We start from the raw sequence: 122,555 nt of genomic DNA, 5'->3' as shown, positions 1-122,555 counted from the left end.
GCATAGCCGCTCTAAGCCACTTCTTGTCTAAGTCAGCAGACCGTTGCCTACCCTTCTTCAGGGCAGTCAAAGGAAAAGGGTTCGAGTGGACCTAGGACTGCCAGTTCGCGTTCGACGAACTAAAAGCTTACCTCGCTAGTGTGCCAACCTTAGCCCGGCCGGAGGTGGGCGAGGTCTTAGAACTGTACCTCTCGGCGAGCGACGAGGCGGTCAGTTCGGTACTGATAAAAGAAACAGACCGGGTCCAACGACCCATCTATTATGTTAGTAAAATTTTGTAGGGAGTAGAGGCAAGGTACCCGGAGATAGAAAAACTAGCATACGCCCTAGTAATAGCAGCTCGGAAACTCCGCCCATACTTCCAGGCTCACACCGTCATCGTCCTGACTGACAAACCTCTTAGACAAGTTTTACTCAAACCCGAGGTCTCCGGTCGACTGACGAAATGGGCCATCGAACTCAGCGAGTACGACCTCCACTACAAACCGAGAACCACTATCAAGGCCCAAGCTTTGGCAGATTTTATCGTTGAGTGCACTTTCAGCCACGAAGCCCCACAGGTCGGCCCCGAGGTCCCCAGTTCGGGCGAACCCGGAGCTCCTGAGCCCATAGAGTCTGAACCCCGTGAAGTAACAGCCAGTGTGGCATCTCTCCTGGTTAGGCGAAGCGTGAACTGGGATGAGGAGCCCTGGATCTTTCACGTGGACGGTTCCTCGAACCGGCAAGGCAGCGGAGCTAGAATAGTCTTGTGCGGCCCGGGCGGCACAAAATTAGAATACGCACTACGCTTTGAGTTCGCAGCATCCAACAACGAGGCAGAGTACGAAGCACTGATCGCCGGGCTGGACCTAGCGAGAAAGGTAAAGGCAAAACACTTGGTCATCTGCAGCGATTCTCAGCTCGTGGTAAACCAAGTTACCGGCGAATACGAAGCACGCGATCTCTCCATGATCGCATAGTTGGCCAAAGTAAAAGAAGCTTTGCTCAACTTCCGGTCACACATCATCAGGAAAATCCCGAGGTCAGAAAACACTGAGGCCGATGCCCTGTCCCGGTTAGCCAGTACGAGTCACAACAATATGAGAACTATGTACATAGAGGATTTACCTCGGCCTAGTATTCTCGGGGGGACAGAGGAGGTCGCTCCCGTCTTAGAAGCAGAACCGAACTGGATCGATCCACTCGCGAGCTTCCTGATAGACGGAACCCTCCCTGCATAACGCAATGCAGCCAAGAGGGTGCAGCGCCAGGCGGCCAAATACGTCATAATAGACGAACGGTTATACCGACAGTCATACACGCTCCCCTATTTGCGTTGCCTGTGACCTACCGAAGCCGAGTTCGTACTCCACGACACTCATGAAGGCCTGTGCGGCGGACACTTGGGGGGCAGAGCACTCGCCCAAAAGGCACTTCGACAAGGATACTACTGGCTAACGATGAAGGCAGAAGCTGTCGAGCTCGTCGGAAAATGCGACAAGTGTCAGAAACACGCTAGCATCCACCATCAACCCGCCTCCGACCTCAAATACCTCGCCAGCCCGTGGCCCTTTGCACAATGGGGCATCGACCTCCTAAGGCCATTTCCACCAGCACTAGGCGGAAGAAAATTCTTAGTTGTGGCAGTAGATTACTTTACGAAGTGGATAGAAGCTGAACCTCTGGCAACTGTTACGGCTCGAAACATATAGAACTTCTTCTGGAAGAACATAGTATGTCGGTTCGGGTTACCTCGGGTACTAATCTCCGACAACAGCAAACAATTCGAGGATATCAAGTTCCAAGACTGGTGCCAGAACATGGGGATTCGGCAAAATTTCACGTCAGTCGCGCACCCGCAGGCAAACGGTCAGACGAAAGTAATGAACAGAGCCATCTTGCGTGGACTGAAAGCACGTCTGGATCGAGCTAAGGGATTGTGGGCCGAAGAGCTACCAAGTGTCTTATGGGCTCACCAAACTACCGAAAAAGCAGCCACGGGAGAAACCCCCTTCAACCTCACCTACGACACTGAAGCAGTGATCCTGGCGGAAATCGAAATACCAACATTGCGATTAGAAACATACGACGATCGGACGAACGGAGACGAGTTACGCACCAACCTCGACCTACTGGACGAGGTAAGGGACCTCGCGCACATCCAAACAGTGGCATACCAGCAGTAGGTAGCTCGCTACTACAATAGCAGAGTAAAGCAACGAAGCTTCCGAGTCGGCGACCTGGTCTTCCATAAGATAATGGTGCCCGAACCTGGCATCGGCAAGCTTGGACCTAATTGGGAAGGGCCCTATAAAGTAAAAAGAGCGCTCGGGGGCGCATACGAACTCGAAACCTTGGAAGGCAAACGAGTACCTCGAACGTGGAACATCGTGAACTTAAGGCGATACTACCTATAAACCACCTAGCGAAGTGGACGAAATCAGGCCCTATGTGCCACAAGGCAATCCGAGGAACTTCGGCGTAGACAGCACATTATCAGCTCGGCAAAAAATCAGTTTGCGGCATAAAAGACCGCGGAAATTTAAAAACCTGGCAAAGAAACAGCTCGGGGAAGATGAGCAAGGGGAAAAAGACACTCCATTGCAAGGAACAGTACATTGGCAAAAAAAAAAAAAAAATTTACATGCCTGGAGCCACTTCTTCGCCATCGGAAGACACTTCAACAACACCCGAAGGCCCTGCCTCTCCTTCAGAGTCCGGCTTGCCATCGGCAGCATTGGCCATCTCCTGAGTTATACGCGAAGTGGTTATGGCACTTACATCGAGGTAGGGGTACGTATTCCGGATCATCCACCGGTTCAACTTGAACCCCCTCCTGTAAGAGTCCACCATCAGATCGTCAAAACGCGGAGAGGCAATGTAGTCTTCAACTGCCTTCTTCTTAGCGTCTTCAATGCCTTGGGAAAAAATCTGTGTTCTCTCCCTAATGTCCTCCTGAAGATATTCGACTTGATGCTGCAAATCCAACTTCAAGTCCGCCATATGCTTGACAACTACCCCCATGGCCTAGACGTCACGCTGAGACCTCGCCTGTCTGGCCATCGCGATGCGAGCAGCCTCTTCAGCAGCATAAGCAGCTGCCTCAACAGCCCGGGTATTTGCCTCTGTAGCACGGAAGGCTTCTTTAGCAGCATGAGCGGCAGCCTCAGCAGCTCGCGCCTGTTGCGAGCTCCTCTCCACTTGGGCCGCCAAGGCATGAATCGAAGAATTCACCTACCAAAAGAAACAAGTGAGCAAATGACAGCAGAAGCAACAGAATAAAAAAGGAAGACAGAATCTAACTTACCACCATGGCATGTGTTACGGCGCGGCAAGCGACCTGATTCAAGGGAAGATCGGTCCACGTCGCGACCTCCTCGGGGAAAGTAGCGTCCCTACTCTTTTGAAGAGCCTAGTTCGGCGTCAACACGCTCCTAAACTCCCCTTGAGCTCCCGAGCCTGAGGGCCCAGCCCGCGTATGAGCAGACCCGGAGTGAGCAGGAGCACTTGAGTACGCAGGAGCGCCCGTATGAGTGGTTTCAGCGTAAGGCGCCCTGGCAGTCTCATGCACCGGTGGAGTCACTTCGGGCTCCCTGGGCAGATCCTCTGGCATATGGTCTGGGGCTTGGGGCTCCTCATCCAGGGGCAGCTCGGTACGAGTTCGCTTGGCGACCCGCTTCCTCCTCTTCATACCTTGGAACAACGCCCCCCACGAGTTCTCTACGCGTCCATCACACCTACAGAAACGAGTTCGACATCAGAAAAAAATGAAAGAACAAAGCAAGCAAGAAACCGCATAGCTAGAAACCTACCCGAACTCAGGCCGGCTGCAATAAGCTTGGCCTCCGTTAAGTAGCGGTGGCACTTTAAGCCTTGCCGTGCCCATTGCTGGAGACCCTTCACCGTCTCTTTATCAAGAGTTACGCCCAAATCGGGAGCGGCCTCACCCCACCCGGTCTGAAAGGGCCATCCTTGTGCACTTCGCACACCGAAGTAGTCCCGCTTCCAAGCCGGGACCTTATTAGGAAGATCGTGCAGAAGCTTGAAACCCTGGCGAGGAGAAAGGTAATACGTCCGTCTCCCCCTAGGAAGAGAGCCCGTCTGTCTCTTGAGCATCAAGATAGAGAAGAATATCTCTAAGTCTAAGGGAAAGTTCTGCTCGCAAAAAAGGGAACTTGTCCCCACCAGGTTCCGAATAGAGTTCGGATGAAGCTGGCCAATGGTGACACCGAAGTGGTTTATGACTTCGACGAGAAGGGAATGGAAAGGAAGTCGCAACCCTGCAGCGAGCTGCTCTCAAAAAATCATGATCTCGTCTGGACCGTGTTCCCAAGGAAAGCTACCCGAAGGAATAAAATATGTGTACCCCCAGGAAGATTGTAAGACAGAAGTATGGATTGAAGCCCCTCAGGTGTCATGGTCGAAGGACCAAACCTGTCTAGCATCCGACCTCGGCGGGAGGTAGACGCCAAACTGCCCGAAGCGACTCGGCCCACTAGTTCATAGTCCTCAAGCTCCACCTCAGGATCACTGAGGTAGTCTGGGGACACGGCTCGGTTGGTGGAACCTACGTCGGCCCTACTCGAAGAATCGTCTGAGCTATCAAAGCTAGACATTGGGGAAAAGATGAATTCAAGAAAGTACTCACCGGAAAGTTTGAAGAAAAAGCCAAAGAACCGTGAAGACTGTATAACCAGCCTTGACGCGAGCTGGAAAAGACTTGGACGCGAGTTGAAAGGTTGGACGCGAACTCAGTAGACAAACCGCAGAAGTGACAAAACAACCGGGGTCCCCCACTATTTATAGCTACAGTAACCAAGAATCGACCGTGCAGATTGAAGACGATCCGACGACCCACGTTCCTACTGACCGCACGACCCCTAAGGTCGAGACGTGATTGGCGCACGTCTTTCCGAAAAAAGCAAAACGTCAGCGCACGTCTTTTTGAAACTAACGTCGCTTCGACACGCATCTTTCCGAAACTGACGCGCCGCACGTCTCCCTGACAGTCGCCCGCGCACGTACAGCAGTAGCGTGCCTTTTTGAAATGACCCGTTGTCACGTCCTAGCGGTGCGAATTGGTTTGAAATTTAAAACGCGCATTGTCACAACCACCAGTATTCTTACGCACGTTTCTAGCCTTCTCGGAAACCGAAAGAACCCTAGCAAAAGCGTCTCGTGCAGTGAAGGTTCGAAGGACGGGACAAATCCACCTGCTACCTCGCGAAAACTCCCCGCACCATGGCAAGACCCCCGGCGCAAGGAGTGGGGGGCAATTGATGAAGGAAGATTTGGCCCGACCTCTCTATTATGTGACACGTGGCAGAAACAACAGCTCGGAAAAAGGGGCCAAGCCTAGGCGGGAACAAGGGGACACATTTCGCCGAACTGACCCTTGTAACAGCTCGGGATACACTTCGCCGAACTGACCCACCTTGTAACAGCTCGGGACACATGTTGCCGAACTGACCCTTGTAACAGCTCGGGATACACTTCGCCGAACTGACCCACCTTGTGACAGCTCGGGATACACTTCGCCGAACTGACCCACTCTGTAACAGCTTGGGATACACTTCGCTGAACTGACCCACCTTGTAACAGTTCGGGATACACCTCGCCGAACTGACCTGTAGACACCTCCGAGCTCAAGACCGCCTCGCTCAGCACTTCGCATGACTTGGCACCAAAACCAAACAAGTTGTACCACGCCTAACACTAAGGAAGTTCGTGCCCTAGGGCGCCGCGCCTGACTGACTTGGGATTTGACGTTTGGCGGCAACACCCTAAACGGCCACCTGCCACCGCCACTGACACCGCCATCTCCAGTTAGATGACGGTTAGGCAGCGACGGTTCTGTCTCAGCAGAAAGGACGATGACCGAATTGACAAGCACAAGGGTAATCATACTTGACCTGACAAGGGCCCCGGGACGAGTGCACGAGGTGACTATAAGAGCCCTCTGCCCCCCGACAACGGAGGTATGCAAACTTTGCGCTATCTGGTATTACCTTGCTTTTGAAGGATTCTAACTTGAGCTTCGGAGCCTCTACACCGGGTTCCCCCCGGAGCTTTCCCATCTCCTCCATTTCAGGTTCCCTGCTACCCCGTTCGGAAGCAAGGCAGCGGACAGCTAAAACCGGCCAGATCGCGCTCTATCACATAGCAAATTGTACCCACAATTGAAGTCTGCAACTTCCCTCACCACTCCAATTAATCTGTCATTTCTTTCTATTCTTTCCCTCTCTCTCTCTCTCTCTTCCTCTGCCTAAATCTCCTCTACCAATACAACACTGCCATAGGAACTACCGCTAGAACCGCCACTATCACAATATTGTCCCACTTTTGAGGTTAGGTTCTTGCGCCCACCATTTTTATCAATAAAAAAAGACGTTGATGCAGAAACAACATACGTTAAGTTGTTAATGTAAATACTTACATAGTTATTATTTATATCAGCAAATTCAATATTCTCAAGTGTGTCAAGTTCAACTACAACAACATGGCTGGATGAGTTTCCATTGTTGGAATAGTTGAAGAGGTCTAGAGATTGGATTGGTAGGGATCCCGGGAGGCCTCTTGATGGCGCGATCAAGAAAGCCATTCCATTGCCACCTATATATGAGTATTTGCGTTGAAGGATGATGTCGAACAGGAAACTGGTAGAGAAAGAGAAGACTCCACTGTCCGATTGGTTCTTATCCATGCTAAACCACCCATGCTCAAGTCAGTACCTTGAAAGCCATTGTATATGAAACCAGAATTTTTTGAGTCTGCAAACGACCCAACCAAAAGCATAAACATAGACAGCTTTGCATGTTTAACGAACATGATCAATTGTGTTCTTGTTGATTAATTGATGAGTGCCACAATGCCTTTTGAGAACTAATACAAACCATTTTTTATCAAAAATAATTAAGAAAAAGTTTTGTTGTCATCCAAGGGGCATTTGTCTCAATTTTCTCTCCAATATTCTTCATTGAAAGAGCCAATGAATTCTCCTGTTTCAATCTTCAATTGGACGAATTTTCTTTGTAGCCAATAATAACTAAGTTGCAGTAGAAAAAATTGAGTAATTGATTCTTACGGGGAGGCATGAGTTGCAGATCGTCTTCTGCAATTGTGAGATCTAGGTTGTATGTCGATGTTGTATAGAGGTGGTGGGGCAAGAAAAGAAATGAAAAGCAAATTTATTGTTTTAAATAAATTTTGGAGTCCAGACTTCTAACACTGTCAAAATTCAAAAGAAAGAGGGGAGGGTGGCGTGTTGGGCTGTCATTGGATGGGACAGAAATTTTTGTCCCTTGGGAACAGACCCATGGCTGAATTTTTATTTTGGACAAAGACTCTTTAAGTTTTCATTTTGCTAAAACTACCCCTGGCCGTTAAGTGAGATGATAATGTACATTAAATTACCAAAATATTCAACCTAATTTTTTCTTTTTTTTTTTTGTTTATTTTCTCTAGATGATCTAAAAACACTTCCATTTTCTTTGATCGAAACCAACTAAAATAATAAGAATCATTTCATGATATAGAAAAGCAAGTATCTTTACATTCTTTGTTTCATTTCACTTACACGAATGTCTATCCTCATCTTAAAATATAAAATTTATCCACTTCCTCCAATAAATTAAGAAAAATCAAAGAAGACCTTAAACTTATATCTATTAGAAAGAAACCTCTACTATTGCGGGTGTACATTGAATTCAACTAAAAATTTGTAAGAATCTATTAGAGGAATTGAATTGAAAAGAGTTTTTTAGAAAGTTAATTGAATTATAAATTGTTCAAATAAATAACAAAGGGTAATTTAAAATAAAAAAATTAAATAACTGAATTTGAATCAATTTTGAGAACATCTCCCCTATCTGCATGTCACCATTTATGGAAAGATGTTCCTAATGTACAGCTGTAGTGCCGTGTGGGTAACTGAGAGCATGATTCTTGTAGGTAAGAGATCTGAATTGTTAATGAAGTACTTATTTTAAAATAATAAATAAATAAGTAGCCGAATGAGAATCCTTTCTGAAGTTAATAAATGATCAAACACCACTGGAGGGGGTATTTCTTGCAAGGTGAAAGTTCAGGGGGTAATTGTTACTGACCCCAAATTTGTTAGCAATAAACTCTTGCCACGTCATGAATAACCAACCTCTTGTGCTCTTTGTCTTCATGCTTATGTTGTAAATGCACATGCACATTCAAATTATGTTAGAAAAAACAAACATGTGGTTAGTAGACTTGTTCATGGGCCGGGTGGCCCGGCCCGGCCCGATCCAACCTAAAATTAGACTTAAAATGGGTTATGTGCTTATGTTCATTTGAATAAATTTTTTGATTTAAAAATGTAAAACTGTGATTTAAAACGTAAAAGAAAGGGAAAAAACCATCTTGTAGGCCCAATGTTCATTTAAATAGGAAAAAAAACCATATGAATTTTTAATTCTAATTTGAATAGGAAAATTTGTAATTTTTTTATTAGGTCGGGCTTCGGGCTCAGGCTCAGGCTCAGGCCCAAGTTATAGGCCCGTTGGTCAGGCCAAGCTCGGGCTCGAGCCTAGCATATTTCCATTAATGATGAGTAAAAGCTCGGCCCAGGCCCGAGCCTGGCCCGACCCATGAACAAGTCTAGTGGTTAGTGTCATTTGTGTATTAAATTATATATAACACCATTTGGTCCTTCTCATCTCTCTCGATCTCTTACCCACCGAATCTTCGAGTTCACATTTGGCCACCATAGAAAGCACCCAAAAAATGCCTCACATGCACATCTCAGCATGCATTCAAAACATTTTTTGTATTTGCCATTGGGAGATGTTCCCAATGGTCCAATACACATATGGGAAGTGTTGTGAGACACGTTTTTGGGGCACATTCTATGGGGGCAGATGCAACTTCAACTCTTCCCACATCTCCACCCACAAGACACTTCACTACTGCCCACCCGTGAATTGGAAACATTTCCCAGTGAGATATGAAGCATGTTTAGATGGTGGATGCTAGGGGTGCTCACGGTTTAGTTAACCAAACCGTGGGGCATTTTTTGGAATCGAACCAGTACTACCAATTTTTAGAAAATTGGTAATTAGAACCAAACCGAAGTAGTTGGTTAACGGGTTGAATGGTTCAGTTCATCGGTTTTTTAGTTTTTACAATATATATTATAAAAATATATAATAAAAAATTAAAAATATATATAATATATTATATTTTAAATAATAAATAATATAATATATATTATAAATATATATAATACATATTTAATAATTTATAATGAGAAATTGTCTAAAACTCACCATGTCAGTAAGTTTTTATTTTCCATTAGTGCACCGCTAATGCTTTTTAACAGAGGTGTCCTTGTCAGCATAAATAACAATTTTCATGACCAAATTACCTTTGAATGGTGAGTTAGAGGAAAAATGGTCTATTTCAATTTTTTATTTTCTTATTTTTTTGCTTTTTTTAGTGTTTTGTTATAATTTCTGTTTTTTTACATTTTTCTATTTTCTATAGTCTATAAATTTTCCTGTATTTTTTGTTATTTATTTGCAATTTTTGTGTTTTTCTATAATTTTTTTTGTTTTTTTCTACAATTTTTTGTTTTCTGATTTTGTTTTTTATTTTCTATAGTTTCTATAATTTGAAAATAATTTTTTATTTTGTTTGCAGTTTTTATAGTTTTTTTTATATTTTTTGTAATTTCTATGTTTTTATGTATTTTATATTTAAAAATATTTTTTCAACTTTTTCCTTTTTTCATGTCTAAATATTAAAATGGTAATATATTAACACCCGTTAATTTATTTCATAGAAGGTTAAAATGGTAATATATTAACACTTGTTAGTCTGTTTAATGTCAAGTTAGTGACATGGTGAGTTTAAGAGAAATGCTGAAAACTCATGGTGAGTTTTAGACAATTTCTCATTTATAATATATATAATATATATAATATACATAAATATATATAAAATATATAGAAATATATGTATACCAGTTGGTTCGGTTAATCGCCAGTTTCTATATTGGTTAACTGAAACCAAACCGACTGGTTTGATTAACCTATTTTTCAATTCGGTTTCGATCAATTTAGTTTTTTTGTTTTTTTTTTTTTTTGCTTACCCCTAGTGGATGAATGACTTCATTATTTTTCAAGAATGTTTATAAATACCATTGCATTATTGAGTCATGGAATAACAAATTTAAAATTCCTCAATTTAACAATTAACAGAGAATCAATGTTCAAAATAGAGGTATCAAAAGGTTTTTATTTTCTTTTTTTTTCATAGGACTACACAAATCGGGGATCCCCAAACCCATAACCACCACTCCCAACCATGGTCTATGGTGCAGGCAAGATTCAATCCCAAGTCTTTGTTATCAGCCAAGACCATATTAACCAGCTAGTTGGCATCTTGCAAGGTATCCCAAAGAATAATAAAAAGACAAATTTAAGATGAGTTGGGATTTCCTACCTACAAGGATCCTACCCACAAGGCACTACAGTTGTATTATATGAGTCCAGATCTCCTGCTCACGAGAACTCTACCCACGTTAATCGCAATCACACATGGAGAACATCTCATCCTCTACATAGTATTACGCAGGGGGAGATGTTCCAATTCACGGGGGGTAGTGCATTGTGGGTAGGCATGGGCAGAGTTCTTGTGGGTAGGAGATCTGGAGTCATATTATATTGGGAATATCTTGGATATTTACATGTTACCATTCATGCAGATATGTTTTCAATGTACAATTATAGTGTCCTTTGAGTAGGTGTGGTAGGATTCTTCTAAGTAAGAGATCCAGATTCATTTAAGATATGAATTGAAATATGCTTGTGAAACACATAGATACAAATGGAATGATCACGACAAATATAAATACTCTTGTATAAATCCACAATTGTATCAGTAACACCAAATCTAATGCTTAGGCTCAGTTTGGAAGCAGTACAAATGCAAATATGTACAACATAAATACATAGAAAATAATACAAAATATAAGATTTTGCACTTTACATATTTGCATTTGTACTCCTCCCAAACTCAGCCTAAATGACTATGAATGAAGCATAATAAACATAGAAGGAAAACATATTTTAATAGTTTTGTCTTTTTGACAAGTATTAATCACATACACTTAAAAAATGTTGAAAAATGAAATAAGAACTAAAACATGCATATATGCCATAGGGAACCAATGTCAAATTTAGAAAACTTGCACATGTAATTTAGAAAAGAAAAAAAAAACAATTTTAAGGTAAATAAATTTGGATTAAGGCCACGTTTGTTTAAGGTGGAAAATCAAACCAGTGTAAAGTTTACATCCTGATTTGAGTTTGCATGCATTTGTTTGAGGTGTTGGTTTACACTGTAGACAAAATGTAAAACTCCACTGCGCCCAAGTTTTACATCGATATGTAAATAGGAATGGCAACGGGGCGAGGCGGGGATGGGTAGCCTCTCCCCATCCCCATCCCTGCTAACGGGGACAAGGTTATCCCCATCCCTGCAGGGGATTCCCATTCCCCACGATTTTTTATAATGTTAACTATTTTTGTTTTTTTACTTTATTTAAAAAAATAAAAATAAAATAATTAAAATTTACAATCATATTAAAACAAATTCAAACATATTCAACCATCCCACGGGGTGGGGAGTGCTCTCCCCATCCCTGCTAACGGGAATGAAAATTTTCCCATCCCCGTCCATGCGGGAGAAAATCATCCCCATCTCCACCCCATTTGAAACAAATCCCCACGGGAATTAGGGAAATGAAAAAAATTACCAACCCTATATGTAAAACTCCCTTGTCTTCCCGCATCTGTGTAAAACTCTCTTCTTGCACCTCCTATAGCCGTTGCAACATTCAAAACATCACTAATATTCTTTGTTAGCAACGACGCAGGTCCACCATTTTTTCTGATCTGGAGGAATGAATGCATCAATCTCGGAAGGGATGCATCGTTCTCAGATCCGCCCCCATTTTATCCTCCTTTTTCATAGATACGAGGAACGGATGCATCGTTCTTAAATCTATCCCCACATGCATCATCCTCATCATTTTTTTTTTTTATTTCTCACCATTTTTCTACTCTAATTATGGCGTTTTCTCATCTTTTTTCAGATCTCATTTGGGTTGGAAATATGCGCTAATCGTTGTTGGAAATATGCACTAAACCCATTATAACGATTAAATTTACACCGTGTATTCCAAATACCCACAAAATATACATTTAAAATTTACACCCTAACAACCAAACAGTTTAAGCGTAAAAACTAAAATCCACCCGGTTCCACATTACATTGATCACTAAACCGACAACTCCTTTTACATCGGTGTAAATCTAAATTCAAGTTATTTTAACGTAATGAGGTAGTGTGGTTTAGCAGTGAGACTCTTGCGTGTTATGTGATAGACCTAGGTTTAATCATTCACGAATGAATGTATAATTTTTATATATTTACCTTCAACAGGGAACATTGAATGAGGCAAAAGACAATCAAGCATATGATGGCCCTACATTAGCCTTGAGGTGTCTCTTTGACCCGGAAAGAGACTACATCTTACTGCAACATTTAGAAAATTCACTAACAAAATCATTGGATTCATTCACTTGTTTTGAACTAGATACTTAGGGATGACTATATTTTCCATTTTAATGGGGTGGGGATGAGGATCGGCTTTCATGGAGAAATTTTCATCCTTGTTGGTAGGGATGGGGAGATCACTCCTGCCTGGTGGGGATGCCCACTTATGTGTGTGTATGTGTGTGTAAATGTTTTTAAAATATACTTGAGTGTGTCTGGATCTATTGTAATAGGATTATAAATTATAACTATTTTATTTCTAATTTTTAAAATAAAATAAAAATAAAAAATAAAATGAATTTGACATCATGGAAAATCATGAGTGAGAATCCTGGTAAGGATGGGGATGGGATTAATCTTGTTCCTATTGGCGGGAACAGTGATGGGGAGATGGATTTTTCATTTTTCCGAGGATGGAAATGGGGAGTGGCTCCCCATCCCCGCCCCCTCCGGTTGCCATTCCAATAGAGAACAGCTACATAGGAGTGGTGTAAACAAAGTAACCGGGAAAAGGTAGATTAACAAAAGATTTTAGCTTTTAAGTCTTGTTTATTTCCCTCGCTTTTTGAAAGTTGTATATTCAGAATAAAGACTTGGGATTCCCACTAAATTATCTATACAATTGCCTAATGACATAATATGCAATCAAGTGCAAGTTTGGACATTGGAGATGTCTTTTAATTTTAGTTTTTTATTTATTTTTTGAGTTGATTTAAGTTTATCAATACATCGATAGCAACTCTGTTCAAGACAGTGTTATCCTTAACAGAGGGCACCGAAGGTGTTCCTGTCGAAGAAGATGCAGGTAGAGTTGGAACCCCTGCACTGGTGGAAGATGACTAAGGAAAATGATTCATCAGTATACTTGTCCACTTCAATAACAGACTTAACAATTTTGACTTTTGACAGAAGTTTCATTTTTCTTAGGATGTCATATTCCCAACCAACATTGAAATAGCATTCCCTCTTTTTAAGTCTTAACTTTTCAAAGAAAACAAAGAATAAGAAGCAAATAACAAAAAGCAGAACTGTAAATGGAGAACGGAAACCAACAAGCAGTTGACTTCTCCATTGCAATAGTAGTCATTGTTTTCTCTACCTGGACAAGTAGATTCTCTGCACCACTACTGTTGTTTGGCATGCCTCTGGCAGAACGACCTTACCCTCTCCATGGCATCTTTAAGAGAAGACAGCTCCATTGCAAAAGTTATGCGGAGCCAGTTTTTCAGTCCCACCGAAATTCCTGCAAGAAATATCATCCCAAGTCATTGATCAATGATATGTCTAACCACCATTAAGTTATTGCAAATTCCTACATTAAGGCAAAGAAAACTTATGCCCAAGGAAGTACTTTTATGAATCATTCAATCACATTCCATATATGCATGACTGATAATACCAGAGCCCCGATACTACCACAGCCCATTACATGAAAGCGACTGACTAAACATGACCAATAATAACCTGGGTCTATCCTCCGGAGTAAGAACCATTCACTTGCTTGAACACTCAACCATGCATTTCCATGTACACATGATCAATACTATAGTTCCGACACTAGCACACAGCCTATTACGTAAAAGTTACTAATCACGAATGAAACCTGACTCTGACCTCCAGAGTAAGAATCATTCATCTGCCAAGAATGCTGCTTTAACAGACAAACCTTTTACAATGATCTTCATATTAGTCAATGATAATGTCATAAACCTTGGCCATAGTGTTATGGAAACCAAGCCACCTACTGGTGCCTCAGTATTCGTAGACATATATGGGCAAAGTGTCTTCTGATTAGTGCATGTAAGGTTAGTTTAACAAAATAACACTTTTATTCACTGAAAGATTGGCTAAGAAGATCATATGATTGAGAAGAGAAGCAGAAAAATCATCATTTAAAAATGCAAGAACAAAGAAAGAATCATTTGATGCACAATTTGCGTGCTCTTATGTTCTGAGGTCTGAACAAAACTATCAGTTCGCAGTTGCACATTGACCTGGAAATGTTTAAACAAATAAAAAAAGGGAAAATTCCTGAACAGTACCCTGACCTTTGGAGGTTGTGTCAAGTCAGTCCCCGAACTTCAAAACATGTCTATGCAGTACCTTGAACTTTCAAATTGTGTCTAACAGGTCCCTATCGTTAGTTGAGCATTAGTCAACACCGTCACATGACATCAATTACGCATTAAATAATTTCAAAATGGCAAAATTACCCTTTATGATATTTTTCTGACCATTTTACCCATTTTGTCTGAGTGTTAAAAGAAGGAAAGGGGAAGAAGGGTTAGGAAACTGGAAAGGTGATCATCCGGTTACTGTTGATCATTGAATGGGGGAGCTTGAACAAGGGAGCGGGAGCTTCAACAGTTGATCGGTGTCCGGTTTCATAACCCTTTTCCCCTTTCCTTCTTCTAACACTCAGACGGAATGGGTAATAAAGGGTAATTTTGCCATTTTGAAATTATTTAATGCGTATCTGATGTCACATGATGGTGCTGACTAACAGTCAACTAACGGTAGGGAACTATTGGACACAATTTGAAAGTTCAAGGTACTGCAAAGACATGTTTTAAAGTTAGGGGACTGACTTGACACAACCCCCAAAGTTCAGGAATTTTTCCTTAAAAAACAAAAGTGAAATAGGAAAGACATTCTATTTTACTTTACTACAACTATATTAGCTTTTTTTGTGTGTAAAATTTCCCCAACCTCCCATGCCACATCTTTCTGAAGCTGTCAACAGGTCCCCAAAATAAGTTTTACTATTGCTCTACTCACTCACAGATCCAACAATACATGATAATGGAAATTTGTGTCATAAAGCAAATACATAGATGCCAAGAGAAATGCATAAAGCTCACCAGAATGGGAGGATATAAAGAATTCCAAAGTTATGCTTCACCCACAGAGAAGATATGTTTTACATTAGCAGAAAAGTGCAATTGACCTCCTTTCAGCACATGATAACGCTTACAGAAACTAATATGTCTAAAGAGAGGTTGGTGCTAGAGGAATATTTCCAGCACAAAACATGCAATCTTCATATGAACTAATTCTGAAAAGTAGGTAATTTTTTTCCTCACCTGGCAGAACAATCACAGATTCCTCTTTGGCTAGCTTTAAACAGAAGTCTGTATCATCTTTAATGTCTTCTAGAAGTGATATGTTCAGCTTCACCTGCATCACAACACATAAGCTAAAAGATATCCAGAACCTCCTTATTTTCAAGCACAGCCCAAATATTTCTGTCCCCACCATTATAAACATGGAACCCTCTGGTTTAACTGGGCAAGTAATGCAGTCAATCGACTTTATGCTCTCAAAACAAATTTCTGAAGCTTGCATAAACATATCAATGATCTTCTTAAAGAAATCATCTTTAGTATTTCCAAGGATACGAGGAACTGCACCCTGATACATCGAACATAATATCATACAACATAGGAAAAGAGGATAACAAGAAAGCATTTTATCAAGCTCAATTTTAGCTTTTTCACCTTTACAAAGAAACATCACATATACGTTGATAGCAGTTGTCTACAGTCATTTTTGAGTCCTGGTGAGTGAAAAAGTGGTATTGCCAAGGAACACTCTAGATGTAAAACATTAGTTTTTAATGACCATTAACCAATACCATGATATCATAACCACAAGAAGAAAATGGTACCTGAGTCTTAAGTCTTAACTTCTTAGAGGAGCATACAACAGAGAACAATGACCTATCTTTCTCTATTTCTTTTATTCTGAAGATCACAAATCACATAAATCCAAAACTTTACTTTTCAGAAGATTACAAATCTTCAAAATTCTTTTACACAGGAACTGGCAATAAAGAGAAATCAATTAAAATGAATAAAAAATGATTTAGGAGAACAAAACCCGTCGAGAGCAAAGACCTGCTATGGCACAAAGACCAAACTCATGTCTGAACACAAAAGGTCCATCTTGATTCGTGACTTGTTATTTTGGTACTAAATTGTTTCCTTGTTTTCTGATAACCCCAGAAATAAAAGACTAAAAGATGTGTCCTGGACTCGGGATCATTAGACTTTATTTTTATCAATAAAATGTGTTTAACATCTGGATCATTAGACTTCTTCCCAAGTATTCATGATTTTGAAACCTGCAGCTTACTGTGAGAGCACAAACATATGCAAGCTTGTTAACACTAACAAAGAACTGGTTGGAACATCTATTTTAGCAAATCTGGAACTAAAGCCATCATATGATCCCATACTTGGGATAAAATTAAGGGTCACAAGGATTGGTTGGAAACCATTTAATGAATACTTTTGTTTTTAAAGCACTTGAAGTTACGATTTACTTAGGAAATTGGAATAAATGGGTCAGTATTGTTTTTTCCAAAGTTCCTATATTTATGAAGTTGGGAACAATTTCGTATCATGCATCAGTTCAGGACTGTCATAAGATGTTGTAGGGGTAAGATTAGAAGTTGATTAATGAAGGGGAATGATCTACTGTTGGAGAAAACAAGGGAATAAAATTGAGAGACAATTGAACTTCAGTTTCTTTTGTTAAATTTTGTGGATTGTATAGATTTCAAAATCTTGGTTTCCTCTTCCATCAGTGTGATTTCTTGACTTGTACAAATCATCTATATTAATATAGGAACATTAGCATTGGATTATGTGAGTTCAAATGATTTTCAAGCAGCAAGATCTCTTGGATTTGCACCATGTAACTTGATACAAGGCACCTTATTTATCCAAGAAAATTATGTACAAGCCTGTAACTTGATACAAGCCACCTTGTTATAAGATGCATTTTCTTCAAACTGTACAAACCTGAATAAAAGTTACAGGATCAGGGTAGATATTGAGATATCCCTGAAGGCAATCAACAATCTGAGAAGAAGAAAGACGAGACCATAAGATAAGTTAGTATTTGCCCAAGTAGAATGCATAAAGTCATTGATGAAGTCCATGAAAATTGAAAAATTTTATCATCCTTTTTTGTATGTCATTTAATATATGGAATAGAACGCCACTGTAAGCATGTAAATCACTGCAAAAGGGATTAAGAAATACAAAATGTTTTTTAATATTTCAGGTGGGGGAACCTTCAATTCACAACAAGCAATCACTAATTGATAACAATTAATAAAGAAAGCAGACCTCTAAAAATGATCAGTTATCATGTTCTATGATCTGACATGTTATAATGAAAAAGTGTGCTTGTTGGTCAACTCATAAAATCTTTGATCATCAACCCGAGTACATCTTCCACAGAGAGTTGGTTTAAAACAGAATCCTCCCACCTTTCCCACCACTTCTCCACCCCCACAATAAAGGGGAAAACAGAAAAAGAAAAGGGAAGTAAGTCATTCAGATTGAAATCATCCACATCAGGACAAAGGCTTCAAATTCGAAGTTTGTTGAGCTTATCAGTGATGCAATGGATGTGGTATCAGGGCAACAACATTTGACAAGCTAGATCAAAAGTCAGACGGATTAAATGCCCATTGCATTTTAAAAATAGCATAAAATCTGGCAATTGATTCAGCTATAAGCATCAGGAGACAATGCAGTCAATCAAGTGATAAGGCGTGAATGCTATCTGATGAATCAATTTTTGGTGAAGTACCAATTTTTTGTGCTAAGTACCTCATCATTCGGTCTGCTTCCAAGTGGCCGATGACTCAGAGGCTGAAGTGGAGAATTTTGCTGGGTGAGGACCTGGAGGCCGAGCTGCATATTAGGTGACGAGCTGACTAGAGGGCCGAACTACCTATTAGGTGCCGAGTTGACCAAAGTACTGAGCAGCCTATTAGGTGCCAAGCTACATATTAGGTGACGAGCTGACCAGAGGGCCGAGCTAGATTGATTGTTGAGCTTTGTAGTTCTTTAGAGACCTACAAGGAATCAATGTCGAGGACTCGGGGTGGCTAACCCGGCGAGGTCGCTCAAATGATTAAGTCAGTACTCTCATAGTAGACTGCAAGCTAAAATTCATGAAGTATGAGAGCTAGAATATGCTTACTTGCCCCCCCCCCTATGCCATTGGGGTTGGGATAGGCATGCCGAATTAGTCGGCGAGCATGTCTCGCAGGTCGCCACCTAGACCTTAAATAGGCCGGCACGCCCTCGAAGGAGGTCGCTCCTTGCGTCGAGGTCACTTCGGCTAGTGATGAGGTGCTGCAGGTCGGCCCTGGACGAGGTGCTTCTTGTCGACCTGAATTGTGGTCGAGGTCGCCAGTTTGGCACCTATGCCAAGTCGCCAAGTCGGTGCCTGTGCCAGGTCACCATCATCTTGGCTAAGGCAAGTTGTTGCCTAAGTGGTTCCGGGTGTCACCCAGTTGTTCCGAGATATCACGTCTCACAATGTCATTGGAGGGCCAAATCCGCCCTCATCGCTATCCAAAAGAAAGTTTGGTCATAAACACACTGAACCACATGGCTAGGGGAATTGTTATCCTCAGTTTTCTCTCTGTTAGAGGAGGGAACACAAAAGTAGATATTCTTCTCTTGTTTACGTGGCATTTTTGGCATGGCATGGTTTGGCTTCAATACTTTGTGGACAGCTATGTGATCCTTTCAGAATTGTAAAATATATAAATGACATGGTTAAGAATGAGCTTTTTTTATCATTTGACGTAGGAGATCTCCTGGAGGCATCCATAACATGACACACTTAATTTTTTTTTTCTTGATCAATATGACACTTAAATTTTTTTTTTCTTGATCAATATGACACACTTAAATCTATTAGTGTAGAACACTGAAAATTTTCTAAGTTTCCTGAAAATACACTTACTGTATCAAAACCTTGATGGTTTTCTGAAAACATACTTACGGTATAGAAAATTGTATTTAATGATGTTAATGATATCACGGAAATATAGTTCTGTGCCATGAATGAGGAAATCATCGGAAGATAACACTAATGGTAAAGAATAACAGAGACGGTAAGAAAGAACCTTGGTTTTCTTGAGAATCCCGTTGGGATCACTTGTCACAATCCAACCAAGCCTCCACCCAGGAACCATCCACCTCTTTGACAAGGAACCAAGTGTAAGGACGGGAATTGTCGACCCAAAAACTCCCATCGGCACAAATGGGTTGCTTCCAAAAGTAAGATGGCCATAGACTTCATCCGCAATTACCAGAATTCCAAGCCTTCTTGCAGTCTCAGTAATCTATATACAATAGAAAACAAGAACCGTAGCATGACATCCATCCGAATTTCTTTGAATGATGCTAACGAAGAACAAAATTCCCAATAAGATTTCAAGTATAGAGACTGAGGCAAGTAGGAAACATCATATACTACTCACCTTCTCCAAGTGCTGATAATTGAAAACATTTCCACATGGATTTCCCGGGTTAACAATAACCAAGGCAACGGAGTTCTCGTCTGCAAGAGCTTCAACTGCGTCAAGATCAACCTCCCAACCTTTTTCAGGGAGAAGATCAAAATGCCGAACTTCAAGATGGTTAAGAGATGCACAAGCTTCATAATGCGGGAAGCCTGGTCTTGGAAGCAAAACATTTGCGCCGGGGCGAGCAAGAACACTCACAACAACGTCAATAGATTGTTTACAACCAGGAGTGAGGAAAACATCATCCGGCGATAACTTGTATGGAAGATCATTTGAAAGATATTCAGCAATAGCTCTATTAAAAGAGAATTGTGAGCTTTAATAAAAGGACAATTCAAAATATATAAATATAAAATAAAAAACTTAGGGGAAAAATAAAAATATAGTAAACTCTGTTATCCAATAGTGGAATATTAAAATTTATCGAGGAAGGAAACAATATCGTAAATGGTCAATCACTTCTGGATCTGGATAAATTTGCGAACTCAAAGTACGAAGTCTGAAACTGTGAAAGAGTAACGAAGCTGGAAGCCTGGAATTAACCAGAAAACATGAAGATAACCAGGTGAAAAATGCAAAGCAAATGCCTAATAGATGCAAGGTTAGTTTCAACATTAGTTCAATGGGTACCAGGTTAAAGAGGAAAATTCCAAATTTTAATCAAATCTTTCATTGAAGTACCTTCTCGCCGGGAGAATGCCAAGCGGGGGAGCGTAAGAATTAAACTTGGCGGAGCGAAGAGCATCAGCAACGGCATCTTCGGCAATCTGAGAAGTTCGAAAACACGGAAAGACAGAAGGATCCCCTTGACCGAGATGAATAATCGATCTCTGACCTGCAGCAGCATCCATGAGCATCTTCAGAGTTCCTCTGATGGAGAAAGTGGATGCTACGTTGAGCCCCTGGTTCGCTACGAAACCCCATCTCTTGGATTCCCCGTTCTCCATATAGACTTATTTTCTTCAATTCTTTCGTCCCTATAACTTGTACATCTGTTGTTTCTGCCTCCCAGGTAATAGTTGCATGGTTCTTGATGGTTGAAATCAGTACAGAAGTCGCACTCCAGCAGAGTGTAAACCAGAAAGTCCACAAACCACAACATCGGCTGATGCCTGATGGTGAGTGGCGAGTGAAGAGTGATGAGGATGAGCCCAACAAGGTTCAGCCCAACAAGAGCTTGGGCTCAGGCTCATGTAAATTTGGCCCATCTAGTCCAAAGCACCGAGGAAAGTTGTGGAAGAATCCTAGAAATACAGTAGCGAAATTGGCAGCAAGCACACAAGAAAGAAGACCAAACATGTACAGAAGATGCATACGACGCTAAAGCAATGTAAAGTTCCGACTTCCGACAAGTAAATAGTGAATGGGCTTCAACAGAGCATCCCTCACGTGTATCTCCAACTACAGCTCCGCCATGTACACTGAGCAGGCCAAGAATACTGGCTTTGACAAAAAGAATGAAGCATATCCATACCAAGTTCCATTACATCCTGGACCCTTTTCTCTTTCTTTCTTGGTTAAGACGAAGACTCTTGTCAAACAGGTGGCAGTCTTGCAGATGCTTGTATCGAAAAAGAATTGTCTGATACTAGCACAGCAGCTGAGCAGCAGCACAAGCCCAACAAAGATTGCACTGTAGATGTTTTCTTTTAATCGATTATGGAATGTTTTTATAAGCGGACACCGCCAATTCTTCTACTGGAGTTGTGTATAAGCATGCAGTTACAGACTTGCAGTCACGCATCACAGACATAAAAGCGAATACCTGGAGTTGGAAGCACGAGAGTTGAGACCAGGACCCAGGAGAGAGCATTGCTGGTGGAAGTAACGAAAAAACCAATTGGCCCAAATTCCAACTTCACCACACTGTACTTCAAAAAACTGTAGCATTCGACTATTTGGGTTGTTGATGAACTCCCAGTTGTTACCGAACAATGATTTCTATGTTCAAAATCCTCAAATCTAGCATCTTACAAAAACAATGCTACAAAAATCTGTATAAAAATGAAAAAAAAAAAAAAGAGATTGATAAATCTACTATCAAATATGGATAAATCGATGCAGAGACCGAGACAGAGAGATGTAGAGACAGAGACAATAATCTACTGCTGTTCTTTTGGTAGTAATTGAAATGGACATAGATATTGCCGTATAATTCTTATTCTGGGCCAAAAATCAAGTTAACGATAATCTTATTGGGCCCATCTGTTGGATACCATTGTTTTAGCCCAGCCCCTGCAATGGTGGGTCTGAAACATGGGATGGGTGGTGGACCTGGTGGTTAAGTATAAGGCCCAGAGACGTCTACGACAACAAATTACAAAATGCAAATCCGACGTCAAGAGGAGGGCTGGAGGGGGCTCCCAGATGGGGACCACTAACGATTTTTTGGATACGACGAAGTATGGAAAAAGAGTAGTTAAAGACAGGGACATGTGATTGGACAGGAGAGGACACGTCGTTGGTCCAAGGGTCCTTATCAACAGGGATATACGGATGACAACGTGGCATTAAAAATAACCCCACATCATAAAACAGAACAGATGATTTTAATTATCTAATTGGGATTGCAAATCCATCAGTTCAATCTACTCCAACTCCCTGTCAAACAACATCAACTGATGGGGACAACACAACCCCACCTCTGCAATCTGCGTGGACGGCTTGTCCACTCTCCCATCACGAGTCATTATTAACTCAACCCGCACCCACCAGAGCATCGCTGGGCTAACTTCAACTTGGTACCGCCCGCAGGCCGCAGCCCAGCCCAAGACCCATTATCGGTACACCCGGTACACACAATCATCAAATCAGATATTAAAATGGAGCAGGTGAGGATCCGAACTGACGGATACTTGCCCAATAGCCATTTCCAGTACTGTGAAAGAATCAGGGATTCTCACTGAACGGACCCCATCTACAAGGCTATACCGGATCTGGTCGTCCGATGCAAAAGAATCAAGTTGGGCCCCACTCCTTTCATGACCACCATGTGTCGGGTACGAGGTTGAAAGAAATATATGAGTTTATTAGGAAGATCCAGATAGGTACTGTGACATGAATGTTGATGCAGAGTGCGTATGTGGGTTAGCTTAATTGGCCCGTAACAGTATCACCAATCATTGGGCCCCATCTCATCAACTCAACACCCTACGCTTGATAGGGAAATGACGAAAATCACAGTCGTGAAGGTCACTATCGTGTGGTCAACCCATTCTGGACATAAACATGTGATGACCTGAGATGTCAAAGTATGGCACATCAGTGGCACCCAATCACTGTCAACAGAGAACTTAAGTAGTATAGCCCTTGGAAGATCATTGAAGCTATTTAATTATATCAGAATATTTTAATCGCTTACTTTTATTCATTTTTTATTCTTTTATAATCAACTAAATTTTACTAAAAAGATGACGTGCGACCTGGTGCTCCCCGTCTCGGATACTGAATTGTACGTCTGATCATAAGAATGCCCAACCGACGAAATGGGACCGATCCAACCTGACTTGGTCGGGTTTTCATTAGTATCCGTCGGTTTCGGGTTGGAAAAATATATAAATCGATATATTGGGTTAGTTTTGGTTTTCTTGTGTGAAAATCAAAACTAACCTGACCTGAACCGAACTAGTCTTTTACTAGTTCGGTAGTTTCTAGTTTGAATAGTTTCTTACTTAACTATAACAAGTCTTCTACTAGAACTAGAAGGCCCATTAGGCAATTACAATTAGAATAGACAATCTATCATAGTTTCTAACTTTCTATAATATTTTACACCAAATAGGCAACCCATTAGGTAATTACAATTAGAATTCAATTAGGTGTCCTTTTGTACATGAGCAAAACCAAAACCGACCTAACCCGACTCAAACCGACCAGGTCGGTTTGGCCTATTAGTGGGTCGGTTTCGGTTTCCACCTCAGGTAACCCAACCAGGTTGGTTTGGTTGGGAAAACCCCAATAAACCGACCCAACCCGACCCGTGAACACCCCTACTGAATTGAGTAGGTCGTCAAGCTGCAAGAAGAGAGAGATTAGAGTGTTCAAAATGTTTTCTCGATGTGGGTATTTCGATGCTTAATTAAGTCAATAATAAGTGTATTAAGAGCTAAAAAGCAAGAGAGCTAGAGAGCTATAAGAGTTAAATCGTCATGCCTTTGTTTAGAACATTCAGTGTGGGAGTTGACTTTCGGAGGACCCAGGAATGATGGGACGCCCGTGAAGGAGGCCGGCGAGCACGTTTCGCAGGTCACCACCTGGACCTCAATTAGGTTGACAAATCCTTGAAGGAGGTCGCTCCTCACGCCTAGGTTCCTTGGACCAATATTGACAGGTACCATAGGTTGTTGGCAAGTCCTAAACAGAGGTCACTCCTCACACCGAGATCCCTTAGACCAATATTGATGATATACCACAGGTCAACGCTAGATGAGGTGCCCGAGATGTGTATGAGGTGTCCAAACTATATATAAGGCGCCTTGGACTGATTATGAGATGCATCTCCTTGACTTGGCGAGATATACAACTATCCATGTGCCGTCGAAGTGTCAAAATACAAAGACAAATGCCACGTGTCACTAGATCAGCCGAATGGCCAAATCACCCCTCTTGATTGTCAAAAGATTTAAATATAATATTAATAATTCTTAATTGATATTAATCTGAATGGTATTTTGTAGTTGGTATCTTCAATGTTTCAAATCTAAACACTTGTACTTGAAACTAGTATTGGAAATGTTCCCAACAATAAAAAAGGAAAGTTAAATGCTTGGAAAATAACACACAATTGTTCATTGTGGTTTAGCCAATTAGCCACACGTCATGAACATCTCTCATGTATGACGTGTTGTCAATTTGACATTTCCTCCAACACTCCCAAAAGATAATTCAATATAAAGGGTGGTATAGATGTTTGTACTTTGAACTTATCTAAGCCGTCCTCATATTCGAATGATAAAGCCAAGATATTAAACATGCAACACCCATTAGGGCAGTATTTATTTCTATTGCCGTTTTGCGTTTTCCGATAAAAGGTATTGTGTGCTCAGTGCTTTTTTTTTTTTTTCTATTTTGATCTTTGGTTTCTGATAAATCGTTTTTTGCCAGTTACTTGTTGTTCTGACTAATTTCTGGTGTCTGATGATTGAGAGGTCGACTTAGAGTATTTTGGCTGGATAAAGGTTTGAATGCCAAACTGACTGGATTAAATTAGGAAGTTGCTTGGGTGCCGAGTTGGGTAACTCTTCAAAAAGACTTGCAAGGAAACATTGTTAGAGGACCCGGGGTGGCTAACCTGGTGAGGTCACTCCGATGCTTAAGATAGTATTCTTGTAGTAGATTGTGAGTTAAAAATCAGAAAGTATAAGAGCTAGAATGTACTTAATCGTGTCTCCCTTCTGTCATTGGAGTTGGTGCCTTTATATAGGCATTGTTTGGTGTGGGCTTCATGCACCGCATCCGAGATTTCTGGGAGGTCGCCTAACCGGTCCAAGATCCTCGAAAATAACCACCATGCATGCTGATCACCCTCCGGGACGTTCGGTATGTGGGCCAACTTCCAAGAAATGTGAGAGTGTTGGGATATGCATGCTGAATTTGTCAATGAGCACATCTCGCAGGTCACCATCTGGACCTCGGTCAGGTCAGCATGCCCTCGAGGGATGTTGCTCCGAGCTTCAAGGTCACTTCGGCCAGTGATGAGGTGCTACAGGTCGACCTTCGACGAGGTGCTTCTAGCCGACTTGAGTTGTGGTCGAGGTCATTAGGTTGGTGGTAATGGCAGGTCGCCAAGTCGGGGTGAAGAGAAACCGCGATTTGGGACTCCAAGTCCTCGCTTAGGTGGTGTCCATGTGTCATCCAGTTGTTCCATTATGCCATGTGTCACGGTATCATTGGAGGGCCAAATCCGCCATCAACAATTTCATTGTTATGCCACGTTAGAGAAGGTTGTGTTCTCTTTTTAGTGTTTTTTTTTTTTAATTCCTAACCAAACAGCATATGCTGATGCATTTTTTTTTGCCATTTTTCAAAAAAAAAGATATGACTTTGATATGGTACTATTGTTTATAGAAAATGACAATAGAACCAAACACTACCTAAATTGAGAAATGTTGTTCTTGATTTAAACTTAAGAAGTTTCCCTTCCTTTTCTTTCAAACCAAATACATCAATGTGCAAACCCAGATTTTCTTCTCACTTTTCCGGGTCCGGATGTAGTAGGCACGTTAGGTAAGCACAATGAGTGAACTCGTAATAGTTGTGTGACACGTGTCTCAGTTAATGCACTTTTCATTCAAATGTTTTTACTCTGTAAGGCAGAAATGATCTATTATCTTATTATCTTTGTTAAGATAATTAAAAATAAAAATAATAAAAAAGAAAAACCTAAACATGTTAGGATTTGAGACACATTTGTGTTTTACTTTTCTATTTTTTTTTTATTTTTAATTATTTTGATAAAAATAATAAATAATGAATAATTTCTGCCTAACAGAATAAAAAACGTATGAAAGGCCCAATAGGACATATGTCACACATCTATTATGTGTTTACTCATTGTATTTACCTAAAGTGCTACTACATCCGGACCCCACTTTTCTCACCCACTCTATACTCTACCCACTGTGAATTGCAGCCACATATCTCTCCATCTTAATTCATAATAGAGATGTGTTGTTGCAATTCAAGATTGGGTCGGAAAAGCAAGTAGAAAATCCCATTTGCATCAATTCGCATGCATGGCGTTAGAGAGAGGAGAGAAAGTAAAACATCAAATACAATGTTTTATTTGTAAATTTCCTTATTTGACAGTCGTCTCAGTTCTCCCCACTTGCCTTCTTCTCCGTGAGAGGGTATTTATGTCCCTTTACACGTGATATGCCCAGACTTGACACGATCATGTGCCATATCTACGGCAATAGAGCAAGGTTAGCATTAGATTTTTTCTTTTGACCTCCTAAGAGGAAGGTTAGCATCCTTCCAATACATACTAACAATGTTGTTATAATCTAATTCGAAAATAAAACTCCCCCACCCCTCACCCATACAAAATAGAATATCAAAGAGGAAATTAAGAAAAAAAAAGAAGGAAGGAAATTATCTTAAATTATTCATTTGAATATTTGATTATTAATAGAAGGCTGCATTGTATCAAGAGATGTCTTGGATACCCTTATATTACATTTGGTAATTGAGGCCTCCTCACCTTCCTTATGGTTTCAACTTTTAAGTTCCTACTTCACAATTATATTATGGCCACTTCACAGCTATACTTCACAAATATTAGATTTTTTAATTGGATTTAAATTCGGATATTGTCTGATTCGATTCGAATTCGATTAATTTATATTCTTATACACCGATGTCCACCCGTGAATTGACATCAATTACGAATTGGCACCTACCCCAACAGTACTTTGAGCCTATAAACTCTGACTTAGGCTGAACTGTCATTCTCCTAACAAAAAAGATGTTCTTTAACCTGATTTCAAAACATGTTGTCATCTGATTATTCAACATCATATAATTTCTATACTAAAAATTTTGTTGTTCTTTTAAAACTATTCTTTTGTTGGTTCCATAAACGTGTATACCAACTTGTTTTTCACTTTGAAAATAATCTAAAAACATGATTTTGTTTTTTTTGCTGACGTGGCAATTTCAGAAACAAATAAAAATGAAAATATTCATGTTGCAAAATACCCCCTTAAATTAGCTTATGGTTGCTGCAAATAGTTGACTAAATGCAACTATACATAGGTGGAGCATTTTGTTGTTTCTCACCAGTAGCCCAAATGAATAAAAAGGAAAATTAAGGCTCAGTTTGGAAAAAGTGTTCCACACTGAGCCTAAACTAAATTCTATAAGAAACCAGTACAATTTTATTGGATCATAGATATACAGTTAACAGTTTTAAAAGTTTTAATTCTTAGGACCTGTTTGGGAGTAATTATGCATTTTAGAGGAGCCAGCCACTACCACTTTGTTTTAGCGAGCTTGGTCTGATAAGCTACCTAGAATAGCTTCATGTAGCAGTTGTTAAAATGACATTTCAAAAGTTGATTTCAGCTTCCCGATTTTCACCAAACATAACCTATTGGATTTTTGTATTGGACCAACCTTGGAATACTAGAAACCCTTCCTCAAAATTCCTCCCAAACGGGCAGTTAGCAAGAAAGTAAAGCTGACCGACCAACACTTTTTTTTTTTTTTTTTTTTTTAGACAGAGATTGCAAAATCTCCATAGAGAACTCTATATATGGAACTTTTTAGCATCACTCTTCTCTATTAATAGTTCACTACATACAATAATAATAATAATAATAATAATAATAATAATAATAATAATAAAAGTCGGAGATAAAATAGTTTGAACACTTACATGCATGGTGTTAGGAAGTGTGAATGCTTTTTGGGACCAATTTAAAAAAAAAAATGCTTCTGCCATGTAGATAGTGAATAACACTATACTGCTTAGTAAGGTGATTTTCATCACCATTTTTCATGTATGTGCTAAAAGGTAAAGATCACATAGGATACACATTAGTCAACTATTGGAAGAAACGGTTCACGAATGCATGAAATACATGGGGTCCTGCCTGATTTTTTAATAATCGGCTGAACCAAACAATGAGATACATGGGTATTTGTTGAAATGCCTATGTGGATCCGATGTGGCACCTTTTTTTGAAAAATGGCCATGATTCCAAGCACAGCTAGACACTTTTCGGAACTGATTTTCATGAAAAAATACTATGCTTTCAAGACCCGTTTTTTTTTTTTAAAAAAAAAAACTCTTTTACCACCAGACAGTGCACAACGCTATACTGTTTGATAAGATAGTTTTTATCACCGTTTTTGATGTATGTACCGAGAAGTAAGCATCAGTCAACCGTTGGGAGAAACGGTTCAGCAATGCATAAAAAGCGAAGGGTTCCAATTTTCGAGTCATGCCCAATTTTTTAACAATCGGCTGAACCAAACAATCGGATACATGCGCTTTTGTTGAAACGCCTGTGAATCCGACGTGGCACCGTTTGTTTGAAAAACGGCCACGATTCCGATCAATGAGTTATTTATTAAGAAATTTCACGTGGTTATACTGTTGATGACCCCTGAAATGCGAAATAACCGTAGCCCTGTAGCAACTTTCACTACTTTTGGCGGTGAGTGTCCGTCCGGTTCGGAGCCCCAAAAGCTAAAAGAACTGAACAAAGTTGCAAACTGTAAAAAGGTCCAGCATCTGCTCTATCAAAGTTGAAGCTTAACACGACGACGACGACGACGACGACGACGACCGGGATTTACGTCGCTGGCTTGCCTTGCTTTGCTGCATCTGCACCTCTCGAAATCCCAACCCATCAGAAGAGAAGCCCTAAGGCCCCAAACCCAACACAACGTACGTAGTCATAGTCATACTCATTCATTCGGCTAATGGTGGATTTAATTTGGAATCCAGCCAAAGAATCACCGTGCACATGGAGAAGACGAAGTTTCTTTCTCTCTTTCTTTCTTTCCATCTTTTCAGTCGACAGCCATGTACACTAATAGTTGTAAATCGTAATGCGAATGATATGGGGTCCACAACCGGTTACGAAATCCCATACGAGACAAAAAAGCCTAGACCTTGAAACATGAACTCATCCAGTGGCCTCGACACAAGGTTTACCAGTTGGTCTGTAGATCGGGGGGAGCTCTGCTCTGTGTGAGACTGTGTGTAGTAGCGATGAATGATGATGATACCCCATACGAGCACAGTCGGGAAGGGAGACTGTGAAGTCTCGCACTACAAAGCACTGTTGGAGGGCGGCGGGTGACTTAAGATTGTCGTCACGCGCGATCCTCCGTGAAATCTCTCGGGTGCCGAGCTGAGCTCCTTTAATTTCCATTTCCACATTATTAAATATTAAATTAACCCCCAAAATATAAATAAAATCTGTATTAAACTCCCTCTCTCCCCAAAAAATTGCTGTTGCAACATGTAAGTCAACTACCTTCCGGTTCAACCCAAAACGAATCGGGCGGTTCGAATTCTAAACCAAGGACTCAAAAAAAAAAAAAAAAAAAAGGCTTCTGAAGTAGTCTGAACCAAAGCTTCTGACAGGAGTTGGATGGTCAGACCGGCCTGAAAAGTTGCATTTGAAGGCCGAGTTATTTGGGAGAAGATGATGGGGGCGATGTTTTGGTTTTATTTGGGAACTTTAGTTGGGAAGTTTTGTTTGTTTGACATCTTGAAAGGGAAAGTGGATGGGTGCTATTTTTATATCTTACTTGTGCTAAATAATAAAAAGAAAAGAAAAAAAAAAAGGTTATAAATGCAAAAGCAAACAAAAAAGAAAGAGAGATGATGATGAAGAAAGAGAATAGGAGGGGTTGCATGCAGATTGACGAGATGATTTGATGTAAAGCTGCAATGCTGTATCTCAAAATCCGAGCAATGACGCGTCAAAATCACAAGGCATCAATCTCTTTGATGGTGATGGATGGATGGACGGGTAGATAGACGGGGTGTTTGATGGATGGATAGATGCATGCATAAGTGGGAAGAAATCATTTTCTGAGTAGAAAGGAACAGGAGCAAAGTTAAATTATAACTTAACTAATTTGATGGGCCTTGAGGGTGGCAGTTGGACACTTCAACTTGGGTTTTTGCCTTGTCTCACTTTTCTTTTCTTTTATCCATTTTTGGAACCAATTGCGTTATTTATTTATTTCTAAGAAAGCTTTTAGCCTAGTCATGAATCATGATAGGTCTGGTTTTTTTTGCTTTAATTTGATCTGAAAATACAAACAAAACAAATTTGTCAAAATACATGATGAGGGGTCTGTTTGTTTCTGTGAGAATGTACCAATGAAAGATGCATGATGGACCTCTCTCTCTGTTTTTTTTTTCTTTGCTTTTCTTTCGTCCTCTGTCGGTTTAATTTTCAATGAAGTGGAGTTGATGGTTTTAAAGATAATAAACGTCATTAGGATCAAATGGATCAAGAGTAAGCACAGAGATCCGAGGGCATGTATAAAGTATAAAGTGAAGGGGTTGATTATTAGTACTACTACTGCGTCATTCTTTGTGCAATGATTTGTGATTGTATATTTTGGTGATAAGAAAAAGAGCTGAAAGAAACAAAGTTAAGAGGTGGAAAGGGACGATAATCTCTGGGTTGAGGTTAAAGACAGGAAAATGAGAACAAACAAAGGAACAAAATACACTGTGAGAAAGAAAAAAAAGAGAGAGAAAAGAGAAGACCGTGGATTTACCTTGTCTCTGTCGATCCGATTATTTAATCTGGTACTGCGCCTGACACATGAGATATGAAGCAGCTTTATCGATCCACGATCAAATCCTTCTCCTCCTCCTCTCATCAACTCCTCTCTCTTTCCCTCTCTTCCTCTCTCATTCTCTCTCTAAAAACTACTTTCTGTTCCCCCTTTCGTTTTCTTCACTGACAGAGAAATACCTGCACACTTTCTCACGCACGCACGCATACTCAAAGCCAGAACCCACCCCCTCCGTCCATCAACCCCATCTCCCTGTCTCTCTCCCTCTCTCTAGCGAGACGGATATGATAAGGGCTGCAGCTGCAGCAGCGATGGCAGAGAGAGCAGAGGAGTACAGAGCAGAAAACGCAGATTTTCCAGCCAGATCATACCTTATTATTTCGCCTTCCTCCTGCCACTCGATTCATCAAATCCGTGTGAAACCCATATAACACAACTCAAACGCAGAGTCTCGTCTTCACTTGCTCACTTTGCCAAACTAGGAGCAACCCAGTCTCACTCATCTCTTCGTCCCCACGTCCGATTACATCCGATGTTGATAAAATGCGGTGAAGTGTTGAGTTAATTATAGCTTCTTCTGTTAAGCCGTGTGATTTTTGCATCTGGGTTTTGGTTCAAAACTTTGGTACTTTGTTTCTTAGTTCTAGATTTATTAATGGGATTTTAATGGGTATGCCGTAGGGAGAGCTATTTTTCCTTTCTGCACTTGATATCCTTGGAAAGTTGGAACCCCTGTGTCCTTTTTGGCTGATATCCCCTTCCTCCTTATTAACTGCTTCTTTATTCTCCTCCATTACTATGTCTGGAAGATCAAGTCCTCTCTTTTTCCCTCTTCTTCAATATCCTACCTTCAAAAGTTCAACAATTGCTTCCTAAGCTCGGTCGGGTTCTTTCTAGTTTCTACTCTTTTTCTTTCTCTGCACGCAGCAGTCTAATTCCACTTTTGTAGCTTATTCTTTGTTCAGCAAACTAGGGTTAAATGGATAACTACCAGGTCTTCGACAACAGCGAAGCTCATTTGCCTCCTGGCTTCCGATTCCACCCGACTGATGAAGAGCTCATCACGTATTACCTTATCAAGAAGGTTCTGGACAGCAGCTTTACGGGCAGAGCCATTGCTGAAGTTGACCTTAACAAATGCGAGCCATGGGAGCTTCCTGGTATACTACATCATCTTCTGCTACCCATCAAGTTCTACTACTTGTATAAATGAAACTTCACACTGATTCTGAAAAAAAAAATGTTGCAGCGAAAGCTAAGATGGGAGAGAAAGAGTGGTACTTCTTCAGCCTCCGGGACCGAAAGTATCCGACTGGGCTTCGAACTAATAGGGCTACGGAAGCTGGGTACTGGAAGGCCACTGGTAAGGACAGGGAGATTTACAGTTCAAAGACTTGTGCACTTGTGGGCATGAAGAAGACTCTGGTGTTCTATCGAGGACGAGCTCCGAAGGGAGAAAAAAGCAACTGGGTCATGCACGAATATCGCCTCGAAGGCAAACTCGCCTACCATTATCTCTCCAGGAGCTCCAAGGTATGATTCTTTCTCTTATTCATTTATCATCTTTCTTCTTTTCTGTCTGTGTTTGTGGGAATGGATAAAGGAAGTAGCAACTTGGGTTCTGGACTATGATCTTTCTGGTTTACTAATTAACACTGCAGTTTCATTTTGAATGTGGTTCCCCTCCATCTACGTCCTTGTAATCACACGTTATATGTAAATACCTTCCCATGCAGAAAAGCTGTTTTGGGTTTTGACAGTTTAACCACATCCCTTGATCTCACTCATTATCAAACAGTTTCTGTTTGCCTTTTCAGAGATAAAGGATTGTTTCTTTTCTATCGTTTCATGTGGATATTGCGTTTGGTTAGATTTAGTAAATTAATTCAATTATTCATGCGACACCCCATGAACTTATAGGATGAGTGGGTAATCTCGCGGGTGTTCCAGAAGACTGGTGGTGTTGGTGGGAGCAGCGGCAATGGAGGGAAGAAGAACCGTATTTCTTGTGGAGCTAACCTCTATCCCGACGTTGGGTCCCCGTCGTCGACGTCGCTTCCTCCGCTGCTGGATTCATCTCCCTACACCGCCAACACCGGGGCCACTGACCGCGAGAGTTGCTCATACGAGAGCGAAAGCGCAAGGGAGCACGTGTCCTGTTTCTCCACCGTAGCTGCTGCTGCTGCCGCCGCCGCCGCTGCAAACTTCAATCACCAGGCACAGTACCAGTTGGGATCACCTGCATCTATCATGAACGCAGTAGACTATGCCGCTAGATTCGGAAGGAACGGAGGTCTGTCGGCATTTCCGAGCTTGTCGCTGCAGGAGAATCTTCAGTTCCCCTTCTTCTTTTCGTCTGTGCCGCCGATGACAGCGATGTCTGTCACAGAGAACCAAAACAACGATCTGGGTGGGTGCTGTTCGGCGAGAAACTGGCCGGAATCCGAGTATCAGAAGATGGAGACGAGCCGGATGCCGGTGGGGGCCACCGAGCTTGATTGCATGTGGACTTACTGATAAGACAAATCACGGCACTCCAAATCCCTCTCATAATCGAGTTGTCTTGGTCTTGCTACTATGTTATAGGAAGTTTTATTGTTATTAGAGTATTATTAAGTTTAACTTTTTAAGTAGACTTACCTCGAAGTGTGAACTAATGGCGGTTATGTATCGAACAGTATGAATAGAGGAGTCTGGTAGTAGCTAGATACATATATATCTACGTAGTAGTATGGTCTGTATTCTAAATGTCTGAGACTGTTTCAGATGTCAAAGGAATGTCCTTGTTCTTTTCTGCTTCTCTCATTAGCTAGCTGTAATGAGAGCTGCTGGACAAGCCCCATCTTTCTCTAAAAGATATCAACTGATCATAATTATTGGTTATCCTTCCTTTCTCAGAACTCTGATCGTAACAGTGAATCAGTGAGGATCCCAAGCTAAGATTCGCAATATTTCGTATTTTCAAGGGAACGCGTTTTCTTTTAACATTGCTATGTAACGGTTCATGTTCATTATTATACGTGCATGAGAGTGGTCAGGACTCAGGATTCAGGGCTCCTGTTTCAGACTCTCAGGCGACGACCCGACAGCGTAGCGAAGCGCAAGTATAAAGTGGCCTTCTGTACACTTGATCAGACGATCTTGCCCCCAAATTAATCTTTATTTAAGACTGTATCTAGGTTCCTGGAGCCTGGAGTGGAGACAATCCTTCAAGTTCATCAACCTGGTGTGCTCATAACCGATTAATAACCGTAAGGTGTATGATGCTTGTCCGATTAGAAGGGGGTATGGTCGCTTCCTTGAATATGATGAATGGGAAGAACGGAAAGGATGAATGATGCAAATGGGTAGGGTGGTCAGCCATTGGAAACTGTGGAGAAACACAGCTTTGGTAAGAGTGATGGACGATTATGTGGTAGAACAGAAACTTGATGGATAAAGTGAAATCTAGTTCTACAATCAGATTGCATGTGTTAATGGGTTGATAGATAGTTGCAGGCATTTCAGTCGTACGGATTGGGGTAGCGTGTGTCAATGCGGTAATGTACGGTAGAGATGGGGTTTTCATCCAATTGGCACATGGGGCCTCACATGGGGGGTAAAGACAAACCATGAGCAGACGCCCCACCAATCATGGAGTAGCATGTGGAATTTCCACCTGGGTTGTTACTTTTGTCGTCGACTGCCCCTTTTTTAGGTGAATGATCATCCGTAGCGCCACACGAGGGGGAGTGGTGTCTGAGTCTGGAGTAAATGTTAAATGAATCAGAGTGAGGCCTGAGTGACAGAGTGAGAGAGAAGTGAGAACAGAGAACAGAGAACTGTTCTGGGTCTGGGTGTGTGGGTCAGTTTGTTTACACAGAGAAGGGGAGCACGCGTCTTGCACATTATAGTATTCATTTTTGGTTCTAATCTCTGTAGGCTAGGAGTTTGAACTATGTGATGATGAGGATGCTACTGACGGATGATGGGTGTTGATCAATTGTTGAAGCGTAAGGGAACAGGACATTGCTCCACAACATGATGAGGGCTAAGCTCTAATCACTACAGACACCAAAAGCTGGGGGGCGAACAGTTGCTTGTCTGTTTTGTGGGAATCACCCTACATTGGTTGGGGTTCAATGGTGCCATCTGGGTCCTCATCAGCTTCTAACAACAAGACCCTGCAATCAAATCAAACTGTATTGAATGGAAACTGGAATCCCATAGCTTGTGGTTGGAGGGTATGGGGATGACGACATGCTGCTATCTATTATTTTTTGAATTCCTTTACTTGTACCTAAAAGTTGAAAAAAAAGAGCTCTACCTAGCTATTTAATTCATTTCCTTCATGTCAATCCAAAAAGCTCTTAATCCAACTATCTCCATTTCTAAGTTAGGTGATAGTTTAGTACCATTGAACATTCCTCTTCTGAGATTTCTTAGAAATCGCCGATTTCTGGTCTCATTGGTTTCTTAAAAAAATGAGAATTGTTTGTTTGGTAGTCATTATCCGGAGTGTTTTTTTTTTTTTTTAACGGAAACTATCTTCTTTATCCATGTAAGATGCCACATCATCGAAAATGATGATTTTTATAACCATTTTTTAAGTGATTCGCCAAGTTCTCAAAAATTGACCAACCAAACAAGGAACAACGGTGAGCCAACTGGTTGAACTGTCAACCATTTAACCCAGTTCGATCTAGAACAGTTGTTGCTTTTCGACAAGTCATTCTGATTATGGTGAGTTTTAGTCTCAAATTAATGTTTTAGGTAGAGTTTTATTCTAATTTTAATTTTATTTTATTTTTCAGAAATTATATCATATATAAACAATTATAATATTTTAAACGTCTTTTTTTTTTATTTTCTTTATGTATCTTGTTAATTTATTTTAATCTTTTATAATTTTTTAAACTTTTCTAAAAAAAAAAAGGGCCGAACAGGCATGGCGCCAAGATCCGCATGCCTATGTGGCACAGCCCATTACAATGCGGGCGGCCCACAAATGCACCTATGGAAACGCCACATACATCTGTGGCATCAAAATTGTTTTTATGGGCGGAGAGATCAATTCTGGAGCAATCGTAAGTTTTACATTAATTTACTCAGACAAATTAGGTAGTATTAGTAACAGCATTTTGAGGTTTATTCAATGTTTCTCCAACCGAAAAAAAAAGGTGTAATAAAAAGCTAGAAGTACACTCATGTGAAATTGTACTATTACTACTTACTACCTATAATTGACTGCTGGGTCTCAAGGCTCTTAACAGTACTCTACGTGTATGGCCCAGCCTAGCATAGCTCATAATCGGGCCAAAAATTGGGATAGACCGGCAGCAAAAAGTTCGGCCCAATTGGCTCTATCTCCGGCCCAATTTACCGTAAAAAAAAAAAAAATTGGCCAATTAATAGGTATCCGATTGAATTATTTGGGTAGATGGATCTTATAATAAGTTAACCAGTTTTTTTTTTCTTTTCTTTTCTTTTCTTTTGATTATACTTCAACTGTATATGCGTACAAGGAATTCGAATAGTTTGAATGTTCCAGAATAAATTGTCAATTTTCGTATGGATATCATTAATTGCAATTATTTGGCAAATTGGGTCAGCAGCCTCTTTTGTAATATACTAATATGGTTCGGTTCCACAGGCAGCTGTGGATGCCATTCTATATTTTCCGAGTGTGTAGGGTTTTTTTGTTTGTACGAGATTTCACTGCGTTAGTTCATAGTTCATACAGATCCAATGCAATAATAGAGTTCACATCTGCGCCAGACAACAAGGCGCCCCACAATGTCCCACAGTGCATACCGGCCGTGTATTGGGAATATTTTCCGATGATAATACAAGATCTGATGATGTCATTATCAGAAAGATGTTTTCAATACAAGGCAGTGATGTGCTGTGGGACGTTGTGGGGCGCCCTGTGGTGGGGTGCAGATCTGAACTCACAATAATATTGGTGCCAGATGCATTGTTGGGTGAATTGGGATAACTTTGGTTGTGTGGGGCAAGTGTTTTTAGACTGGGCATGTTTGCCCATGTCTTTTTTTTATTATAGAAAAAATTCTTGATCAGTACTGTGTACTTTGGCTCAAGTGACACTTTGGTTTTTGAACTTTAAAATGCAACAACTTAGTAGTTGAATTTTCAAAACATGACAATCTAATACTTGCTATTAATGGACCATCAGTTATGTATATCACATGACTTCATGTGCAATTTAATACTTTTGAAAATGTCAAAATTATCCTTGAAAATAAAACACATTGTTCATCATCTTCTTCCTCAAGATGAAATAGAGCCCAAGCTCTTTGTCACAAACACTTGCAACGACTTTCTTTGCCAAGAACAAAAAATTCCAGGTTTTATACAACTTATTTTTATTTTTTTTAACTTAACATAGTAATATTTTATTCCTATAGGTAAAAGAGAGGAGAATAACTAGAAGCTTTGTCTTGATACTTGAGAGAGAGAGAGAGAGAGAGAGAGAGAGAGAGAGAGATGACAAAATATTCAGTGGAGAATAAAGAAAAAAGTGTTGTCACAGGGATAAATATTTTGGCGGTTGGTTTTGATTTTAGTGGATGGTTAATAAAGAAAATTAGATGACACTTGAAGGGCATTTTTGTCTTTCACGTGTCACTTAGCAATTAATTAACGACATGTACTAGATTGTCGCATTTTGAAAGTTTGGGTACTGGATTATTACATTTTAAAGTTTGGGGACCAAATTGTAACTCAAGCCAAAATAGAGGATAATGATCGAGAATTTTCTCTTTTTGTCAAAATAAAATAGGGGGCAATTATTAATTTACCCACTTTCATGATAATGTGGTATTTGAGTAAGTGTTTGACATTGTTGCATTGCTTCACCATTTTTTGAAAAAATGATGTGTTTGTTGCACCATTTTCTGAGAAAATGGCTTCTTTTTTTTTTTTTTTGACATTGATGCTGTCACTAGACCTGTTCATGGGCCGGGTGGCCCGACGGGCTGGCCCGGCCTGGCTCGACCCCCTAACGGGCTTGAATAGGCTTTTTGGCCCATGGGCTTAACCTCGGGCCAAAAAGCTCGGCCCGCATAAAATTCGAGCCAGGCTCGGACTTTGCCAAAATAGCTTAGCCCAGCCCGACCTATAGTTAAACCTAAGTAAAAACCTATGTGATGTCTATTTGAATAAATCTTTTGATTTGAGAAGGTCTTTGATTCACTTGTAAGCTCATTGTTCATTTAAATAGGGGAAAAAACATCTAAATTAAAATAGAAAATGTCCATTTGAATAAGGAAAATTTTGAAATTCTTTTATTAGGTTGGGCTTCAGGTTCGGACTCGGGCTTCGGGCTTTTTATCAAGGCTGGGCTCAGGCCCAAATTATAGACCCATTGGTCGGGCCGGGCTCAGGCTCGGGCCTAACAGTTTTCTGTTAATAAATAGTCAAAGCCCGGCCTGAACCCGGCCAGGTCCGACTCATGAACAGGTCTAGCTGCCACATAGTATATTTTTTAGGAAAGACATGTTTTATTTGATATCAATGTTCTATAATTGTTTACAACATTTGACCAAATATCTAATGATTTACGAGAGTCCACGTCATGATGCTATTGGCAGCAATGGTTATAAAAATGAGAAAACGCCACATTCAACGTTTTCTCAGACTACACTTTCCCGAATTCTAAGGCGTGTCTCTTTTCTGGAACAACAGTTCCAGACAAAATTGTGTTTGTTGGTACATCGTTTTTTTATGTGGCGCAGATGTAAAATCGTGCAACGGCATCAATGCCAAACACCGTCTAAAGTTTTTCCGGCTGAATTAATTTAAAGAGAGCCCTATTGACAGCCCGAATCATACGAGCATGGACGTCCAACTGCACATTAATAATATCTCCTGTGAATTTAATTTGAAAGATAAACACACTGTATGATTGCTTTGTAACACCGTTCGTTCGCTTCAACGTAAAGCAGCTGGCTGCATAATGGAAAATTAATAAAGCATTACGCAACAAAAGCTTGGGAGCAAAGTTTATGGATGACGACGTCAGTACAACATCCCCCGCACTCTCTACAAAGAGGGGCCACGGGGATGCTGTTTTACCAAGTTATCCAAACCCTTCTCTCTCTCTGCCTCGCAGTGTCGGTCTCTGCTTTTGTTGGGTTCTGTTTGAAGGAAGAAAAAGATGTTGGAGTTGTTTCTATTGGGTTGTACGGGAGTCGTCGTATTCCTTCACGGAGCCAATTTCTTCTTCCACGCTCTCTCTCAACACATGGCTGTTCGATCTCTCAGGTCCTTCTCTCTCTTTTCTTTTTCTTTTCCTTTTTGTGTTTCTCTGCTAATTCTAACCAAATCTGCCATTACTCGCCTAAAGCTTTGATCTTTCTTTTTATCCGGGTAATCATTCAACTAGAGGTTGAGAATCGAACAAAAATTTCACTGAAATGGGGACAGGATTTTGTAAAGATGCGCTCTTGATAATACATATTCTTTACTAAAAACTTCTCTGTTTTTGTGCGGGCAGTGTAAAATTGAGGGACTGGATTAAAATCAAAACTGGGGGCTTTAGAGTTTTGTGAATATCGAATAAAATTACAAGCTTTGATCTTCCCCGAATCCGTGATTCAAGCAAAATTTCAGAAAAAGTCGTTTCTTTTTTGTTTTGGATGCCTCAGCTTTTTGCACTATTTGTGAAACAAAATTGGAACGATGGATTGTTGAATCATCAACAAAAGCACGGGTACTGGTTATAATTCATGTGGGTTTTTGTTTCGTTTTGTTGCAGCTTCTTGGGATTTATTGGATGGTGAAGATGATGGGCTGCGTGGACGCGGACGGAGCGCCTGTGTCCGGGCGCCGGAGATAGCTTGCTTGCACCAACGTTCACGCTTGTAAATATTCTTTTTTTTTTTTGTTGTGTCACAACTACGTGAAAAGGATTATCTATCAGAAAACAATTACGTGAAAAGGAGAGGAGACGGAATTGTACAAGATTGAAATTCTTGTTTCTCCTTGACATTAAGCTTATTTTCTGAGTGAGGATTGAATGTGATTTTGTTTTGTCTCTGAGACAATGGAGAGGTGTCGGTGGTTTAATCAATTCAAAACAACGGTCGGTCACTGATTGTTGTTTCTCTTGCCGAATTGGTGGTGCCTTTTTAATATTTCCGTTGATTAACATGTTTAGCCGGCGGTTTCTAGGGTAGAAAAGATAAGGCGTACAGGATTTGGCTGAAACCTGAAAGTGGCCACGGCAGCATTTTGGACTCTCTTGTTTGGATCCAGAAGAAAGAGGGAAGAAAAGGTTGAGCTGAAAATCATATAATATTAATAAAACCCTAATCGCCAATTCACTTACCAGGAATGGATATGTTAGTTTAATGGGCCATTGTTTTAATAAACTCAATCTGGGGATTCTTCTCAGGTTTGATTATTATTATTAGATGCATCTATAGAGGATAAGATTAGAAGAAGAAATGGTGCTTTTAATTAACAAACAGACATCTGATCATGCCGTTGCATCATCATCTTTAATAAACAACTTTACAGGTAGATAGATACCGAAGGCTTTCAAAACAATCTAAATCAATACAACTCAACGGGATGCTCTCTAGTCTCTACCAAACATGCAGTGAACGATTGGCATCTTTGACAAAGTGAGAATGCTATTATTTTTGGGAGGAATAATTTGAAGGGGAAATTCTGATCGACTCACTTGTAAGTTGTTACAACCCACTGCCTTCTAATCTCTACCTTTCATGGAGAGGAAGAAGACTCATATAATAACTGTAACAAAACCATACACATTGGTGGGCAGCCCATAAAGAGTGATGACGTGAAGAAGAGGCAATTTCTATGGTGCAGTTGGCTACACACAGCCAAGATTGGCAGCAAACAGAAGTCTCCTCCACACCCACCGACCCAATCAATTTTTATTTTCTAGCCCAGTTTTAACCCATGTTTAAAATGTTGAGATTTTAGTTGGAAAGCTGATTTAGGAATCTTGATTAGATGATAATTCTGGATTTGTAGGATTTCAAGAGATTCCTGTTACAAATCAGTAAATATGTATTATATTGACTTGAGATTGGTAACAAGGTCCTGGGAATTAGCAAATCAGCTTGCGTAAAAATTGTACCTTGTCGTGAATCAAGTTCCAGCCCTTGCTTTTTGTAAACAGATTTTAAGACTTGAACAAAATGTTCATCTTTGAGAAAGACCAATGCAAGATTGGACAATCTAGTACTCGATTGCATCATAGATCAACCCTGCTTCAAGAAGAAGATTCCAGAGGCTCCTTGCATCTTTGGGGGGATGAACGAACAGGGTTGCCTTCCTGATACAGTACACAACGTCCCCCCCCCCCCCCCCCACACACAAAAAAAATAAAAATAATAATAGAATCAGGTCCATCCCAGCAGAGTATTAATTGAGAAAAGCAACTCGTTCCAATTGAAAGAGACGGAGGGATCAGACTGATCTAGTCTAGAAATAAAAGAAAGAGAAGCAATCATCCATCAGTAAGTGATTTTGCAACAACCGAGTATCTAGCTGAAAAGTTAACATAAAACCTGGTGGGAGGGGGGCGGGGGGAGCTCGTTTTACAGTGAAAAGAGGCAAAACAATCATTTGGAAAAGGAGAAGAATTTCTCTGTTTTACAGCAGATTTGGAAAAAAATGAAAAAAAAAAAAGATAATAACATATATTGCTTCTCTTTTTCTTTTATTAAGATGACAATTTTATTATTGATAAAAAAAAACACTTTTGAATTTATAGAAAGTAGTTATCGGATTGTAATGTAAAAGGATAAAATAAGGAAACAATATTAATAACAAGGTTATCAGAAACCTCATTTGACAAAGGGATGGCTTCTTCTAGATGAAGGCACTGAGCTCCAGACAAGTATTAAGGTACTGAGGAGTGATAACTTCACAATATCTTTGTACACCCACAGCTTAAAGCCTCCAAAGTAATTTCCGTTTACATTTCATAGATACTGATTCCATTGAGCCTGTAAGATACCACTTCACTGAACGCCTCACCTACCCTTGTTTCAACTCCATACCTGGACACGGTACTTCAAGATTGCAATGGTTCTTCTCAAACACTTGGTTAGGATACATAGAATGGGGATTTCAACAACAAAACCACATGCACATTCTAGTTAAGAGTTATTAATTAGAAGCCTTACTGGTCCTCAATGGCTGTCATGAAGTCTTCACCAAGTTCCCATGTCCACCTTGATTTTTCGTAAGGAGAGAAGTCATGTTGTTCAAGTAAAACTTAAGTAATCATTGCCTCGATTTTCTATTCCTTCTAGATTTAACCGGATGGGTTAATGAACTGTCATCATTTGTCACCTTTATCCCTTGCTCACCAATCCCCTCCTTCAACTGGATGTTCATAGCCTTCACCAGTAATTTGGTCCTTGGCTCTGGTATCATTCCTTTTGATGTCATCTCGTTGAAATAGTCTAAAGCCTCTTCTATCCTTTTGTTGCTATAAAGTCCATGGATCATAATGGTGTAAGATCTCTGATCAGGTCCTAAACCATTTCTCTCCATCTCAATCCAAGTTGATTGTGTTTCCTCCCATTGGTTCCAGTCTATATATAAATTCAATAGCAAATTGTAGGCATCACTTGTCATCTTGCAGCCATTTCTCTCCATCCTCTTCAAAATCTCAGGAACTTCCTCAGGTTTCTTCATGGATTTGAGCAAGTAACCGTAAGTCCTAGCATTTGGCGTGCAGCTTCCTTTCTTCTGTTCCATTTCATCCAAGAGCTCATAAACCTTTTCCATCCTCCGAATCTTGCACAGGTGCTTTATGAGCGAGTTGTAAGTTGCAACATCCGGAAGGCAACCCCGTTCGTTCATCTCCCCAAAGATGTCAAGAGCCTCTGGAATCTTCTTCTTGAAGCACAGCTGATCTATGATGCAGTTGCAGATGGCGACATCTGGATTGCAACCCTTCTCCCACATGGACTGGAACAACTGAACTGCTCTGGTCAGCTTTCCTGCTTTGGTCAGGGAGTTTATAAAGGTCCCATACGTGAAAACATCGGGCTTGCAACCAGAAGAAATAATATCATTCCAGAACCTCTTTGTGTCACGTAAGCTCCCCAAAACGCACCACCCATTAAGAATTATATTCCAGGACTTTATATTGGGAGGGAACTCATTCCGCTTTGAGTGGAATAGGAACTCAGCAGCTTCTACATGTTTGTATCTACAGAGGGACATCAGCAGCGTCTGGAATGCCGTCAAGTCAACTTTCAGGCCAAACTGCTTCCTTTTGTAGAAAATTTCAATCGCTTCGTCAATCTTATGGCCCCCTGCATATCTGTTCACTAGGATCGCATATGTTCTCTCGTTAACAAGACCTCCTCTCTTTGACATTTCATCGAGCACTTGCTCCAACTGTTGAAAGCGCTTCATTCTCCCGAGAATGTCAAGCATCTCATTGTAAGCACCGGACCCCGGAGTGTAACCATCAACTCCTTTGGAGGCCCAATTAAAGAAGCCCAAAGCAGGTTTCCAGTCAGAGCGATGGCGCCGGAGCACGTGTAGAACTAAGTCCTCTGTAAGCGCGGAGCTGCAGCGGTCTAGAGCTCGTTCAAGCTCCCGGACAGAGCTGCCAGCATGTTTCATGAGGAGGTTTTGGAACGTCAGAGCATTCTTTCCCAAAGTGGACTTGTCAAGATCATCAGCATTGGCAACTGGAGGAGGAGGAGCAGAGACAGCACCGTTGACCGTAAATTTCTCGGTGAAAGTTTTACTGTTAGGGTTTATTTCAACGGACAAATCCCGGTGGTTTGCGACGTAATAACAGATCTCGGTACTGGGTTTAAGCTTAGAATGTTGCTGGAGGTAAGGGCATAAGATTTCCCGGCAAAAAATAGCTTTCAACGGTTGTAAACTGCGAATGCGATACATCTCGGCCTTTCTATATGATAGTTAAGCTGCCTTAGCTAATTCAAAATTTCGTTAAGGCGATCTATAACGATGAAAATTACGCTTTTCAGAGCTTCAATTTAACCACGTTGTTAGACTTCAGAGTTGAGGCTAACGGCAGACAACGGCACACTACACAAAAGCGTAGGCGACAAGGCCGAGAAATAATAGGGCCCACCTAATTGGGTTCGGAAATCAAATTGATGGGATAGTAGCCGTGTGATTAGTCATCCTAGAAGTGCATCAAGTGATAGAAACGCCGGAAGTGACTTATTATATGGTTATGGGGGATAGGATTGTTCCTCACACAGGCGCCTCACACGCAGATCATCCTACTATCGAAACATCTCCCAAGTTAGTATTTATGAGAGATGTTCCCAATGCACGGTGGATGTGCTTGTGAGGCGCCAATGTGTGAGGAGCAGATCCCGTAACCCATCGTAGTATCTTTTTGGTCCTCATTCAGAAATAGAATCGGAATCGGATATATAAGTGAGAAGCAACGCCCAATTTGAATAGTAGCTGCTAAAAACGGTATGCACCTAGAGCTTAGATCGGTTGGCTGAATGGTGTTAGAGATGTGTATTGTTTTTGGATGTATTTGATGAAGGAAGATTTGGCCCGATCTCGTAATTACTCAACACGTGGCAAATGCAATAGCTCGGCACAACAGCACGCCCAAGGCGCGAGCTCCGAAAGGAGGAACCAGTGGTCCGAACTCCTTACAAGGAGCCTGAACTCCCCGTAAGGAGCCCGATCTCTCCCTTAAGCCCAGAGCCTTACGAACACAAAGGGCAACAACCCGAACTGGCCTGCCCCATGGTAGTTTGAGACACACCTCTATTCAAACTCAAGACTTCACCTCGCTCACCACTCCAGCACTTCGCCTCCAGGACGACGAACAGAACAACCATACCATGCCTGACACCGAAGGAGTCCGTATCCAGGGGCGATGCACCTGATTGACTTGGGATCTGACGCTTGACAGCCACACTTCAACGGCCACCTGCCACCGCCACCTCCAGTTACAGGGATGGCTCCGACAAAGAGAGTAGTGGTGGTTCTGCCCCAGCAGAGGTGATGACACCCGAACTGGCAGGAGCGCAAAGATAATCATACCCGACATGACAGAAGCTTAGGAGTGAGTTCCCGAAGTGGTTATAAAAGGCCCCCTAGCCCCCAAGAACAAGAGTTGTGAACTTTGCGCCATCTGGTTTTATCTTGCCTTTGAGAGAATACTAACTCGAGCTTCGGAGCAATCTCACCGGGTTCCCCCCCGGATATTCCCCACCTTCTTCTCCGTTTCAAGCCCCTGTTGCTCCAATCAGAGGCAAGGTCGTTGATAGCTAGGACCGGACGGATTACGCACCATCAATTGGCACCGTCTGTGGGAAACACTTCTAAAAGTCTCCCTCTAAAACTCTCATAACCTCTTTTTTTTTTCCAAAAAACCCCAACACTCATGGCTTCTTCCAGCAACGCCGAACGTGGCACGAAGATGAACACCACCGGGGAACAACTTCAAGTGCCTGTGGTGTGCATCAGATAGTTCACCATCCCCCTTCCGGTGGATGGGATCCCCAGCCTGAATGAGCCACGAACAGTGGCGCTCGTAAACATTCCCGCCATGAATGTCCCCTTTCCACTCCCTGTCGAGACAACCTTTACTGAACCAACTATCATCCCCCTGGCGACTAGCCAGAGCCAGTTTGACGACCTGATGCAGTGCATGCGGGCAATGCAAGCCCAAATGCAGCAGTTCCAGCAGCATCAGCTCCAGCAGCACCAAGTACTGCACCACCTCTCTCAATATCACTATCAGCAGCAGTTCCCCCAACTGCCTATGAACCAACCGCAGCTTCCACCTTGGCACCCTGCTCCAAAGCCGGTTAAGGCTTCCCCTCATGGTGGACGCCATCACTGAGGAGAATCCCCCCAACTTCAGAACCCCCCTAACAGCCAGGCTTCATCCCTGGGTCGAAGGGGAAGAAAAATCACCCCCGCCTCACAGCTCGCAGGTGGGTCGGGAACCTCGCCCGCAAAGTCAGCACCTCGGTGCTCCAAGCCCAAGCTCCTGCTCACAGAGAACCGATTCAGCGTCCTAGCAGCGGACTACCAACATTTCGGGCCCATCGAGCTCGGCAACACAGAGGCCAGCAGCGCCAGTACTAGGCCCACTCAGCAATGAAGGCGCTGGCGAAGTCGCCGAACTGCCACCTCATGTCTTGCCCGAGCTCAGAGGTAAAGAAGAGACAAGCTCGGACGAGGTAAAAGCTGCCCCTATTCTCTGAGTTCCTTCCCCCCTCTCATCAGAACTCCTTGAAGTCCCCATGCCCAGAGACTTCAAACTCCCCCCTTTAGACAAGTATGATGGGTCCTTCGACCCCAACGACCATGTCGATGCCTTCCAATCCCAAATGCACCTGGCAAGGGCCAGTGAGTTGTGCATGTGCTTGGCCTTCACCACCACCTTCAGGGGGGTGGCCAGCACCTGGTACAGAAACCTGGCCCCCGGGTCGATAAGAAGTTGGGCCCAGTTCGTGCAGGTCTTCACCGCATACTTCATTACCAGGAAGCGGTGCCCCAGAACCGAGGAAAGCATCTTCGGAGTGGTCAAGAGGGAAGGAGAGTCCATCCGGGGTTACATCAAGCGGGTCAATGACACGTGCTTGCAGATACCACGACTGGACCCCGCGGTACAGCTCGTGGCGGCCAAGAGAGGAGTAACACATAAGGAGTTCAAATGGCACATGGTAGCCAACCAGCCCCCAGTTGTGGACGAATTCTTCAAGCTCGCAGATAAGTTCATGAGAACAAAGGAAGAGATCAACCAAAGGACTGAAGGCGGGATCGAGAAAAGGAAAAGAGAAGGCGAGCCCTCCAACCAAGATAACAGAAGAAAAAACCTGGCCCGGGAGGCAAAGCCAAGCCAGCCGTTCTGAGCTCTCTTAGCAGCTTGGACGAACTACACACCCTTAAACACGAGGTGGACTGAGATCTTGATGACGATCAAAGACGCTCCATACGTAAAATGGCCACCTCGCCTAAAGGGGAACCCAAACGAGAGAAATAAAAATTTGTACTGTAGTTTCCATAGAGATCACGGTCATAGTACCGAACAGTGTAATAATCTCTGGGACGAGATAGAGGGACTCATCCGTTGCGAGTACTTGAGAAATTTTGTGCAACATATAATAATAATAAGACAAGTCGGCAAGGGGAGCATGGAAGAGATGCCCCCGAATCCAGCAGCAAGCCAGCTGAACCATCGCAAAGACAGCCTTCGGAAGAGAGGCCAGTTCGGGGAACCATCCATGTGATAGTGGGAGTTTCGGTGGTGGCAGGTTGTACTTCGGCAGTAGCCTGAGAAGAGCAGAACCCTCCAAAGAGGCCGAGGACGGAAGAACCGATCTTCTTCACGGAAGATGATGCGCGAGGTGTCCACTACCCCCACGATGACGCGCTTGTCATAAAACTAAGGATCAATGACTTCGAAGTCAGGCGCGTACTTGTGAATTCAGATAGTTCGACATACATCCTCTTCAAATCGGCATTTGACCAGTTTCAATTGCAGAGAAATGAGTTGAAGCCCGCGAACACTCCTCTGGTGGGCTTCAGCGGAGATGAAGTCAGGCCCCTTAGGAAAATAACAGTACTTGTGGAAGTCGGCACATGGCCTTGTGCGGTCAGACTCAACCACGATTTCCTGGTGGTTGCGACCCCCTCCCCATACAATGCCATAATAGGGTGGCCAATTATGCATGTCCTACGGGCAGTGGTCTCCATCTACTATTTGGTAATGAAGTTCCCTACAGACTTCGGTGTGGGGGTAGCACCGGGCGACCAACTTGAGTCCCGCAAGTGTTATGTTGTTGCCTTGAAGGGAAAAACCAAGGTGGCCGACGACCTCGAACTGGAACGGCTTACGGAGCAGGGCAAGGAATGAGCTTTGCCCACAGAGGAAACGGTCGCAATCCCAACTTCGGCTATGGACCCAGCTCGAACGCTACAGATCGGTGCTTCTGTCAAGGAGCCTCTACAAATCGAACTGGTGAGTTTCTTACTTCAAAATTTAGACATTTTTGCATGGTCCGCGACCGATATGCCCGGTATTGACCCTAGCCTTATAACTCACAAACTTAATACTGACCATGTAGTCAGACCCATTAGATAGAAGAAACGCAACTTAGCCCCGGAGCGCTGGAAGGCAGTCGACGAGGAGGTCGAAAAGCTCATCGCAATGAACTTCATAAGGGGAGTTCATTATCCGAGCTGGGTAGCCAACCCAGTGCTGGTGAAATATGCAAACGGCAAGTGGCACATGTGCGTCGACTACACCAACTTGAACCGAGCCTGCCTGAAAGACTGCTTCCCCCTCCCCAGAATTGACCGCCTAGTGGATGCAACTTCGGGACATGAGTTGCTAAGTGTCTTGGATGCCTACTCAGGCTACAACCAAATCAGGATGGACCAGTCCGATGAGGAAAAAACCAACTTCATAACCGAGTTCGGCCTGTACTGCTACAAGGTCATGCCCTTCGGACTGAAGAATGCTGGGGCAACCTTCCAAAGACTTGTGAATAAGCTGTTTCGGCCCTTAATCGGCACGAAAATAGAATGTTATGTAGACGACATGGTCGTCAAGACGCAATTTTCACAGGAATTAATACAAGACTTAGATTCTGTCTTCCAAATTCTGTGTCGATTTAGCATGAAACTGAACCCAAACAAATGTGTCTTCGGTGTCACCTCGGGTAAGTTCCTAGCGTATATTGTCAACCAGCGCGGTATTGAGGCCAACCCGGACAAGATAAAATCCATCCTAGATATGAGACCACCCCGAAAAGTAAAAGAGGTTCAGAGGCTAAATGGCTGCATAGCCGCTCTGAGCCGCTTCATGTCCAAATCGGTAGACCGCTGTCTGCCTTTCTTTAAGGCAATCAAAGGCAAATGGTTCGAATAGACCTGAGACTTCCAGCTCGCGTTCGACGAGCTAAAAAACTATCTCGCTAGTGTGCCAATCTTTGTCAGGCCCGAGGAGGCCAAGGCCTTAGAACTATACCTCTCGGCAAGCGACGAGGTGGTCAGTTCGGTACTAATAAAAGAAGTAGATCGGGTCCAGCGGCCCATCTATTATGTTAGTAAAATTTTGTAGGGAGCAGAGACGAGATAACGACAAATAGAAAAGCTAGCATATGCACTAGTAATCGCAGCTTGAAAACTCTGCCCATATTTCCAGGCTCACACTGTCATCATCTTAACTGACAAACCTCTGAGACAAGTCATACTCAAGCCCGAGGTTTCCGATCGGCTGACGAAGTGGGCCATCGAGCTCAGCGAGTACGACCTCCAGTATAAGCCACGAACTACTATTAAGGCCCAAGCCTTAGCAGATTTTATCGCCGAGTGCACGTTCAGCCTCGAAGTCCCTAGGTCGGTTGAGCCCGAGATCCCTGGTTCGGGTGAGCCAAGAGCTCCCAAGCCAATAGAGTCTGAACCCCGTGAAGTAGCAGCTAGTGTGGCATCTCTTCTGGTTAGGCCAAATGCGAACTGGGATGAGGAGCCATGGATCATTCACGTAGATGGCTCCTCGAACTAGTAGGGCAGCGGGGCTGGAATAGTACTGCGCGGCTTGGGTGGCACGAAATTCGAATACACACTACGCTTTGAGTTTGTGGCATCCAACAATGAGGCAGAGTATGAGACATTGATAGCCGGGCTGAACCTAGCGCAAAAGGTAAGAGCAAAACACATAGTTATCTGCAGCGATTCCCAGCTTGTGGTCAACCAGGTCACGGGCGAATACGAAGCACGCAAGCTGACTATGATCGCCTACTTGGCAAAAGTAAAGGAGGCTCTGCTCAACTTCCAGTCACACTTCATCAGGCAAATCCTGAGGTCAGAGAACACTGAGGCCGACGCCCTGTCCCCGTTAGCCAGCACAAGTCACAACACCATGAGAACCGTGTACATAGAGGACTTACCTCGACATAGCATTCTCGGTGGGGCAGAGGAGGTCACACTCGTCCTTGAAGCAGAGCCGAGATGGATCAACCCACTCCCGAGCTTCTTGCTAGATGGAACCCTCCCCGCGGGCCGCAATGCAACCAGGAGGGTGTAGCGCCAGGCAGCCAAATACGTCATAATAGACGAACGACTGTACCGACGGTCCTACATGCTCCCCTACCTGCGTTGCTCGCGACCTGCCAAAGCCGAGCTCGTACTTCACACCCATATAGGTCTGTGTAGTGGACACTTGGGAGGCAGGACCCTCGCCCAAACGACACTTTGACAAGGTTACTATTGGCCAATGATGAAGGCAAAGGCCGTCGAGCTCGTCAGAAAATGTGACAAGTGTCAGAAGCATGCCAATATCCACCATCAGCCTGTCGCCGACCTCAAGTATGTCACTTCCAGTTACCTTGGGTACTGATCTCCGACAATGGCAAACTGTTTGAGGATATCAAGTTTCAGGAATGGTGAATTCGACAGAACTTCACATCGGTCACACACCCGTAGGCAAACGGTTAGACAGAAGTAATGAACAGAGCTATCCTCCGCAGACTAAACGCACGACTAGACCGAGCTAAAGGGTTGTGGGCAGACGGGCTACCAAGTGTTCTATGGGCTCACCGAACCATAGAAAAACCGCCACAGGAGAAACCCCCTCACCTATGGCACTGAAGTGGTAATCCTGGCAGAGATCAAAATACCTACATTGCGACTAGAAGCATACGACGATCAAACAAACGGAAATGAGTTACATACCAACCTCGACCTATTGGACGAGGTAAGAGACCTCGCGTACATCCGGACCGCAGCTTATCAGCAAAAGGTAGCTTGGTACTACAATGCTAGAGTAAAAAAGTGGAACTTCCGCGTCGGTGACCTGGTTCTCCGTAAGATCATGGCACCCAAGCCCGGCGTGGGCAAACTTGGACCGAATTGGGAAGGGCCCTACCAAGTAAAGAGATCACTCGGGGGGGGGGGGGGGGAGGGCATATGAGCTCGAAACTTTAAAGGGCAAACAAGTACCCAAGCATGGAACGTCGTTAACTTGAGACGATACTATCTATAGATCACTATGCGAAGTGGACTAAGTCGCTACCAGAGCCTTAAGGTTAGAATGCCGAGTTAACAAGGACCTTGGCATAGGCAAGCGAAGGCAAAACAGGCCACACGAGTGTAGTAACCCGAACAAAACAGATCGGGCATATGGTCAGTTCGGCAAATACGACCAGTTCGGGAGAGAAAGTGACCAACACTTAACCAAAAGAAAGTCATTTCATTGCAAAATAAGGGAGTGCACATTTCAAAAAAAAAAGGAGATACATATGCAATACGAGCTCAAAGGCCCAGAGGTACTTCTTCACCATCAGAAGGCACTTCAACGATACCCGAAGGTCCTGCCTTGCCCTCGAAATCCGTTCCCAGTCAGCGGTGTCGGCCATCTCCTGAGTAATGCGTGAAGTGGATATGGCGCTAATATTGAGCTCGGGGTACGTATTCCGGATCATCCACTGGCTCAGTTTAAAGCCCCTTCTATACGAGTCCACCATCAGGTCATCAAAGCGCGATGAGGCAGTGTATTCATCGATGGCCTTCTTCTTGGCATCCTCAATGCCTTGAGAAAAGATCTATGTCCTCTCCCTAATATCCTCTTGAAGGTATTCAACCTGATGCTGCAAATCCAGCCTCAGGTCTGCCATGTGCTTCACCACAACTCCCATGGCCTCTACATCTCTCTGAGACCTCACCTGCCTGGCCTGTGCAGTGCGAGCAGCCGCCTCAGCAGCTTGGGAAGCTACCTTGGCAGCACGAAAAGCCCCTTCGGCAGCTCGCGCCTGCCTCAAGCTCCTTTCCACTTGGGCCGCCAAGGCATGGATAGAAGAATTCACCTACCAAAAGGAAAGAACAAATGATTAAAAGAATGACAGCAAAAAAGATAAAAGCAAATAGCCCGACAAGAAATCTGACTTACCACCATGGCATGAGTGGCAGCACGACAAGCTACTTGGTTCAAAGGAAGCTCGGTCCATGCCGCGACCTCCTCAGACCGGTCTCAGTGAGCTTGGCCTCCATCAGGGGCAGCCATCCCCCACCCAGTTTGGAACGGCCACCCCAATGCACTTCGCACCCCGAAGTAGTCCCGTTTCCATGCCAGGACCTTGTTGGGAAGTTCGTGTAAAAGCTTAAAACACAGGCGATGAGACAGGTAATACGCCCGCCTACGCCCGGGAAGGGGACCTGCTTGCTTCTTAAGCATTAAAATGGAGGAGAAGATCTCTAGGTCTAAAGGCAAGACCTACTCACAAAATAGGGAGATTGTCCCCACCAAGTTACGAATAGAGTTCGGGTGAAGCTGGCCGACTGTAACACCAAAGTGGTTCATTACCTCGACAATGAGGGGGTGGAAAGGAAGGCGCAACCCAGCAACGAGCTGCTCTCAGAATATCACGATCTCATCAGGACCGTGTTCCCAAGGGAAACTGCCCGAGGGTATGAAGTAGGTATACTCTATAGGCAAGTTGAACTAGGTAATAAGGGAATGAAGCCCCTCAAGCGTCATGGTCGAAGGCCCAAACTTGTCCAACATCCAACCTCGATGAGAGGAAGACGCCAAACTACCCGAGGCGACTTGGCCTATGGGTCCGAACTCTTCCTCGAGTTCTACCTCAGGATCACTAGGACTGTCGGGGGATGCAACTCGGTTCGTAGAACCTGCATCCCACCCCCTGAAGAACTGTCTGAGCTATCCGAGCTAGACATTGGAAGGAGAATAAGGATTACAGGAAAGTACTCACCCGGAAAAAAGAAAACGGACTACGGAAACGTGAACGCGAGCTAGAACTGGGATGCGAGCTCAAGAAGCAAAACGCAGGATAATGACAGCGACTAGGGTCCCCCACTATTTATACCCATAGTAACCAAGAATCAATGGCTCAGATCAAAGACAATCCAGCGGTCGCGCTGACCGCACATCTCCAGAGACCGAGACGTGACTGGCCGCACATCTCCTGAGACCGAGAGGTGATTGGCCGCACGTCTTTCTGAAACTGAAAGAGCACCAGTGCACGTCTCCTCGCATTAAAGGCGGTAGTGGCGCATTTTTTCAAATTTCAAAAGACGCCCGTTGTCATGTCTCCTAGCGGTGCGCCTTTTGAATTTTGAAATAAACGTGCACCGTCACGTCTGTCAGCATTCATAGAGAGATTGGTGCATTTCCCGTCTTTTTGGTGGTCAAGAAACCCGAAAAAATTCCCGATGAACCACACTTTGTGCTATCAGTCAAAACCAGTTCGAAGTATGAGACAAATCCACCCGCCACCTCGTGAACTCTTCGTGCCAGGGTAAGTCCCTTAGCACGAGGAGTGGGGGGCAATCAATTGATGGTGCACAATTCGGTCGGTCCTAGCTGTCAACGACCTTGCCTCTGACTGGAGCAACAGGGGCCTGAAATGGAGAAAAAGGTGGGGAATCTCCGGGGAGGAACCCAATGAGATTGCTCCAAAGCTCAAGTTAGTATTCTCTTAAAGGCAAGATAAAACCAAATGGCACAAAGTTCACATACCTTGTTTTTAGGGGGTAGGGGGTCTTTTATAACCACTTCGCGCACTCACTCCTAAGCTTCTGTCAGGTCGGATATGATTATCTCTGCGGTCCTGCCAGTTCGGGTGTCATCACCTCTGCTGGGGCAGAACCACCACTGCTCTCTTTGTCGAAGCCGTCTCTGTATCTGGAGATGGTGATGGCATGTGGCGGTGGCAGGTGGCCGTTGAAGTGAAATTGTCAAGCATCAGATCCCAAGCCAGTCAGGTGCGCCTCCCCTGGATACGGACTCCTTCGGTGCCAGACACGGTACGGTTGTTCTGCTCATCGTCCTGGAGGCGAAGTGCTGGAGTGGTGAGCGAGGTGAAGTCTTGAGTTCGGATAGAGGTGTGTCCCGAACTGCCATGGGGCAGGCCAGTTCGGGTTGTTGCCCTTTGTGTTCGTAAGGCTCGGGGCCTAAGGGAGAGATCGGGCTCCTTGTAGGGAGTTCGGACCGCTGGTTCCTCCTTTCGGAGCTTGCGCCTTGGGTGTGCTGTTGTGTCGAGCTATTGCCTTTGCCACATGTTGAGTGATTAAGAGGTCGGGCCAAATCTTCCTTCATCAGTATTCATACACAAAATGATAATCAATGTCTATGTGTTTTGTACGTTCATAATAAACAAGATTGACCACAATGTGAACGACAACTTTACTGTCACAATGAAGCTCCATGAGTCTCCAAATGGTGATCGCAAAGTCAACAAGAATCCTTTAAGCCATGAAAATTTGGAGGTGGCAACTGCCATATAGTGTGATACTCAGCCTCTACAAAAGAATGTGAAACAGTATGTTGCTTCTTGGTTTTCCACAAAAGAGGTGAGTCATGTAAGAAGGTGATGTAGCATGTGGTTGATCTTCGGGTAAGAAGACAACTGCCCAATTGGAGTCGCAGAAACCTTAGGGTTGTAAATCACTCTTGGTTGGTAAACATAACTCTTGGTTGGTAAACATAACCCACCCGAAGTGCAGCATCAAAATGTTCTTCATGGGGATCTTGCATGAATTGACTAAGGGAGTGGACTGCAAAGTTTAACTTGGGCCTAGTAGTAGTGAGGTAGACCAAGCGGCTAACCAAGTGCCTATAACAGGCGAGATCAGAAATAGGTGGGCTGAAAGCATTAGTGAAATGTTTTTGTTGCTCCATAGGGGTGGGACATGGTTTGCATTCAAGCATGCCCGATTCAGTGAGGATATCAAGAATGTATTTGTGTTGATGTAGAAAAATGCCATCATCAGTTCGACATACCTCGATCCCCAAGAAGTACCGTAAGGGCCCAAGATCTTTTGTCTTTAAGCAATCATAGATGTAGTCCTTAAGAAAAGCAATATGGGTAGGATCATCTCCCGTAATGATTAAATCATCAACATACACAAGGATAGCAACATATGAGTTGGGATGTTGAGAAGTGAACAAAGAATAGTCAGCTAAGAATTGTGTGAAACCAATAGTAATAAGAGCTTGTGTGAATTTGACAAACCACTATCAAGAAGTTTGCTTGAGACCATAGAGGTATTTGTTTACCTTGCAAACACGAAAATCATCATTGGCAAGAATACCAGGGGGAGATTTCATGTAAACTTTTTCATGAAGATCCCCATGTAAAAAGGCATTTTTAACATCTATTTGATGTAACTTCCAAAGCTTCACAACAACTATTACAAGTAGGCAACACATGGTAATTAATTTTTTTATAAAAGCAAAAGTGTCATGGTAATCTAGCCATTCAACTTGATTGTAACCTTTTACTATAAGTAGGGCTTCATAATGATATGTGGAACCATCAACCTTCAACTTAAGCTTGTAGACCCATTTCCAACCTATAGCCCTTTTGCTAGGGGGAAGATCCATGAGTGTCCATGTATTGTTACGATCTAGAGCTACAAGTTCATCAACCATGGCAGTTTGTTAATGTGGAGATTGGACAACTTGAGAGTAAGTTGTGGGCTCAGGGGAATGGCGTGGAGTGGTAACAAGTAAAGCATGGTAGTGAACGAGTGGGACGTGAAATAATAGTTTCAAATTGGTGTGAAGTATGACCATGAGACTCATTGAGAGGTTCATTATTGCATGGAACAAAATCACACTAGGAATGACAGTTTCAGTGAGACTAGTAGTTGATACAATTGCAAACGGGAACTCAGTTTCATAAAAGGACACGTCTTGAGAAGTGAATATTTATTTGTTGTCCAAGCTGAACACCTTATACCCTTTCTAAAATTTGCTCAAAAAAAAAAAAGAAAAAAAATATACCCTTTCTAACCATATGGATAACCAATGAACATGCATCATGTAAAGTAGGATACAAATTTGTCATGAGGAACTGGTCGTATTTGTGCATAGTAGAGACACCCAAATACTTAGAGATGGCTATAATTGGGTGGGCAAAGATGAAGTTTTTCATATGGAGACTTGCCACCCAGCATTGGCATAGGCATAGTGTTGATAAGATAAGTTACCGTAAGAAGACACTTACCCAAAAAGGAAACTAGGAGATTTTCTTGAAGATGAAAAACACGTGCAACCTCCAATAAGTGCTGGTGCTTGTGCTCGACAACCGTTGGTGGATAATACCCTTTTGTTGAAAGAAACTTTGTAAGGGCCCATATAAAAATTCAAGGTTCTTGTCAGATCAAACCTGTTGAATTGAGCACTTGTATTGTGTCTCAACCATTACACAAAAAATTATTGAGGAAATGGGAAACCTCATATTTATGTTTCATAAGAAATGCCTATGTACACCTAGTAAAATCATCTACTACAATGAGAAAAAATTGTGAATTGGTAGTTTTGTAACCTCTCCATATATCACAATCAGACATGTTCATGGGCCGGGTGGCCTGACGGGCCGGCCTGGCCCCCGGACGGGCTTGAATAGGTATATGGGCCCGCGAGCTTAACCTCGGGCCAAAAAACCCGGCCCACAATAAATTCGAGCTGGGCTCGGGATTTGCCGAAATAGCCTAGCCCGAGCCCATCTTGGCCCGACCTATAATTAAACCTAAAAACCCTAGTCGATTACCCCTCTTTTTTTCACCTCTTTGCTTCTTTCTCTTCTTTTTCCGATCGAACCCTTCTTCTCCACATCCTCTTTCCCTTCTTTATATTCTTTTTTTAATGTAAGTAACTTCTGATTTATATTGATTATTGAATTTAGAATTTATATTGAATTTATATTCTTTTTTAATGTAAATAAATCCTGATTTATATTGATTATTGAATTCAGAATTTATATTATTTTTTAATGTAAATAAATTATGATTTATATTGATTATTGAATTCAGAATTTATATTCTTTTTTTTAATGTAAATAAATTCTGATTTATATTGATTATTGAATAGGAAAAATTTCTAATTTTTTTATTAGGTTGGGCTTCGGGCTCGGGCTCAGGCCCAAGTTGTAGGCCCGTTGGTCGGGCTGAGCTCGGGCTCAGACCTAACATATTTCCATTAATGAAGAGTAAAAGCCTGGGCTGAGCCCGGCCTGGCCCATGAATAGGTCTAATCACAATGTAACAACTATAATTGAGAAGTACTACTAATATGGCTGATTGGAAAAGGAGCTCATGTCAACTTGGTGCATTGATAGGCATCACAACATACATTAAGTGGTGAGAGAGCAATCATGGGGAGTAAGGATAAGTGAGATTTGGAGGCATGACCAAGGCGCCTATGCCATAATTCACAAGGTGATGTGGAACTGGTGAGATGAGCAAATATGCGAGGAGAAAAACGGATGCAGTAAAGGTCGTCTTGAATTTCACCTATTCCAATCATGGTCCTTAATACATGGTCCTGTATGACATAGTGAGTGGCAAATAAAGACACAATACACTGAGATTGTTGAGTTAGTTTATTGGCTGAGAGAAGATAACAAGTGAAATCATGGACATATAGTACATCACTAATAGAGAAACTAGAAGCCAGTGAGACTATGCCATGGTGTGAGACAAAAGCAATAGCACCATTGGGTAGATGTACCAGTTTTAAATTAAACATTGGGGAGTAGTAAGAAAATATGAATTTATCTGATATAATGTGGTTGGATGCACCACTATGAACCTATTCAACAAGGATGGTTTACCGGAGAGATTAGTTGAAGTCTCTATTGAGTCTTTGTTGAGAAGAGAAATTAGTTGGTTATACTACTACGGTGAGAGTCCAATAACAGGGGAATCTTGATTGGGTTTATCAGATGTTGTCTTATCAGATCCAATTGGAGGATGTGTATTTTTGTCAGAACCAGTAGTTCAATGGGTCCAACTAGGGGGATACCCAATGAACTCATAGCACTTATCTCTTGTGTGGCCTGTATGCTTACAATGATTATAGTAGGTCTATCCTGACCCAATGGATGACCAGGTGGCTTGGAGGCAATGTGGAGAGCTGTGGCATCAAGATTGGATGGACTCCGCAAGGAAACAATCAATTGATGACGTTCCTCGTGTATAATCAATGCATAGACTTGATTCAGTGGTGGCATAGGATCAGATCCAAGAATTTGTGAATAGATCATGTTGAAAGGATCTCGGAGTCCCATGAGAAATTGATGGATCCTTCTCCGTTCTCGATCAGCAAGGAAGAATTTCACCGCACTATAGGTACATTCAGGTAGATTCGTGAGAGTGTCAAGCTCATCCCATAGGATTTTCAGATGAGTAAAATAGGCAGCAATAGAGAGATCTCCTTGTTGAAGTAAGGTGAGATCTTGTTCAAGTTGATAGATATGTGGGATACCGCTTTGACCAAATCGTTCTTCAAGTTGACGCCATATTTTTGCCACAGATGCAATGAAAGTGACACTGTAATGAATCTCTTTTGTCAGTGAATTGAGAATCCAGGAGGCGACCATGGAGTTACATTTACTCCAAATCTCCTCTTCCGATCCAATGAAGACAATGGCGGTTGCATTAAAGAACCGTCAACAAACTTATTCTTTACACGAAGTGCAATCTTCATTGCACGCTTCCAAGTGTGGAAGTTATCACTGGTGAGTGGATTCAACACAAGAATTAGTCATGGATTGTTATATATATATATATATATATATATATATATAACCTTATTCCCGCAAACCAAGCAGGCTCTTAGATTCTTAGCCGTTGATTGAAGTTAGAACAGATCATAGTGATTTAACCAGAGAGTTGAGTTAATTGCGCCTTCTTGAAAGCTTGAATCACACCATAGATGAATTTGCTGAAATCACAATTCTATGGTCCGAAAGTTGAAATCATAGTTTGCCCAAGCTCACCCTGAACCAGTTCTTGAGTCACTGAAATCACAAATAGAACCGAACAATGATTTCAGCGCCAACCGTGGTTGAAACAATATGATTATATTGTATTAATCAATGTGCAGTGTTTCTACATGTATGAAAGACGCAACAGAAACTAAGTCGTTTGCTTGGCAGTTGACATCAACCAATGTTCCAGAGTAATTTCTCTGGCAAATGGCATCCCCTTGAATTTGCCAAATAAATTTCTATACACCTAGCCAGATTTACAACAAATTTTATGAAGCCCTTTAAACCCCCCCTCAGCCCATTCAAAATTACAAAAAAGAAAAAAAAGGTCAGTTAATCTTCATCATCGGAAATTATGGTCAACAATGAATACTTGACTTTCAGTCTGATCTTCCCACCTTCCACACACAGCTTTGCTCCAGTGACCACCCAATATCCAGGCAGGTCCTCCGGGCCTCTTACCATTTCCTTCGTGTCCACAAAGCTCGACAGCTTTGGCATCCTCTTTTGGACAGGAGGTCCCCTCGGGTACAATGCTGAATTTATCTCCACTTTGTTTGGCTTCTCAGCTGGAACCTGCGTTGCACTAAATCTTGTGCTGATCATCGCTGAAATGATGCCTGATTTCCGAGATTGATTGCTGGGGCCATCCCACTCCGACCTACGGATCCTTGCAGATGCTACCATTGAGAAGCCAAGTCTCAAGAATAGAACCTTTCTCATCCCAACTATCCTCACCTCAAACCAGGCCTTGGTTACTATGGAGGGAGATTCATCAATACAGGCCCCATTGTACTGAACTGGTGCTGTGCAGACATGTGAAAAAATGCTCCATTTGACAGGCTCAAAGTAGGCTCGATCAACAGGCTCATCATCAGGCTTATGGCTGTAATCATCAGAAATTTGGAGGATCTCCGGAAGTGTTGCAAGATGTTGGAGATGGATTGCCAGGTACTCACTCCTCCGACCTTCCAAGTATAATCGGATTCCAGTTACTGGCCGATTTCCAGAGTCAACCTGCATGCGGTGGGTTTAGGAAGCTGGATACAACTAGGGTTATGCTTTACTGGATGGTATCTACCCAAAATTTTAGAGAAACCATTACATTTAGATAAGTAACTACATATGCAGTTTCTGTGAGCAGATGCTACACATATGAGATCCTAAGCATGAAAACAAAAGTTTATCAACTGTCAATATCTGATGCAACCCACTATAATAAAATCACAAAAAACGTTTTTTTGTCACATTAAGCAATGCTGTCAAAGAAAGGCATGGTTTAAAATGTCCTTAAGTTTCCTAATATTTCCACGACATATTTCCATTTCCATGAGTAGCAACATAAAATTTTACTGTAATCAACACATTCCCCAATGAACACTACCAACACTATGCGAAGTACAAGAGATAGTATTATAACATAAGTTGGTGACAATATGTAGATATGTGGAGTACCAATGTTATTACCTGACTAACTTACATGATTACTACTTTGAGTCAACTTGATATTCATTTCAAACATTAAGTTAAATATTTGCATTTTTTGTGTAATAGATTATTCGGTTGATCTATTAGAACCATTTGCATTTTCTATCAGTTTAAATTTTGCTATAACTCATTCTATCATGTAGTTTTGAATCTTAAAGTTTATAGGACAACTTTAGAACACATTCTTTTGTCTAGTCTTAATTTCTTAGCTTTGTTTAATGATTTGGAGCAAGATAATAATTTAAAAAGTTTTGCTATGCTTCTTTAATCATTTCATAAAATACTACTCTATACTTTTGCATATTTTACAATGCTTTCATACTATATTTCCAGCATGTTTCCTTTTTTTGGACAACTGACATTTCCACCGACACCGACATTTTAAACCTTGAAGAAAGGTGTTCTCAAATTACATCACAAGTACTCTACTATGTCACTATACAAAGTGAATACTGCACTTCTGACGCATGTGGTAAATATTCTTTACCAAAACAAAAGCCTGACTTCTTACAATCTCTTGCAAGCTTTTAAGCTTCTCGTGTTAGTGGGGTTTCCACTTTAATAAGCCATGCAAAGCATGTGCCTCCCTGCTAGTTACCATATCAAAAATCAACTTCATCAAATGGAACCACATTGAAGTTTCTAGACCAATAAATTGGCACAAAACTTAGTTGGACACATCAGATTCTAATTGGCCTCACAAGATTAGTGAGTAATGTGAACTTAAGCAACATTAATTAGTTAATAAGGTGCTTGCTGTATTATTGAAAACAAGGAAGCATCCATGAAGAGCCTAGTAGTTAATTGTGATTTTTTTCTGCCATGAAAGCCGAATATAAAGATCATTGTTTTACTGACCCATATATACAATTATACACTAATATATCTGTAGGCCATGTCATCAAAACAGAAGACATGAGATATTATGTATGCTTCCCAAAACCAACGAACTTCCAGCATGTAATCTGCCAAAGCATATTTTTCAATATTCTTAATTAATGAATACACCCATCTCATGCATAGGAGAACAAAAGACTTGCCTGGTCTGTGTTGACATAAAGCTTAGGGCCCATGAAGGTGAATTGCAGTGATGGAGATCCATGTTTCCTGCGTTGAGGTCCAAGTGGGAGATCACCATACGCAGGAGCCCATTGCCTAGGTAACTGGAATTCTAGAAAGTGACGAAGTTCTTCTATTGGTGGCTTATCTGCATTAAATATCAATCCCCAGAGCAGAAAACAGCCAGTCCTTGGTCAAAGGAACACCAATGTAGATAATCGAGAAAAATGTAAGATGTTGATACAATACATAAAACAGACAGATAATATTAACCTTCAAATACACATCAAACAATTGACTGATTCTAAATAAGGCCTAATTTCTTAGTAAAAATAGCAAAATAAAAAGATTGGGAAAATCCAAAACTACAATAAAAAAAAATTTCATCATATCACTTTGAAAAGTTAGTTCTTTGACTTTTCTTTTTGTTACTTATTTTCAAAAGATAGGGGCCACTACTTGGTGTAGTGGTAAAGTGGGTTGACAAGCATGAGAAGACAGGTTTGAGTCTGATGGCAGCCTTAGGACTATATCCAGTGTACCCCTCCCAAGACCCAAGATAGCTGGGACCAACATTGGATAATGTAAGACCCCAGATGAGAGGATGTCAGTTAATGTAAAATATGTAAGACCAAATAGCTGAACTCCTGCCAAGGACAGAAAAACTAGTTAGACTTGAGCTGTCATTATACAAAAAAGGCCCCTTCATGCATCTCCCTATGTGGTCTGTCTTCTGGAGAGTTTTTCTCTGTTGGGATCTACTTAATTTGAGAAGGGATGGACACCAAGCATCCTCTTACTCTATTAAGGTAGTGAGTAAATTGCAATGGAACATCCCCAAATTATTTTACTCCATCTAATCACATTGGCCAAGTATCCTATTACTGAGAAAAGACACTTGATTAGTTAACATAGCTACCATTAACAGAGCATGAACCTCAGCCTTGGTTGAGTTGTGTCATGTTGGAGATGTTGCATGGACTCTTCTAAATGAACATGTCCATGTTGTAGTCCCACACAACAGTCCATGGATTCTGGTGGGAACTTCTACATAAATGTTCCTTTTTATCTCCTATCTTATTTGATATGATAAACATCTAACGTACAAGATGAAGGCCATTTTTCTTATAAAACATTACTGGGTAAAAAAGGAAATGTTTTATACCCCACTTGCAGGTATATAATGTTCTATTTCAGAAAAAAAAATGAAATATAACCTTATCACAAGCATCAACGTTTTAAGGAGATTAATTTAAAGGCTCAAGATATTCACTCACAGCGGAGGTAAAGATTCATTGCATGGCATAAGAATCCACTTCCTTGAATTCCACTTAAGAGAGAAACTATAGGCACAAATGTCATTGATATGACATTAGGTGACTGTGATATAGTTGAAAGCCATTGATAATGACTTTGACCCCCATCTATTCCTCCCTTTCGGACAGAAACAATGACTATATCCTGCATGAAGGAAAGGAAAAATACCAGCTTTGCTCAAATTGAACTTCCCAATGGATGCATTTCTACAAGAAAGTCTGGGAAAGAGAAAAATGAAGATGATAATGTTACAAATGGAGAAGCTCACATCCTTCTTTGAGTGAGAAATAATGGGGGATCTGATTGAGTTTGCAATTGCTGCATGACATTCCCAAGGCATAAATTGTGTGTCCTGAAAAAATGTCAGTTTTGAGTGATTAGACTAACAATTTCTCTTAATCATGTTTATGTTTTTTTAACCTTTTTCATTCTTTTTGTCATTGCTAACCTTAGAATCATCGAATGCTCATCAAAGATCAAGTATATTAGAATAGATTAACAGTATTTTAACTTTTACTTTTTTATCTACATTCTTCTTTTAATATATTGCTACTATAGAAACCTCAAAATTTCATAGACATCTATTTTATCTGCAGATATTGACACAGACACATAATTTCAGTATTTCCATTTCAGCTAATCTTTCAATAGTTTATGCAATTTAGAGATAGTTATATTATAATGGTTTTAGATTTTGTCTATATTTTTTTTTCATTTTTATTTTCATTCTATAAAAGAAGATTAATCCGTCTTGTGATTCATCAAATCAATGTGCATCTGATATTGTCTAGAGAAAATAGTATATTTTCTTGTATAAGCAATTTCGCCCTGTTTTCCTTTTAACCACAAGAAGCTATGGAAAGTAAAACATAACTTTACATGAGAATCTTGGAAGATTACCAAATTCTAAGTGTTCCATTTTCCTTTGTTTCCCTATTTTTGTAACTTTTCCCCTCACTTCCTTCTGTTATTATATTAAGAAACCACACCTTTATCCAAGGCTTTTACCCATGGAGGTGCAGAATAGCATTTTTTCTTCTTTCTTTTATTTTTTGTTAAAAACATAAAAAACATTAATAGCAAAAGAAAATCTACAAGATCAGACAACACATAATAACATTTTTATTTGCAATATAGTATGTGTGTGCACTCCAATCAATAATTTACAATTTACAGATATAGTTAGATTTTAATGGTTTTAGATTTTTTCTATATGTATTTTTTATTTTTTATTTTCATTCTATATAAGAAGATTAATCAGACTTATGATTCATCAAATCAATGTGCATCTGATATAGCTTAAAGAAAGTAGTATACTTTCTTGTATAAGCAATTTCACCCTGTTTTCCTTTTAACCACAAGTAGCTAGTGAAAGTAAAACATATCTTTACATTCATGTCTTGGAACATTATCAAATTACAAGTGCTCCATTTTCCTTTTTTCCCCCTTCTTGAAACTTTTTCACTCACTTCCTTCTGCTATTAAATTAAGGAACCACACCTTTACCCAGAAGGCTTTTATCCATGGAGGTGCAGGATAGCAATTTTTTTCCTTCTTTAAAATTTACAAGATCAGACAACACATAATAACATTTTTATTTGCATATAGTATGTATGTACACTCCAATCAAAGTTTAAATGTTAAGATCACATCCTAGTGCAGTTGATATTCTATACATCACTTGACACCAAAATATGGAACTAGAAGTAAAAAGCAGCACAAGTTTGACTTTTTATGTCCTCATCCAAAGGAGGAACACCCAAACATGGTAATATTACCATCAATTGCCCCACTGCAAAGTCCATGACCCACACAATCTCAAACTCTACATATCACCAAGAATATTATGATATAGGAAGCAAACAGTTGACACTCAACTTTTTTGGTGAATTGTTTATTTATGCCTAAATCTGAAGCTAGAAGAGTAACTGTCTCAGCTCCATCACTCTACATGTGGTCCAAGCTTTGAGGGGGCAAAATTTTGCCCATTTGGCTTGATTTTAATGCCATTAGATATATAGTTAAACCATACATAGGATATCCCAATATTATGCAACTGGAATATTAATTAATTGGACTTATGAACAACTAATAATAAATGAGATTCTTAATTATTACGTTAAAGTTTATTTTAGGATTATTTGGACACATATTGGTTTTAGAAGTTCTTTTATTTTGAAAAAATTTATGTCAACTTTGTAATGGGTCAAAAGAATCAATCTTTAGAAGTATTTAGGAGTTTCTTTGGAATTTCAAAGTAAGACAAACTTAAAGTTAGTTTTAATTTTTTCCCAGAGACTAAGAATCTTCAGTTTATTATGGCAATGACCTATTTTTATTGATGAGATTGATACTCAAGAATTTGTAATAGTATTTACTAGGATAATACTCAAGAATTTTTGTTCTTTGTGCTAACTCAATTAAAGGCCTCATATGACACATCTTTGATTCCCTAAGGAAAACCATTATTATTAACACAAAATAATTTGGAATTCCAAGTACCTTCGATTTTCTTGATAGTTCATCAGCATTGAGGATCAAGCCTCCATTGACATCTTCATGAAATCTCTCATCAGCTAACTGCTTTAAAAGCTTCTGCACTTCATTTGGCTGGAGATTTGAGTTCTGTAGCTGCTTAATATGAATTACATCCTTACCTCCCATCTTCACTCCAACAATAATATGAGTACCATATTTTTCAATAAACCTGAAGAATCATGTTACGAAAAGGAAAATTCAGAAGCAGGCACTATGTAGAACAAACATGCATACTTTGAAATTGAAATACAATGATTTAACTGAAATTTATTTGCAATTAAACATGACAAAGTAACTTATTGACAAGTTGTGCTGCACCTAGTCAATAAAATTTCATTTTCCGTTAAAATAAATGGTCTATTCTCCAATCAATTAAAAGCAAGAATTGATAAAAGTAACATATTATCTCAAAATATCTATAGAACCCATTCCATGTTCAAGAGTTCCACCATTCACATTTGTTAGAGTCACAAAAAGAAGGCCACTACCCAATGTTGGTCCCAGCCATCTGGGGTCTTGAGAGGGACAGACTGGATACAGACCTAATCTTTGGCATTTTTGCACAGTGGCTGCCCTTAGACCCAAAAATGCATTCTCATGCTTGTCAACCCAAGATTTTACCATTACACCAACCAATGGTCCTTATTTGCTAGAATCCAACATCTAAAAAATAATAATAATATAAAGAAATAAAAAGAAAAGAAGAAAAACTGCATACGACCATATTTTCCCTTGAGAAGCTCCAATGTGATATTTTGTGGGAAGGGGGTGGTGAGAGAAAGAATCATCTAGTTGGTTGGGATCAGGTTTGCAAACCCAAGGAAATTGGGGGTCTTGGCCTAGGACATATCAAGGAAAGGAACCAAGCTCTTTTAGGGAAGTGGCTATGGAGATTCCCAATTGAGATAGATGCTATGTGGGCTTCTATCATCAGCATTAAGTATGGAAGGCATGCCAATGGTTGGGATAACAAAGTGCAGTTGAATCGAGTAAAAGCTTCTAACCCTAGGATAGGTATTTCTTCAACTTTCGCCTCTTTCATTTCTTTCACCAGATATAAAGTGGGTAATAGGCTGAAAATCAAGTTTTGGACTGATCTTTGGTGGGTGGGGGGCAAATACCTTGGCAAACGCTTTTCCCCACCTGTTCAACCAACCTCCAAAGATGCCACTGTTAATTCCTGTATTCAACCCTCACCCTCTGGTTTTAACTGGAACCTTTAAGAAACTTAGAGATTGATGAGATAGCAAACCTTTTAAGTTCTCTAAGTGAGGTTTACATTTCCTCAACAAACCCAGACCAACGCATTTGGAAACTTCAACCTGATGGCAAATTCTCAACTAAGTCCTTCTTTAGGCCTTGGTTATGGAATCCTCCAACTCTAGTTTTCACCACAAGAGGGTTTGGTGCTCCAATATTCCCCCTGTTTGGGAGGCCTGTCTTCACAAAATCAACACTTACGACTTGGTTTAGAAGAAGAATAAAGGCAATTGTTTATCTCCCCCATGCTTGTCCTTTACATCTGAAAGAAGGTGAATCCACTGATCACCTTTTTCTTCACTGCCCAGAAACAAGGAAACTCTAGTTTTACTTCCTTAATCTGGTAGGGTAAATCTGGGTCTTTCCTAGAAATTTAATTGATTTCATATGGCAATGGAGGCGTAGTGGTCCTGGAAGCAGGGGGAAAATTTATTGGTGCACAATTTCCCAAGCAGTGTTATGGTGTGTTTGGGAAGAAAGAAACAATCGCCTCTTTGAAAAGAAAACCAGATCCTTTGAAGATTTACTCTCCCACATTACTTTCTTGGGCAATCTATGGGCCTCTATATCTACAGAGTTCAATGGCTTATCTTTGAATGATTTGCAAAGAAATTTGGGGAAAATCCTGTTCTCCTCACTAGGACCTTCTAGGTCTAGCAGGTCAATTGCTATTCCTGCAAGGTTGGTATCAAGCTAACTTTAAATTTTGATGGCAGTGCTTTGGGAAACCCTAGAGCTGCTGGGATTGGTGGAGTTTTTAGAGGAAGGGAGGAAAGCATTACATGGGCATTTAGTGGTTGTGAACGTTGGAAAAACCCGTCTATTCACTTCATGGCTGAGTAGATGGAGTCGCCACCCATCAGAATAGATAACTGGGAGTGATGGGCCTCCCGGAATTGCATTTTCCAAAATTAATCGAATGCTAGTGACTCCGCACTTCTCGGCCTAAACAAGGAGAGTCTAGGCAAGTTGAAAGAAAGAGAGAAGGAAGGGGTTAGGCACCCCTCTTTCCGGTCAGTGTAAATGAAGATGGGTGGTGACTGTGAAATCCTCTCTGATTTTTAAAACAATGAAAACTCTTGGAGATTGAGAGCCTGCACTCCCCAACGACTTGAAGATGGATGGTGACTGTGAAATCCTCTCTCTCTCTTCCTCTAGGCCAGACCCCTTTTGGATGTAGGGACCTGAGCAAAAGGGTTAGATAATACCTCCCACCCCTTTTCTATCAGAACCCCCACTTTCGGACTCGGCTATCTAGCCAGAGGAATTATGAGAGCGAAATCGTCACCCCTACCCCTGAAAGCAGAAGAGAACGCAGGTGCCCCGAAACTCACAAGAACACAGCAAAAGAATATAAAAAGAAGAAGAAAGACAAATATGATAAAAGCTTTCTAAAACTAAAGATTAAAATGCCTACAGAAATCAGCCTATGAACCTAATACAATTGCGAGGTAAGAAGTTACCTCTATGTACCTTCCCGTTGATGGGGTGATGTTGCTGCAAAATCTTTCAGAGAGTATTTGGCTATGGAATAAGGTTTTGGAGTGAGAATATTTGGTCGAACCCACTGATGAAATTCACAATAGCAAGGAAGACTATCGATTAGTTTTGTAGGCACATAGTTTTCAAGGCACCAAGGTGAGGCTAGACAACAGGGGGGCGCCTTGTCGCCTAGGCGATGGATTTTTTATGTTAGAAACATAGATCCTAGGGTAGCTCCCTAGGTACCATAACCATATTTCCTTAATAATTATTCATAATTTTCAAAAGAAAGTATAAAGTTCATATTAAAGTATAGAAAATCAACATATTTATGAGAAGAAAAAGAAGGAAAATAAAACTCAAAAAATATAGGGGTTGAACCCTTATTTTTGTTATAGGAAAAGAAGAAAAGAAAAAGTATTGGTAGTAGTAGTAATAGTAGTAGTAGTAGTAGTAGTAGTAGTAGAAGAAGAAGAATATATGGAAGAAGAAAATGTGCTGATTACATAAAATTTTAAGTTCTTCCTTACTTATTGGTTCAGGTTTTGAAGTCTTTGAGGGTTCAATACAGCATTTAGCAATGTTTGTGTTGATTAAACCCTAATAAATAAGAAAATAATAAAAATAAATTAGAATATAAATTAACAAAATGATTATTTTAGTTTAATAATGTCCATTTTATAGCTATGATCTCAAAAAAGAATGAACAATAAAGTATTGTAGAGAACACTAATGTGGACCCCACTAAGGTGGTCCCCACTGTTCGTATGTCAGCAACAAGTTATGATTATGATTAGTTCTTTATGATAAGATTAGGATTAGTCTTTTTTCAGCTTTATCTTATCTTATCTTATCTTGCCATGTAAGCAATTCAGTCATTTTACAAGTATGATACTATGTATATAAATTTAAGAGGGGGGTGGCTGTTTAAACACATCAACCCAACTCTCTTTTATCAAAATCTCTCTCTCTCTCTCTCTCTCTTCTTATTTTTTCCTTCTCCTTTTTAAGTGTTTGTTCAATCTTGAGCAACTACTAGTATTTTATAGTAGAGAGTAAATAAGTTCTTCGCGATTAGGCAAGGCAAGCCTCAAAGGGTGCCTTGTTGCCTAGGCATCGCCTAGGTGTTGCCTTGACAACTATGTGTAGGCATTCTTTGTACATCGATGACTAGGAGTGATGGCTCTTCTTGTCAGTCTCTGCTCAATTCCCCTCTGAAATCGCTTTTTCCCTCTTCTTTTGGCTCGAAAAACCCCTCTACAGACTACCCTTCTCCCTTAGTCTCTCTTTCCTTTTCTTCACTTAGCCCGAAATATCCTCTATCTTCTCTTCATTCTCTTTCTCTTTCTTTCCTCCCTTGGTCTCTCCCTCAAGAACTCTCTCTGCCACTTTCTCTTTGTTCACTCTCCACAGAAACCTTTCCCCTACCTGAGAGAACCCCTCTCTCTCTTCTTCAAATCAAAACTCCCCTCTCTGTACTCTCTCTGGGCCTTTCAAGACCCCTCTCACCGATTCAATACAGGGGGCTCCTCACATATTCCACTTCACTTTGACATCCCACTTTTATTGGGAATAGAGACTCTAATTATAATGAAGGGGAGGTTCTGTCATTCTCAAAGTGGAAGGGGGGTTTTGGTAAGTCATGATTTAAAGGGATTAGAGGGTTTGATAAAAGGTAATTTCATAATTTGGAATGAGAAGGGCAGTTCAATGATTTGGGTTCAAAGGACAATTTTGTAATTTGGGGTTTGAAGGGGTAGTTTGAGGGATAATTAGGTAATTTGAGGAATGAAGGGCATTTTGGTAAATTTAGCTTTGAAGGGTATTTTGGTAAATTTAGCTTTGAAGGGTATTTTGGTAAATTTAGCTTTGAAAGGTATTTTGGTAATTTTGTAAATGGATATTTTAGGGAATTTGGGGGATAAAGGGTGTTGTGAAAATTGGAATGAGGGGGTACTAAGGGTAACTTGGTAGAAGGGTATTTTGGTAATTTGGTCAGGGAGTATCTTGGGAATTTAGAATGGAGGGAATTTTGATAATTTGACAAGAGGAGCATTTTGAGGTTTTAGGGGTATCAGGTGAGATTAACGGTGGATTTTAAGTTTTTAGGGCCTAGGGTCTGGGTTCTTTGGGTCTCGAAGGGATCAGAACAGCTTGGTTGGGCGTTCGGGCATGAGTTGGGGGTTCGGACGGAGGATTGAGCAAAAATCAGGTGCTGACAGTGGCCCAATTGGGGTGGCTGATTCTTCAAAAGCAGAAATCCTGGCTGCATTCACAAGTCTTTGAATTGCTAAAGAAAAGGGCCTTGGAGAAGGAGGGAGAAGGAGACTCTGCAAACACAATAAGATGGTTAGGGGAGGAGGGAGGCCCTTGGAAACTAGCTCATTACTTGGCCAAGGCCAAAGACATTTTGAACATTATGACTGTAAACATAATCTGAATTCTCAGAGAATTAAATAGGACAGCTGATGGTTTAGCTAAATTGGGTACCTTTAGGGAAATTCTGTACAGTGAAAGAAATCTGCCTCTGTAATTTCTTTTTGCTGGTTTAGCTGTAGTATGTACATCTCCTCATGTACCTTTCTTCTTATTAATACAATCAGTTATCTCCTTTTCAAAAAAAAAAAAAAACTCCCTTTATTTTTCCATAACCTATGCAAAGTACATGGAAAAGAACATTCCTTTTGTTTTTAATTTATAAGGTGCAAATAGAAAAAAGTTATGTTGATCAAGTAATATGAAGTACAAGTAATCTGCATAAAACCATACAAACAACTATCCATACTGACCATACAACAAGAGCCTTCTGTCAAAGAAATGTCAATTTGGGCATAGATGTGTACATTTACTTCTGGAGAATTCCTGGATTTATATTCTTATTTCAGCTACATGATGTAAACAATGAATCTATTTCCTTTTAATGTATGAGTACATAAAAAGGACTTGGATGGAAAACAGATAGAGGGAAGCATATAATACAATCTTATTGTTGGGAAATATTACCCAGCAAGAGCAGTAGGATCCCATGAAGAAGGAACTTCTTGTTTCACATGTTCGCAAAGTACCATCTGAGATCTTACTAACTCAATATTGTATAGTGTAATGAACCATCCATCAAAAGCAAGATTCTTTGTTGAAGCTGCATCCTTGTGCCAACAGCCTTGGAAACTAAACATTGCATTGAACAGGCCAGAGGGTATTTTACCAGATAAAGAGAGTTCCTGGTTTAACTGTTCTGACATCTGGAACAAATAAAACAGAAATGAGAATGAGAAGAAGATTCTCTGAGAAACAGTTCCCTATACGTTAGTGAGCACATCATTTCCAACCACATTGTTCACAAATATAAACCTCCATGTCAAATGTAAAAAAGAATTAAAAAAACAGGAATAAGCAAGCACATAAAAAAAGTAGAACAAAGATGAAAATAGAATATAGTTCAAAAAACATTATCATTCCAAAGACAATAAATTCCTTTTGACTAACAAATCCTCGGTATCTGACAAAGCAAGAAAAAAGATAAAATGCTAGTATTATGACAATGAGTTTTAAGCTGAGAGAGTCGTGTAATAGAGAGCATTTGTACCACGAGGAGAAAAACAAGACACTGGAAACAGATAAAAATGGGAAGAGAAAAAAAAAAAAAGGAAGGAGCAAAAGGAATATCAAAAGAAGCTGCTGGTAATGAGGACAGCTATAAGCATATGATGAAGTATATGGTTAGGTTAACTGCCGCATATAGAGAACTGAGGAAGCTAATGGAAAATACAAGTATACCAAGGCATATATCTGGGAGGACAAATTGTATTACCTATGTGAAGAAGGAAGATTTGAACCGACCTCATAACCACTCAACACGTGGCAAAGGCAACAGCTCGGCACAACTGCACGCCCAAGGTGCGAGCTCCGAAGGGAGAAACCAGCAGTCCGAACTCCCTACAGGGAGCCCGAACTCCCTACAAAGAGCCCGAACCCCCTACAAGGAGCTCGGGCTCTCCCTTAGGCCCCAAGCCTTACGAAACAACCCGAACTAGCCCGGCCCATGGCAGTTCGGGTCACACTTCTATCCGAACTCAAGACTTAACCTCGCACACCACTTTAGCACTTCGCCTCCAGGACGCTGAACTAAACCGCACCGTACCTGACACCGAAGGAGTCCGTATCCAGGGGCGGCACGCCTGACTGACTTGGGATCTGACGCTTGACAGCCGCACTTCAACCGCCACCTGCCACCACCATCTCCAATTACAGAGACGGCTCCAACAAAGAGAGCAATGGCGGTATTACCCCAGTAGAGGTGATGACACCCGAACTGGCAAAAGCAAAGAAGTAATCATACCCGACCTGACATAAGCTTAGGAGTGAGTGCACGAAGTGGTTATAAAAGGCTCTCTACCCCCCGAGAACAAGGTATGTGAACTTTGCGCCATCTTGTTTTATCTTGCCTTTGAGGAAATACTAACTTGAGCTTCGGAGCATACTCACCGGGTTCTTCCCCGGAGGTTACTCTCTTTCCCCTTCGTTTCAGGCACCTTCTGCTCCAGCCCGAGGCAAGATCCTTGACAGCTAGGACCCGCCGGATTGCACACCATCACTATGGATTATGGAATGATAGAGAAAATTTGTTTACAAGTTGTAGAAAAATATGAAAATGTAAGGTACAAAAGTCTACAAGTTACTAGAATATATTAGTCTCAGTGATTAAGTATCAAGATTATCTTTGGCATGGTTGCATTGGTTATTAGCATGAAGAGGTAATCTGTTAATTTTAAGGGTAATTTGATTTTGGACTAAATCCAATAAGAAAGCCTAAATTCGAAGCTTGAATGGACTGGAACTGGATTACCCATTTACTCTTCTCTTTTTTGTTTGCCTCACAGCTTGAATTGGCATGTACACAATACCTTCAATTGTTTCTTTTTCAGTATGTTTTCAATACATTACAGGCGTATAAAAGAATTATTAGAACCTCATTCAATATTTGTCTGAAACACTCTAGTTGATGCCTAGTAATTTGTACTGTGAGAATAACATCTGAAAAACTCTCTGTTTTCTTGAATTCCAACCATCTTCCATGTCAATAAGTTGAGATTCTACGAACCCAGAAACATACTGCATATACACTGACCGCGTGCTCTTCGATCATAGACAATTTATTAGCATTATTAATAAAAAATCATGATGTATGCACATCACTGTCAAAGTCACATTTACACGGTTAGTACGGGAACCGCTAGTCTTCTCCCTTCCTTAAAGACTTGCTATAAGAAACTTGGATAGGTGAATCAGGAAGATAGAAGATTCAAATGTTTCACAGCGATATCTGAATCTGATCAAGTCAATATTACAAGGAAAAAATCACCTGATGAAAGGAAAGAACATCGGACCGGAACCGCGTTCGCTCTCCCTTGTCGCATCTGATTGGTTTGGGAACATTGGGCACAACGATGCCACCTGGCAATATAAGGTCGCGTGCTAGAGATTGGTCGAGTTCGATTAGACGCAAACCAGAGGGGCCAGGCTTGCAGCTGGAGAGGCGTAGGTCGCAACACAGATCATAACCATAACCGATGACAGAAACCGCCTTCTCTGCGGCAGATTGTGGGTTCATCCGATTCGCGTCAAATGCCATCGCTTCTCGTTTCTGGTTCTCCAACGCAGCCGCTCTACGGTTTCTTTCGGGTCTCAGGGATAGCGAAGAAGTAGAAGAGAAAGGATAAGAAGAGGAAGAAGGTCACGGAGATGATGATTGGTCCAGAGAAGAGGGATTTGTTCATTCTTTTCATATCGGAAGAACTGAAGTCTGAAGTTGAAAGGAAGTGGGGATGGGATGGATTTCGTGTGGAAGACCAGACCAACAAGATACGACCAAAAAGCAGGCAAGCAGTTGAGGAGCAGCAGCCGGCTTTGGTAGAAGAGTTTAAGATCCAGCCAATCATCTGCTGCCACGTTTCCAATAGGACTTGAGAATTCAAAGTCAAAGTAAGGCGTGAAGCACAGCGAGGTCAATTAGTCAATGGGAATATACGAAAGATTGCAGCCTGTGAAGAAGGCTACAATCCGTCTGATTAGGATCTTTCATTTGGTCAGAATCCTAGATATCCAATGTTCAGCCGTATAGATGACGGATTCCATGCAATCAAGGCAGAAGTCACTAGTTGAGGCTCAAATGCTCCAACTGTAAACAAATTCAGAAAAGTATAGACAGGTCCAATGCAGATTTGTGATTTCAATTGCAGATAGCTATAAATATTTAAAATGGCAATAATCCACATTTTATGCACTAATACTCGCCGGTAGATTAGCATCAATTCCTAATCGGCATCTACCCCAACAGTATTTTAAGCTTACAAATTCTGACCCTGGGTTGAATCATCATTCTCCCAAACAAATTTTGAAGAATCACGAGGCTGCTATCAATGCTAATGCGATGGCTGATTATTATTTGAATCTATTTGGTACTGATTTCCAATGCTCAATTATTTTTCAAAAAAGTACTTTTTGTAGCTCATTGCAGAATTCTAAATTCTGCTGCAGGCTTATAAAAATTTAAAATGTTAAATACCCCTTTTCTTATACATCAACACCCACTTTGAATTGGCATCAATTCTGAGCTGACACCTATCCTAATTGTACTTTAGACATAAGAATTCTAAAGCTGAACTGAACAGATATTATATTTAATGTCATGTTAAATTCTAGATCATCCTAAAAATTCAAAATAAGATAAAAATTAAGAAATCATCAAAAAAGATGATCCCTGAAAAAGGTTAATTTCAAGAATTAATTTTTGATTGATTCCTTGAAAATCACTAAAATCGATCAACCAAACAGAAAGTGCAACGCTGATCCCTATAACACTAACGTGACTCCTAATTTTCAAAAAATCGTCATCGATCCCAAACATCACCTTACCCCTTCTTTCAACATAACTTTAGACATCCTTCACATCCCCTATGGGAAAAATATCAGAGTTCTCCATCAAAATGCAAACTCCCAATGGCGTAACTCTCACATATGGATATGATGTGACTCATCACCCCAGGTGTTTGAAATATGGCGTAAACCAATCAAAGTCCGACGGCCTGAGTAAGTGAGTATGCCTAAGTCTTCACTAACTGTTTCTTATCAAGATTAATTTTCTTCACATCGATTATTGAATGCAGGTAGGCCCATGTTTGTCAATGATCTTTTCTTATCGGGTTGAGACTGGGTCTACCCTGCTCTGGCCCTGTCTGATTATAAAGTATGGGCCTCACCCATCTACTAGGTCCAACTCATTAGATAGAGACCTATGTAGATATGGTAAACAAAAAATTACACCGACTTTGCTACCTTGATCTTCAATCAATAATGAAGTTTTTTCTTACCCGCTTTCTTGTGATTTAAACCCATCTGCTATATTTGTTAGTATATGTTGTAATAATAAAGCAAAATTAACAATACATATTGATTGGCCAAATAGGATTCATGTAACCTACTTATATAACTGGGATAAGGCATGGATGATGATGATTATTGATACCGTGACCATCAATCAATGAAGTTTTTCTTATTCGTGTTTGTTATGAAGTAAAAGGGATGGAAAACAATATGGTTGCTCTAAAAGTGGCAAAATATAGTTGATGTCTCGATGTTAAAATTGTTTTCTGTCCTCTTACATCAAAATGACCTGAGCTGAAAACAAATGCCATCTTTTTCAAGATATCATTTCTTTTTTTCAGGATAGAATTTCCATATTAACTATTATCTATCATCATCATCATCATGTAAGTTTTGATAGTGTTTGGAATCAATGCCATTTCTTGAGAGGTGTCTTTCTCAAAAAGCGGTGTTGCATCATGCTGTTTTCTTAGAAAACGTTTTATTTTATTTTATTTTTTTTCGGGTTTTCTATTTGGTACCATTGCTGTTGCCATCACATAGGCATTTCCCAAAGCCATGTCAGCATATTGTTGCTAGAAACTGTAAAAAAATGGAAAAATATTCAAAAGGATGTTTTCTCATATCACACGTTTCCAGATTTTCAAGTCATGGTCTGAGAAAATGTTTTTTAGAAAAAATAACTAACCAAACATTAGGTTATTTCAAAAAAACAGATTTCAGGTGTGACACTGGTGTGGCACTGTTTTTTGAAGAAACGGCATTAATGCCAAACACCTACTTTGTCTCAATTATATGTGGTGATTAAATGAATCCTATTTTGCCACTCCATATTTCCATTCTATTCAGTGTCATTCAGTTGACTGTTATACATGCTTTCTAAAACTGAGAATATATCAATGACTAAACACAGACATTTAAGAGGTATTTAGTATGCAGCGATCTATTTGATAGCAGCTAAAATGACTGAACTGATTTGCTTCGGCCATTTACCAGTTTGCAACCTCCTGGATAATTTGGTTTCCCTGCCTTTCCCTTCATTTCCCTTATGTTTTCCTTTAAACCTAGAATAGCAATGCCATTCAGTTCAATCCATGACCCTAGGCTTTTGCCTGGTTGATAGGGCAAGGTATTGGTTGTATTTTTTTATTTTATTTTATTTTTTTTTTGTGAGAGGGAAACGCCTATGTAAGGCTTTTGTTTGGTTAATGGGCATCACCATGTTGTAGGTTGGGCTTTGTCTTTTTATTAACAAAATACATTTAGGATCGAGACCTAGCTTGGTTTGACCATCAGACTTAAATCTTGTGTTTGAGCCCAGCCTTACTATAAAGCCCGAAGTCTGACCTATAAATTTGGAAAAAGATCTTTTCTTTTTTTTAATGTTTTTTTACACAATGAAAAACTGATTTATTTGTATTAAATGACCTTAAAACCCAAAAATGTTGAAAGATGTCACTATGGTTGAGAAAAAAAAGAAGAAAAACAAAAAAATATATATTATTATATAAAATACCATTGAATTTAGGCTTGGACTTGGACCAGACATTTTAGAAAAAGCCCAAGCCCAACTAAAAAGTCTGGTTTAATGTTTTGGACCTGAGCCCAACCCCATGGGCCATGGGCCTAAAATAATATTCACGCCTGACAAGAAACGGGCTATACTGGGCCGACCCGTCGGACTACCCAGCCCATATAAACAGGTCTAGTTGTAAGGCTGTTCGGAGTTGGGGTTTTGAAAACAAAAAATTTTCCAAACCCACTTCCGGGGCCCAGCCCAATTTCAAGAACCCCCGCCCCTGAATTAATGGGATGGGATCCAACTTGGAGACATTCTTCACCTAACAACTCGGCCTGGGTAATAAAGATAATCTGTGTCCCGGTTTGGCGTTTGGGAACCCGATTTTTCATAGCACCGCCCAAATGAAATGGGCCAGAACCAGAATAAATGACTCATGGCTGTAAACAGCGAACGTATTCACAGATCACAGCCTCGCGGTCTACGTCTCCCGATGTTGGACTTATTAAATGATTTGGTCCCCACATCTCAATCTCCATCCACGTGTCCTTACATCGTGCCCAATATAAACTCTTCTGAACCTTCTTAATAATATCCCTTTTCCTTTCTCCTTTCTGGACCCTCTCTCTCTCTCTCTGTCCTTTTTGCTTGTTTTCTACTCTTAACCACTGCAGTTTGGCCTCCAGTGGGTGGGTGTGTGGTGCCGCTGCCGCTGCATTTATCAAACCTCAAACGGCCATTTACCGAAAGCCATGGAAAACCAATAAATAAATAAATAAAAAATAAATAAAATATATATGAATACAATAATTGTATGTCCAGACCAAACGGTTCCTAAAGGTACAATTCAAGGACTCCGGATCTACATCTACTGCAAACAAGGCGTGAACAATGGGCTAATAACGGTCCACCTCCACCTCATTTCCGCTGCTCTACGTGGGCCCAGGAGGAGGGAGGGGCTTCCTGCCTTTTCGTCTTTGAAACTGTGGGTCCCGCATAAAAGCTCTCTCATTTTTATCAACGTAGGTCCCACAGGCCACGGCTTTCTGTCCGGTTTCTACTTGGCACCTTCCTCCATTGCAACTCCAATTATTTCCCGCTTACTGTGCTGCTTTTTCTGCGCGAAATCTGGATGCATCAGACAGAGTCATAGGCCTCCCGCCTCCCCTCCTCTGGGCTCCGGGCTCTGCCCTCTGGCCTCTTACATCGTCCATGGACCACACACACCCACCCACACACAGACCCAGAGTCCAGCGTCAGACTATTTTATTCGATAATTAATTATCATAGTAACGTGTAAAGATGCAGACAAAATCCTCCGAATACACAAACGAATCTCATCTCGCGTAAGGACAATATCGTAATTTCAGGGAGGACACTAAAATAATTAAAACACGGCTGTCAGAAAGGACGCCTGTTGATTTAGACAAAGAGAGAGAGAGAGAGTCTTGAGGTTCGTCGTGTTTCCTATTTGCCTCCGTCACGCGGAAGGCACTGTGACGCGTGTCATCATCACAGTGGTTAAATTCACGAACTGTCGGTCCAAGGGAGCGGTTCAATGGGGGGGGGGGGTGTCTGAGGGTGAAGTAGTAAGGCAAGGATCGTAGTGATCCAAGTCACACGGCGGGAAAGAGGATAGATGCCGATAAACTGTTTAGAACCGGCTGTCATTGATTCCGTCCAAATCTCTCCCCCTCTCAGCTCTCTACAACCCCCCGAGCACACCATTAACCACGCCGCCTGGTCTTCCGGTTGACGCGTGTCTAGATAAGTCGGGTGCCACGTAACCCAGACAACAATAATAATATGCCACCACGCTCGGGGCGGGGGCGGCGGCCAAGGACAGTCAAACCTTTCGTTGACTGCGCCGAATATTTTCAATTTTCCTCGCCGATCTCTCCCTCCTCCCCTATAAAACCCCCATCGCTGCCCTCTCTATTATCTATCCTGCCCTACATTGTCTCGTCTCATTTCGTTACGTTTCATCTCTTCTCTTCTCTCTGTTCTTTCTCTGCTGCTGAAACCGGAAATTTTTCTCGAGGTGGCCCCGCCTCGCATTCGTAGATATGGCACCCAGAGATAAAACTAACGGCGTCAAAGGAGGGAACAGTGCTCGTAACGGCAACGGCAAGGAGGTACATTTCAGGGGTGTGAGGAAGAGGCCCTGGGGTCGGTACGCTGCCGAGATCAGAGACCCCGGGAAGAAGAGCCGTGTCTGGTTAGGAACGTTTGATACGGCCGAGGAGGCCGCAAGGGCTTACGACGCCGCTGCTAGAGAATTCCGTGGATCTAAGGCTAAAACTAACTTTCCTTTGCCTTCTGAGAGTAATAATAACCAGAGCCCCAGCCAAAGCAGCACTGTCGAGTCCTCAAGCCGGGAGGGGTTCTCTCCGGCTCCGATCACTACTCCCTCGACGTTGGATCGAGACCTCTTGCACCGCGGCGCCGGCGCTGGTGCTGTCGGAGGTGCTGCTGCTGGCTTCGCGGTCAGATTCCCGTTTCAACACCACGCGCCGTCTGCTGCTGCCGGGGTTTTACCGACCGCGCATCCGCTTTTCTTTTTTGACGCGATTGTTCGGTCGGAGAATATGACCCACCACCGTCTGAGGTTCGACCCCGCGGCTGCTGATTACCAAGCCGCTTTTGCTGGTGGTGGGGTCCAGAGTGACTCCGACTCATCATCCGTCGTTGATTTCCACCATCACGACGAACAGAGCCCACGGAGGAGAGTCCTTGATCTTGATCTCAACCTCCCTCCACCTGAAGTTGCCTGATCTTGCCGGATTTTTGAGATCGTTAGGTCGTAGCCGACGGCGTTAGATCGGGGCCTCCTTTTTTCAAAATTCTCTTTTTTTATTTTCATTATCTTGCAATTTTAACCTTTTTTCAAGAAAAATTTTAAACAATAAAAAAAAAAAAAGAGACGGAGAGATAGCCGAAGAGCGCAGCCTGTTGAGGAAATGTTGAGAGCTGTTCATCGCACTAGATGCCAATATTCAATGTAAATACGTGACTGGAACTTTTTTTTTTTCCTTCTCTCTTGTTTTCGCAACTGAGATCTCAAGAGTTACTCAAATGTCGTTGTCGACCGCTGAAACTGAGCCTACTACCGTGTAACTATGCATCCTCCATTAGAATTTCCTTGATCAAATGACTGATTATTTTTGTTCTTTCTCTGTAAACAAAGTTCTAATGACTGAACACACAAGCATATACTCAGAAACCAGTTAATTTGAGCTTTGACAATTATGGAATGCGAACTGCGGTTGTTTGTCCGGCCGCCGGTTTTATCGACGGAATTGTTATTTTTCCTTGTTTACAATATTGGAAACCTCTGGCTCTGGATATGGTGATGCGTCGACGTGGTACGGGCACCGCACTATCTGTTAAGAGTTGTTTATTTGGTAGAAAAAATAAAAATATTTTTGTAAATAATTTTTTACTACAAAGCGGCAGCAACGGCGAAACCGCATACCCACGCGACTGGATCACGAGCGCGTCTTTTGGGGTGGGGTCCGATAACACTAATTCCGTGTTGACGACGTATAAGGCTTTGAGGTTTGGCACGGTGGCACGAGTACGTCTTCCGCTGCGGCAGCTGCCGCTGTCCCGAGTCTTCAGTGTTTTGATTTTGCGTTCTCTTTTCTCGGGGCTTAAGTTACGTTGGGGGAAACTGGGAGTTGAAGGGGAGACATGGTGGGGTCCACATTGACGCGAGATCTGGAAGTGGAGGCGCGGCGGCCGCTTTTGGTGGACCCCGCTTTTCGTCGTCGGAATCTTTGGAGAAGATCTCGCTTCTGTTTTGTTTTTTCTTCTCTCCCTTCTACTTTTGATGGTGGGTGGTGTCATGTGGTGGACCATTCTTGGTTCATGCATGCATGCATAGCATGGCATGGCATGGGATACCGTATCATGGTATGGCATGGATGCATGCCATGCAGGGATAAAATGGTAATTAGGGAGAGGCGACACGAGTTATCATAGCACGTGGCTTTCGTACGGAGTTCTGATAAAGGGGTGACGTGTTGGGTTGAGGTGGTAGTTGGGTCCACATGGCCACCTCCTTATCTGCCGCGTAGATGGGGTTGGGGAGCGAGCAACGAAAGCAACCGCCAAAAAGGGGGTTAGGGTTTATGGTGGGCGGCTGCTGGCTGCTGCCGCACCGCCTCTAAAAGTGGAATTTGTTGGCCAATGAGGTGACCATCCCTTGAACACAGCTAACTCGGTAGTGTAGCGCCGCGTCTCGGCGCGTGTATTTCCAGGATGGTTTTTCGATTAATCAAGGGATTCTTTCTTTTAATTAATTAAAGCACATCTGACACGTCACACGTGACAAGAAGATTCCCCCACACGCGTCTGCATGTGGTGATGGGGTGGGGGAGGAGCTTGCCGATCTAGCCATCTAAGGCCTATTATCATATTGTAGCTCCTCGCTTTGTTTATTCTACACGTGTAATCCAGATGATGGGCGACTGATTCCAGCCATCCCATACGTGATACGTCGTTGTCACTCATCACTTGTAGAAAAGGAGAATAAAAAAAATACGAAGAATCTGATATGGATGAGATAATGGAATCACAAAACTTTGACTTTGGAAGATTTTGGTCGGACTCGGACGGATCGGATTCACGGGTAAGATGTAAGATGGATGATGATATCGTATTGCGAAGCGTAACTCTGGTACAAGGGACTATGAGCATGTGAAAACAGCCATCTGGATCTGGCCCATAACCCATTGGCTTAGGAGATCCAACCGCGCTCCATGTGCCAACATGCAAAACTTGTCAAATGTCAAATACAGCACAGAACTTGCGTATGAGGCATGGCATTGCCTCCATGATGTGTCAACATCAAGTTCCAAATCAGACGACTGTAACCAATACCAAGCAATGTTTTGTTAGGTTACTTGTCCCAGATGGGTGTGAACTGTGAAGTGAAGCTTATTTGACATGTGGACCACAAAAACTCAAAAACTCTAGATGAATGGATGAGATAACACGTGTACCGGTGTTTAATTGGCCAGGGTCCCAGTTAATTAAAAAACAACTATCTCGACGAAGTGGTTTTTCTGTATTGATTTGGACGAATAACCAAAACTAAACTAAAGCCTTATGAAATATGATATGGTCTCACACATGATTTATATATAACACGTGCTCTAAAAGGCGTGGACATTCACCTATTCAAAAATATGTGGTAAGTAGACCTGTTCATCGGGTAGTCCAATGGCCTGGCGGGGCCTGGCCCACATTCTAGTTGGGCTTGGTCATGTAATTAGGTCCGCGGACCTGATCTTGGGTCTAACACAGTAAGTTTGATTGTGTTTCGAGTCGAGTTAAGGACTTGTCGGCCTGAGCCTGGTCTGGTCCGATTCAGCATTATATATTTTAAAAAATATATAATATGTATTTTTTATATTATATAAAATATATAAATAATATAATATTTATTAAAATATATATTTATAATTTAATATATACATTTTTTATCATTTTCTTTATAATTTCGCTCTCTCTCTCTCTCTCTCTCTCTCTCTCTCTCTCTCTCTTTTATATATATATATATATATATATATATATATATATATATATATATTCAGTCGCCTCAGCACTAGTAACAGTATGGGCTAACTTTTGGGCTCGGGCCCAGGCCCGAGCTTCGGGCTTTTTATAAGAGTCGGACTCAGACTCGAGCTCAGGCCTTAGAAAAATCTGTTAATACAGAGTAAAAGTCTAGTCCGAACCCAGCCCGGCCTGGCCCATGAACATGTCTAGTGGTAAGGACATTTTTAGCTCGTGGAAAAAACTATATATTAGAAAATTTGAGAGATTTCTTTCAAGTTATTGGGCACAATAATTATAAAAATAAATTTTAATAAATCTCTTCTCCAAAAATATGATTAATATATAGATTAAAGAAATAATCAAATAATTGCAACGGCTACAAGTTTCGGGGAGCTTTCTTCTTGGTATATAGGAATAGACTGCATTTTGTGGAAATGGTAAAAGGCTAATAGAAAAAGAGAAAATATATGGTGCATGAAAGATATGATAGCGGAAAGTGGGCCATTCCAATTCAACTTGTAAAAATACTTGATTCGGCTCGGTTAAGATATTATTGGATCAGGTTAAATGGTAAATTCGGCTTCAGGTATCCCATTTGGGTAAGAGGGAAAATAAAAAAAGTCCAGTTCATGAGTTTTTGTTATATGGGATATTTTATGGGCAGAAGCATTAAAGTTGCGTGATACAAAACAAAATTTTACAAAAGTCCTTTCAATCAAAAGTTCTCTAATCCTATTCAAAAACCAGATGTAGGTCCAGGGAATTTCTGATTGTCATTGAACGGCATTCATCACTTGTTTTGCATCTAATACAATATAAACTTTTTAACAGTTCTAAGAAGAAAGGTTTTCCAGTACCTGCATAATGACAAACGTTTCAGCTTGTAAGATAGAAAGGTTTCAGCTTGTTCGGCCACCTATTACTTTCCAGCAGGTTAAGTTTGGTGATAAAACTATACATTCAAAGCTGTATAAGGAGTTTTCTAATTTTCCTGCAATAAGCTCTATATCATGTGCCATTGTGAGAGTGTGTTTATTGAGATTTGATGCAGGATTAATAATAGAATTAATAACAGAAGCTGGTGCTTTGGGGGATGAGGGGCAATTGTAAATTTGGTTTATATGCTGTAAGAGAATTGAACGTTGAATTAGTTTTCCTCTGAAACACTTCTCGTTTCTAGCAAACCAAATAAAGTACAAAGTGATTGTCACCCAGGTTAAGATCTTTTTTGCTAAATGATTGTCCTGAACCTGTTGAAAAAGATTATGAATTCTTGTTACCCAAGAATCTTGAAACCTATTTATGAATTTGATATTCCAAGGATTACCGAAAAGTACTACTTAGGTATAAGAGCAGTTCAGAAAAATGTGTGTAAGTGATTCCTGGTGTTTGAACCTTGAAACAGTATCTAATTTCCAGATGTGTTTAAGACAGAACTTGAGCTCTTGAGAATGATTGGATTGAAGCACAAAGATTTTGATCCAATAATCTCTTTTAGCTGTAAATTTACCTGATGAGTAAGGGAACCAAATCCAGGGGACTATGTTTGAGTCTGTATAAATGGGGATTGCCTGAATGCATTGACTTCTCTAGAGGAAAACATGGAATTAATGAGGGTAGAGTTCCACTGGCCTTGATGGAGAAGGTGGGAAATATTCATGTATCTGATATTTGAGGCCAAGAGGAGAGAGATCCACGAGAAGGACTGGTTAATTTGAATCCAGGGTCGATGGGAGAGAGTAAAATCTGAATAGTATTAACTAGGGCACCACATTCAAAGGCTAACTCCCAGATTTCTTGACCGATGAATTTCCAGTAGATGGAGACTTTTGTAGGGGTGGATAAAGGAAACATGCTTTTATTCCTAAGGTATTTTGACTTCTAGATTTGAGCCCATAATTTATGTTATTCATTAATGTATTTCCAAGCTACTTTCTTTAACAAACTTCGGTTAAATAAGGTCAAGTTTTTAAAACCTAATCCTCCTGCATTTTTGGGAAAGTTAGTTTATGCTGAGCACACCAACGATAAAGATGGGAAGATTGGTTATTGGAACCCCACCAGAAATGACGAAAAGTTTTTTCAATATGATCTATGGACTTCTAAGGTAGTTTGGTAAGTGACATGGCATGGATAGGGGTTGCCTAGAGGACTAATTGGATAAGGACTTGCTTTCTGGCCTGGCTTTTTGCTGAGGCTCTCTGTCTATTTAACTTTGCTCCAATATTTTCTAGAGTGAAAGTTAATAGAGCATGTTTGTTCTTGGACCAAAAAAGAGGAAGTCCAAGATGTCTGGTATTTTCTAATAAATGTTTCATTATAAGTTGTCGTCTGATTAGTCTTTGAAGCCGGGGGTGAATGTTTTTGCTGCAATAAATACCAGATTTCTCATAATTATTAACTATCCAAAGATATTTTGGAAAATGTTTAGGATTTGGTTGAGATTATCAATTTCATTTCTATGGGCTCTGATGAAGAGCATAATGTCATTAGCAAAGAAATAGTGTGAAATCTTCAAACAATGAGGCAAGGGATAGACCTTGAATTTTGTTTTCTTCTTCAACTTTATACAGGAGTCTAGAGAGGCCCTCCATAGCTAAAATGAAAAGTTCGGGAAAAAGAGGATCTCCTTGTCTTAGACCCCTAGAAGGATAGAAGTGACATTCAAAAGTACCATTGATGAGGATGAAATAGGAAAATGAGGAGATACATTCCTTGATCAAGTGACAAAAGTCTTTAGAGAATCCGAGGAGGGACATAATTTTTAACAGATAACTCCATTCTAGCCTATCATAGGTCTTCAACTTATCTAATTTTAGGCCTATGTAACCCAAACCTTTCTTTTTGTGCTTAAAATAGTGAAAAAGTTCTTGAGTGATAATGAAGTTTTCTTCCATTTGACAATTAGGAACAAAAGCCATTTGGTTTGGGGATATGCATTTGTCTAGGATAGGACACAGATTGTTTGTAATGATTTTTTCTATATAACTTTGTACGTGACATTGCAAAGGCTGATTGGTCGGAAATCCTGAACTTTGGTACAATCTATTTTCTTTGGAATTAGGCAAATAAAAATATGGTTCATTCTTCTAAGAAGCCTTTTATTAGTAAAAAATTCATGTGCCATAAGTACTAAGTCTGGACCCATCAAATCCCAAAAGTCCTTATAAACCAAGGCAAGCATGCCATCTGGCCCTGGGGATTTTAGACTACCTATAGAAAAGAGGGCTGATTTGACTTCGTCTTTTGTAGGAGTGACTAACAATAAACCATTTTTAGTTTCTGTGACAATTGGCCTAATTACCTCATCTAAGAATTCTAAATTAGTGGGGTCTTGACTCGAATATAATTCAAAGAAATAATCCACAAAGATTCGAGAAATATCCTTATGATCTGTCTTTCAAGCATTCTAAGGGTCCTTAATTCCTTAAATGTAGTTTCTCTTTCTTCAAAATAGGGTACTTCTATAAAAAAACTTTGTATTTCAGTCTCCCAAATGTAACCAGGTTTGACGGAAAGTTTGTATCCAAAACCTCTCTATTTGCTTATTTACAAGTTTATACTCTCTGTACAGGCAAATGAGATTGGAATAGTCTTCTCGTTCCTCCAATTGATTGAGCTTTAGTTTGGGATCAATAAAGTGGGTTGATTTCCAAGTGATAAGATTCTTTTTTACAGAATCTAATTTTTTTGTTATCCTGTAAGTTGCATATCCTTTGATAGGAATATTCCAGTCATCTTCTATGGCTTGCTTATAGGAATGGATTGTGAGCCACAATTCTAGAAATCATAAAGGTTTAGGATGGTTGGTTCTAGGCGGGATAAATTAAAGATTAAAGGGTGATCATCTGATCCCCATTTAGAGCCTAGAGTAAGGCTAGCATTTGGGTAGACCCCTAACCAGTCAGCAGAAACTAGAACCCTATTTAGAGTTCTCTGAATATGACCACTATGTCGTTTATTGAACCACGAAAGGCCTCCACCTTGAATATTCACTTCTAACAGGTTATGATCCATAACAAAATTATAGTATTGCCTAGAAGAGAGAGAAGAGTGATTAGAAGAAGTAGAAGGTTCCAAAGAATTTAAAGTAGCTACTTCATTGAAGTCACCAATTATAGCAAAAGGTAGGTCAGCTCGCTGGAAATAGTCATTACGGTGTAGCCATAATTGATTTCTTTGATGTTTTATTGGTGATCCATGAATAAAACCTAGTATCCAAGAAAAGTGAGTCTTGAATTTGAAACAACACATACTTGATAGAAGAAGACAAAAAAGTAATCTAAAAGGTTGAAACCCTGCTTTCCAGAGGACTGCTAGTCCTCCTACTCTACCTTCAGGATTGACAATGATGTAGTTAGGATAATGTAAAATATTAGTTAGTCTATTAATTTTATCTTCATGGATCTTTGTCTCACATAAGAAGATAAAGTCGGGATTGATATGGTTGACAAAGCTCCTGATTCCGTGAACTGCCTTGGGGTGCCTAGCCCCTCAGCAGTTCCAGCTAAAGACTATCATTGATAAGGGTGGGGTTGTATTGGGCTAACCACCTCCACCCACAAAGAAAAGAAAAGTAAGGTAGGAAGGAGAGAACTTATTGAATGTTGATCCTCTGAGTTTTAATTTTCCTCAGTATGTCCCACCATATCTATCATAAGTATTCAGTGTGTATGAGTCTCCTTAGAGGGGTGATCCGACCTATCATACGTAGGCAGGTATGGGTGGTGGGTGTCGAATCCAACCAAAAATAAAAGTCTTGCTCGGATTAAATATTTTTGTAGATAGTGATGAGCAAGGTCGTCTCTATAGGGATTGGGTGGATTTATTTCCAAGAGAAAAGAAAATAGAGGGGTTGTTGTAAAAGAAAGGAAAATAAAATAAAATAAAGCAATGATTAAATCGATGGGAGATAGCTTTTGGTTGAAGGGACAAGTTCAGCCTTGATTCTTATGATTAATCATCGATGCAAGGATAAATTCATATGTTTATGAATAAATTGGTTATAGCCATTAACAAGGTCTCAACCAGCCTCTACTCGTATTTCTCAGCAACCAAAATAAGCTCTTTGATTGCTTCTCTTATTAATAGACAGTCCTAAACAAGCTCTTAGGGTTTAATCTACTAATAGCATTAAGAGGGGAGATACCCAATTCTAGTCAGCGATCTCAGAAGCCCAAATTGTTTAAACCAGATTAAACCTACCAATCATATACGAAATTGAAGGTTCAATTGGCTATAGATTATTCTCATTGAATGAGCAAGGGATCCTTCTTGCTTAATCAATAAAAATAATCCTCACAAGAAATCGCAGAAAACATAAAAATACCCATAAACAATGAACTGAAATAAAAATTAATTAGATCTCACAATGTTTATAGAATCAAGCTTCCCTAACCTTCAAGCAGAAAATAAAAGCTTACACACACTTCATGTAGAAATCATAGCTTCTAGATGAGGGGGGCGTATTCTGCTTCTCTTCTCCCTTGCTTGCTGAACTCTTGTCTCCAAGATTTGATGATCCTTGGGTGCTAGTCCGCCCCCTTTTATATAGCCTTAGGAGGGAGCAGTTTTCAGCTCCTCTTAGGAGTTCTCTTTCTCAAAAAATAGAAAGTCCTATTTCCTAATTCAGATTTAATCTTATCCTTATCTCTAAATGGAAACTCGTAACTAAGTTGGACTCTAACTCTTTTCTTTCTTTAAGATTACAATAAAAATCAGATCTGATTAAGACTCTTAGCTGAATTCTATTAGGAATGATGAGTAGGCCCTACTATTGCATGCTGAATTGGGCTGATCTTCTCCAGCGAACTTGGGCTTCTCTACGAATTTAAACTATTCTACCAGACTTTAAACTCAACTTTCCTTCTTCTTTTTCCATAAATATCTTAGGTCGGTTATTGCGAACTGTTAAGTCAACACGACAAAGTCATACATGACTCATCTATTAGCCAATCCCTTCTTTACTACTACAAACCAGGTAGTAAACTAGGGAAAACCTTTTTACCTCCTCTCTCTCTCTCTCTCTCTCTCTCTCTCTCTCTCTCTCTCTCTCTTTTTCTCTCCTTGGTGGAAGTGATTGTATTTTATGCTCCATCTTACTTAGGATTACTTGGTCAATAGGTGCATTTTATGCTCCATCCTACTATTTGAATTGATGGCTAGTAAGTGCATTTTATGCTCAATCCTACTATTGATTTCTTGGTTGGTAGGTGCATCTTATGCTCCGTCCTATCAATTGTAGTAATGGTAAAATATTTACCCCATTTACTTAAACCTAAATTTAGGAGTAGCTTAAAAGGGATGGCTTCAGATGAATGGTGTACTCCCTGATCATATTTCTTTTCTCAGTTCACAAGAATCTTCCCAGAACATTGTTTCAATTGATTCCAAAAGAGTTGAGTTTTTTTTTTTTGAACTGAAATAAAAATCACTTATCAGATCCTATTCTCCCCCCCCCCCAACTTAAAACTTACATTGTCCCCAATGTAAGGTGAAATGCAAAGAAAATGGTGGAAATAACTAAACTATAAATGTAAAAACAAGAAGAAACAAAAAAAAAAGAAAAATAAACTTCCCTATTTTTAATCATCATAAACCGAATCCTCTAACTTTTGTAGTTGCAATTTCCGGTGTTCTCCCCTTTCATCCATCATGGGTGGGTTCAAATCTAGAATAGGGGCCTGCAAAAGAGAGGGTAAAGGTCTCTCATTAGAAATTGGAAACGTAATATAAGGAACGTTACCTGACTGTTGTAACTCCGGAGAATCATTCAATGCTGCAACAGTTCTTGCAATTTAGAATTCAAGGTTGACTCCTATTTCTCATGATGCTTAGTAATGGAAATTCCAAATCCCTTCTTTCCACCAAGTTCAAAAACTTCATGTGCTAGATCCTTACATTTAAGAGGTAATTTCCTTTGGAGGATTGCTTAAACATTTTCCCCTATATGGACTTTCTCATCGCCTTTCAGCTTCTTCTTAGTAGTGCACAACTCCTTGAGGAATTTAGCATAGCGGGGTACTTGTTTGATTGCATCAAGGAGGGGGATATTTACCTCAACTTTGTGGAATGTCTCAAAGATATCCTTGTCTTGCTCCTCTTTCTTGAATTTTGCAAATCGGCTTGGAAAAGGTGGAGAGGTCACTACGGCTTGGGGTTGTTTACCGCTTGGATCTTGAGTTTGGGGTAGTGCTTACTTCTCTATTTCTTCTTCGGCTGTATTCTTAGACACTTCCTTGCTAGGTCTATTCAGCTCCTTTCCGCTTCTCAAGGTGATTGCACTTGCATTTTGCTTAGGGTCGGCCATGGTTTGGGAGGGTAGCTTTCCCGATCCTTAAGATTCCAATCGACTTACAGCAGTTGCTAATTGGCTGACTTGATTCTCCAGGTTTTGGATGTTTGTCCTTGTCTCCTGTTGGAATTGTTGGGTATTAGCTACAAGTGCTTTTACAATTTCATCCAAAGACATACCTGGTCTGGGAGGTGCATGTTGTGGAGCTGGTTGTCTAGGTTGGAAACCGAAGGGCTTGGCTCCATATCTAAGATTAGGGTGATCCCTCCATCCTGGATTATACGTATTCGAATAGGGATCGTATCTCCTTTGTGGCAACCCTCCAACAACATTGGCTTGATCGTTAGGGTTCATCTTGAAGTGTAGGGCACATGTCAGTAGGATGACCCGTAGTTGAACAAATGCCACAAGTCTTTATCTGTTGTACATAGCCTAAAACCAGTTTTTCCACGAGAGAGGTGAGGGTATCTAATTGTTGATCGATGGAAGAAGTGCTTACCTCATTGACTCTCCTCGAAATGGGTTCATGTCTATTGCCGAACTATTGTGCATTGGCCGCCATGTTTGAGATTAATTCTCTTGTTTGAGTAGGAGTTTTATTCACCAACACACCTCCGCTTGTTGCATCAATCATACTTCTATCCATCGGCAATAATCCTTCGTAGAAATATTGGATAAGGAGCTGGTCAGGAATCTGATGTTGCGGATAGCTGGCACAGAGTTGCTTAAATCTCTCCTAGTACTCATAGAGATTTTCTCTGTTGAATTGTCTTATCTCACAGATTTCCTTTCTGATGCTAGCAGCTCGGGAGGCAGGGAAGAACTTTTCAAGAAATTGATTTTTCATCTCGTTCCATGTGGTGATAGAACCAGAGGGTAAGTAGTAAAGCCAATCCTTAGCTTTATCAGCTAATGAGAAGGGAAAGGCACACAGCTTGATCTGCTCCTCGGTAACACTTTGAGGTTTCATGCTCAAGCAGACCACATGGAATTCTTTTAAGTGTTTATGGGGATCTTCACCTAAAAGTCCACAGAAAGTAGAAAGTAAGTGGATAAGACTGGATTTCAATTCAAAAGGTACCGTTAGATATGCATATTTGATGCAAAGTGGTTGTTGATTCAGATCGGTGCAGCTAGCTCTCTAAGAGTTCTTTTGTCGATGTTGGCCATGACTTGTTCTTCAGAGTTGTTAGATGGCTCGACGAGGTTTGTTGCCGACTTCACCCTGGAAGATGGGAGCGATGCCGATTGGTTGCGACGTTGCTTGGCTTCCTTTCTTAAACGATGAACTGTGTTTTTGATCTCGGGATCATACTGGAGTTCACCTACACGAGAAGAGTGAGGAATAAACCAAGCAAAAGGGAATAAATCTACTTAGGACACCAATCCCCGACAACGGAACCAAAATTTGGTGGGCGTCGAATCCAACCAAAAATAAGAGTCCTGCTCGGATTAACTATTTTTGTAGATAGTGATGAGCAAGGTCGTTTCCACAGGGATTGGGTGGATTTATTTCCAATAGAAAAGAAAATAGAGGGGTTGTTATAAAAGCAAGGAAAATAAAATAAAATAAAGCACCGAAGGGACAAGTTCAGCCTTGATTCTTATCATTGACCATCGATGCAAGGATAAATTCATATGTTTATGAATAAATTGGTTATAACCATTAACAAGGTATACAACCAGCCTCCACTCAGATTTCTTGGCAACCAAAACAAGCTCTTTGATTGCTTCTTTTATTAATAGGCAGCTCTAAACAATCTCTTAGGATTTAATCTATTAATAGCATTAAGAGGGGAGAGACCCAATTCTGGTCAGCAATCTCACAAGTTCGGACCGTTTAAACTAGATCATATGTCCTCCTAACATAAATTGAAAACTTGTTCATAATCAATTTATGTTAGTTGCCACCATGATTAAACCTACCAATCATATACAAAATTGGAGGTTCAATCGGCTATAGATTATTCTCATTGAATGAGCAAGGGATCATTATTACTTAATCAATAAAAATAATTCTCATAGGAAATCACAGAAAACATATGAATACCCATAAACAATGAACTGAAATAAAAATCAATTAAATCTCACAATGTTTATAGAATCAAGCTTCCCTAACCTTCAAGCAGAAAATAAAAGCTTATACACACTTCATGTAGAAATCGCAGCTTCCAGATGAGGGGGGGTGTATTCTGCTTCTTTTCTCCCTTGCTTGCTGAACTATTGTCTCCAAGATTTGATGATCCTTGGGTGCTAGTCTGCCCCCCTTTATATAGCCTTAGGAGGGAGCAGTTTTCAGCTCCTCTTAGGAGTTCTCTTTCTCAAAAAATAGAAAGTCATATTTCCTAATTCAGATTTAATCTTATCCTTATCTCTAAATAGAAACTCATAACTAAGTTGGACTCTAACTCTTTTCTTTCTTTAAGATTACAATAAAAATCAGATCTGATTAAGACTCTTAGCTGAATTCTATTAGGAATGATGAGTAGGCCCTACTATTGCATGCTGAATTGGGCTGGTCTTCTCCAGCGAACTAGGGCTTTTCTGCGAATTGGGCTTTGCTGCAATCTAGGGCTCTCTGTGAATTGGGATTTTCTACGAATTTATAGAATTCGGGCCCGATTTTGACCTTGATGAATTCCGAATCTATCAAAACTCAAAACATAAAATTTGTAGATCTTTTCCTTTTCTTTCTAATGCATCTTGAATCATCTCAATCGGAGTTCGGATAGGAGAGTTATTCCCAAATTACCTCGCGGTGCCGAAACTATGTAAAATTACCCGATTAACCTTGTTTTTCTCCTAATGCCTTGTTTCGTGCCCTAAATCGAAATTTAAAAATAATGAGTCCAATTAGGCACTAAATAAGTATAAAAACTGAATATTAAGGGATAAAAATATGATAATTTTCATTCTCATCAATGGGGATTCAGGATCTTAGCACAGGTGAGAGGTTAGATCGACCCTAGGTCGTTTGCCTCATGCACGGGAAGAAGGGCCAGGAGTATTCTTCAAAAAGTTGATTCAATAAATCTTGGGTTGTCTCCACGAGATAATAAGTTGCTACAGACACTGGTAGAGTCAATAGGGAAGAGGTTACTGGAGGTTCCTTCAGCAGAAATGTTTCTTGGTTCTAGAGGGACAGGCAGGGGAATATCCACAAAGTCCGTAAATTGAGGACATTTCCAAGTCCGCCGTAGGGTAAGTTCAGCCCTTGGCCATGGTCCTAGAAGGTTAATAACTCTCTGACTAAAGAATTGATCATAAGGGCAACCTTGAGGGTCAGGGAAAGGTTGAGAGCATCGACGGAATTGGTGTCCTATTTTGCCGTAGATATAGCACACCCAGGGAAGATCCTCATAACTATAAGTGATCCATTTGGTTACAATGACAAAACAACATGGTCGAAGAGGACGATCCACAAATATCGTAACATTAGCTCTAATGTAATTTTGGACGACAGTAACATTGCGAGTGGGGCCTAAGCGTTCAAATAAAGGACGTCCCACATCTATAGTCAAAGATTCAAAGGAAAGGTCAGGGATTTGAACCCACACTTCGATCTCTTAGAGATTCCAAGCATATTGAGGGAGCCTCGGGATCCAAGGTGACATAAGGATCCATTGACCATTTAACGTCCAAGGTCCATTTAGACGAACGCTATCATAATCCTCAGCATAACGGAAGTTTAGCTGAAAGTGACCTCTATGCGAAGGGGCCATTAGGAGAGTACTAGGGTCCAAGTTCCAGAAGTCATAAAGACCTTGAACAACCTATTCAAATTGGTGTGTAAGCTGGGGAAAAAGACGGCAGATAAGAGAGTTGCCAGATATGAGCAATATGTAGAGGGATTAGAGGATGAATATTGGCGACCTTAATGTCATTATTCCCGTTTCCCTGAAGTATATGATGAAAGGCTTCGTTCAGAGCTTCTAAGTTATCCATGACTGGAAGAAACAAGAACAGGTCAAGGGGAAGACAAGAGGACGAAGTGAAGGGAAGGTAGGAGAAAAGACTTTGTCAAGAAAGAAGAAAATAGAAAAAAGAGAGCCTAAGAAATTTAATTGACTTGACAGCCAAACCCTCAAGCTAACTATTGGTTAAGGAAACTAAACCGGAACCCTACTCTTAAACAAATAGAACGAGAAGAGCAAACCAGTGTAAGACTAAGTAAGAAGAAATTACAAAAATACTAAGAATAAAATTAAGCGCAAACTAGATTCAACAAGTGTCTTAAGTGCGACATAAATGCAATCCAGGCAAATAATATTCAGAGTGGTGAAACGTGTTTGTTGATGGTGGACTCTTCCACTGCATGCAAGGACCAACGAGTAGGTTGCCAAACCTTCTTTGATTCTCGGTAGGATTACATATTCATCATATCCAATTTACAACTGAACTCCAATACAGCACGTCCGCTTATAGAATAGTGTCACAGGGGTAGTTCTATAGTAGAATAAACCTATGTGGCGTCCAGGCCAAGGTAGGCTAGGATAAGTCTTTACGTGCTTAGAGGCTAGGAGTTTTTTGATGAGATGGTTCCATCAAGGTTAGTAACACTGGATCATGACCTCAATTTCAATGGCCAGGGCATTCGGTTGGCTCAGACCGATCCATGGGAGGCGTCACTTACGTGTTAAAGGGGGACTGCCATAATGCAAGGCGACCGTGCGTCGAAGAGGTGACTAGGCATCGATGTGAAGGGTCTCCTGTATGCCGATGATGATGGGCATTTGTGTGTCATGTTGATAGGCAACCGCTTGGGTCGAAACACACCCGTGTGCTAGGGGCAACGAGATAGCTCAATCAGCTTGGGCAAGGGGCTGGCGAGGTGAAGGGTCATGCTTGAGCCAGACCCACATGCCAAGCCTCCCTTGAGTGTTGGCAGCGCAGTGCCGGTCTAACACTGTCCCCATGAGCCTGTGTGCGCCCATGAGGAACCCTAATAGCCAATGAAGGTCTAGGAGTGCCAAGATTAGGCACCCAAGGAGGTCAACCACCCCTGAAGATAACATCAATTCTCCCAAAAATCTTACAGGCAAAAATGACGATGGTGTCCCTTAACGTAAGCCTACCAAGTGTAGCAAGGCTAAGCCTGTGTCAGACCGTAATAGGCTCCCCCGCTCAATCCATTGTCGTCCTCGATAATGGCCTTCCTCGTCAATGGGCGTTTGTGTCCCGCACCATCCACTTCCTTGCCAGTTCCAGGGCTCGTCTGGCTAGCCCGGATCTTGCCTATGTTGATGTCCATTTATGGGGACGGAACCATTTCACCATGCTGGTCTGCTTGGACTTCACCCCAAGTGTTGAGGTTACTCAAACCGCGCAATGGCTATGCCGTTGAACTATGAATGAAGGGCCCTCGAAGAAATGTGTGTGGTGCTTCGCGGAGGTCCGCCCCATGTATCATCTTACCTCAAGGCTCAACCGTCTTCTTGGTAGCTTTTCAATGGTGCTACCGAACATGTTGATAGGTCTACTCCTCATGTTGGCGATGTGTCCTAGGTACCCTTTCACCATGCTGGCCTGCAGACTTCACCTCGCCGATTCGGGTTACTCAAACCTAGCCATGGCTTATGCTTTCTTGGCCCTCAAAACTATGCTTCACCTCACCGGTTCAGGCTACATCTTCGCTCCGAGGGGGCCCCAATGTGCTGCTGCCTCAAGGAGATATGACCGCTATGTGTGCGAGTATGGCAAATTTTACCCATGAGTTGTCGAGCATGCACTCGCCTTGTGATGAGCTTCTGCTGCTGCAAGTGATCCACCTGTTTGAACTGAGCATGTCCACTTGATACTTTGCTAGTGTAGGGCCGCCATGCTCCAACGGATAATGTACCCACATTCCTATCAAGGCTCACGCGTCTACCCCCGCATGAGGACAACAACCAAATGCGTCTGCCCCTGCAAAGGAAGCTGTTTTAGGGTCATTGGAATGGGGACACGAACAATGAATGGCCTCTTGCCAGGCCTGATCTGAATTATGCTCGATCCTAAGTGGAAGTGCCTAGGGACTGCACCCCACGATGTGCTGCTTGTCGTGATGACCACTTCAACTAGCTCTGGGCTAATCTGCTTGACACCAACAACGGCTGCAATTGGCTAGCTTGCTCTGATACCAACTGTCACGGGGGTAGTACTACAGCGGAAGAAACCCGTGTGGCGTCCAGGCCAAGGTAGGCCAGGACAAGCCTTTATGCACTTAGAGGCTAGGAGTTGCCCGATGAGATGGCTCCACCAAGGTTAGTGGCACTGGATCATGACCTACAGTCCAATGGCTGGGGCACTCGGGTGGCTTAGACTGGTCCATGGGAGGTGCCACTTACATGCTAAAGGGGGACGACCATAATGCAAGGAGACCGTGCGCCGAAGAGGTGATTGGGCATTGATGTGAAGGGTCTCTTGTATGCCGATGATGATGGGCACCTGTGTGCCATGTTGATAGGCAACCACTTGGGCCGAAACACACTCGTGTACTAGGGGCAACGGGATAGCTCAATCAGCTTGGGCAAGGGGCTGGCAAGGTGAAGGGTCATGCTTGAGCCAGGCCCGCATGCCAAGCCTCCCTTGAGTGTCGACAGCGCAGAGCCGGTCCAACACTGTCCCCATGAGCATGTGTGCGCCCATGAGGAACCCTGGTAGCCATGCTAGCCATTAACCAGGGCCGCCCCGCAAGGGATGAATGTCTAAGAGTGCCAATGTTAGGCACCCAAGGAAGTCGATCACCCCTCCTAAAAGAGTACGCTAAGCTTTGGTGGTCTGCCTGAAGATAACATCAATTCTCCCAAAAATCTTACAGGCAAAAATGACGGTGGTGTCCCTTAATGTAAGACTGTCAAGTGTAGGCAAGGCTAAGCCTGTATCAGACCGTAACGAGTCCACATCACGTCCTCATTTGTGGCAACAAGCAACAATATAAGGAAATGCCAAATTTGGCATTTCTCCAAAGCATGCCTTCTAGATTTCTAAGGTGTGGCTTGAAGCACCGTTTTTATGGAAAAAATGGTTCCAAACAAACAAGCGTTTCTTGGAACCATTTTTTCTGATGTGGCGCTGATGTGTCACCATTTTCTAGAGCAACAACATCGATGCCAAACAAACGCTTAATTTTAGTTCAATTCATCTTGAAGGAGATGCCTTGGCTCTATACCTATTCATGGGTCAGGCCGGGTTATGCATCTACATTTACAGAATATGTTCAGACCCAAGCTTGAGCCCGGCCCAACCATCGGGGCTAGGTTTTAAGCCCAAGCTTGGCCCTTATATAAAGCGCAAAGCCTAAGCAAAGCCTGAGCCCATCTCCTGCCAACAAAAACTCTACCCACAATACATTACCTCCGTGCATTGGGAACATCTCTCCGTGCATAATACTATGTAGGAGGATGAGATATTCCCAATGTGTGGCTGTGATGTCATATGGGTAGACATAGGTAGAGTTCTTATGGGCAGGAGATCCGGACTCGCAATATTAGGCTAATTAAACCTGACCCTCCTTGACCGGCATATTGTTAATACATGTGAAATTATGTACTAGATGCTGAATTTAATAATATTTTGAATTTTATGTAAAAAAGTAATTGACAGTTTATATATATTTTAAATACTTTAATCAAATAATTAGAAAGTTTGATGTTTGTTTATGTTAATTGTTTATTGGTTATATATAAACAGTAAATAATAGGAAATTAAATGTGGGATTCAGACGAGGGGTTGGGTAGAGTGTAATTTTAAAAATCCAAAGCAAAGGGTACGGTTTTGGAGGTCTAGAGAGGTGGTAGGTAGTGACTAAAATTTTACAAAGCCATCCCCAAACCATCCTCCTTGCCATCCCTATTACTTACCACACAAAGCAAAAATGGTTCAAATCTCTCTTGGTTTTGGCTCTATTCCTGATTGATTATCTTGCTTCATTTGTCAAAGTTCACATGATAAACAATCTCTTTCGCGTAAGCGGAGACATTGATTGATGAATGAAACGGACCGCTGGGTCTTAATCAACATAGAAAAAATGTATACAAATTATTTTAGGATAGGGTGAAGGCATTCATCATCATGAAAATAATCTTGGCATGCATACATCAATCGGCAGTTGCATTGGAGTTGTTATTCGTATCATTTGTAGACTCAAATGTCTTGTTGGTGTAGGTATTAGCATATAAAATATGGACAAGCTTTGCATATATGAAAGGAATGACCTTTTACTTGTATATACAAACAGAAAAATCTATGATAACGGAAATACATGGTATTGGAAGAGTTTTGATCAATCTAAATTTAATAAATTCCACTTCATCAATTAATGTGTTTATGATATTGGTTGATTGGCTACAAATTTTTTGGACACCATATCTTTTCAGTATCATAATTGAACCCTTTAAAAAATGTGATATATATTATCTAGAATTTATAGAAACCAAGGAGCCAAAACGATTACAAAATCAACAGAAGCATCAGAGAGCCAATGGAGGAAAAAGAAAAAAAAAAACTTCAAAATCAAATTTGACACATCAATAAACAAAGGGGATTCTTTGGTAACAGTTAAAGTAGTGGATGGACTGAATGACTTGTTGTTTTTTCTTTTAGTAGATAAAGTAATTAAATTATATTTGAATATAACTTTGGTTTCAGTCATTAAAAAGTTAACAACCTCCATATTTATTTCAGTCACTTAAGTTGTTATCAAACTGCCCCTAAGATGGAGAATTTACCATAATATATATATATGCACAGTGCTTCGTTCTCACCTATTATATTACCATAAAATTTTAACAACTTTTAAAATAGAAAAAGCATATCATTACCACCCACAGTGAAAAGGATAGTTTCTTCTTTTTTTTTTTTCAACTAGTAAATGTGCACTTGCATTTGCAGGTGGAAATATTTCCAAGACAAAAGTATTAATAATTCATGGGCAGTTTCTAAACAGTTATAAGTGGGTAGTTTTGGAGGTGAGAATAAAGAAGGTTCATTCATGGACAATTATTGCCGTTGTATGCTTAGACAATGAGTAGAAAACATCCAATGAAAATTCTAGAAAAAAGGGCCATTTGCTCTTTTATAGATAGTATAGATATAAAAGCTTAGCTTTATGTGTGCTGAAAGACTAAAACACGGCTAACAACCTCTCACTTTTAGCTTATATCATCAAAAGCTGCAATGTAATTTCAACATCAAGTGGTTATTGTTGTCGGTCAAAATATACTGAGGGCAATACTGTCAATTTGCTCCTAAGCTGAGGTGTAGTCGAGTAGTCTAAGGCCTGAAGTGGCCAAGGGTTGGTAGGCCTGTCTTGCGAGGAGTGAAGAAAGGAGAACATCAGAGACCTCGGGTTGGTATTTGAGGCAGAGACTCCGACAGTCAAGTTAGTACGAGAGGGGTGGTAGGTGGACAAGGCCTGAGGTGTGAACACTCAAACAATGCCACAAAGGAGACTAAGAGTTCTCAAGTCCAAATTCTTGATTCTAAGTTCCAGTCCTTTAACTTGAGAGGGTTGCCTCCTATTTATACTTGAGGCCTCCTAGAGGTAGGTGGGTTAGGACGGTTCGGATGCGGTCCGTATGCAAAGGGTGCGGTCACCAAATGACTCTACGCCATTGGTTCCAGAATGCACGCCAAGCTCTGCTCTGCATGTGCCCCAATTGGGCCCGCACCGGATACCACCGTCTAACACACGGAAGCCTGCTATTGGGCAAGGCCATGTGCGCCTATATCAGTTAGTGTTCCAACCATTTGAGCCTCATCCCAACTATTTAGTAGGGAGCACATGAATCCTATTTCTCCATTAATTTTCTTTTTTTTTTTTTTCTTTTGTAACAACTCTTAATGCTCTACTCTTCTCTAATTCTAGTGAATGCTCTAGCTTGAGCTAGAAGCCGGAATCATGTAAGAGAAATTGGAGGAAAAGAAGAAAATAAACAAGTGCTAAACCTTGATTATTTTTTGTTATAATTGATTGAACATGTGCTAAACCTTAATCATGTAAGCCGGAATTTGTGCTTGTACCTTTTAGGTTGAATAGTCCCTTGAAAAAACTTCCAGCCATGGCAACTAATATAAAAGTAGCGATAAAATGTGTGATTATTATGTTCACTTTTCTTTTAATTCTTGTTTGTTTTTTCAACTAACAGAAATGGATGACATATTTCAAAAACATTCATCTGGAAATTCTTTTTAGCTCAGTTTGGAAGGAGTACAAATACAAATATAAAGAGTGCAAATATATGCAAAATAATACAAAATACAAAATTTTGTACTTTACATATTTATATTTGTACTTCTTCCAAACTGAGCCATTAGTTATATGATAATTTGTCCTTTTGCGCCTGTCTTGGTTCCTCTTCATGCCCACCTTTCGTTATGACACTGGATGCTATTCTGCTCAAAACTATATTATGGCTGCACAAAAAGGGTTTTCTTGGATCTTAGTGTTATCCTTTGAATTCTATGCATTTTTCTTTCTGGGCTTCTTTGGATGCTAAGTTGCTTGCACTTTAGGCTCAGTTTGGAATGAATATAAATATAAATGTGTAAAGTGCAAAACTTTGTATTTTATATTATTTTGTATGTACATATTTATATTTATATTATTTTGAACAATTTTAGCTTTGGATGCTTAATTCTCAAGTGATCAACTGAATTAAATGCCATCAACATCTAGTTTATACTTTTAATTTTCCATTTCCAACATTAATACTCTAGCATGCACCCAAATAGAGCTTCAAAAGATTATGACTTTGTACTGGGTTTTACTGGCACCAAAATGTGTAAGCCCGCTTACTAGTTCCTATGCTTCATTAACAAAAAAAAAAATTGTAATAGATAAGAGGAAATTTCCCTTACCTATTAAAAAAATTGTAAAATTCCTCTTAGATAATAGATAAGAGAAAATGGAAGCCCATTTTTCTGTTAAAGTTGTAAGATTTTTATTAAAAGATAAGAGTTAAAGAGGAAACCAACGGACCCTTAGATAACTACCATATGGACACACTTAAAAGAAGAAGAAAAAAGTTCATGTCATTGGTATGACACCTTGGAGCAATCCTTTTGCTAAGTGCCATGACTGTATTAATAGACCTTGTAGATTTTTGTGTTGGTAACTAGAATCAAAGATGAGCGGCTCAGTTGTTTCCATCATTACATAAAGGAAGCAATGCGCATAACAAAAGCCAAGAATAAATAAGGGAAGTTTGTATTGGAAAGGTTAAGGTTTCTTTCGGATTTTCTCAAACACATATTTGTCTTTTCATTCAATACATAACTTCTCCTTGTCTGTGTGTAGTGTTGAACAGAGGGATGGAGACATAGAGTTGATTCAGAGTTTTTGCGGCTCAAAATACATGCACAAATTGTGTTAATATCAACTTCAAGAAAAAATATGTAATCTGTTTTTAATGAGGGATAATTTGGTCCTACTGATCATTTTACAACACGTAGCCTTCAAGTAACACTTCAGCGCTGAGTAAGCAAGCTAGCTCGACAAGTAACACTTCTCTGGAACGTTAATACCTCGGCCATTAGACTGGTCTACCGCATCGCATGCCTCAGAGTTATTCGGGCAGTTCATAACATCCGCATAGAGCCCGCAACTGACATATTAATGCGCCTGACTAAGCGGAAACGACTCCGCAAGAAGGTGAGACCCATTGTGAAGGGATTTGACCATCGAAACCTATATAAAGCACTCATTTCTACTTGAGAAGGTATGCGTGATAATACACTCTCAAGCTCTCTCATTCTCTCAAGAATTCTCTCAACCTAGGCACTCTAACATTCTCTCTTGCAGAAAACATCAGCTCAACCACTTCTAACTCATCCCGACACAACTCAGCCCTGACAAGAAACCTTATGAATCAGAGTCCAAGTCACCTGACATGAGGGAGTAACTAAATCGCACAATATCAATTAGCGCTGTTTGTAAGAAATATGAAACAAAAAGCTAAGTACTCTTTTTATATTTTTTCTGAATTAAGAAACCAATGGCTTCATCAAGCAACCAGCCCACCACCAACAACAATCAAATCCCCACTGTGACCATTGGACAGATAGATGTCCCTCTGCACCCAACCATTGTACCAGATAATGTGAATGTGCCTCCTCCCATGATCGAGCTTGTAGTGGCTCCTACGGCAGTCGATGCACGCCAGTTCTATGATATGGTGCAATGCATAAAGGGAATGAGCGACCAACTTAAATTTTGGGAAAGTAAGTTTGCCTTCATGGAGGGGGGAGGGGGGCAACAACAACAACAACACCAGAATCATCGCCATCATAACCAACGGGTGCCTCTCCAACAGGTACCTCAGCAGAACGCCGGTTAGAATCAGATCAGCAACAATCCAACCAGAGTTTGTAGTCAAATCTAGGACTCCAATAGAGCACCTAGGCCTATTAACAACCAACCCTAGGTAGACAATGCGGCCCCTAAATTAATCCTAAATCAATTACCGGTGGAAAGCCGAGCTACGGCTCCCATTGGGACGAAGGCCACCAGCTCATCCGAGGGGTCCAAAAGAGCGCGCAGGAGATGAGCACACCACGCCGCGAGGAAAAGTCAGCTCGCTCTAGTAGGGAGTGTGACGCGGAAAAGGATGCTAATAGGTGATAGGTCCAAAAGAACACGAAGTGAGTCAGGTAAGTGCTTTGTCCGAGCAGCCACTCATAACTCGGGAATCTCCATTGGCACCAGAGATCCTCCAGGCCCCGAGCCCAAAAAACTTCAGAGCACCTGCCCTCGATACCTACAAGGGTGCGATCGATCTGATCGAGCACGTTGATAGCTTTCAAGCCCTAATCTTGCTTCATTGGACTAATGATGCAAGCATGTGCATCGCCTTCCCAACCACCCCTAAAGAAGAAGCTTGGCTCTGCTACTCAAGGCTAGCTCCTGGCTCCATCAAAAATTGGAATTAGTTTGCCTGCCTATTTATTGACCAGTTCACAACAAGTAAGAGACATTCACAATCTGTAACTTGCTTACTCAATGTAATTCAGAGATCTAATGAAATGCTCCGAGAATACATAAAAAGATTCAACATGGAATGCTTGCAAATTCCTAACCTAGACCCAGCCATACAACTCACTGTGGCCAAAAACAATGTGCATCATTCTGACCTACGCTGGGAGATTGAGCTAAACCCTCCGACCACCATGGAGAAATTCCTAGCAGGGGCAGAAAAATTCATCAAGGTAAAAGAAGCCCTAGGGTTGCAGTCCAAGCTGTTCAGGAAAGGAAATGGGCTAAAGAAGAAGCAAGTAGCAGCAAATCCAAGAAAAGGAGTAAGTCTCCAAAGAGAAGAAGATCACCAAAGAGCAGGCGAAGCAGCTCGCCTAGAAGGAAAAGTAAGTCACCTTAGTGGGGTTCGAACCAGTGATCTGGTACCCCACCTTTGCATAATAGGACATTCACCCCCTTGAATGCAAAAAGGGTAGAAATCTTAATGCAAATAAAATCTGCCAATTATGTAAAGTGGCTGCCCAGGATGAAGTGCGACCTAGCCACTAGAAACCTAAATAAGTACTGCCACTTCCATCGAGACGTTGGTCACTATACAGAAAACTGTTGGAACCTGAAAAATGAGATCAAAGACCTCATTCAACAAGGATTTTGAACTAGTTCATCAAGAATGAAGGCCGACCTGTGGAGCAAAACAGGGAAGCACCACAAACAAGTAGGGAGTAGGAAGCAGCTCCTAGGAACTAGCAATGGGAGCGACCTGTCAGGGGGGTCGATTGTAGTCGGGTGCACCACCTCGGCCAAAACAAAAATTCAGTTAGGGAACTAGAGCACAAAGATGATAATCCACCAAAGCGCCCAAGAAAAGAAAAAGTAATCTACTTCACTAAGGACGACATGTGCGGAATATAGTATCCGCACAATGACACCTTAGTGGTAAGGTTACTAATCAACGGTTTCAAGGTAAAAAGAATATTGGTCGACTCTGGTAGCTTGCCCGATATCATATTTTTAGAATCCTTTGAGCGCATGGAGCTCAAAAAAAAGGATCTACAACCTGCCGACATACCCTTGGTAGGCTTTAGTAGAGAAGTAGTTTGGCCCGTTGGTAGGGTGAGGAAACCAGTTGAGGTGGGCTCGCCTCCTAACACAATCTGATTTGATCACAACTTCCTAGTGGTTGCCACCCCCTCCCCATACAATGCCATACTGGGCCGACCCATCCCGCATGCCCTCTGGGCAGTTGTCTCAACATATCAGCTAATTGTAAAGTTCCCTACTAATGGAGGCATCAGAGTTATACGGGGTGACCAATTGGAATCCTGCAAGTGCTATGTAGCTGCTGTGAAGGCAAAAGGCAAGATTATCGTTGACATTGACCTAGAGTCACCTCTGGAAAATACAGATGAGCGAGCTCAATCGACTAAAGAAACCATCATGGTATCGGTCTCAAAAGTCGAGCCAGAAAAAATAGTTCAGATAGGAGCTCGCCTGAAAGAACCAGTACGCTCCAGCTTGGTTAGTTTTTTACTTGATAATTTAGATGTTTTCGCTTGGTTGGTAGCAGAAAAATATGAAACCTCACCCCGGAGGGATGGAGAGTAGTAGATGAAGTAGGGAAGCTACTGACTACAGACTTCATGAGAGAAGTCCAGTACCCGAGCTAGATTGCAAATCCAGTGTTAGTAAAAAAGGCCAACAGCAAATGGTGCATGTGCATTGACTACACTGACCTGAATCGAGCTTTTCCTAAAGACGATTTCCCTCTCCCCCGGATAGACCTTTTGGTAAATGCGACCCCAGTGTTCGAGCTATTGAGTTTCATGGATGCATACACCGGTTACAACTAGATCTCGATGGACCCGACAGACCAAGAAAAAACTGCTTTTGTAACTAAGATAGGCTTGTATGTTACAAAGTCATGCCCTTCGGATTGAAAAACGCTAGAGCAACTTTCCAACGACTTGTAAACACTGTATTTTCATATTTAATTGGTAATAAAATCAAGTGTTATGTTGATGACATGGTTGTTAAATCTCTATTTTTAAATGATTTAATTGCCGACCTAGACCTCATTTTTAAATTTTTGAGAAAGTACAACTTAAAACTTAATCCAAACAAGTGTGCTTTCAGTGTGACGTCGAGTAAATTCCTCGGATACATTATTAGCCGATGTGGCATCGAAGCCAACCCAGAAAAAATCCAGGCGATATTAGATATGCGACCTCCTAGCTCGGTTAAGGAAACCTAAAAGTTAATTGGCCGAATAGCCACCCTAAACCGATTTATGTCTATGTCAGTTGGGAAGTGCTTACACTTTTTTAAGGCAATAAAGAAAAACCAAGACTTTGAGTGGACTGAAGAGTGTCAGCTCGCCTTTGACAAGCTAAAAAAATACCTTAATTCACCTTCCTTATTAACCAGACCTGAGACCGGGGACGAGCTTAAGCTCTACCTCTCTACAAGTGACGAGGTAGTCAGCTCGGTCCAAATAAGAGAAGTAGATACAGTTCAACGACCTTTTACTATATGAGCAAAGTCCTGCACGCCATTGAGACAAGGTACCCGGACATAGAAAAGTTGGCCTTTGCCATGGTGTTAGCATCTCGGAAACTAAGACCCTACTTCCAAGTCCACACTATCATAGTCCTGACCGACTGACCTCTGAGGTAGATCCTTTAAAAGCCCAAGGTCTCGGGGAGACTAACAAAGTGGGCAATTGAGCTAAGTGAATATGACATCCGTTACGAGCTGTGACCAATAATAAAGGCACAAGTCCTAGCCGTTTTCATCATCGAATGCACCTTCAACTCGCCGACCCCTGAAGTCACTGAGCTGGTAACCACATCGGAAACTTCGACCAGTGCGGCCTCTGCCCTAGCTCGGGAGATATCGACTTGGGTCGAGGAGCCCTACATACTTCACGTGGATGGCTCATCCAACCAGAGTGGGAGCGGGGCTAGGTTGATTCTCTATGGACCTAGTGAAGTGAAGCTAGAATACGCGCTCCAATTTTTATTCCGAGCTTCAAATAATAAGGTCGATTATGAGGCACTTATAGTCGATTGGCACTAGCAAAGGAAGTTAGAGCCAAGCATCTTGTGGTTTGCAGCGACTCACAACTTGTAGTAAACCAAGTGAATGGAGAGTATGAGGCTCGAGAACCCGCCATGTCAGCCTACTTGGCCAAGGTAAGGGAACTCCTACCCAGCTTTCACTCTTGGTATCTCCAGCAAATTCTGAGATCAGAAAACACAGAGGCCAACGCTCTCTCCAGGTTGGCTAGCGCAATAGACTTGACAAAAAGAACACTTTATGTAGAAGACCTACCTCACCCCTCCATGGAGAAGGTAGTGGAGGAGGTCACCCAAATAACGACAATAGAGACGAAACAGATAAATCCACTGATCGACTACCTACGCCAAGGCATATTGCCAAAAGAGCGTAATGCAACTCAGAAAGTAGAACGACAGGCAGCTCGCTACGTGATTGTGGGTGAGTAGGTATACAGAAGGTCTTTCACACTACCTTACCTGAGATGTCTACGTCGAACTGAAGCTGATCGGGTATTACATGAAATTCATGAAGGACTTTGTGGAGGATATTTGGAGGGCAGAGCCCTCGCCCAAAAATCTTTGCAACAAGGGTACTATTGGCCCACAAAGAAAGCAGATGTGATTGAGTTGGTATAGAAATGCGACAAGTGCTAGCAACATGCCAACATTTTACACCAACCAGAGGCCGACCTAAAATATCTAACTAGTCCTTGGTCGTTCGCACAATGGGGGATCGACATACTAGGCCCCTTCCCACCAGCAACAGGACAGAAGAAATTCTTAGTAATAGCAGTCAACTACTTCACAAAACAGGTAAAGGCCAAGCCACTAGTTACCATAATAGCTCGGAATGTGTACTTCTTCTAGAGAAACATTGTATGCAGGTTTGGGTTGACAAGGGTATTGATCTCGGACAATGGTAAACAGTTAGAGGACATTAAGTTTCAATACTGGTGCGCAAAATGGGTATAAGGTAAAACTTCACCCCGGTCGCCCATCCTCAAGCAAATGGCCAGGCCAAGGTAACTAATAGGGCAATCCTCTATGGCCTTAAAGCTTAGCTTTCCTGAACTAAAGGTTTGTGGGTGGATGAGCTGCCCAACATGTCATGGGCCTATTGAACAACCATCAAAACGGCGACAAATGAAACCCCCTTTAACCTAACGTATGGAACTGAAGCAGTGATACCAACAGAGGTGGAAGTATCGACCTTGCGATCCGAGGTGTTCAGTGAAGAAAGTAACGAGATGACCTACAGGCCAACCTTGACTTGGTAGAAGAAGTTAGAGACCTAGCCTACACTCGGACTGTAGCATGCCAACAGCGAGTGGCTCGGTACTATAACGCCCGAGTCAAGAAATGCCAATTCAGAGTTGGTGACTTGGTACTCAAGAAAGTTATGGTGCATGAGCCCGGTGTGGAAAAGCTAAGCCCAAACTGGGAAGGCCCTTATAGAGTCTCCAAGATAATAGGTGGAAATGCGTACAAGATCAAAACACTTGAGGAGAATGTGGTACCCTGGGCATGGAACATAGACAACCTACAAAAGTACTATCTTTGAGAAGAAGTGTTCTAAGCTACGTCCAACTTTACCAAGGCATTTGGGTCGACCTACCAATAGCTCGGCCAAAAGAACATAGAAGATTAGTTCCGAGCAACAACTACAAAAAGATGTTGAGGCATTTGGGACGACCTCTCGACAACTCAACAAGAAAGAATTCCATACAAAAGAAAAGCACCAACACCAGATGTAAAAGCCTAAGTTTCATTATAGTCTAAGAAAAGAAACGCCAACAACCGTACATGTAAAAAAAAGTTTAATGTCATTAAGTTTGGAGATAACAGGCACGCAGGCCCAAGGAAACAACTTACCAAAGCACACAGGCCCCTGGAATCATAACAAAAACCACCATACAAGTCAAGCTACTCTCCCTGGCCACCCTCCAGCTTGTTTTTGACACCATCGCCCTCCCCGTCCCCTTCTTCGCCGTCTTCTTGCTTGTCCTCCTTGGGAGACAGAGGCTATTCATCAACTTGTGTAGAAAGCTCGTACGGTACATCCTTCACAAAGAAAGAGCCGAAGTCAAAATAAGGATGCAACATCTTCAGATAGTGGTGACAAAGTTTGAACCCTTCTTCATTGAAGGAAGGGCATCCTCTGCTTTCTTCTTCTCATACTCAGGGGACTCCAAGAAGTGAGCGACGACTGCCTCCTGAGCCCGACGGATGTCCTAGATAAACTTCAACTGCCTTTCCTCCACTTGGCGCACCTGGGAAGCAATAGTGTCTTGAGCCTCAAATAGCCCACATTCAACCTCAGTCAACTTGTGTTGCATTTTCTGGTTCAACTTATAAAAGCACCGGTGATCCTCCTCTGAACTGAGTTGGACATTCTGCATCTCAGCTTGCAGTGCGCTAATGTTCGCCTACACCTCAACTCTCTCCTTTTGGCTCGCATGAACATGGTCCAGTAAAACCTACCCGATGGAGGTCGCCTGCCAAAAGAAGAAAAGCACGATCGAAATAGATGCTCTAGAAATAAAAAAAAAAAAAAGATAGAAACCTTACAAGAAGACGAACCTGAATGATGTGGTGAGCCATCCAAGCTCCGATGTCAATTGGGTCCAAGTTGCGGTAAAAATGAACATCTTCAGGAAGCAACATACCCTTGGCCATCTGAATAGCTACACGAGGATCAGACACATGATCTAGTATAGAGATGTTGACGTTAGGAATGAAGTGAGGGCCGTCTAAGACGTAAGGCTGGCCTCACGCTCCTCCTAGCTGACTTGAGGTTGGAAGGCACCAGGACCTGTTGAGTATTAATTAGTGCTCATCGGCTCACTACCTCCCTCAAGGTCGATGACAGGAGGAGCAGGGTGTGGTGACCTCACCTCCACATTGGGGAGGTCCCCTCTGCATTGAGGAGCGGCGATCCACCCTTCGCTTCTTCCTTGAAGCCTTTTTCTCCTTGGAAGTTGCCAACATTAAAGCCATGCTCACCATATCTGAAGAAGAGGAAAAGTTAGTCAAGCTAAAAAATCAATGAAATATCAAATGCAAATGTAGATGACTCAATGGCCGACCTACCTACACGACTCAGGCCAGTATGTATAAAAATGGCCTCAACTAGAACGCTCTCTACCTTGACTCTTTGGTGGACAAATTCTTGAACCGTAGCACACATTTCTTCATCCTAACACTGATCGAAGCTCTAACAATCGCTATACCAGACGATGCTCGTGTCCCAGCCATCGTGCCCCAACCACCGTCCTTTAAAAGGAAGAAAAACCTACTCTTCCACTCTTTAACTTTATTAGGAAAATCAGTCAACACCTTGTAACCACTTCAGAAATGGAGATAGAAGCAAAAAGGAATAGTGGATCTCTTCATATTACACAAGCTACAGAAGATGTCTAGGTTCAGAGGAAAGTTATGATGGTGGCACAAACTGATCAACCCCACCAAGATCCGAATTGCATTGGGGATAGCTAACCCAAAGAGACACCATGGTACCTCAACACTAAAAGAATGAAAGGGTGTAGAGGGAATCAAAGACCAGCGACTAGCACCTCCTCATAAACGCAAACAACATCCCGGTCATGCTCCTAAGGATACTAATCAACGTGCAGCTAAATACAGTTATATTCATTAGGGATCTAATAAGTATGGCACATAGACTTGTTCATGGGCCGGGTAGCCCGATGGCCCGACCCGGCCCAGCCCGCACCCTAGTTGGGCTTAGTCATGTAATTAGGCCCGCGGGCCTGACCTTGGGCCTAACACAATAAGCCCAACTGTATTTCGGGTCGGGCTCAGGATTTGTCAAAAAAGCCCGACCTGACCCAACATTATATATTTTATATATTATATAAAATATATAAATAATATAATATTTATTAAAATATATATTTATAATTTAATATATACATTTTTATTCTTTTCTTTATAATATCTCTCTCTATTCAGCCGCTAACAATATGGGCTAAATTTTGGGCTCGGGCCTAGGCCCGAGCTTCGGGCTTTTTATGAGGGCCGGGCTGGGGCCCAAGTTGTAGGCTCGATGGTCAGGCCGGACTTGGGCTCGGGCCTTAGAAAATTTTTTTAATCCAGAGTGAAAGCCCGACCCGAGCCCGGCCCATGAACAGGTCTAATGGCACAACTCCACAATTCGCTCCCCAGACAGTTTGGTCGGGCCGAAAACAGCTACTACCTGCTCAACCTCACTTCTCTTCCCTACTAAAGACCTAACACAATACTCCTAAAAGGAGTCCTCGCCCGAGGAACTCGCTTCATCATCCGACCTCTGGTCGATGACCTACAACCTGACGGACTATGAGACATCGGAAGAGGTAAGATACTCATCGGAAAGGGTAAAGGAAACCGGACAATGGCTAATAGAGCCTCGATGAAGTGGACAAGGAACTCAGATAGTGACCTCCTCCAATCAGACACCACCCCAGAAAGCTCCAAAAACGGTGTAAGTGGGGACCCCATACTTATAGTCCACTAGACAAAAGAGCGAATGGTTGAGATACTTCAACAGCAAATAAACAATTGGCAGCGTGCGTGGATAACTTCGAATTCAAATTATGCACGCCTGCCGAGCGCGCCTCTTTTTCGAATTCAAAAAAAATGCGCTCGTTGAGCGTGCCTCTTTTTTAAATTTTCAAATTTCAAATTTTGAATTTGAATGACCGCCGTGGTCCTGCCCGACCTCAAACCGGATGAAGAAAGCAAGCTAGGCAACCTACGGAACTAGTCGGAACAATTACCTAATTGAGAGCTACTTCCTTTGCCAAGTTGACATAGGCTCAAGAGTGGGGGGTAATTTGGTCCTCGTAATCACTTCATGACATGTGACCTTCAATTAAACCTCGCACTAAGTAAGTAAGCTAGCTTTGCAAGTTAGCCTAGAGCACCTCACCTAGGCGGACCTCCACCTCATCTGGACCGAACTAACAGTCCCCTAGTTCATGGCGACTTGTCTTAGAGACTGGTCGAACTGTAGGAATCCACAATTTGCAAAGAGAGCCTGCTAACTTAGACCAATAGCGCATTACCAGCCCGAAAACATTTACGCATATCTCGCAACTGACATATTAATACGTCCGATTAACTGGAAACGGCTCCACAAAAGGTGAGACCCGTTATGAAGGGCCGTGACGATTATATAGCATTCATTTCTACATGAGAAGGTACACAATAATACACTCTCAACCTCTCTCGTTCTCTCAAAAATTCGGCCCTACAAAAAAACCTTTCGAATCAGAGTCCTAATCACCCGACAGAGGGAGCAATGCAGTATCAGTTTCTTTACTCGATGAATATTGATAATGAAGAAACTGTAAATTAATTCCATGTCTTTACCTGATATCCGAATTCCCTGTTTTACTCTTGACTGATAAATCAATGGGCAGCTACCTTGTTTTTCTTTTGGCTTCAAATGGGTACTTACTTTATGTCAACTAATTGGAGGCTAGGCCCTTGTTATTTGGGCTTAAACAGCAAAAGAGCAAAAGAGTAAAGAGGTAAAAGAGAACAGCATTTGGTGAAAAATGCAAAATGTGTCCACCAAGGGAGAGGCTAGAGCGAGGAAAGGTCCCCTACTGATCGAAAAAACATCCTCAACAGGTTCTACAATTTCTATTTATTTTATTTAGAGCTTCTCGTTTGGATTTTCCTTTGGTCCTACAATTTCTATGTAGGCTTTGTAATCTTATCTTTCTGAGTGGTTGCCCTGCCTGGAAAATTGCTATTCCATATCCAGTTTCGGAAACGGGGCCAGAAGAGGGAGATAAGTGCAGTATGTCATGTGATACCGACACCCAATGAAGCAATTGAATTAATTGGGGTCTACAGATAGATGTTGAGTTGGTTTTGTTGTTGTTCCTTGTGCACTTGTTAGGTCAGAGTTGAGAGACATGACTCCCAAAAGCTAGCAATTTGCTTCTCTGGGTTGGTCAGAGTGGAAGATGAAGAGGGAGGGATTGAGCTTGGATCATTTCATTCTCAAGTCTCAACCCTTGACCAGAGAAATAAGATGGAGAGAAGACTTGAACAAGAAAAGGGGTGTGTCTGTGTGAGTTGTGACTGTGTCGGCAGCCCATCCAGGTTGTTTTAGTAATTTAGGCACCCTCTCTGAAAGTTGAAAATTCAAATCTCAATGCAATTGCTTCACATCAATGAATGGATGAGAAACAGCAGCTACAGTAGTAGTCAATCGTCCAGACTCCAGAGGATCCCTACTCGAGAAGATCCCCTCAAAAGTTGTGGCCTTGTGGGTAGTCCCATGTCTTATACGACGCATGTTGCTTCTTGCTTTTATTACGCCCATGAAAGAAAGAAAGAAGGAAGCAAGAAAGCTTCATGAGTCATGAATTGATCTGTCGTGTTCCTCTTCCCCATTTTAGATAGATAGATAGATAGTGCGCATGAACTTTTCATCAGTAGTGTGAGACAGAGCAGTAGCAGTAGGACATTCAGTCATCGATCAAATGCCAGTATGGCCTTACTTGTTCAGTTTACACTGATGCTGGGTGTCTGGTGAGACGTCCCTTTTGTTCACCACTCGGAAAACGGGCTAACTGCCAACACAATTGATGTCTGATCTGCTGTACCACACTGAGACACAGAGTTGCTTAATTGCTTTTTCTGTTCAACTCTATGTATCTTTACAGTGGTCTCTCTCTCTCTCTCTCTCTCTCTCTCTCTCCTCTCTCTCATGGATTTCTCCTCAAATTTAGTTGGGAAGTTGAGTGCTTGCTCCCTTTTTACCCCTCTCCTCCTGTTGCTCATCGTTTCTCTCTCTGATGGTTGGTGGTGCCTCAATTTTCTTGGGGTGAAAATAGTCAAACCAATTGACTTTATGGGGAAGTTTACTCCGAGTGCCAAATCTAACCAAACCCATCACCCATAACTCATCAAAGCTTGAATCCACTTGCCCTGCCCTACTCGACCCACACAACCTGTGTTGACATTTATAAAGGCCTGCTGAGGTAGTTGAGCATATCCATGGGCCCCCCATTATAGAACACACTCTGATAAAACGTGGGCCACTGGCGAGTTATCTAGAAGATCCATTACTTAGTGCAATTAGCCACATCATCACTCAACATTACACAATTGTGACAGGCTTTATTGGTTGATATTGATTAATAGCCCCCCCACCCCTCTCTCTCCCCATCTCTGAAAACTGGTCTGGGGCAACTGGTCGGGTCACAAGACACCACTTAACAAATCATCAGAATGAACTTTGGAATACCAATTACCAAACTGGGCAAAGGTAAAGTAAGGTGGACCTCACGTAGGGAGTTCTGGTTTTAGTGGCAGATGCACTAACAAGAAGTACAGACTTCAGAATTTTTTTTCCCAATCTTCATCTGTCTTGTTTTGTTTGTGAGTGAGTGATTTCACCCATATTAGGCAGGAAATTCTGTTGACTAATTGAACGAAAAGATTAACCAAACCATTCGGCAGAAACAGAAACTAGAACAAAAGTACCAGACTTCGGAAACGTGGTCAGTACATTTGTTATTTGAACGCGACGTGTCACCCTTGTTTACCTTATGTTCACTGTTCTCCATTTAAAGCGACCCACGCACAAAAGGCAAAAGATGCAAAAGTCGGATACGAATACGATCCTCACCAACTCCAGATATGCTCTCCCTCCCTTTGCCACGTGGCAAGTTTCAGTCACCATTAACCCATAACTAATAAAATTCGATTGCGTGCTTTTTCCATCAACATATTTATTTATTTTTTAATTAAAGCAACTAGGGTGCTGCCTTCCCTAAATTTGCTACGGTGGCCCCCACCTAGATCTTCCATCTGATGTTGCGATGCGCAACACTCAACCAACAATTCCTCTCATTATTTTATTACGCGCCCTCGGTGAAGAAAAAAACAAGGGTACTTCCATGCACTCTGTCGTCACCTTACTGACTTAGCTGCCTTCACCGTACACGTGTACCACTAAAATCTGTCCGCTGCATCATAAGCACCAGCACCTGCTACCCTACACGTGTAGACCCTGTGATAGGCCGACAGTCTCTTTTCTGAAACCGTATTGAATTTCAAAGCAAAAAGCCGGATTGACGTTGCTGCTTTCACGTAACGTGCGCCCCAAGTGTACCATCAATCTCACCGCCTCCTGCCTGCACCTTCCCCTCTCTCACTTCCCTCCTACTCTTCCCATGATCGTCCGTCCATCTCAGTTTTCTTTCTGAGACGATGCAACGCACGGCCTGGATTGACGGGACAATTTGAGTCAGGTGTACGGTTTTAACTAGAAGCGTTCGTGTGTATCGCACGTGGTACCGGTGTAATCAAACCCTTGCCCCCTCTACCCACTTACTTTTTTTTTCTTTTTTATTTATGTTTGAATATTTTCTCCCTTTTTCATTTAATACGTAAAGCAGAAAGTGACAAGTATGAATGTATGATAATGAGTGGAGCAGGCGGGGTTTCAGTGTTTTATCATCCACCCATCCATCATCCATCCATCCATCATGATGATGGCATGGCATGGGATATACATGCAATGCATGCGTGGAAGTTGGCATTTGTTTGTTGCTTTGCTCCCTAGATGGACGACCGTCAACGGAACAGTCGGGGAGAAGCCACCGTCACCGACAGAACGACGGAAGGAGTGAAAACGAAGAGCGCCGTGATGCCTCCGTTGCCGACAGCTGTGGGGCCCGTTTGATTGCGACAGCTACGGCGCGTGGAACCACGTGGATGAAATGAAAGGGGGCCAGCGTAAGCAGACGTCAACACTGAGAGAGAGAAAGGGAAGCGCGTGGGAATGGAAGGGGAGGGGGACCACACGCGCGTCAACCCGTCGCTGTTTTTTGTTCTTGTAATGAAAGCCGGCCATACTGTCTGTCTACTACTTGCGCTTTTATTAGTTGAAGCGGGGACTTGTGCGTGCCTTCTCGCCTCCTTCCCTTTTATATACATATTTCTTTTTATTTTTATGATTTTTCTATTATTTTTCCGACGAAATTTTCGTGAGATAAATCGGAGAGAGGACCAAATGCAGAAGTCCAGGTTCCGAGAAAAGAAACAAGTTTTGTTCGAATTAGAAAAACAAATACGTGGGGACTGACGCTAGCCAATGCCAGTCCTCGCTCTTCACGCCCCGGCCGGGAATTTGATTCTTGGTGGTCTCGAGAAATAAAAGATAGTAAACGGGTCTTTCCTTGTCGTTATTAAAATTCGTTTCAAGCGTTATCTAATCTGGAACAAGTCTGTGAAACCCATTAATATACGCTAGAGATAGAAAGAGATACGCCTATTTTCTCTGGATATGCCGTCGGAACTTAACGACCTGAAAGCATAAAACACATCGGACGGTAAGATAATGCCGGCCTATCCAACAGAAGGAATAAGATTGAAAGAACATAGAATAATAAAACCAACTTGTTTTGTTTCATGTAAAGAAGTGCAATATATTTACAATCTGGTTCTCTGGTTATCGATGAGGTAACATATTTGATCATTTCCTACTTCAAAAACCGAAGGGAAAACAGAACAAAGAAAAGTAACAAGAAGCAATGAACGCAAAAAAAGGATCTCTTTTTTCCTCATCTCAAACACAAAGGAGACATGGTCGTAGAGGGCGGAGGCTCGTTTAAGTCAATCGATAGGCCCCGTTTAACAAGCCCAAAAAACGACGGCGAGGTTGAAGCAGGTTCTGGTGGCAGAGCTTCAGTCGCAACATGGACGTCTTTAACCGAAGAAGCACCCTCATCGGAGCTGGCTTCCTTAAGAACGCGCGTCTGCAAAAGCTCACCGAGAACAAAACCGCCGGGAGGACATCCCCAGCGGTCGGAAGGTACGTTGAGGTCAAAGGACAAACCAGTTGACCGTGGGGGAAAGTTGGTCTTGGCTTTAGCCCCCCTGAGAGACCTGGCAGCACCGTCGTAAGCAAGAGCTGCTTCTTCGGGGGTATCAAAAGTACCCAACCAGACCCGGGTTTTCTTCCATGGATCCCTTATCTCGGCAGCGTATCTTCCCCATGGCCTCTTCCTCACCCCCCTATAGTGTCCCTCGCGAGAAGCCATGAGAGAGGAAAGGAAAAGCTGTGGGTCTGTGAAACCTTGGAGACTTAAAAGAGATTGTTCTGCGTAAAAGCAACAGCCCAGCAGCCCTAAAAGAGAAAAGGAGAAAGAAGTGGAAGGGACCCACTATTCTCAGTCTCCCGTAAACGTCGGCTGAGCGGCACGACCTCGTCTCATTTAAATACTAAAGGAGGTCCGAGTGCCTGTGAGTGATGAGAAAGAGAGAGAGAGATGGGGCAGTGGTGCAGCTTCAGAGAGGGATGGTGGAGGGGAGTGGGCAGCCTTAACTCGTTGGAGCGGGGCGGGGGAAGGGGGCCAAGGCCAGCCATAAACAATGAATGACATGGATTGGGCCGCCTCGAGCAGAGAGAGCCGCCGCCTGATTTGACGTGTCGCAGGGGGCTCTCATGTGACTACACCAGAACAGTATGACGTTAGCCCTACTGTAGTACGGAAACTGATGGAGCGGCGCCTGCTCTTTCTCTCTCTTTTCTTTATTAATATTTTTATTAATTATTAAATTTCGGAGCTGCTGCAGTGTGACGACTGACGAAAACGGAGGTGGGTGTCGTGTCGTGTCGTGTAGTTGGTGGAGAATAGCTACTCTGCTTTTTGTACGTTGAAGTGGATGAGGCGTCCCACGTGGACGGAATCGGCGTCGTGTCGAACTTCGGGGGACAGCCGAGTTCGACTCGCTGGAGGCTACTGAGTTCCGCTTGGTCGGCGTTCCCTGGGGCCCACACTGTTCCATGACATCTACAATCTACTCTTCCGCGTTTTGTCGTTAGAGCGTCACGTCGTCTTACGTGGCTAGATCTGTAAATAACGAAGAAGATTAAGAGTAACCATTGAGCTCGCAAGGATCGGCCCGCAAAAATCGCTTCCTCCAACTAATTAGCCACGTGTCTAGTAATAGATTTACCTCGAATTTGGTTTTGTGATTTCTATGATACCGAAAGAGCGATGATATTGGAAGAATCTCATGGTCCGATAAGAACCCCCAAAGCCCACGTCAAATTTTAATGAAATTGATTAATTGGGCTTAGTATATATATATATATATATATTAAAGGAAATCTTTCAGCTTCATCATTTGGACTCGTGGGCTTTTTAAATTTAGATATATGGTATTTTTGAGAAACTTATGTTAAAGCCCAAAATCCATTATTTTCATTTAAATAGGTCTCTTCATTTTCTAGAAACTAAACATGTATCAATTTTTGTTAAATTCCTGCTAAACTTCATAACTCACTATCATACTACAGCTGCTCACTATTCAGACATGACTTTCTTAATTTTTTGGAAAGATAAATATGTGGCAGTTTTTGAGGAATTGTTATTAAAGCCGACAACCCACTACCACCATTTTTAATCCATTCCTAAAAAAATGCAAAAGTTGTTATTCATTAACTCTTTACTATTATAACAAAAGAAAACTATCCATATTCTAATAATTATTAAAATGTTATTTTTTGAAATAAATATTTCTTGAAATTTTAATAATTATTTAAAATATCAATAAATATAAATTTAATAGTATTAATTCCATAGTGTAAATTTAACATTACAAATTCCCCATACTTAGTATAGGGTCATTCACCAGTTTTTATATTAAAGCGTGTATAATTAATTTTATAAAAATTGTCTAAAACTCACAATTAGTTTTCAACATTTCCCTTAAACTCACCGCTACTTTTCAAAATGCCTAAAATTCACCATGTCAATAAATTTTTATTTTTCAAAACTCACATTCTGTTAATGCATTGTTAATACTTCTTAACAGAAGTGTCCATATCAACATAAATAACAAATTTTTTGACCAAATTACCTTTGAATGGCGAGTTAGAGGAAAAATGGTATTTTCAGTTTTTTTTTTTTTGCATTTTTAGTGTTTTGTTATAAATTCTAATGTTTTTTTATAATTTTGGTTTTTTTACATTTTCTATTTTCAATAATCTATAATTTTTCCTGTATTTTTGTTATTTATTTGTAATTTCTGTATTTTTCTATAATTTTTAGTATTTTTTCTATATTTTTTATTTTTCGATTTTGTTTTTCAATTTCTATAATTTAAAAATAATTTTTTATTTTGTTTGCAATGTCTATAATTTTTATAATTCCTATGTTTTTATGTACTTTCTATTTGAAAGCATTTTTGAATTTTTTTCTTTTTTCATGTCTAAATATTAAAATGGTAATATATTATTACCCATTGATTTATTATATATATGTTTTATGAAGGTTAAGATGATGAATTTTAGACAATTGATTAATTAATAAATTTGGATATATCCTTTCGGTACCGTAGGAATTGCTAAATTTTCGGATAGACCCCGTCTAGAGACCAGAGTTTTCAGAATTCAGATTAGACAAAGAGAATTTGGAAAAAGCGATAATGCCTTTTTCTTTCTTTTCTTGTATTTTAATTTTCGGGAGAGAGTGAGGGCTATTGATTATTGAATAGTGGGTTGTGTGCGTCCACACTGATCCTGCTGCGAACGTCTCTACGGGAGTGACGCCAACCTACAAACTCAGCTGCGGGGTCATTGGCAGACAGTTCACAGAGCTATAATGCTAATGGTGGGTCAATAAATGTATTAAATAATAACTGAAATTTTCATTGAACTATATCAAAAATTTTATTTTTATTTTATATTAAAATATATCAAAAAAACGCAATGCTAATTAAACTACTGAAACAAATAAAAAATTTTGGTGAAAATTATGTGCGGCTGTCTTAATTCAATACAAGGAATGAATGAATGATTATGAATTCTTCTTCATTGGCCCACTGCCAGTCTAGGATGGATGGTTGAAAGCAACTGAAAAGGTAAAGGGGGTTTAGATAAGAGAAGACGCAAAATGAAGACGAAAGGGCTGAAAGTTGAAAGAGAAGGGGGATGGGCTGTCATGGTTTCTTTTCTTCTGTATATTCTTGCCACGTAGACTGATGATGTGGCTAATATAATCTCGTTCTCGTTTTGAATTGAAACGTCAGTATTAGTTAAATTAAATAAATAAACCTGTGAGGATGTGCACCTAAAAAAGGAGTTGCTTTTGGCGTGTGGAAGAGTGATTGAAGGAGGCAAAGAGGTTGAGCTGTTTTAGAGCTAGAGCTGCCGCGTGCCGGACTAGGTGAAATGGCCAATCAGAGGATTCAGGAATCGTTCTTGATATCTTTGCTACGTGACATCACATTCACGTACAAAGAAACTTCGTACAGAAGGAAATAACAATAACAAACAACGAAGGATTAAAAGAAAAAAAAAAAAGGGAGATATCAAGCAAGCAAGATGACAGATTTATCTTTAAACAGGTCACTTCATCAGGTCCTTGTCCAGCAACAGCATCTCTCTGAGTTCATTTCAACCATGTAAAGTAGAGTATGGAGCTATGCTGCCATTGATTGGACAGGCAGAATTGGATTGGGTATGTGTTCTGTGCCCATTGGCCATTGCTTCTATCTCTCTCTCTGAAATTTTGAGCCAACAGAGGTTCCACTTCCCACCTGCCATGAAATTCACCAGAAAACAAACAGAAGATTCTCGTGTATATCTCTCACAGTTCCACTACACAAATTATCCACCGCAGAGTGATCCACGCGTTTCCATGGCTAAGATTTGTTGCTGGATTAATTGTCTGACCCATTTTCATGGGGCAAAGCTTTCAGCCTCATAAGAAGATTAATGAAGGCTATGAATCATGTACTTATTATTTACAAAAAATCGATCCGGAGCCGGAACCAGCTTGGGCTTAGTTCGTTTACAACTTTGTTCATTAATCTATTCTTTTGATTTTCAGGATTCCCAGCAGAATGACAGTTTTACGCATAAAAATTAATATTAAAATGGGTAAAATTGTTCTATTATATTTTATAAAATTTCTTCTTAAGGAAATAGATAAGTTTTGCTCAGTGAAGTGGAACTAATTTTATCATAGAGTTCATTATTAAATGCAAAATGAATATTGTAAAATTGATCAACTTTTTCCCCTCTTCCTCATTTATTGATAAACAAAGGGACCATTAATCTCTGGTTTTCAGGTCAACCATTCAATCAGTGTAATTTAAAAAATAAAAATAAAAATGATCAAAAACCATTATTTAATCCAAAAGAGTTGATGATTTCAAAAAACAATGGAAAAAATCAATATATGACCAATAATATATAAATAACAAGCCGGTATAAGATCTCTATTTCCTCTCAATATTAATATGGCTGCAAATGGATAGGATCCCGTGGCATATCTATATATAGGTGTCAGCTTTCTCCATTACCCCAACCCTAACAGAGAACTCAGCCCCCTCAATAAACTTTTACGGAGTAAAGGTAAATGGAATTTTATGAGAGATCTCTCTCTCTCATTATGAAATATTATGTTTCAGGTTCTGCACATCAAATTTTAGTGTCTTCAATTCGGTTTTCGTTCGATTTGGTTATTAATCTTCCAAACCGGTAGCTGAGTCTCTGGTTACTATTAAAAATAAGTAAATCTTGCAGGTACTTTTGCTTCCGTCTCTCTCTGTTTGGGACAAAGAAATAGGAGTGGAATAGGGGCACCACCTTGCAGCGATGGAACAGGTGATGTTTCTTCGTTTACTTATCAGTGTTCTCTCATTTTTTCACTGTGCATCTCTCACTATTTAGTGCTATATGTCATCTCTTCGTATTTCAGGTGCTTTTGGTTCGTCAAATTAATCTCGACTCACTCATGTTGCAAATCAATCCTCTCCTCCAATGTCAATAAAAAAACCCTTCCTAAGGTATGTGTTCCTATCTTAGTGAAAGGGAACCATTCCATTCTTCGCTACTGTGGTCACTTTGTTGAGCGGCCACCATAGCGAAAAACGGGTGAGTTTCTCGGTTCCTCGCTCCATACCCGAAGTCGGATCCAAGTAGAATTATTATGATCTGGGTCTACCTAGCGTTCTCGATCGTTTTTGACCCAGACCCAACCCAAATGGTTTATTCAACCATTGATTAGTTAATTAATGTCAAATAAATGTAATTAGTGAAAATTTTGAATAATTTTTAGTATTATTAACTTACCACAAATTAGTAAAAAACATAAATAATCATCATTACTTACAACAAATTAGCAAATTATTATTAATAAATTAGTTGTAGTTAGTGAAAATCATTAATAAATTTCAAAATTTATTAGTGAAACTAATAGTACTTGGTGAAATATCCACTATTTTAGTTTTAGTAACTACTTATTATAGACCCAGTTCAGTTGAATACCGACATACATCCGCCGTCCATTGTTCCCAAGTAAGTCGATTTCATATTCAATGGTTTCTTAGGCTGTTTTTGGGTTTCTCGTATCCATTTCAGCACCACTACACCATTCACATATGTGATATGTTGTGTTCGCTCTTTCGAGTGAATACTGTATATGCAGGATCGGGTGAAGAAGGTAGGTTAAATGGATTGGGTATGGGTCAGTTCCTTTCCTATCCAATTCGGATTCGATCCATTTAACTTAAATGGCCTAGCTTAATGGATCAGGTATAGGAATGGCAATGGGGCGTGGGTGGGGCAGGGACGGGCAGCCTCTCCCATCCCCGTCCCATTAACGGGGATAAGGTTATCCTTATTCCCACGGGATCTCCATTCCCCATGATTTTTTATAATGTCAATCATTTTATTTTATTTAAAAAATAAAAATAAATTAAATTAAAATTTACAATCTTATTAAAAAAATTCAAACATATTTTTAAAAATATTAATATATAGACATGCGTGTACATATATATATATATATATATATATATATATATATATATATATATTTAATAAGGATCCTACAAGGCGGAGAGTGCTTTCCCCACCCCGCCCCATCCTCACCAATGAGGATGAAAAAATCTCCATCCCCATCCCTACGGGGGGAAATCATCCCCATCCCCACCCCATTCGATGTGGATTACCATGTGGATTGGGGAAATAAAGAAAATTGCCATCCTTAATCATGTGTGATCGATTTTCTCATATCCAACTCAAGCTTGACCCATGTGACTTAAGTGACATTGCTTTATATATGCTTCAATTAAACCGACTAATTATTAATCATTGACTAATAAACTGACTAATTATTAATTATTGACTAATTACTACAAATAAATGCAATAAAAATTATTAATTATTGACTAATTAATGATTAGTTAATAATTGAGCCAGGCTGGGCTCGGGTTAGGCCCACCCAACTTGCACTTTTATCTCCTTTTGCTTTTAACAATACTGAAAATTACTGTTTAAAATTACTAAATTTTACTATTATAAAATTTAAAAAACCAACAAGATGATTTGAAACTTAATTATTATTAATTTTAAATCCCCTAATCCATTTAAAAATAGCAAAAATCAACATTAAATAAAAATTTAGTAAAAGTTAAAATAGTCTGATAAAAATTAAAATCTAATACAATTAGGAATTTCACAATGCTCCTTCTTGGAGTACAACTTGGGTGGGTTGGGCTTGGGTTGATCCTAAGTCTCAAACCTTGAGCCCAGGTTAGGCCCAACTCAAGGTCAAGCCCAAATTGAGCTTTGTAGCTCAATTTTCAGTGGTATCAGAGCCAATACATCTGGGATCAGGCTTGGGCTTGGGTGTGTTGAGCTTTGTAGCTCAATTTTCAGGT

At 41.2% G+C, this 122,555-nt stretch overlaps 5 protein-coding genes, 1 long non-coding RNA gene and 1 pseudogene across 8 annotated transcripts; 3 read left to right on the top strand and 4 right to left on the bottom strand.

Moving 5' to 3' along the window:
• Positions 1-13,463: 13,463 nt before the first annotated feature.
• Positions 13,464-21,555, bottom strand: LOC148875965 (putative aminotransferase TAT2). Of its 2 annotated transcripts, XM_088965827.1 has the most exons (7): positions 20,591-21,555; positions 19,865-20,204; positions 19,508-19,726; positions 17,376-17,435; positions 15,826-15,981; positions 15,654-15,747; positions 13,464-13,813 (listed from the first exon to the last, which is right to left on the bottom strand). In XM_088965827.1, exons 1-7 carry the CDS (start codon positions 20,854-20,856, stop codon positions 13,695-13,697), a joined length of 1,254 nt encoding a protein of 417 aa, XP_088821953.1. In that variant the 5' UTR covers positions 20,857-21,555; the 3' UTR covers positions 13,464-13,694. The 2 variants fall into 2 exon arrangements, with proteins under 2 accessions (XP_088821953.1, XP_088821954.1); XM_088965828.1 differs by lacking the exon at positions 15,826-15,981.
• Positions 21,556-31,171: 9,616 nt separating this feature from the next.
• On the top strand, positions 31,172-34,066 carry LOC148875964 (protein CUP-SHAPED COTYLEDON 2-like). Its single transcript, XM_088948945.1, has 3 exons — positions 31,172-32,343; positions 32,433-32,716; positions 33,104-34,066. The coding sequence occupies exons 1-3, from the start codon at positions 32,163-32,165 to the stop codon at positions 33,698-33,700; spliced, it is 1,062 nt and encodes a 353-aa protein (XP_088805071.1). The 5' UTR covers positions 31,172-32,162; the 3' UTR covers positions 33,701-34,066.
• A 4,766-nt stretch (positions 34,067-38,832) lies between these two features.
• LOC148875963 (uncharacterized) lies at positions 38,833-40,300 on the top strand. The gene is made up of 2 exons (XR_016105405.1): positions 38,833-39,448; positions 39,942-40,300. It is a non-coding gene; the product is annotated as an uncharacterized LOC148875963 (long non-coding RNA).
• A 1,539-nt stretch (positions 40,301-41,839) lies between these two features.
• On the bottom strand, positions 41,840-44,221 carry LOC148875962 (Tetratricopeptide repeat (TPR)-like superfamily protein). The gene has a single exon (XM_088947480.1). The coding sequence runs from the start codon at positions 44,090-44,092 to the stop codon at positions 42,449-42,451; it is 1,644 nt and encodes a 547-aa protein (XP_088803606.1). The 5' UTR covers positions 44,093-44,221; the 3' UTR covers positions 41,840-42,448.
• A 14,794-nt stretch (positions 44,222-59,015) lies between these two features.
• On the bottom strand, positions 59,016-74,526 carry NSL1 (MAC/Perforin domain-containing protein). Its single transcript, XM_088966494.1, has 7 exons — positions 73,445-74,526; positions 71,086-71,324; positions 65,305-65,509; positions 63,071-63,154; positions 62,763-62,946; positions 61,467-61,633; positions 59,016-59,955 (listed from the first exon to the last, which is right to left on the bottom strand). The coding sequence occupies exons 1-7, from the start codon at positions 73,712-73,714 to the stop codon at positions 59,272-59,274; spliced, it is 1,833 nt and encodes a 610-aa protein (XP_088822620.1). The 5' UTR covers positions 73,715-74,526; the 3' UTR covers positions 59,016-59,271.
• Positions 74,527-77,744: 3,218 nt separating this feature from the next.
• On the top strand, positions 77,745-80,014 carry LOC148875960 (ethylene-responsive transcription factor 4-like). The gene has a single exon (XM_088965823.1). It carries the CDS (start codon positions 79,051-79,053, stop codon positions 79,756-79,758), a length of 708 nt encoding a protein of 235 aa, XP_088821949.1. The 5' UTR covers positions 77,745-79,050; the 3' UTR covers positions 79,759-80,014.
• A 35,247-nt stretch (positions 80,015-115,261) lies between these two features.
• Positions 115,262-116,261, bottom strand: LOC148875959 (ethylene-responsive transcription factor 12 pseudogene; annotated as a pseudogene). Its single transcript, XR_016105403.1, has one exon. The product of XR_016105403.1 is annotated as an ethylene-responsive transcription factor 12 pseudogene (transcript).
• Positions 116,262-122,555: the final 6,294 nt, after the last annotated feature.

This window comes from Nelumbo lutea, chromosome 1 (assembly GCF_056320005.1).
Source record: "Nelumbo lutea isolate HS-2025 chromosome 1, American lotus-T2T, whole genome shotgun sequence".
NCBI classification, from domain to species: domain Eukaryota; kingdom Viridiplantae; phylum Streptophyta; class Magnoliopsida; order Proteales; family Nelumbonaceae; genus Nelumbo; species Nelumbo lutea.
The sequence above is the reverse complement of the archived record's forward strand: the minus strand, read 5'-3'. Positions and strand labels throughout refer to the sequence as shown.

Coding starts and splice junctions, on each gene's coding strand:
- LOC148875965 (XM_088965827.1), bottom strand. CDS start 20,856: ATGGAGAACGGGGAATCCAAGAGATGGGGTTTCGTAGCGAACCAGGGG. Junction 20,205..20,590: donor GGCATTCTCCCGGCGAGAAG/GTACTTCAATGA, acceptor CTCTTTTAATAG/AGCTATTGCTGAATATCTTT. Junction 19,727..19,864: donor ATTATCAGCACTTGGAGAAG/GTGAGTAGTATA, acceptor TATTGTATATAG/ATTACTGAGACTGCAAGAAG.
- LOC148875964 (XM_088948945.1), top strand. CDS start 32,163: ATGGATAACTACCAGGTCTTCGACAACAGCGAAGCTCATTTGCCTCCT. Junction 32,344..32,432: donor CGAGCCATGGGAGCTTCCTG/GTATACTACATC, acceptor AAAATGTTGCAG/CGAAAGCTAAGATGGGAGAG. Junction 32,717..33,103: donor ATCTCTCCAGGAGCTCCAAG/GTATGATTCTTT, acceptor ATGAACTTATAG/GATGAGTGGGTAATCTCGCG.
- LOC148875962 (XM_088947480.1), bottom strand. CDS start 44,092: ATGTATCGCATTCGCAGTTTACAACCGTTGAAAGCTATTTTTTGCCGG.
- NSL1 (XM_088966494.1), bottom strand. CDS start 73,714: ATGGCATTTGACGCGAATCGGATGAACCCACAATCTGCCGCAGAGAAG. Junction 65,510..71,085: donor GATCCTACTGCTCTTGCTGG/GTAATATTTCCC, acceptor ATGATTCTTCAG/GTTTATTGAAAAATATGGTA. Junction 63,155..65,304: donor AACTATCAAGAAAATCGAAG/GTACTTGGAATT, acceptor ACATTTTTTCAG/GACACACAATTTATGCCTTG.
- LOC148875960 (XM_088965823.1), top strand. CDS start 79,051: ATGGCACCCAGAGATAAAACTAACGGCGTCAAAGGAGGGAACAGTGCT.